Source organism: Anabrus simplex, chromosome 1, assembly GCF_040414725.1.
Source record: "Anabrus simplex isolate iqAnaSimp1 chromosome 1, ASM4041472v1, whole genome shotgun sequence".
In the NCBI taxonomy this organism is placed as follows: domain Eukaryota; kingdom Metazoa; phylum Arthropoda; class Insecta; order Orthoptera; family Tettigoniidae; genus Anabrus; species Anabrus simplex.
Window position 1 is genome coordinate 567,195,940 of NC_090265.1, and position 144,179 is coordinate 567,340,118.

The following is a 144,179-nucleotide window of genomic DNA, read 5'->3' on the forward strand; positions in this document are numbered from 1 at the left end:
GGTTGAGACGAATATTTCGTTCATGTTCCTTGATACGAGTACCAGTGGACCGGCATGTCTACCCAATGTATTCCTTGCTGCAAGTACAGGGGATTTTGTGTACCCCAGGATGTAAAAGTGGGGACATTTTGTCTTTGGTTTTACCTAGACTGTGAGCAATTTTAGTGACGTGCCAAACACAGTTTTTATATTGCGATTATGGAGGATCTTGGCAGTTTGATTTGTGGTGTTGTAAATGCAAGGCAGGTAGGCAGTTCCCTTCACTTCTTCCTTCTGTGAGCTTTGCTTTCAAGGGTAATGGTTACAGCAATGTCCAGATTCATAGAGCCCTGCATCCCAGAGAAATGACCAAGTTTAAAACACATAAAGCTAGGACTTAAGAAGAATGTAGTAAGACAAATTTCCCCAAATTGCAGTGATGCTAAGATCAAAGAGGGAATCTCGGTTAGCCCACAAATTCAAGAACTATTTAAGGATGAGACCATTAATAGGGTCATTGAAGGGAATAAGCTTGGGGAGTCTTCAAAACGGTTGTTCACAATTTCTTGGGAAATTGAAGAGTTGAAAATTACAATCTAGCTGTTAATGAACTTCTGAGAACATATCAAAAGTCAGGCTGTAATATATTGCTGAAGATCCACTTTCTGCACTCTCATCTTGACTTCTTTCCAAGCAATTGTGGTGCTTTGAGTGATAAACACAGAAAGTGTTTCTGTGAAGAGATTTCAGCTATGGAAAGAAGGTATCAGGCCAAGAGGAGCTCATCTATGCTTGGAATGTCATGAGAGATGCCCCATTAGTAGATTTTAAAAAAATCTCCAGTGAACAGTTAAAAAGGTAAGAGTCTGAAGGGAAGAGTTCCATACATACAGATATACATATCTTTGAAGGAAGAGCTCTTGTTCCTCAACCCCAATTTGGTTAGGATTGACTATTTTTGTAAAGGAAAGAGACAACTTCCAGTTTTTTGTAGACCAGTGTTTTGAGGAATCACACTCATACCTCGGGTAGGAAAAATACGTGAAAGAGTACTAGAAAAATAATGAGAAGAAAGGCAAAAGGACAATTACAATACAGGAAGAGCTATTTGGCTTTTGAAATGGAAGATCAACACTAGACCCATCTTCAGTATGAACCAGTTAAGGAAAATCATAGGGAATATGGAAGAGATATGGTGATCACAGTCATTGCTTTAAAAAAGACTTACAATAGTGTCTCCAGGGCAAAAGTATGGAAATTAATGCAACAGAAAGGATTTGGTAACCGAATGATAGAATATGTGCAAGCAATGTACAAAAATTATTGCAGCTGTGCCAGACACACGTGGGGAGAACAGAGTAATTTTAGAATGAAACTGGACTATAACAAGGAAGTGTGCTGTCACCACTGTTAACCATAATGGTTACGGATGAAATTGTGATGAGACGAAGTAAAAATATGGGGCAGCGAGCAGAAGGTAATGTTGTTTGCAGATAATATTGTAGTGTGGGGAGCAAACAGGGCACTCAACATGTGTTGAGTGGTTCACAATTATAGGTACAATGTCTCCACCTAATCAATACTATTACTATTACATTGGGTCTTGATTGGAAGGACAGATGTTTGCTTTTTAACCTGTTTAGGGCCCAAAGCACAGAAATAAACATCAGTGGAATGACAAGAGAAGCAAGAATAAGAAGAGGAGTGTGGCAAGTCTGTCCTTTATCACCTTATCTGTTTAATGTATTCATAGAATTTGCTATTAGAACAGTAAAAGAAAAAACAAAGGGATAAATTTTAATGGTAAACAAATTCATAGTATTCGGTTTGCAGATGACATTGCATTAATAGCTGATTCAGAGTATAAAATGACTAGGATGCTCGTATACTAAACAACACGTTAGAGAACTTCAGGCTAAAAATAAACACAAAGAAAAGGAAAATGTTGGTCGTTCAAAAGAAGAAGACTGAATTGAAAACAAACATTAAATTAGGCTGCGAAAAAAATAGATCAGGTTAAAGAATTTTGTTATCTGGGTAGAGTTATTGCCAATGATAATCAGTGCTGGACAGAAGTCAAAAGAAGATTTGCTATGGCAAAACAAGTGTTTCAAAACAGGAAAAATCTATTGTTAAATAAGCACATAGGAATTGAAACCAGGAAGAAATTTGTTAAAACCTTTGTTTGGAGTATGCTAACTTATGGTTGTGAGACCTGGACTTTGGGAAAACAAGCACAATCAATACTAGAAGCTGTGGAAATGTGGTTATGGAGAAGACTGACAGGGACGAGTTGGACAGAAAAAAAAGCTAATATCCAAATAGTGAATGACGTTGATGAGAAATGGACCTTAATTTATTCGATAGAGTGGAGGAAAGCTAAATTTCTGGGACATATCCTACGACATGACACCTTTCTCCAGAATGTCTTTGAAGGAAAGGTCCTAGGGAAGAAGTCAAGAGGAAGACCACGTCTCTCATACCTTAGGAACATAATCACTCAGCTGGGTTTTGCTTCCTATGTCACGATGAAAAGGACTGCTGAAGATTGTGGGATGTGGCTGCAGCGACAAGGCTTAGCCTTTAGGTAATGGATGGATGGACTGTAATCATGAACTGTAATAGTTATCAATACAGACATGAAACAAATAACTTAAGATGTGTTGAGTGAGATTATTGAAAAATTATGCTTCAGCATGGAAAAGAGTAAGACAATGGTGCTGACTAGAGGAGAAAGGGAAGGGAAAGGAATTATAAAAATTAGGGAGCACAACCTTGCAATTGGGGAGTGCTTCAAGTCCAGTACTTGGGAAGTGAACTAATGCAGGATGCAGGGGTAGACATGGCGATTGGTAAGAGGATTCAACAGGGAAATGCATATTAGAGTATGAGAAACCTGGTGTGGAGGAAGGAAGTACCAATGAAGAGTAAAGAGGTTGTGTATAAGGTGTACTGCTGCCCAGTACTGACATACTAGTATGCAGTTGAGACCTGCACACTGACAAAAGGACAAGATAAGCTTTACAACAGAATCGAGAAAATTAAACTAAGATGGTTTGGACATGTTAAGAGGATGGAAGAAGGAAGGATAATGAAGCTGACGATGGAGACCAAGACAGAAGGAAGGATGGCGAGGGAGACCCAGACTAAGGTAGTTGAAATCAATCAAGATTAGTATAACTAGAAGAAACCTGGATTGAAATACAGTTATGGAGGAAAAATGATGGAAAGGAAAGATGGAAAGGTGCCATAAACTTCCCAACCCCACAGAGCTATTTGTTTTCTTCTTTAACTCTCACTCTATACTGCCTATACTCCCCTGCTTGTCGTAAAAGGCGGCTAGAAGAGGACTTGGGGGCTTTCTTCTTAGGAGCGTGGGTATCCTAGATGAGTCTGGCATTGCTTCCACTTGTGTTAGACTTGTCACTTCCATCTTTTGTATCTGACCTCCCTTGGTAAGTCTGGCATTGCTTCCACTTGTGTTAGACTCCTCACTTCCATCTTTCCTTTACTGCAGCTTTGAAAGACATTAGCTTCTCATTTCACGAAGACCTCCTACCAGTCCAATGTATTTCTTGGTTTCAAATTTTCAATTTGATCTAGCAGCATCTTTAACACTCCTGGGCAATACTGGGACAGTGTGTTTCATGTACCTACATGCACATCTGACCTCTGCCTTATTTTGTTTTCTTCTTCATTCTTTCTTATTTCATTTGTCCATTATCTTTATCCTGTCTGACTTATATTATTTTCCTTTTCTTTTCATTTGTCTTGAAGTCATTATGATTATCCTTTTTTTTAAAAATCTTTGCCATACCTGTCTCCATCTTGTTATCATTGAAATGTCGAAGCGAGGGATGTTTTTATGGTGATACTGTTTGACCAACCCCCGATCTGGAGGACAAGAGACTCTTCTGTCAGGGTTATCATATTGTGGTCAAAATGTTCATGTTTTAGGGCACCAGAAATTTGTCCCTACTCCTCTCCTATGGGGATAGAATTTGTTGGTTGCGCAGATGAAAATATTAGTCTGCATCCTTGATTTTTCTTGTGAGTTTGTAGACAAAAATATTTATATAGGCCTGTTTTTGGTAATTTGTGCATTGAGGATATTTGTAAGTGAAATGCTTGAACTTTGGACACAGTATCTGACTAGCCAGTTCATTTGGATACCACTGCCAAACAACAGTTAGTGTTGTCAGAGGTTGAAACTTCAGCTAATAACAACAGTTCAAATTTAATTCTAATGTGAAATCCAATATGATTTAGGTTTGTCATTTGATCAAGCAAGTGGGCTGAGTGGCTCAGATGGTTGAGGCGCTGGCCTTCTGACCCCAACGTGGCAGGTTCGATCCTGGCTCAGTCCGGTGGTATTTGAAGGTGCTCAGATACGTAAGCCTTGTGTCGGTAGATTTAATGGCACATAAAAGAACTCAATGCGGCACTAAATTCCGGCACCTCGATGTCTCCGAAAAACGTAAAAGTAGTTAGTGGGACGTAAAGCCAATAATATTATTAATGATCAAGTGATGTCAGTAAAAAATAAGATTCTCATTTTAATACCGTATCTGTCAAGTTGGATGAAATGAAACTCGAAATTTCAAGGATTTTCATTTTCCTCAAAGATTGTGATGTTAATGCTCCAACTCTCCACAAAACTGAGGAATATATGTAGGCTACTTTGTTTCTGCACGGAACATCGGTGTGTGTAGAAAGAATTTTCTCACTAATGAAGAAATACTAATAATAATATTTCAGGATCTCTTTTACGTGCCAGTCAATCTACCAACATGAGGCTGACGTATTTGAGCACCTTCAAATAGCACCCGACTGAGTCGGGATCGAACCCGCCAAATTGAACTCAGAAGACCAGTGCTCTACCACCTGAGCTACTACTGAAGAACTGTTGAAAAATAAAGAGAGGAAGCATGACGAAGTGTTAAATATTTGCTAAAGGTTAAATTTTTCTGTGACTTGAACTAATAAAAATGATTTAAGTTATCATACGAAAATCTATATTATCAGAAAAATGCACATGGCCTAAAGGCGGGGCTGGCCCCTTAAACGGTGAAGCCGTCTCTTGGGCCAGAGTTGTGTGGAGAAAGGTGGTGTGATGGGAAGAATATGGTGGAAGGACGAAGTGAATAAATTGTGAGGTGGCAATGATGGGAGGAATGATAAGGGATTTGTGAGAGAGGATGCGTAGAAAATGAGTGGGGTTATACAAGAGCACCAGGGTGTAGTTGATTGGAGAGGAGTGTGGCGGCGATCTGGTTTAACGAAGTGGTGAAGAGTCTGAGAAGGGCAGCTTGCAAGAAGGAACAAATGGAGAGAGGAGGTGGGCGAGCAGAATATTGATATTGGGGAGGAGGGGCTGGCTGGGTGCGACGTCGTGTGGGTCTAGGAGATATTCAAGGAAGGGAGCGGGAGGGTTCAACTTTATGGCGATGACTGAAGATGTAGACTCCGTTGAGAAGATATAATAAATAATAATGTTATTTGTTTTACGTCACACTAATTACTTTTTAAGGTCTTCAGAGACGCCGAGGTGCCGGAATTTAGTCCCACAGGAGTTCTTTTACGTGCCAGTAAATCTACCAATACGGGGCTGTCGTATTTGAGCACCTTCAAATACCACCGGACTGAGCCAGGATCGAACCTGCCAAGTTGGGGTTAGAAGGCCAGCGCCTTAACCGTCTGAGCCACTCAGCCCGGCCCGTTGAGAAGAAGATGGCGGATGTCTGCTTCCGTAGGTAGTTGTAGCCTGACCAAGAATGTAGGCCCAGTGGGATTCTTGATTCTAAAAGCTCTGTGTGCCGGAATGCGTGCAGCGTGGAGTTCTCGTAGTATGGTTGATACAGAGATGGAGGGGTTGACACCTTGGATGATGCAGCTATATGTTTCTGGAGAAGACGGAGGTGGCGCTGGTAGTTGTGCGGCGGCGACCTGAGCTTGTGGGGTAGGTGGTGCGTCTTGGAGAGGCGGACGTTGCAGTTGACTCAGGCGGTCCGGTGACATAAGTAAAAAGGAGGACATGATCGGAAAATGATGAGCAGACGTGGTCGTGGTGAGAGAAGCGACTGGAGGTTGTGGTGCGGGTGGTGGTGATCATTGTGAGAGGAAGGAAAGGAGGCTAGATGGGGAGACCAACTGCCAATGCAGAGTCAGCCTATTTGCTCTTTGAGGTCGGCGGGAGCTATAATTAAAGATGAAGAGCCACCCAGCCGAGCAAAAATAGTAGGAGTTTAGGAGATAAGAGACGCCCAATAATAGCGATGTCGACTTGTGCGATGTGCTCCATCTATATGACAGAGCATATAGTTGGACCATCTTCAATTAGCGCTTAACGAGTCATATTTCCTTAAGGCAGGGCTATGTTTTACTACGTCGAAGTAGTCTTCGTTTTTTCTTTAAGAAATGTGGCAGCCAAAGGTAGTAGAGAAATAAATTAATGAACAAGATAGTTAGGTTATGAATATTAAGGTTAGTTCCCCCCCCCTTATGTACCGAGTTCTGGCGCTTTTAGTACGAAGGTTCGTATGTATTTGAATTTGTAACGGTAATGATCATTCCTTACTTGGCTGACTGTTTCTACAGCATGCCAATTTCAATCCTACAAAATACAAATGAGCATGAATGTGACATTGTTCAAGTCCTTAGCTTTATAGCTTAGACGGAAGCAACATTGCTCATGCGTTGCGTTCACACAATGCCACTGGCAGCAACATAAACATTTGGTATTTTCATAATTACCAAAGAACTCAACAGTTATTGTTGCGTAGTTCAATGGGTATTACAACTTCATGCGTTCGTGTATATTTTAGATTAATTTGTCTAAGGTATTATTTCCATTACTTGCTTTAGTATAATTAAGGGAGAATGTACAGTCAGCTTACAAGGGAAAGGACATTTGTAAAATTTCACTGTAGTACTTTGGCCATGCTGTGCGTTTTGCCGGAAGCTAAGACATTTGACTGTTTTACTTGCATTTAGCAATCAGCTGGCAAATTTGAAAATTTTTGAATATGGCAGACGAAAATAGTGGATTACGTATTACCCTAGAATTTGGGTATGTAATAATCTGAATAAAATTATCACATGTTCTGCACTATACTTCCATAGTAACTCAAATATGCATGTCTTGTCTGTTTTTTGAAACGCATAATGTGGAAAGCATGTTACCAAACATAACCACAAAGATGCATGCTGTTACAGCTATATTATCATTTTCATTGTCATAAACTTGCATGTTTCCAGCGGTGGAGCCGAGCTGCTTTTCAACAAAATAAAGAAACAACAAGTGACGCTGCCAGAGAAAGATAAATCATGTAAGAATGCATGTGATTCTATTTACCACTTTATTTTAGTGGTAGTTGGTGAAAAATTAAATGAAACCCTTCCTCGTAATAGTATACTTTAGAAATGAAAGTTGAGATTTAGCTCAGAAATCAAAGGTTAAATACATGATTAACATCTCAGGTAATTGTACAAAAACAATTTTCTTACTGCTGTCATTTTGTGTATTGGCTTTGGGAGAGATGCATTCATTCCTACTGGATTTTCTTCAGTGCTTTTCTACCAGTGTATTTCTCTTGCCTCTTTATTGTAACATTTTCAGTTAGGCCTACCAAATTTTCTACGAACTGTTCTGTCTGAGAATTTCTGAGACATCTTGATTGTTTGTGAGGGGATGATACAGGAAGTTTGTATTTTGAATACTTTGTGATATAAGGTAGGATAACCAAATCCAACAGTACTCTCGTGGAATTCATTGCTATTCTGCAATTCATTTTACAGCCTATCAAGGGCAAAAATTAATTAAACTCAAGAGGTTCATTTGGAGTTAGAATGAGATTTGAAGTAATGGTGTTGTCCAGGGTATACTTACAGGTGCATTTAATGACTGCTTGAATCCCACTGTCGCTAGCTCTGAAGATGGTTTTCCGTGGTTTCCCATTTTCACACCAAGCAAATGCTGGGACTTTACTTTAATAAAGGCCACGGCCGCTTCCTTCCCATTTCGAGGCCTTTCCTATCCCATAGTCACCATAAGAGCTGTCTGTGTCGGTGTGACGTAAAACAAATGATAATTAAAAAAAATGCTTTTCCGTGGTTTCTCATTTTCACACCAAGCAAATGCTGAGGCTGTACCTTAAGACCTTGGCTGCTACCTTCCCCTTCCCCCGTGGATGGGGGCCGTAGAATAAGACCCACGGTATCCCCTGCCTGTTGGAAGAGGCAACTAAAAGTTGCCCCAGGGGCTCTGAACTTTGGAACGTGGGCTAGCGACCACGGAGCCCTCAGCTGAGTCCTGGCATTGCTTCCACTTACTTGTGCCAGGCTCCTTACTTTCATCTATCCTATTCGACCTTCCTTAGTCACCTCTTGTTCTTTTCCAACCCAGACGCTATTAGGTTTGCGAGAGCTAGGGAGTCTTTCATTTTCACGCCCTTCATGGCCCTTGCCTTTCTTTGGCCGATACCTTCATTTTTCGAAGTGTCGGATCCCTTCCATCTTTTCTCTCTGATTAGTGTTATATAGAGGATGGTTGCCTAGTTGTACTTCCTCTTAAAACAGTAATCACCACCACCACCTGCTACCTTCCCATTCCTATCCCTTCCCATTCCAACCTTGCAATGCTGAAAACCTTGAAGTTAGTGCAACGTTAAACCACAAGCAAAAAAGATAAAAATTAATGACTGGTACTTGTTGCTTTCATGCCAATTTTGCATAGTAGGCCTATAATTACAGTGAGTAAGGATGTTGTCAAATGTCACAATTATTAGGCTATAGAATTGGTACATTACGGTACCATGCAAGCGTTGGTCAATTATGATTTGTATGTGTTGAATTTAGTTGGAGTAGATGTGCTATTGTTCATACCTGTAAACCACATTGCTGCTTCTATGTAACAGTGTTGGTCTCCAGATCCCAAGATAGTAGGTTCAAACCCAGCAGAGGCAGGACGGAAAAAAGTCAATTGGACACTGTATGTCGTACGATGTCAGCATGTAAAAGATCTCTGGTGACACACTTGGTGTTTATCCTACAAAATTCATAAAAAACCTGGCCATAGAAGCCCAAGAGAGATTTGGTTTACTCTGCCCTCTAGTAGGCCCAGAGTAAAATGGAACATCGAAATTGATGTGCAGAAAGCCAGATGGCGTCAAATGAAAAATGACTGCACATGGTAGCTGAGACCATGCGATTATTATTATTATTGTTATATTGCTACTTACTCCTTCCAAATTAGTGACACTAGCAGCTTGCCAGTGAGTTTAAACAACAAGAAGAGGTCATGGTTTTTTACCAAAAGTGTGTTGATGTCTTATGTCACCTTTCCTCTCAGCATGTCCTTGGGGATATGGTATGTGATCATATTGCTGTACCCAATAGATCAACTGTCACCACAATCCCACCTGTATTCCATCTGTTACTGTATAATTATAAGTTCAAAAATCCCTTTGGCTTAGGGATTTGCAATCTCATAGTGCTTCTTCCTTGTTTAAAGCATGATGTCATTGGGTATGAGAATAAACTATAAACAATTATATCCCAAATACACAATTCTTATTCTGCCAGAATCATTTCAGATTAGTGGGGTTCATTGAAGAGTTGATATTAGATAACTTCATACCAGGGTAAACTCCAACAGTCTTCATCAAAATAGACTGACTTATGAGTTTCAAGTATCCATAATTAATTTCTAAACGTATTTCCAAATTATTTGTTCCCTCTTCTCTTGATGCACCTTATAATTAAGTTACAATTACTTTATACTGTATATATTTTTTCCTCATTTGCATGAAAGTGAAATTTGGTTGTTTTCTTTCAGGGACTATACGTTCGTTATTGGTGTGGATAAAGGACAATTTACTAAAGGAGCGTCCTGAACTCTTCATCCAAGGAGATAACGTGTAAGAGATTTCATTTGTGTAGTTTATTACCAAAGCATAAGTATAGCTTCTTAAAGTTTACAACACTTTTAACTGTGAAACAGAACAGTACAGATACTGTATAACAAAAGTAAACTTGGTGTTTTATGTAGCCTACTGTACATGTTAATCTTGTGATTATGTGTCCCATGAACATAATTCTAAGTTTACTACAGAAACTAATGCTTATACTAAGTTGGACATTATTTTCCTTTTTCTCCACCTGTTATCTGATTCCCTAGGACATTAAATGTGAAATTTATATTTCTATCTGTTTTTTCATCACTTCTCTGTGAATACCCTGGGCGAGTCTACAGCGTCTTTTTCCACTGCTTCCTCGGGACACTCTGCCTCGTTTCTGGAGGATGCCCTACCTTTTTCTCCAATGCATTTCTGTTGTCCGTATGGTTAATATTACAGCCTGTATTTTTAAGCTCTACTAGGTTAGAATACACACTTATTTGGCAATTAGCAAGTAGCATCTAGCCTGCTCTGCAGTTACGTAAATTATAGGGGTCCTGATAGGCAGTAGCCCTAATATTTATGCAAATTTCAGTGTATAACTGTTTTGTGGGCTAGAAGATACTTGCTACTCTTTTAAATAAGTTTGTGTTTTAACCTATTAGTGCTTGAAAGTCCGGGCTCTAGTTATTATAAATCTTTATTTGATCTGATCAATGATGACTGAAGCCCAGAGGTACCTATGAATTGAGTGGGAGTAATCTTCATGTGTAATAATGGAAAGGAACAAACAGGTGACCGATCAAGTCACATATAACTTAGGAGCATGAAAAGGAATACATAATATGATAAAGACAGTGACAAGTAACTGTGGGAAGATGGAACAGTAGAAAGAGGAGATGAGGACAATCTCCACATCTTCATACATTGCTGTCTTCAACTACATGGGATCTCTCCCCATAACTTCCATTGATTTCTTCTCGGCCCCTGACAAGCTTGTTTCTGCTTACCAGCTTCATCAGGACTGCACACATGGATACTTTTGATGTAGGAAGTGTGGTATAATGAACAAACCCGATAGGGACATGAAATGGAAAGTGACAAAGATACAGATGATTACAGATGGTAAAAACTAAGAACGCAAGACAGACAAACATAGGAAGAAGGAATCAAACAGATGAACAGGTCAGTATAAGTAATTAGGATTGGGCAGACTGAAACAGTCAGTTGTTCCAAAACATTAGGAGCTTGAGGTGGAGTGTTTTGGAACACTGAAATTCGTGCCCAATAATCACGTTTGAAGGCTGCTTTTAGGTTAAGATTTTTTGGTCAATATGAAAAACACATAACATGGTTACAATGGCAGTACAGGTGAATCAGCCTGTATTGTGAGTAATTAGGGCCAGGATAAAACTTCACAGCATGTGAAAAAGCATATTATTTACTTCAAAATTTTATTTGAAAATGACCACCTTTTCAATACATTATATTTTTTTGTTCCACATTAAAACTTTAAATTTTTAATGATTTGATTAATGGGACATGTTTCACCCATATTTTGGGCATCATCAGCATGTTTCTTAACTCAATAAACCAAAATATCCAGGATCCTGGTTATTTTAATCTCTATAAATTTTTTAAAATTTAATGCTATATTTGGAAGTTGATTAATGTAGACATCTGGCTAGTTTTTTGATGGCTGGTGAGTTATGCAATACAATGGTAATAAGTAGCTAGCCTACACTTATTCTGTTAAAAAGTAAGCATTGGTTAAAATTAAATAACAATGTTTATAAATTGTTGAAAGACTATGGTAGGTTTAATTGCTCAGTCTCTATTGTCCACTGGTATGTTATTTCATTGTTGTTGAAAACGTACTCTTGAAGTCAGAATCTTTGTGTTCCCATTGGAATGTAGCCTGACCAGGGTGTTACACTGAATAATACTTAACGATTTTGTTAAAAACATACATTTACACTTGTAAACATTAAATAAAACTAATTGTTATTTTTATATCTTATTAAAAGACATTGACTAGTTTAATTCACGCAATCAGTAATGTTCAAAGGGTGTGTTGTTTTAAATTTGCTTTAATATGAATTCTTGAAAAGTCACTATTTTTTGTACTCCTATTTAATAATATTGTTGAATCCGGCGTCACTTTCTGAAATTGTATTGTGAGTAATTAGGGCAGGCATATTAGTGAGATATTGTCCAGTTTATTAAGTTGCTTGTGTTGCTGAAAATGTGGAGGAGCATGCCGCTTGCCATTGTAGAGGTTCAAATAAGGGACTTCTCAATTTGTTAACGATAAAGATGGAATCCTGTAGCTTCAGTTTGAAGATTGAAGTTAGATGATTGATCGTCTGTAACGAGAAAAAATGTATGTCTTAGAAGTGGAGTGTGTGTGGATTTAAGTATTAGGTAATGGGAAATCGCGTTGATTTCTTACTTACCCCCCTCGCCTCTCTTGCGGCTAGCTTACCTTGGTGACACTATCGGTTCGACTGGCTGTAGCTGTAGCTGTAGAATGTTTTCATTCATTCTGAAATACACCTGTCACAATTACACTGGCAGTAGATGTGTTTATGAATGTTACAATATTATTTTCACCAATTACAGTAAAAATATACTCGCACAATTGAAGAAACATTCGTCAGTACTCTGTTTTCATATACAGTATACAAGCAGAACACGAAAATAAAAATTAACCCTACAAGCAAAACATAAAGATAAAATTTAAACACTATATACACGCGACACAGGAGATTAAAAATAAAACTGTACAAGCAGAATATGAAAAAAATTGTGGGATGTTTAAGTTTGAAATATCTCGTTATTGTGCCGGTTGAAGATCGCTTTGTAGACAAAATAGAAGAACATAAATTGCATTTCACTCTGTCTGGTTTTATTCTAGTAAAAAGGTCCTAAACAGGACTCTGGTGAGACATCATGTAAAGTTTACCGTCTTTCGTACGGTATATATTGCTAGGCTTCAATAAAAATACTCTTACAAAACAGTTAAAAACAAAATGGAAGTTCATTTGGTGGTGCAGCGGAACTCACAGTACAAAGAGGATATGACAGAACACGCACTACTCCAGCACGTGGCAGCACACTACCGGTATTGACAGTCAGCTAATAAATTAAGAACTAGTGTTAGATTTAATGGTCCACCCAATCAATACACTTCACTTTACAAGTGAAAACTATTTAATGTAAAATTATAAACATACTCTGGAACAGGTTTCATCTCATTTGAGACTTCTTCAGCCATAACGTCTCTTAGCAGATTACAGTGCTTATTGTTGCTGTCTAATGATTTTAAAATGTCCTTCAAGAACTGTTTGAGAATACACTAAAAATATAAAATATACACATTATTTACACCAAATTGTCCATCACTTCTTGCAAAAATTAAAAAAAAAATCTTCAATGTTAAAATTTGAATGACATTTCTTGAAAGTATGACATGTCGGCCAAAACGTCTCATAACAGATTACAATGCTCATTGTTGCTGTCTAATAATTTAAAAATGGAAGAACGCATGTCCTTTATGAAATGTTTGAGAATACACTAAAGACAAAATATACACATTATTTATATAAAATTGTTCATCACTTCTTGCAAATTTTTTCTTTCTTTATCATCATCATCATCATCATCATCATCATCATCATCATCATCAGTGTCCCACTCCAGTCGCCCGGGTGTGGTTAACAAGCCGCCTCCACTCCTTTCTGTCCTTCCACTTTTCCTGCTCCATTACTTCCGCCACATACAATCCAGCTTCTCTAATGTCCTTCCAGATCTGATCCATCCACCTTCTTCTCAGTCTTCCAACTGGTCTCTTTCCCTTAACTTCTCTCCTTTCAATTCCCTTCTTGCTACCCGTTCCTTTCCCATTCTTTTTACATGTCCGAACTATCTTAGTCTGGCTTTCTGTATGTTCTGTACTAATGGTTCTATATTTAGCTCTTCTCTGATTTTAATATTTTGAATTCTATCTCTTCTTATTTTTTTTAACTGATGTTCTTAAACATTTTGTTTCTACTGCTTGGATCTTACTATCTTGTCTCTTATTAGTTACCAGCGTTTCTAGTCCTATGTTACAATTGGTATGAAATATTATTTATATAATGTTAATTTCATTCTCGTGGGTACTCATCCCATAAAAGTTCTCTGACTTGATAAAATGTTGTACCTTTACTTAGTCTGTTATTAATTTCAGGGTTGATTTCCTTACTTCCATTAATAATGTTACCCAGATATGTAAACCGTTCTACATTCTGTAACCGTTCTCCGTCTATGTTCACTTAGCTTCTCTTTTTCTCTTTCCCACAGTGCATGACTACAGTTTTCTTTTTACTAATTAGCATTCCAAACACCTTCAGATTTTCATTCCAAATGTCCAGTCTCCTTTGTACTTCCTTTTCTCCCTTTCCCCAAATCACATCATCATCTGCAAATACTAAAGCTTTCACTTCATCACTACTGATACTCTGTTTTATGCGTTTTATGATTTCATTCATCAATATAATACACAATAATGGTGACAGTGCACTTCCTTGCTTGAGACCTGTTTTCGTATAAAATGTTTCAGAGTCACTACTCCCCACTTGTACACTGCTTTTACTCTCATGGTACAATATGATTTCAGTACATTCCTTTTCAGTAGGCATTTCCATACATGTTTTCTCTTAACTGTATCATAAGTTTTTTTTTCCAGATCCAAAAATACAAAGATTTCCTTGTTCCTTTCCAGATATTTTTCTATTATCATTAACACTGTAAGTATCAAGTCTGTTGTTGATCTGTTTGGACCACGAACCTGCTACGCAGGCGTAGCAGGGGGAGAGGTGATACTCCCACGTAGCGCATCCCAGGTGGCGGATAGGGGGGTCCTAACCGGCTTGCCGGCGGACTTGATGGAAATAAAATACCTCTCGCGGGCCAAACACACAACCCCCTGTGGGTGGGGGTCGCAGGCGAAGAATACACCCACGGTATCCCCCGCCTGTCGTAGGAGGCGACTAAAAGGGGCGACCAAGGGATGATTGTCTTGCAACCATGAAACTACTTGTGATTAGTACCACCACACGGAGAACATCATGGGTCGCTGTTACTTGCGCGTAGTACCACTATATTTTGTACCAAATAGGTTTGTGATTAGTAGCAAACAGGAGCACCGTGCGGTTGGCTTTTGCAGTACTTGTGATTAGTACCATCGTATGAGCGGGACCATGGGATGATAGCTACCATGGTTCTGTCTTGGCTATGATTAGTACCCACTATATGAAGAACACCACCGGATAGGGGAAGGTCCCTGTGGTTTGTACTCTTATGTGCTGAACACCATAGGGTTGCGTTGCCTGCAAATGGCGCCGCAATGTGATAAAAACCATAGGTCTGTAGTATATGTCGAATTTCATAACCTGTGAGTAGTACCGTAATGTGTGGAATACCGCAAGTCTCTGCTACTTTTGATTAGTACCGCAGCATGACAAATACCATGGTTCTATATTCCTAGCGATAAGTACCGTTATGAGGGGCCGATAACTTGGATGTTGGACCCCCTTTAGACTGCAAGCATCATCGATTCAATGTTATGCTATAGCAGCAGTCCCTTGGTCAGTAATCATATTGTTGTACGTCAGAATCTGTGAATGTTAGGCATTGCGGGTCGCATCCACTGATTGTTTTAAACTCATCTCCATTCATTCTTCGTCCTCACGTTTTGAATTCTGCTCAGTAGAGAATTTTGGACTTTTAATTTGTAATTCGATTTCGTCTCATTTCGTACCATTAGGGGCCGATGACCTCGATGTTAGGCCCCTTTAAACAGCAAGCATCATCATCATCGATCTATTTGGTCTAAAGCCATGTTGTTCTTCCTCTAACTGTGTTTCTATTATATCCCTCAGTCTTTTGTCTATGACTTTCTCCATTATTTTTAGCCCATGTGATAATAGGGTTATACTGTACCTCTATAATTTTCACATTTCTTCCTATTTCCTCTTCTGAACAGTGGTACAATGCTTCCTTGTTGCCAATCTTCAGGTATCCTTTCATCCTTTCATGTGGTATTGAGGGCTCGGTATAGCCACTGTAGTCCACTGCTTACTGCAGCTTTAATCATATCGGCATTGAATTCTCTTTTCCACTTGCTTTATCTTTGGTCATTGCTTTCACTGCCCCTTCAAGTTTCAACCATGTTATTGGGTTCTCTTCTTTTTCTCCATCTAGTATTTCCATTTTCTTATCTCCTTCTTCCTTCGAGCAGTCATCCTCATTATAAAGTTTTTCAAAATATTTTGCCATCACCTTCTGAAGACCCCTTTCGTCATGTACTATGGATCCATCTTCTCTCTCTAATGCCTTGATTCTTGATGTATTCTTCTTGATTTTATTACTCTGTATAATAGTTTCTGATTTTCTCGACTATCTTGCTCAATTTTGTTGGTAAACTCTCCCCAGTATTTCTCCTTTTCTTCCTTGATACTCCTCTTTACTTGTAGTTTCAATCTTGTATTCCACATGTAACCTTTCTATCTTATTCTCATCCCTCTGATACGTTTTTTGCTTTTCCTTATCCATTTCTTTCTTCATCTTGTTGTTTTTTTTTTTTTTTTTTTGTCTGTCCACCAATATGTCTTCTTTCCCTTAACCTTTGCTTTTGTTTTCCCACATACCTCAATTGCTGCTTCCACAAATGTCTGAAATTGTCCCATTCTTTTTCTCCACTTCGTATTTCTGTGTTAGGCAACTTCCTTTTTATCCAATCTTGGAATGCCATTCTTTTATCCTCCTCCTCCAATTCTCAAATCCTGATCTTTGGTTTCTTCTTCAGTACAATTTTAGTGATTTTTACTTGTTTTAATTCTACAGTTAATAATCTATGATCACCTTCCATACTGTCACTGGGGATTGATTATCTTCATATTCATGACGTATCTTCTCCATTCTTGGTCTGTTATTATAAAGTCGACGAGTGTTCCATACTGTCCATCTCAACTATATCGGCTGATCTTATGGCTATTCCTCTTCATAAAACAAATGTTCTTTATTATCAAGTTATTTCTGAAACAAAAGTCCAACATTTTCTCTCATTTCTGTCGTCTTACCCATGTGGGCCCAGAACATTTCTCATATCCCATTCTATCAGTTCCCACATGAGCAGATCTCCCGTTATCATGATCCCATCTCCATCAATATGTGTTTCCAGTTCATTGAGAACTTCTTTTTCTTCCACGCTACATCCTGTCTATGGAGCATAGACTTGTACTATCTTCAGTAGTTCCTTTTTTACATGTATGTGCATTATTATAATTCTTTCATTTACATACTTCAGCTATTGGTTCAAAATTCTGATTCACTATAAATCCCACTTCATTTCTTTTCTCTTTACTGTTATCCATCCAGTACAAGGTGTACCCCTTTCTTAGTTTCTCCATTCCTTTCCCTTTCCATTTTACTTCATTTAATCCCAGGATGTCGAGTTTTCATCTCTCCATTAGGTCAGTTGATTCATTTTCCTTCCCATTCATTGTTAAAATATTTATTGTTCCAAATCGGGTGTTGTTCTCTGATCTAACACTTGTACGAACATCAACATTACCATCATACTGTGCAGCTGTAGTCAGAGATTTGTCAATTCCATTTCCATTTTTAAACTTCTGTCTGAGGCTTGTATTATAGTTGAAAGCAAGTAGAAATTTACTTATCAAGCCGAACACATCTGAGGATTTTCTTGCGGGGTTTACTCTCTTAGCCTTTGAAGATCCCTCTTCTCCACAAGGCAGTGGTGTCCTCTTCTAATTTTCTCCAAATCTCTGAGGCATCCACCATCTTCACCATTCCAAAGGTCTCCTTCTCTGCCTAAGATGCTGTTAAGGTTTTCACCCATACCCAGGGAATGGGTTCCACGTTATACCCCATGAGACTGGGTCCCTGCTTGAACTTAGCTCTCGTTCACACTGGCCTACTGATGTGGAGGATACCCACCCCCGCAACGTGGATGCACCAGACAAGAATTACTCAAGTGAAGGATGGGGAAGGGGACCCTATCTCTCTTGAGCCAGGTTGAGGTTGTGTATGATGCCACTTCAGTGTTAAAATTTGAATGACATTTCTTGAAAATATGACATGGAGTGCTAGTAGCTGGTAGCTTCAGTGTACTGACTGAGGGAGATTTGAATTCTGGCTTCGGAATAGGAAAATGGGACCAAATCCACATCAGAATATTTGAAAGCTTAAATTCATATGGAAATTCCTTTCAAAAAATAAGCTGTTTCTGGTAGAAGGAATCTAAAGCTTTTGAGATAGCCTGTCGTATGGCAAAGATCTGCACTGCTTGACCAATATTGGTAGCTTAATTCTTATGAATATTCCTTTTAAGAAGACAAGGTCTGGAAAGAACGAGATATATAAAATTAATGGTTTAAGAAATGAGTTTGTCACGAATGCGTGACATAAAAGCTTACCAGCAAAGTTGGTGAAACTCCCTATAGCTGGTTCACATCTGAGCCTCGCTCTGATTTTCTTCTCGCCGTGCTACTGTGCATGTTATAATTATGTTTCCTCTCGTCCGGCGGAACTTGGTTATTAGTATTGCTATTAGTAGGGGAAGGGGAAATAGCTCGGCCTATATGTAGAACGGGAGAGTGGGATGTTTGTTTTAGAAGAGGTAACTTCAAATTATGAATTTTTCGTGATGATAAAAGCGACGGTATTTGTTCATATAACGGATTTTTGTTCTCTTGTAAGTCATTCGAATTTTTGTTTGTGTTAATACTCTGGTCCAAACCTATATACATATTTTCGTACACACACACACAGTACTCCATAATCCAGCATGATGATACTCACACTCTGGTGGGACACTGACGACAGTTAGCACCACCGCCGTCCTAGTCCAACTAATCACTTCACACTAGGACACAACAACTTCTTTTTTTGTGGTGGCCTTGTGTTTATATCTCAGGTAATGAAGTACTGGACTCTTTGTGATGGGCTAGAGAGGGAAGGTTTTTGTTTCCCATTCCAGAAGGCCCATGGGTTAACCAGATAATAATTATAATTTCGTGTGGCTGTTTCTAGCCGAGTGCAGCCCTTGTAAGGCAGACCCTCCAATGAGGGTGGGCGGCATCTGCCATGTGTAGGTAACTGCGTGTTATTGTGGTGGAGGATAGTGTTGTGTGTGGTGTGTGAGTTGCAGGGATGTTGGGGACAGCACAAACACCCAGCCCCCGGGCCATTGGAATTAACCAATTAAGGTTAAAATCCCCGACCCGGCCGGGAATCAAACCCGGGACCCTCGGAACCGAAGGCCAGGACGCTGACCATTCAGCCAACGAGTCGGACGGTTAACCAGATGAAAGCACAGTACAAGGAGAGGTCAGCCATTTCCATGATCTCCTGGTTGGCTGGGAGGTCCCTTGTTTGATTCACTAATCCCTTCCAGGAAATACTAAAGGGGGCTATGACAGGGCTGATGGTCGTTCAACCACGTAACATTGCTCCTCTTTGAGAGCTGATCATCCCGATTGGTTATATCCTCAGCTGTTTCGCTGCAAGGCACCAATCGGTCCAGATATACCACCTTCATCTCACATCTTGTACTCCATCGTATTCGATGGATGACGTTGTTTATTCCCATCAGTACTTGATAAGGGGCTTTCCACTCTTTCCAGAGCTTGAGAGACAAACCTATCTTCCTTACAGGGTTATACAGCCACCCTAGGTCGTTCTTAAGATTTCCGGTGTCGACTGCTCGCTGGTCGTACCATGCCTCCAGTCAGTCGTTTTCTATGCTCAAACTCTTCTGGATAGCGGCGTGTATATCTTCATGTATAAGTTAAGAACTTCATTTTCCCGTATTGAACTGAGATTCACAATTAGAATTAAAGAAGGTTCAACCTATTCAATACAAAGTGTGTTGTACAAGGTGTTCACAACATGTTATTTATTATTACTAGTACCGGTTTCGACGCTTAATGGCGTCATCATCAGCTAGAAATCACAAAGTGGACAGGGTACATAACATAAAATTGTATACATGATACATGCATTGCAAAGTACAAATGATTGACTGTTTTTACTCATTATTCATCTAGCTCTTAATGTAAAAACAGTCAATCATTTGTACTTTGCAATGCATGTATCATGTATACAATTTTATGTTATGTACCGTGCCCACTTTGTGATTTCTAGCTGATGATGACGCCATTAAGCGTCGAAACTGGTACTAGTAATAATAAATAACATGTTGTGAACACCTTGTACAACACACTTTGTATTGAATAGGTTGAACCTTCTTTAATTCTAATTGTATATCTTCATGTCTCTGTGTCAGATCCAGGCTGTACCGATCGGTCGGGGCGGGATGGTTCTCAGGTTGGCCAAATGGTAAATCCGTCGGAAGGCGCAGCTCTCTTTCAGTCGGCGTCCTTGCTGATGCAGATCTCATAGCCTCATGCACTGCAGATTGGTAAGTCAGGGGGACCAGGGAAAGATGACAATCCCTGTCCCTGTGCATTCCCATCCAGGCATCATGGCTCCAGTTTCTTTCAAATTCTACAGTGATGATTTGGCGGAAACTTTGTGCTCGGCCTCCTTCCTCGAACAGAACTTGTAGTCTTCGGGACAGAGTGTCGACCTGTGGAACATGCTTTATCTCTTGGAGACCATCGTTGACTTTTCTCTGGCCGTCTTCCATCTTCTTCTGGCCATCTTCTGTCTTCTCCTGGTTGTCCTTTGCTTTCTTCTGGATTTCTTCTAGCTTCTTCTGGTTGTCCCCCCATCTCCTTTATCAACCTCTACCTGGCTTTCTTCCATCTTTTTATAGCCTTCTTCCAGTGTCTGCATCATTTTCTGGCCTCCTCCTGTCATCTTCTGGCTTCCTTTCATCATCTCGAAGAGTGCACTGAGCCTCCATTTTCATGCGGCTTCTGGTCTCAACTGGCATGCAGTAATTGCCACAAGAGAAAAATGTAAAGATTTATATGTGTGTGTACTCACTATACACTGATGTTCTAGAATGCTCCCGATGGCAGTTGAAACCTTCAATATCTGGTCCACTGATTCATGCTGATTACAATGATGTATCACGCATGGGGGTCTGTCCCGACTTTTGACACCAGTTTTCTTACTAATAAAACTGTCTGTTTTATCAGTCTAATTTATTTCAGGATGACCAAATAAATGCATGCACCCCCCCTACACCTCTATTCATTCATGAATGGTCATACTTGCTATTTGCTGTCTGTTTACAAGTCTCTATCCTCTTCACACAGCAGACAGCCCATCTTGTTGGTATTATCTCAGTTGGCTTTAATCCTTATTGGCATGCTCTCCTCACTTTCACTTTTGTTCGCAAGTCCAGTCACCCTTCACACCAACTAGCTACAGGTAGACAGATACGAACCTCCACAACACACAATGACTATTCCTTGGTTCAACTCCAGAGAAAGTTCAATAATTCACACAGTCAAGTACAGTGAACTTCTTAACACTGACAACTATACAACAAGAGCTCAACATTGCTAACCAGCAAGATAATGCTCCTCACAACAACGACCGTTAACACTGTTCCAATTACACTCATGACAGCTGCTCCCACATGCTGACTTTACGGCAGTATTTAGTCCACGGTAGTGCACGTGCGCACACATGCACCCACACAGTACTCCACTTTGTACGCGATGATACTCTGACTCCGGCAGGGCACTATTGCTGTCAAGCCCGAATTTCTCACTCCACATGGTACACGTACAGTACTCCAGTCAGTACTCCAATGCAGTACACACACAGTACTCTGTACTCAGTATTCCAACACGATGCTGGACATTCTGACATAACTCTTCCTTGTTCAGAGTCTGGTGGGACACTGGCGACAGCCAACCCTTCTTTTGCCCCAGTCCAGCTACTGAACTCCAACACTGACTGGTGGAACACCCACCACACACTTGACCCTCCAACTCTACAACCCTTCCTCGTTCACAGCAGCCTTTTATTTATGTCTCATCGAGCGATTTGGCCATGTGGTTAGGGATGCGCAGCTGGGAGCTTTCATTCGAGGGATAATGGGTTCGAACCCCACTGTTGGAAGCCCCGAAGATGGTTTTCCATGGTTTCCCATTTTCACACCAGACGTATGCTGAGGCTGTAACTTATCTAAGGCCATGGTCGCTTCCTTCCCACTTCTAGCCCTTTCCATCGTTGTCATAAGATCTTTCAGTGTCGGTGCGACATAAAGCCACTTGTAAAAAAAAAATTATGTATATCTCAATGATGGGCTACTTGAATATTCAAGGCTCGGCTAGAGATGGTATATTCCCATTTCGTGTTCCAGAAAGTGCAGGGTAAAACCAGATGAAGAGAACAAGAGAGGTGAGACTGTGGCATGTCCTCAGGCTGGCTGGGAGGTCTCCGGTCTGCCTTAGTCATTCCTTGCAGGAAATACCGAAGGGAGGTACAAGGGGGCTGCCATGTAACAGTATGTAAATGTTATGAGTGAAGAACTGGGATCATCGAGAAGGCTTTGTGCAGATGATGTTATAATGTATAGAGTAGTAAATAAGTTACAGGATTGTGAGGGACAGCTGAAAAACCTCGACAGGTTGTAAGTTTTACCAAAATAAAAAGTCCTCTCAGTTTAATTACATACTGTGTTGATGGAGTGAAAGTAACTCACAGTGATCGCTGTAGGCTGAAGTACTTAGGTGTTAATACAAGCAAATACCGTCATTGGTGTAATCACATTAACAAGGTTGTAAATTGAGGTTACAGACTTCTTGATGTAGTTATGAGGTATTCAGGGGTTATAGTAAGGGTGTAAAGGAGAGGATGTATAAGTGTCTGATAAGGCCCCAGTTAGATTATTGTTCCAGTGTATGGGATCCACACTAGGATTACTTGATATGAGAACTGGAGAAGATCCAAAGGAAAACAGCATGATTTATTCTGGGTGATTTTCAACAAGAGAGTGGTGTTATGAAAACGTTGCAAACTTTGGGCTGAGAAGACTGTTCAACCAATGAGTTTGTTTCAAACTGCCAGTGGAGAGATTGCTTGGAATAATGATTAAGTTTGAGCGGAGCTTATAAAGGTAGGAAATATATTATGAAGGCAAAGTTGGAATTCATGAGGACAAATTGGGGCAAGTATTCATTTATAGGAAGAGGAATTAGGGATTGGAATAATTTATCAAGGGAAATGTTTGATACATTTCCAAGTTTGAAATCATTTAAGAAATGATTAGATAAGCAGTTGATAGGGAATCTACCATTACTGACATCAACACTCAAGGCTTGCTCTCCTGAGAAGCTAGGAAGCAGGAACAAGCTTGTCAGGGGCTGAGAAGGGATGAATTCAGAAGAACTAGGATTGAGGAAAGGCTGCAGTGTATGCAGATGTGGAGATTGTCCTTGTCCTTTTGTGTTACCATGTTTGTCCTCGTGTCCTCTTTCTGCTGCTCCCTCTTCCTCCAATGACCTGCCATTTTGTTCGTCTTGTGATGTGTTCCTTTTCCTATCTCTCTATATAAAAATGGATTCTTTACTTATTGCTGTGCTCACACCTTTTCATACCTAAGTTTTCAGTGTATGGTTGCCTGTGAAACTGTTTTATATATGGTTTTTGATGGTAAATTGGCTGGATATAATTTTAATTGACTTTTTATTTTTTCAGATGACATACAAGTTTTGTCATTAGCCCTGTATCCTTATGTACATAGAATCTGCTAGTGAACTTTATTATTGTGATCATGTACTGTGTATTACTGTAATAACTTGGATCTTAAAATTAGATTTTATTTGGATATTATTTGAAATGTTTTTACAAAATAGTACCAGTATTATAAGTTTATCACTGTCAGAACCAGGCTTCAAACCTTGGTTTGGACATCATCATCATCATCTAAAGCAGTTTCCACCCACAGGAGTGGTCTGCTTGGAACATAAGCCTCTCGATCCCTCTGTCTCCTTCCCTTCAACTCTATTTGTAACATATTTCTTGGTATCCTTTCTTCTCCCATTCTCTTAACAAATTACAGGATTGGCTATAAAGCTGCATGTGTATTTTAAAAGCAAGCTTGATTTATGCAGTCTGGTTAACTTTGTATTCAATCCTGTGCATACAGACTTACATTAATAACAAATTCTTAATTTTTGTTTGTTTCATGATGTGTATATTTGTTTGTTTTATGATTAGTATATTTTGTTTGTTTTATGATTTGTATATTTAGACATAAGCAAAAGTCAATGAATTACTGATAAATAATTGATAGAATAACAAAATATCCCTATTATTTTCCTGTGTTAATAAGCACATCTAAAAAAACGGACTACAAATCAAAACATAATTTTATGAAAATTAAATTAATGTTTTCTCTAAATTTTACTTTGGATGGCATGCATAAATTTTAGAGGGATTTGTAGTATCTACCAATGAAATGTTGTAATGATTTGTAGCAATAAGTGTTTGTTTATGCTTAGATTGGTTCTTGGCTTAATCATTTTAGAGTTGTGGTAGGCTGAGAATGATACTGCAGTAGACTGTTTATTGATGACTTTGAGGGAATAGCACCTGCCATTCAGAGTTGATTGCATGGAATGGGAATGGTGAGGCATATGTTGGGTTCTATGTGTATAGTGAATGGTATGACTGTAAGACACTTTATTTAACATTAATGCTGGTAGATGGCATTGCTAGAAGCATAGTCGCTTTGTTCTGTGATAGAGGTAAAAAGTGCTGGCCTTTGATGCTGTGGTGACAACTAACACACACAACAGTCCGACAGAGGAGCGCGGAATAGCGCACCGGTATCGGTATGTCACAAACCATCTATCTCTTCGGAGATAGGTGGAACATACGGATAACCAGGGCGGGATATAGTACTCTTGAAGAGGCAATTGATTTTATGGCTCCTTTGCAGGTGCTAGGTGGAAATACAGAAGGTGCATAGTTAACTACTTAAACTGGTTTGATATTTTGTATACCCCCTGTGGATGGGGGATGCAAACAAAGAATACACCCACGGTATCCCCTGCCCGTCATAAGAGGCGACTAAAAGGGGCGACCAAGGGTTGATTGAATTAGAACCATGAAACTACTTGTAATTAGTACCATCACACAAGGAGCACTATGGGTCGCCTTTACTTGCGAGTAGTACCACTTCCTTAGGTACACAATAGGTTTGTGATTAGTAGCAACAGAGGGTGAATCAGTATGGGTTTTAGAGTACCCATGATTAGTACCATTGAGAGAAACACCACTGGTCTGTCTGTTGCCTGTGATTAATACCACTATATGAGCGACACCGTGGGTCTGCGTTGCCTGTGATTAGTATCACTATATGAGCGGCACCGTGGGTCTGCAGCATTGCCTGTGATTAGTACCCACTATGTGAGAAATACCACAGGATAGTATGAGTCCCTGTGATTAGTACACCTATGTGAGGAACACCATGGGTTTGTGTCATGAGTGGTGCCCTAATGTGAGACATACCATAGGTCATCGTTACTTGTGAGTAGTACCACAATGTGTGGAACACCGTAAGTCTACGTTACTTAAGATTAGTACCGCTACATGAGAAATACCATGGTTCTTACTTTCCTAGCGATAAGTACTATTATGAGGGGGCGTTGACCTGGATTTGGGACCCCTTTATACAATAAGCATCATCGATTCAGGGTTGTGCTTTGGAAGCAGTCCCTCGGTTGTTGTTTTAAGACAATTTCTGGGAAGGTGGGGCATTGCGTGTCGAATTCACTGATTGTTTTAAGTTCATAATCATTGTTAACCGTCTCGTTTTTTTTTTTTTTTTTTTTTAAATTCTAGTCTCTGGATTAATTTTTTTGAATTATTTTTACCTTTCAACTTTTAACTTTAAATTCATATTCGTCCATTCATTCTTCATCATCATGTTATGAATTCTGGTCAGAGGATGAGTTTTGTACTTTTAAATTGTCATTACATTTTGTCTCATTTTGTACCATTAGGGACCGGGCGAGTTGGCCGTGCATTTAGGAGCGTGCAGCTGTGAGCTTGCATCCAGGAGGTAGTGGGTTCGAGCCCCACTGTTGGCAGCCCTGAAGATGGTTTTCCATGGTTTCCCATTTTCACACCAGGCAAATACTGGGGCTGTTCCTTAATTAAGGTACGGCCGATTCCTTCCCACTCCTAGACCTCTCCTATCCGATCGTCGCCATAAGACCTATCTTTGTCGGTGCGATGTAAAGCAAGTTGAAAAAAAAAAGAGAAAAAAGTACCGTTAGGGGCTGATGACCTAAATGTTAGGCCTCTTTAAACAACAGGCATCATCATCATCATCATCATCTTCTTCTTCATCGATGTGTTGTATAGGACTTTTTCTTGCATGATACAATGTTCAGATTATTTGCTCATGAATCACTCTCTGTACATTTATGTGCTGTTCATCATTTAACTATACAAATTTATCCTTTTCTTGACATATGTGGTTTATTTCTGGATATAGCATGAAATTAAATCTGAACAATCACTGAAATTTAATTGAATTGCATCATTCATAACGTGCAATATCTTGTTACCAATGAACTACTTTTATGAATCTAACATTGTTTTATCCTACATTCTTATCGTTTGTCACTAATATAAACACAGTTGTTTGAAATCATAGGTGTTCATAGATGACTGAAAGACACTGTTTAGGGGCAGTCCAGCAAGTTAATTGTCTGTAGGTCATTGTTCTTTTAAGTGCCAAAATTTTGGAACAAAGCACTAGAGTTCAAGAATTTATATCTTTAGTAAGAATGGTGACAATGGTTACAATGTCTGGCCCCTTGGCTAAATAATTTGCATTGATACTCCTGGTTCAATTCCAGGTTTGTTTGGGGATTTTAACTGCTTCTGGTTCATTCCTCTGGCTCAGGGACAAGCTAGTAGAAAAATTTGTTAAGAATTACCCATTCTTTACAGGTGTGTTATAATGTTGTGTTACGTTTCATGTTTCACCAGGCTGAAAAGTCTATCACTTCTATTAAGGAGTGGGGAATAGGTTTTGGAAAAAAGAGAGAGAGTGTGTGAGACATTTTTGTCCTAGATTTTTCATCTCAAATATCCGGCAGGTAATACCCCAGAGCATCAATTATACGCTGGACAAGATGGAAAATGTAAAGGTTTAGATATAATCTGGGAGTGAGTTGCTTGGCACTGAAATATTGGTTTGTAAGGTTAATAAATGGAAGACCAGTTCATCACTGTGATAATTAATATTATTGAGCCTCCAAATTTTTTTTTACCTTGATAGTTTTAATATGTATCAGATTTTATTACTTCCCAGTTTTCTTTTATGACGCCTTTTTCATTATGTTTCAACAGACGACCGGGAATATTGGTGTTAGTGAATGATGCAGATTGGGAGCTTTTGGTGAGTGATAATGATTATCTTTGCATGCGCTATTAAACATTCAGTGATAGGTTAGGTTCCAAGTGAACTATGGTGGGACAGTGAAGAAGATTGATTTAGGAATGCCTAAAATCAGATTTAAGTCAGTTACATTGCTGAAACATAAGAACCTTCCTCCTCATTTATAACAATAATAATAGAGGAATCCATACGTGAGTTTTGAGTTAAAACCAATTGTCAAACCTGATTTGTGAAACCCTTACAGACACAGTCTTAAAAGTTTAATCTATGGGTGCGAAATCATGACCTTTTAAAATAAAAACAGGTGTCAGACAAGGTGATGGCTTATCTCCACTCCTTTTCGACTGTCTCTTGGAAAAAGTTGTGAGAATTTGGAATGACAAACTGAAGCACCATAATATATTACCACTTATGCTGGCTATAAAGAACAAAGGTGTTGCAATAAAATGCCTAGCATTTGCAGATGATTTCGTCATATTCTCTGAAAGCCTGACTAATGCAGCAATACAAGTAAGTCTTCTGGAAGAGACAGCCAACATGGCAGGCTTAAGAATTTTGGCAGAGAAAACAAAATTCATGACGAATATAAAAATTGCTCCAGAATTGCTGGGAACAGATCTTGGTTCAATCAAAAGGGTGAAGCAATTCAAATATTTGGGGAAAACAATCCAAGAAAATGGTTTGGAAATATTCTGCTATAGAGGCAAGGATACACAAAATGGAAAGAGCATATGTTATAACTGTTCTGGGGTTATCCGTGGAACGCAGAGATGTGAAAGAAGGTGTGGGCTTGAATGGGTCTATCTACAATAGCAAAGATTCTTTTAAAACTTTGAAATAAAGGTTATAACTTATTTCTTTTCAGAAAATCAAATGCTTAACAACAAAATTCTTCACTTTGTGAAAGAACACAGAATCAGGTACAATGACAGTTTTGACACCAGAATAGATCATTTACATGATCCTTGAGCTTCAAGCTCCAATTTTACAACGTCACAAATGTTGCGTTTATTTGGATAAGGAGAGAAATCTCCTAAGACACAAATAATCCAGAGCACCTTGCTCCAACCATTACAATTTAAGCCTTCCAGAGGCACCCCTCAGTATTACAGCAATCTCAGAAAAGAGCTTACATGCTCTCCAACTTCAACCAAGGAGGCTGCACTCCCAATTTCTTACAGCCTACTCAAGGCAACATTACACAAAACTTTACAACCTCTGGCCCTTCTAGGCACAACCTACAATTTACAATCTAGTTAATACGGGGGTACCTACTACCCATACTACTGGGCCTTCGTGAAAAGAACAGGTTAAACTACTGGCCCCAACTCAAAATATATGGAGGCGTACACTTGCACTCCTTGAAAACCAAGTATAAAATCCTACTTGGGCTCGCGGTCCAATGATAGAGAGACTAACCCCAAGCTATTGAGGTGACTAGAAAGAAAGGTTAATAAATGCTTTACAAGTAGAGAAACAGTTACAAAATTGTAGTCACCTCAAGATAAATTGAAGGGGAACTCGAGAGGGTAACACACTCTCTATCCCCGATTTACAGTTTAAGTTTTTATGAAATTTTTACATTAGAAAAAGAAGAAAGTTTACATTTTAGAAATCAGATAGTTACATAGTTAAAGCTTAGAACTTTCCCCTCAGGCAAATTTGCAGAGATAGTTACAGAGATAGAAAACTGGTGGCCAGTACCTGGGCTGATGTTCTGCCTGCCGAAGAATGAGGCGCTCCGCCTCCTGTCTTAACACACACACACTCAGTAATTCGATGGTCAATAAGACAAGGTAGCTTGAAAAAGCCTCAGCTTATATACCCGAGGGTATGGTTCAAGAAGGCTCTGGACTAAATCCGGATACACCCTCTCATTTTTATTGGCAGAAAATTTGTGATGGATCAAAAACCCAAGCTGGCTGGATGAAAAGGAAGTGCTGCAAACCTTGAAGTCTCAAAATAAATGAAAGTTAATTTAGTTGTGAAAACCTATAAACACAAAACTTCTTTAAATCACTAATTCTTCCACCTTGCACCAGAGTGCATGACCCCAGGTTTTGTAAGGACATCTATGGAGAAAAGTTCAAACTTCTTGCTGTACAACAAAACAAATAAATCCAGTCAGTTTAGGACACTTCAAAATAACACAATACTCTGTTATTTATGAGCGACATCTTCAGATTAATGTCCCAGCTTCATGCACTAGCTGTTTCAAGATTTGTATTGGAGATAGCGTTCGTTAAAGTGCTTCTTTTAAATGTGGGGAGTTGAGGTGTACCTCCCGGTACAATAACAAAAAAATGTTTATCTAAAAATCTTAAAATAAATCACTACAATACAGTTGTGAAACCAGAATGCTTATATGCCAGTGAATGCTTAGTACTCAATTATAAACTTGAAAGACTGGAAGTACTAGAAAGAGGGATTATAAGAAAAATATTAGGCCCTCTAAAAACTACAGAATTTTGGAAATTAAGAAGTAATAACGAAATTTAGCAGAACGTAGAAAACATATCTATAACAGTATGGAAGAGGGGACTGCTATTTTTTTATATACAGTATTTATAGAATGGATGACAGTAGACTAACTAAAATAATCTTCAATACCTTTGGAAGAAAAAGTCAACAACCACCTGGATTGAAGACATCAGAAAAGACTTGGAAAGAAACAACATCAGAGAAGGGGTATGGAAAGAGAAATTTTCAGGAAGAAAGTTTTAAATATGGAAGCATTCCAAGGGAGGGAGGCAAATGAAACCAGCACAAATTGGTCTAAAGAAAGAAAAAAGAAACATAGTGAAACGATGTAGGAATGTTGGAAGTAAAGGAACAACAACAGGAAAGGATGAAGAATTGAAACTGGAACGTAGGTCCTAATGCAAGAATAAGAAGAAGAAGAATAATGAGCAAGTTGGTGTGCTGTTAGGCGCGTGCAGCTTTGAGCTCGCACTCGAAAGATAGTGGGTTCGAACCCTGTTGTCAGCAGCCCTGTAGATGGTTGTCTGTGGTTTCCCATTTTTTTTTTTTTTGCTTGTTGTTTTACGTTGCACCGACACAGATAGGTCTTACGGCGACGATGGGACAGGAAAGGGCTAGGAGTGGGAAGGAAGCGGCCGTGGCCTTAATTAAGGTACAGCCCCAGCATTTGCCTGGTGTGAAAATGGGAAACCACGGAAAACCATTTTCAGGGCTGCCGACAGTGGGATTCGAACCTACTATGTTTCCCATTTTCACACCAGGCAAATGCTGGGGGCTGTAACTTAATGAAGGCCATGCCGTTTCCTTCCCACTCATAGCCCTTTCCTGTCCCATCGTCGCCATGAGAGCAATCTGTGTCGGTCTGACATAAAGCCAGTTGTATAAAATAAAATAATGTTATTGATTTTATGTCCCACAAACTACTTTTATGGTTTTTGGAGATGCTGAGTTGCCAGAATTTTGTCCAGCAGGAGTTCTTTTACTTGTTAGGCCTCTAGCATTTCGTACGCTGATAGCAGCGCATTCAAAAACCTGAAGTAATTTATCATGTTGGCTAGTGACAAAGCCATTGATCTGGATTGTTTAGGTCCAGTTAGTGGCAAAGCCATTGGTCTGGATTCGTTAGGTCCTATTAGTGACAAAACCATTGGACTACGATCAAGCAAACGGGGTTAGGGCCGCAAAGCAGCTCTTAGGCTTATAGCATTTAGTATGGCGATAACAGAGTATTCTTTGTTGGATTGTGGGGAAAAGCTGATGCTGACATAGCTGTCCTTACGTGCAGCTAATGACAAAGGAATTTGTTCAGGGTCGGTAGGGGTGTCGGGATTGAAAGTGCAGTGCATTTAATGTGACTTCTGCCCGCCAATGAGTGTAGATTGTTTTTTTCATTACCTCTGTTGGTTATTAATATGGCTTTGTGCGGTGGGTGTGTGATTAGTATTCGTGGTTTTGCTTGAAATTATTATGAGAAATTTACTGATTTAGTGCAATTCTATCAACAACACGACTTCCTTTCAAGTAAGAGAGTGTGTGAGAAGTTGTCGTAGGACAGGTATCCTAATTATGATAAAACCTTCAATACTCGTATTTTGAAGTTTTATGATGAGCCGAAAGTATTATGTTATTATATTTATGTTTCGTGTCCATGGACGTATAACGTGCGGACGTACGGACACACAGACTTCCAATATGGCGTCAGGGAACAGCACCATTAGATCTCTGATGTAAAACATGTATAAATTCTATGTAGATTGTTTTAGAGAGCGTTTGTTCATTTTTGTATTCTGAGAGAGACACAGATTGTTTTTCTTCATCTGACAGGATAAGTTCGTAGCGATAATAAAGTTGTTTTTTTAGAAATACGTAAAAGTGTTCTCGTGTGATATTTTTATTGCGTAAAATAGAAAATCGCATATAGAGAACGACAAATTGGCGACCGTGACAGGACTTTCGAAGTTTAATGATGAAGATTGATCAAATGACCGTCGTGATTTTACGAAAGGCGCTGATATCCCAAGGGTTGCCCACGGCTGGGAGCAAGTCGGAACTACAAGAGAGACTACGCCAGGATCTGATAGAAAATGAAGAAGACCCAGGTAGCTTCGATTTTGAAGTCGTTTCGGAGAAGGAAGCCAACGACCGGATGCTTACACAACTAACTACTTTGATCGGGACACAATCTGAAAAACTCGAAGGGAAAATCGAGACTCAGGCTCAAGAGATAAAAGGCCGAATCGATTCCTTGGTAAGAGATCTGAAAGAAGATATTACAAAAATTAATGTTAAAATCAACAACGTAGAATTAGATGTAAACAAAGTAGTAAATGAAATGCATACCTTGGAAAACAAAGTCGAAGAAAAGATTGGCGAAATCGAGCGGGAATCCAACCAGTTTAAAACCGAAGTAGGCCAGAAACTTACGAAGTTTGAATCTGAGGTTAAGAGAAAAATTTCAACCCTGGAAGAAAACATTTCCGTAGGCAATGGTCAACCTAACAGAGGTAAGGACCTTTCCCTTGGGATACCGGTCGATCCCAGGGTAATCAGAGATAGCCTACCAGAATTTCATGGGAGATTGGAAGAGTGTCCTAAAGTATTCTTAAAGACATCAGAATCTCTACTAGGTAGGACGAATATACCTACGGAGATATACTTACAGCTTGTCAGTCAACAACTAAAAGCATCAGCAGGGACTTGGTGGCAGAATCTAAAAGGGCTCAGCCTCGACTGGGAGGAATTTAAGAAGGAATTCGTCCAGAGATTTGACTCAGAGTTTGTTCAAGCGTCGGTCCAAAAGAAGTTCCTTACTGAAACACAACCCAGTGGGATGAGAGCAGGAGCTTTCATAATTCAAAAACTCCAACTGTTTAAACGAGTCCATGAAAAAGAAAATATTGACACGAGCGTTCCTTATATAATCGAGCTGCTACATGATAAGGTACGATCACTTGTTAAAGTGGCACAACCAAGAACTTTTGAAGAGCTCCGTCACATCGTAGCAAAACTGGACGAGGAAACCAGTTACCATTCCTCGAGAACGAAAATCTCAACAGCGGAGACACCCAAGAAATGTTACCGTTGCGGGCAGATCGGACATTTTAAGGGACAATGTCCGGAAAACCGTCCAAGCTGGGGGAAGGAGGGTTCCGGAATGAAGCAGCCCCAGATACATGACACCTGGCTGGAAGGTAAATATATTGGTCAAATTTGTAGTGATGAGCCTAGTTCACCCCACCCGGCTATTAATTTGACGATTGATGATAAGCCGGTAATCGCTATCCTTGACACTCAAGCTTCACATTCGTTTGTGAGCATGAATGTGGCTAAATTTTTAGAACCTATGCGTCCTGATAAGGTGGAAACAGTCAGAGGGGCAGTTCGTCACACACATTATCAGATTGATGGTTGTACTTTCCTTCGAGCCAAATGCTCCCCTGAAGTCATAGACATACCAGTAAAGGTTATCAAGGATTTGATACCTGACATAATCTTAGGACATGACTTCTTAACTAAATATGGGGTAGTGATAGATTACACAGCTAATGAAATATTCCTTGGTAATAGGAAAAGATGTAGACTGGCATGGGTTGAAAATAAAGCTCTCGAGTCACAAACAGTAGAACCCAAGGTATGGGCGGAACTGAAAACAGGACCGTTGAAGGTGGAGGAGAAGGAATATCTTGAGAAATTACTGAATAAGTTCCCGGAGGTCATCACTGAAAAAATCGGGTTTACTACAACGGTAAAACATAAAATAACATGCAAGGATAATACACCAGTCAAACAAAGGCCCTACCCACTGAACCCAGATAAGCGAAAATTTGTAATAAGGAAGGTCAAGGAAATGGAGAACCAAGGTTTAATTGAGCCTTCGGTATCAAGATGGGCTTCTCCGATAGTATTACCTATGAAAAAAAGTGGGGATTACCGACTGTGTGTAGATTTACGTCAAGTTAATAACAAGACTATATCAGATGCTTACCCCATGCCGGATCTACGCCACCTGATAAAGCAAGTTAGTGGGGCAAAAGTCTTCAGTACCCTCGATTTGAACTCTGGCTACTGGCAAGTCGAAGTCGAAGAAGAATCTCGACCGATGACTGCTTTTTCTACCCCAAGAGGACTTTATCAATTGAGAGTCATGCCATTTGGTCTTAAGAATGCTCCGGCCACCTTTATGCGTCTGATGGACGAAGTCTTATCAGGATACACAGGGGAATTCTGTCAGGTCTATTTGGATGACATCCTCGTATATAGCAAGACATTTTCGGACCATTTGGAACACCTAGCTAGAATATTAGAAAGACTGAAGATCCACGGACTTACTTGCCAAGTCAAGAAGTGTCAATTCGCATCAAACTCGGTTGAGTACTTAGGTCATGTAGTGACGGACAGGGGATTAGAGAGACAAATTGAGAAGAATAGGGCCATTCAAGAACAAGAAAGACCTCGAACGAAACGCCAAGTACGTCAATTTTTAGGCCTCTGCGGGTGGTACAGTAGTTTTGTACCGCACTTTGAGACGAAAGCTGCTCCGTTAACCGACCTCCTCAACAAGAACATACTATTTAAATGGACTCAGAGGGAAGAAACAGCCTTCCAGGAGATAAAAAGAGCTATTTGTGATGCTCCAAATCTAGCCTATCTGGATACAAACCGGGAAGTCTGCTTACAGACGGATGCGAGTGACGTCGGTCTTGGGGCTGTACTGTTTCACGAGAAAGAAGGAGGAAGCAAGGATATAATTGAGTATGCCAGTAGGAAACTTTCTGCTTCCGAAAGAAACTATTGTACAGCCGAGAAGGAAGCATTAGCAGTGGTGTGGGCTGTCGGGAAGTTTAGAGGTTACCTAGAGGGAAGGAAGTTCAGGCTATTTACGGATAACTCTTCACTTCAGTGGTTGAACCAAGTATCTGGATCGAAGTCCAAACTCATGCGATGGGCCTTGATCCTTGCCGACTTTGACTTCGAGATTTGTCACGTGCCTAGGGTGACCAATCAAGCGGCGGATAGCCTATCAAGAAATCCTGAGGACAGGCAGGTATCAGCGACGAATTTATTAGAGAGAGAGATCCCTCTGCCAACTAAGAGGCCTCAAACCGATCATGTGCTTCTTGCTATCCATCGAAGGAATAATGAGATCGATTTGGAACTAATAAGGAAATGGCAAACTGAGGACATGTCCTGTAACCGAATGAAATCCTGGATCAGCAAACGCAGCACTAATCGTCAATCTGTCCCAGTCCAGTTTAAGATGTGCTATAAGAACTTCCGACTCGAAGACGGCATACTCAAATACATTTCACATCTGCCTGGATCTTCCCCGGTCATCGTCATCCCGAAGTCGCAATCCACGAGGATTCTGAATAAATATCATGATGATCCAGAAGCAGGGCATCCTGGTCAAGAGGAAACATATTCTTCGATTCGGCGACGTTTCTTCTGGATACACATGCGTCAAGAAATTAAGAGCTACGTCCAAGCATGTGTTATCTGTGCTCGCACTAAGGCGAACAATCAGAAGGCGAGTACCAGCATGAGAGGACGACGACCCCATCAACCTTGGGAGGTACTCGCTATTGACCTTATGGGACCCTACCCTAGGACATCTCGGGGAAAAACGGGAATAGTCATGGTGACTGACCTATTCACCAGATGGGTGGAAGCATTCGCCATCCCCGAAGCTACATCGGGACGAATCATACACCTCTTAAGGACAGAAGTCTTCAGTCGTTATGGATATCCTCGGTGTATACTCACAGACAATGGTAGTCAATTCACTTCGAGACAGTGGTTGCAAACTTTGTTAGAATGGGGAATCGAACACTGGACGACACCAATCTACCACCCACAAGCGAATCCAACCGAACGGAGAAATCAGGAGCTGAAGAAGATGTTCCGAATTCACTTGGTTGACAAAGAACATACCAAGTGGGACCAACAGCTACATGAGTCCCTTTTGGCCATCAGACAGCGGATTAATCGCGTCACAGGTTTCTCGCCCGCAGAACTTTTTCTTGGACGTCCAATTAAGAGAACCGGTGACTGGGACTTCATACATAGACGAGAGGAGGAACCGGAGGGTCTTGATACATGGTATGTACATAACCAGCAGCGAATACAACAGGCACATAGCCAAGCCGAACAGCGTTCCAGGAGAGAAGCCGAGAACAACGATACACCGGAAGAAACGGAGCTCAGACCGGGAACACTAGTTCTTCGTCGAAACCATCCCCTCAGCAACAAGCCTCAAAAGTTCCACGCTGGGATGGCCCCAAAATGGCTCGGACCTTTTGAGGTGGAGAAAAAGTTGGGAAATGGTGTGTATCTTCTGAAAACTATGCCGCCGACGAAGGTGCATACGTTAGAATTAAAGGTATTGCCTCAAACCCTAACAGAAGGCGGAGGGACCGGCGAGTGGGAACTCTCTAAAGGACCCCAGAAGGACACGAACTCCAGAGAGGATCAACATGTGTCGGTACCGACCTTGGAGGATGAGAGAACTGAAGACATGGAGATCGGAATCTCTAGGTATAATTTAAGACCTAGAAACAGAAAGGTCCGGAATCAGTATTGAAGGTTTTAGGGGGGATAATTGTCGTAGGACAGGTATCCTAATTATGATAAAACCTTCAATACTCGTATTTTGAAGTTTTATGATGAGCCGAAAGTATTATGTTATTATATTTATGTTTCGTGTCCATGGACGTATAACGTGCGGACGTACGGACACACAGACTTCCAATATGGCGTCAGGGAACAGCACCATTAGATCTCTGATGTAAAACATGTATAAATTCTATGTAGATTGTTTTAGAGAGCGTTTGTTCGTTTTTGTATTCTGAGAGAGACACAGATTGTTTTTCTTCATCTGACAGGATAAGTTCGTAGCGATAATAAAGTTGTTTTTTTAGAAATACGTAAAAGTGTTCTCGTGTGATATTTTTATTGCGTAAAATAGAAAATCGCATATAGAGAACGACAAAGTGTGGTCGTGAAGTAAAATTGACTGTGATTAAGAAAAGCAGTCGAATAATTTTCAGTTGCCGTCGGAAAAACCAAAAGTGTGCCCAATGCCATTGGTATGTGAGTGCACAGAAAAAAACCTTTGCTGACTCCAAGTTATCCCTATTTGAAAATGATTCCTTTTCGATTTTATGGTGTATATTGCCTAAACCTCTGGGCCCTACTATGAAGTTGGAGTTGGGTTTTTCCCAAACAACTTTCGTTGATTGGTGTAACTTTTGTATGGAAGTTTGTGTGGTGTGGGTGGACATGAATTAGAAAAAAAAAAAGGTGGTCCTGGCATAGTGATAGAAATTGACGAATCAAGTTTGGAAAATCGAAGAACAATAAAGGAAGGCATACGGAATGACCAAACCATCATAGTCAGACTAAGCGGTTCACATAACTTGTTTTCGTAAGATATGACATTGACAGGTGTATGACATGGAATGAAACATCGATGTTTCGGTCAGCTTCCGCTTCGAAAGCTGGCATTGTGCCATGTCCTGGGGGCCATCTGGTGGCGAATGAACGTACCATTTCCACTTCTATTATAACGTCCAAATTCAAAGTGTTGTTGTTTAAGAAGCCTTTATCGTGGACTGCCGAGATTTCTTGTGAGGGCGGAGAGCACAGTTCTCTGTAAAACATTAAGAATTTCACCTTATTTTTCTTGACATGGCATAAGCCCAAAAGCCTATACAGTATCATGTCCATAAGAATTTAGTTAACAAATATGTATCAAAGGAATTGCTGTTTCGATTTATAATTTATTTTAAAATGGCCATATTTAGATTAATCATTTTCAGGTCATATTTAGTTACTTTTCAGGTCATATTTTGTCACTTTTGAGGTCATATTTGCTTGCTTATTTGGGCTATTTTTAGGTCTAAATATCCGAGCCCTAATTGTAATATTCATGGTTAAAGTGAAGTTACGTCCAAGATTTGGGTTGGTTTTGCAGGAGTTGTCTTGTGTTGTTTTCTCATGGCCTTTCTTTTTTTCATGAAACATCGTCCTAGTGTGTTTATTAGTGTACTACATGGTTCTCCAGCCAGTCTTGTATCTCACTCTACTTATTAATTGGAGAAACTGAATTTTTATTATTGTTAGACTTGTCAGTTTAGTCATACTCCCTTAAATTTCCTGGCTCTAGTTACTTAGAGCATGTATTTTGCACTATTCAGATAAACAGTTCTATATATTGTGACCGTTCGTGGGGGGTGAGTGGTTCGGAAAATGATAAATTTCTTCAGTTAGACCTCAGCTAGAATTCAACGGTTTGCATTAAAAATCCACTCAAGGGCATGGCCCTTTGACGAGTACCGGTCACATCTCATCATACATCAACTGAGAGAAAATAATTCTATGTCCTACCTAATTATATATATAGGTTCTTAAATTATCACTCAAGAAATGAAAATCATAATAAAAGTTTGGAAGGACATTCAGTTTAATTAAATAATTATGAGAGAATATAATAATAGATATCTGAATAGGCAACTTGACGGAGGAATATGATTAATTCAAATTCTATCACACTCTGTTGGTTCCATTCATTCATCTTTCAAACTTTACTCAACATTAAATTCTAATTTTTGGATAATTCGTGACAGTCTTTAAAAAATGCTTTATCATAACAAAATTATTAATCACTCAAGAAAATCTGCCAATCATCAAGTCTTTCACTTTTGTTCATTCATTTGGATCACTTTTGCCCATAGTTTGCCTTTCCTGTTTTATCTATTCTGTCATTTAAATGTCTATCTAGCTAATAGACAACTTGAATTCCCTTGGCGGTTAATTCCCTAACGTAGTATAGAATCATGTCTGCTAATTGACCAAGACACAAGTAATTCCATAGATAAATAATCATAGGGCCGTTACACTCATCAGGATGTTCAGCATCGCCACACCTGGAAATTCACAACTACTAACTACTGACATATTCAAATAGAACAATATTAGAAGATCTGCGCCGCATCAGTTTCTTCTCCATATCTGCTGAAAATAATTCTACTGCCCAAATAACTACATCAAGCAATACTTCGAGTGTTAATACACAGTAACAAGTGACATTAATTTCAAATGCTTCCTTGTCTACTGTTCGGATGTGTTAATTATCGATCCTAACTATTCGTCCGCTAATCTATTTATTTACTCTACACTGTACCACAATCTTATATTATGATGAATCCTCTGCGCTCGACATTAATTTCTTCGAAATACCTTCAAATCCCAGCATTACATTATATTGCTTGCCTATCCAACTCTTTAAAATACGCGGTGAACATTTCATTTAACATCATTATCCTAAACTCATTAACCTTCTCGAAGATTAACCACGCTACCGTGTCATGCGAATCAACAAATCTCATTCAAAATTATAACCACACCAATTATCATAACATTCGACGACTCTATTACTCGCCATACTTCATCAAAACGTGCACCACATCTGCATTATTACTCGAATATATAAGCAAAGGTATCGAAGATCCTTAACACCATGCATATGAACATCGCACAATTCACAATAAACAAGCACTTCATTAACTCATTCTACTGAGCAAATTATTTGAGAGGATCACAACATTAACAACATCACATACATACACTCATTCACAGACTTACCTGCAAACACTCGATATTACCTTACCATGATTAACTTCCACAATTCTTCAAATAGTATAAGAGCAACGGATGAAACATAATCGCGCCTATCTCTATCAAACGCTGACGATAAACCAAAATCCTATCTCGTTAACGGTCAGACCAACACTTTGCAAAATAAACTCCTGCATGTATCGGCGCCGTATAATCAATTATTACCCTCCTTTAAGCTATATAATATCTTATAATTCTACTGATTTCCTCAATTCTTCAGAATACGTCAAATCTATTTTCAATATCGACCTTCTATCTGCTTTCCTTCATACATTGTCAAGGAAAAACAAAATTCCATTTTAATTATCTCACAATAATAATTGGTTCGCATCTCATGATTCATATAAAAACTGCTATATTATGATCTCCATTTACACATGTTTCTGACATTTGAGGAACTTTGACATTACAGTCACTCCCTTCACTCACAGAGCTTCGCAAAGGAAAACATTCTACCATTTATTTATTCTTTCAAACACATACGATACGTCACTTCGCACACGCCTTCCTGATGGTTGACCTTGCATTGCTTTAAGTTATTCCATGGCCTCCGCTGTGACGTTTCCCGGACTAAATGTTATGTATGACATTTCCTCTTCACAGCTGTCGACACGAATTCTCCTTACTGGTCTCTGTTTGTGTTTCAACTATTCTTAACTCAATCCTCAATATACCACGGGGTTCTGAGCTTGATTTTCCTACTTCATTCCATAAGATTCTCTATTAATGTGCGAATTGTCTCGTTTTTTTTTTTCATTTATTTTATACGTGGTTGGACGTATAAACTGGACGTATTTTCCTAGTAAATCTGGTTGATCTTCTTAGCATAACCTTCAATGGCTCAGCAGCTGATTCACATGCCATTGAACGGTTATAATATGTCATATAAAATGGAAGAAGTGTTACAGTGTAAATTGCATTGGTATAATATCAAGGACTTCAGTATAATATAATACCCTCTAGAATATTTTATATTCATGTGTTTTAATTTTTGAAGCAATCAGTGGATCACCGGGCGAGTTGGCCGTGCGCGTAGAGGCATGCGGCTGTGAGCTTGCATCCGGGAGATAGTAGGTTTGAATCCCACTATCGGCAGCCCTGAAGATGGTTTTCCGTGGTTTCCCATTTTCACACCAGGCAAATGCCACGCCCGCTTCCTTCCAACTCCTAGGCCTTTCCTATTCCATCATCGTCATAAGACCTATCTGTGTCGGTGCGACGTAAAGCTGCTAGCAAAAAAAAGCAATCAGTGGATCAACATGTTATACAAGCAATACAGTCTGTTGCACATTAAAGTATATGTGGTATAGTATTATCAGTTCCTGTAGAATTAATAATAAATATACTTGAGTTTATTTCTTGAATCATTCAGTGGATTAACACTGTATGCAACTCATAGGCTCAATGGCTGCTTTACATAGGTATATGACATTAAAAATCCTTAAAACAATATGTGAAAGTTAGATAAATAATTCTTTGTGAAACTGCTTGTTTCAGCATTTGGTGAAATTGGGAAATAACCTTTGAGATATGAGCACATTTTTGAGTTCATACTTAGTGGAATGAGATAAACTGCTAGGAAAACTGGATTTTTTACAAAGACCTTGCTCTGCTCAGAAGTATCCAAGAATGTTCTAATAATGCTGAGAGATTTGAATTAAACATGTTCTGGTAACCTCATTTTATTATCAAATGACTCTACATGCCACTATTATGCAGAGTAGTAGTTTGTGGTGCCATTTATATGGAAGCCTGTTTTCCTTAATGACCCACATCACAAACTGCTCTGGCTTCAACTTTGCAGGAGGAATGGGTTTTCATTCCTCTTGAGTATTCAGACACCTGCTAGAAAGTCTCCCTGGCAGTGTAAGAACCACCATGAAGACACTGCTGGGAAATTTCAAAAGAATAATTTGATTTCATTTTCCAAATACTTCTAATCAGTCAGTGTACTGTATACACAAGTACTGTATGTGGTGTCTTCCCCATTAATCCTAGAATTTTAACTTCGGAACTTGATGCACAGTCATTTGTGGTGAATAATACTTGATACAGCATAAGTTGATAGATCATGGAGATTCTGGAAGGCTGAGATTTTGTGTATCACCAGAACACACACATTCTACATAGTAACAGAGAATTGAAACTGAAAATAATTTTCATAGCATGTTACGTTGTGTCGTCGTTTGTTCATTCAACTCTAAAGAATGGGCTATGTAAAAAGTCTCCTACTGTAGTTGCCCAGCTGCATAGCATAGTTGAATATGCACTGGTCCTCTATGCTCAAGAATGTATCTTAGAACACCAGTAAATTCAAATGATATTTAGCAATGTTTAAATGCCCGAGATCTATGTAAATATATTTATTAGCATGTAGTAACTCTTGATGGGCAAAATTCCAGCAGACTGGCATCTGTTAAAAGTAGTGGCTATTAAAATGGAGTAAAAAGGACATTATTATTATTATTATTATTATTATTATGATTATGATTATTATTATTATTATTATTATTATTATTATTATTATTATTATTATTATTATTATTATTATTATTATTATTATTATTATTACATATTTATTGAGAAACTCAATGACTTTCCAGACATTCTGGATTGTCACAAGGATAAAGATTAACTACATCAAAAAAATAACATAATTAAATTTGAATAATTAATAACAAGAACAGAGCATACAATCTTTAGCATTAAACATTTGGAAATACGGAAAAAATTAAAGAACAATACATTGGTTATCAGGATATTAAAGGGAACTACTGTGAATACAGATGTGATATTATTATTATTATTATTATTATTATTATTATTATTATTATTATTATTATTATTATTATTATTATTATTATTCAGAAATTGAAAGGATCAGTGTAGAACATCCAGAATTCTTGGATGCAGAAGAAAGTTAGAACCTCTAAAGTAGTTACAGGTAGATAATCTAGTTTATAATATGGAGGTTCCTGAGCCAGTTACTCAAATTGGGAATGGTATAAAAACATGAATAATTTATAATGCAGTTAAATTAACCAGTACTGGGCGAGTTGGCCATGCGGTTTTGGTCGCGCAGCTGTGAGCTTGCATCCAGGAGATAGTGAGTTCGAACCCCACTGTCGGCAGCCGTAAGGATGGTTTTCCGTGGTTTCACATTTTCACACCAGGCAAATACTGGGGCTGTACCTTAAGGCCACGGCCGTTTCCTTCTCATCCCTAGGCCTTTCCTATCCCATTGTCGCCATAAGACCTGTCTGTGTCGGTGCGACGTAAAGCGTAAATAATAAACATCTAAGTCTTGCTGCCTTGCCACTTTCACAACACTTCTCTCATCTTTCCAATCCAACCTCCTGGTCAGCTCGTGTTCTTACAGCATTAGGTTTTCGAGGCCTAGGAAGTGTTACTTTCCCGTCTTCCGTAGTCCTTCCCTTTTAAAAAAAATACAATTTACTTTACGTTACACCAACACAGAATGGGCTTATGGCGACGATGGGACAGAAAAAGGACTAGGAGCGGGAAGGAAGTGGCCATGGCCTTAATTAAGCTAACAGCCCTGGCATTTGCCTGGTATGAACATGGGAAACCACGGTAAATCATCTTAAGGGCTGCCGACAGTGCGGTTCGAACTCGCTATCTTCTAAATGCAAGCTCACATCTGCGCGCCCCTAACCACGCGCCACATGTTCTGTCTCTTACTTTCGCTGATACCCTCATTCTCCAAGGTGTCAGGACTCTTCTTCTTTCTCTGGCGATTAGTATTTAGAGGGACCAACGATTCCCAGTGACTTATAAGTTCAGTTTGCAGTGTTCCGAAGATAAGTTTCTTCAGTAACTTTAACAGTAAGAATATTTTTCGATCGTCACCTCCCCATATTTATATGTGGTCGACATACTGCAGAATCCCGGCTCAGTCTGAGTCCTGACCGGAAAGGCTGCTCGCCTTTTCTACTGCCTCAGGTTGTTTGCATTAAAAATCCTACTCGAAGAATTGTATGCGGAAGTAAGTTAGATAGAACCTCAGAAGTAGTTCGGTACTCGAGAGAGCGATTCGATTATATGACGTCCAGCCGCTTGGATCATGCACCAGCGCACCTCTTAGTCATTAGAAGTGAATGTATCAGTCCCTCAAAAGAAAGAGCGCATGGTATTGTATCTCTTTGCGGGTACACTTTTCTCAGAAATAGTTGGACCTATAGATGTCTCACTCATTGGCTGAATGGTCAGCGTTGAGGCCTTCGGTTCAGAGGGTCCCGGGCTCGATTCCTGGCTGGGTCGGAGATTTTAATCGCTTCTGATTAATTCTTCTGACACGGGGACTTGGTGTTTGTGTTTGTCCAACAGTTTCATCCTCATATAACGCACTACATTACCATCTACCACAGAAACTCACAATAGTGATTACATCCCTCCATGTAGGGTTGGCGCCAGGAAGGGCATCCGGCCGTAAAACAGGGCCAAATCCACATGTGCGACACAGTTCCCACCCCTGACCCTACAGTTGTGAGAGAGGCAGTAGAAAAAGAAGAAGTTGGACCTATATATTGCGCCGTTCCCGCATCCAGGCATGGACACAAGAGATCCTGACTAGCTCTAAATTCAATTGGTCCGATGACTAAGTTTTATGGGTGTGAGTTCCGTAATAGAAAAACGTCCAGGTCGGTTAATGGTAGATTCTAACTAACGTTGAAAGACGTCTCTTACGCGTAACTAGTTAGATACCATACTCTTACTAGCTCTTAGAGAAGTTGTCGTCAACTGAAACTACTATAGTCTTACAACTAATACTTACTCTAGGAACACATAGAAAGAATGTTGAGGTTTCACTATCCCATATTTATTCAAATATTAAATCAGACATTTAATAAAAATTATCTCAAATTTTACCTATGAATACTTCTTGAAGTGAGTGACTCATTGTCATTCCTACAGTCTATATCCGTCATCAACATTTCAGAAAAAAATACGTCTTCCGAATTCATCATAAATAAATGCCTCCTCGGATTACATTATTTCACTTCATAAGTCCATTGATCTCTCAAAATCATATAATATTAGAATAAATATTATGTAACATTTGAAAACTATTGAGAAACATGTGTTTTCATCCGTATGCAACTCACTTACGAAGTTGGGCGATAACGAATTAAATTAATGCGAATGAAATTAATTATATTTACATGAGCCGTACTGGCAAGAAAATAAACATTAAAATCAAGAATACTAAGAGTATAGGATGCATCCGTTAAGAAGAAAAATACCGGGCGAGTTGGCCGTGCGCGTAGAGGCGCGCGGCTGTGAGCTTGTATCCGGGAGATAGTAGGTTCGAATCCCACTATCGGCAGCCCTGAAGATGGTTTTCCGTGGTTTCCCATTTTCACACCAGGCAAATGCTGGGGCTGTACCTTAATTAAGGCCACGGCCGCTTCCTTCCAACTCCTAGGCCTTTCCTATCCCATCGTCGCCATAAGACCTAACTGTGTCGGTGCGACGTAAAGCCCCTAGCAAAAGAAAAAAGAAGAAAAAATGTATCAATTACTATTTACAATATCTCTGTCTATACTCTATTAAGAAATAAAGAACGCTTGTGGAATCGTCGAGTTAATGTTCAGTTAAGAATTGGAGTTCAAGTTGTCTGAATATCAGTTATTCTTGGAATAAATATGAAATTCTGTTCGTTACCACCTATTCCTTACTCTTTAAACTGACACGTTATTTAATTTTCACTAACTGTGTCTCGATGCAGGTTTAAAATTCTCAATAAAAATTATCACAAAATTTTCTTGACTTTGAATTGACAAGTACTCTCTTGTATGTTTAACAGTTTAAATATTCACTTTCACATGCTTAATCGCTTCTTAGTTACTCATATTTCCCTGTGTCACACCATAAGCTAAGCTACGTCCATTGTAAGTCGTAATCACCCTTCAAGTATCGTTATCGTAAGATTTAACTTATGAACTTAAGGTAATGTGACCTTAATTTTAGTGATAAGTATTAGTCTACGTGTGTATTTGGTTGCAAGAAACGTCACCACACATATCCTATGTAGTTATCATCACACATACTACTAACGAAAAATCTACTTGGTCAGAAGACACTACCTCCGACTAAAAATAATTCTCTGTTGAATATCTATGTCACCAGTGATTAGTCTAGTAGGTTGAATTTTGTCCAGAATAATGTTATACACAGTGAGAGTTTTCAAGATCATCCTAAATAAATCAGTGAAGGCTTAAATCTTATCATGACTACATATATGACTCTCTAGGCAATCCTAACATGGATAAAAACATCGCTCTGCCAGTCTCGAGATCATATCCTAAGCTATGTAAAAATGCACAGGATCAAGAATTATCACATGGAATTGGCGAGAATTCACTGACACTCTCAGAAACATCATTTGAAATCACGAGATCTCACTTCGCACAACTATGACTATCTCTCTCGAAGAAACTAATAAATATGACCATCATAAATCACTATCATCCTTATACCATGTCTATAACGCGTTAATTATTACACACATTTCACGTATAACAAATCTCTCACTTCATCATGTTCAAATCACTTCCTTAAACCGCACATCAACGTGCCGTGACATTTATAAAATGCATACTTTACTTCCTAGTGTCATAGTGCCAAATTTAACATCATAACTCTGAGTAGTCTACTGCCTTATTCCTTCATAAAACACTTCCTATATACGATCTCGCACCGAGTGACTTTGATTAAAATCGGGCACACTGTCTTAATGCCAATTTCACTCTTTACTCTTCACTGATAATAATAATAATAACTCTGATTATCTATCCTCATATATCACTGGAAACATTACGATCGGAATATCACTTGGTGACCACGCCTACTAATGGAATTGACATTTCATATAGATGAATACCTACTTCCAATCATCTCAGCTAGACGTTTATCTACGCACTGTCTTCGCACAAAACACACATATCAACATACAATAATAAAAGATAATATTCTCTTACTTACGAAAACGACTTCGATAATGGACTTAGCTTTGCTCAAGGTGGTCTCGATGTCTTCTCATCTCCGGTCATCTGAGATTAGGATCTCGTCATCTGGTTCCTCCACAAGTGATCGGGTACATCGTAGCTCCTCAACACTGATTACTGGTCATCCGGGATAGCCAACATCGTATCGCCTCATCAGGATCCAAATAGCGTTGCCTTGCTTGTTTACAGGCTCATAGTGGAATCTCGTACGTATGTAACAGAATAATAACAAAATATGTGATTCATTGCTGTCATTCTTCAACTAATATACCTATCTCTTGTGAAGCTCAGATTGTATGGATTTCGTTATGGTACAGTTAATCCAATAAACTAGCTCCAAATCGACTAATATAGATGTTAAATATTTATTCCAGTTTGAAAATGAATTTCTTTCCTCTATATTTTTGTTGGTGTGAATGCACTCAACAGCTGATCAGTAAGTTTCCTTCCCTATTAAGCGGTATCGGGCAAATTTATTGAAGCTCTGCGCCACTTCGTGACGTAGTTCTATTATAATCTGTTTATTTCCTTTTTAACGTAGGCTATTTAATCTTCCGCGCAGCGATTAAATCTTGATAACAGCTGTTTGGCGTGTAGTCGCGAATTATATTTCGTTTCCAAATTACAATATTTAGTTCAGCTGGATAATCCTTTTCAATCTAGTCTTGCGTCTTCTTACTGCTTCGAGGTCAGATTATATAGTAGGTGATGAGCAAATTTTTCTCTTGAATAATAGGTTTAAATAATGTCCATTTGTCATTCTTTTCCTGCGCCTTCTATACATGGTTATTTCCGTAACCGACTGATGAAAATACTTACATTTCGGCCCGTACTGACGTTAAATGCATTTTATTTAACATTTTGATCGCAGAGACTCCATTTTTGTTCCTACAGCTCTTATAAAGAACTGTGAAACGGCACAATATATATGTTTATTGTGGGCATCCACAAGTTTTGTATCTACATTAAATTTTTTTTTTTTTGCTAGCGGCTTTACGTCGCACCGACACAGATAGGTCTTATGGCGACGATGGGATAGGAAAGGCCTAGGAGTTGGAAGGAAGCGGCCGTGGCCTTAATTAAGGTACAGCCCCAGCATTTGCCTGGTGTGAAAATGGGAAACCACGGAAAACCATCTTCAGGGCTGCCGATAGTGGGATTCGAACCTACTACATTAAATTAAGCCTGATAAAATACGAAATGCGAGGAACATACAATACCATGTCTTTATTCCTCTTTTTGAGCAACTTTACATAGTAAATGATGTACCTAATATCATTTTATGAAATTAAATGTCAAATTATGTGAAACATGGTAACCTATGTTTCTATAGTGTTTGTGTACTATTGTATGTATTTTTAATTAATTGACATTAAAATTGGGAAATGCAGCCGTGTCCTATGTTTCTGTTACCATCCTGACATTTGGCTGGAGCAGAACTAGAAATAAGGATAAACGTCTTGTTATTTTGACCGGGCGTGTTATTTTGATTTTAAACCTCTTTTATACTCAATTATGCTACCTGAAACTCAATTCATGCCGCTCCATATCCTTTAACCAGTGTTATATTCATGGCGAGAATCTCGCGTATTCATCAATGAAGTGATTAGTTCTTGAGAGAACGTTATTTCACATAGAAACAGTTTAAGTTTGTTCAGTCCTTGGAAATATAAGATTTACTCTGATGTTAGGCACTCGTTTCATAAAACTGAAGAATGCTACTCTCCGAGTTGGTCGGGCGGGTAGGGTCGTGTATCTGTAGTTTGTATTCGGGAGCTAGTGGGTTTGAATCCCACCATCGGCAGCCCTGAAGATCGTTTTCCGTGGTTTCCCATTTTCATACCAGGTAAATGCTGGGGTTGTACCAATCCTAGCCCTTTCCTCCTTGTGTCGTCACAACCCTTCGATGTGTTACTGAGACGTGAAACAAGTAAAAAAAAAATTACCCTCGTGGAGCTCTGAGCTTGCATTCCGGAGATGATGGAGTCCTATTCAACCGTTGGCTGCCTTTAAGGTGGCTCTCCGTGGTTTCGCATTTTTACACTAAAATTGCAGCGCTGTACCTTAATTAAAGTCACGGCCGCGACCTTCCCAATCCTGCCCCTTTCCCAACCCAGCGCCATCGAAGAAAATGGGTTAGGTTGTGTCGGGACACGTAAAATTATTAACAAATAGATCGCATGTGGAAAATATGCCGGTGGCAATGATCATTAGTGAGATAATGAAGTTAAAACATAATTACCCAACAGCAACAATAGTACAACAAGCAATCCCGCGGAAAGAAACTATTACAGGAAATACTACTAGTTTAACATTCTAAATCCAGCATCATCGTATACAAATTCACACACAACTTAAGTATTTCCAATGCTTAACACTATGGCTTACAATACTATAGGTTGAGCTACTAGTAGCTGAAGATGAGTACAGCTTAAGCAAGCGACGAGTGCAGACGTGCTGGTTAGTGTGTACCGGTAGTGCGAGAGGAGAGTGTTGGGGGGGGGGGGAGGGGGTGCAAGAGCGAAGCAAAGAGTGTTGAGGAAGATGATCGGTGTGGATCAATATAGGGCAGTTGTAGGAAGATGGCAGGGTAGAAAGAAGAAGCGAAAAATGAAGGAAGCAAGATGGATCTGGGCATGAAGGGGGAGATGATGCTGGTGGCAGTGGTGATTATGGTAATGTTAATTATCATTGGAGTGGAGGCCGATCTCTAGGGAAGCATGAGCTGGAAAGATGTGGAAGTAATTAGGAATGTGGTTAAAGAGGTGGTAGAAGAAGTTTGCTCTTTTGAGCAAATTAAAAATATGATACAGGAGGAAACGAAAGAGTTTGATATTGTGAAGAAATGGTTCAAGAAAAAACAGACGATAATACCAAAGTGGGAAACAACAGTAAAGAAATTGCTTCACTAAGAGAGAAAATAAGAGAATTAGAAGAGGAAGTGTCGAAGTTGTAATCAGAAGTAGAGGCCAGTAGTCAAGATCGAAGAAAGAAATGCTTATTTATATGTGGTGTTCTGGAGGATAAGAGAGAGGTCAAAGTGATCACAATTTATAAAGTGGTGGAGCTAACCCAGGGAAAATGAAAATTAATTTTAGTTAAGTTGATATAGACGATGCGGACAGAAAAGTTGAAGTGCAGGGTAGCAGGCCTATGAAAGTGACACTTGTTATCTACCTTGATGGCCGAAATAGTGATCAGAAATGCGGGTAACATACAGAGTGAAAACATTTGGATTAAGAGAGACGGGGGAAGTAAAGGGATTAAGAATTTAAAAGTTCTTAAAAAAGCATATGGTGGGGGCCAGACACCAAGGGTTGAAAGCTTACATTAGGGGACAGCAATTAGTAGTGACTAATGGCAGGTGGATAAGATTTTGGCCTGTGCCAAACTTAATAGAACCAGAAGAAAAGATGAAACAGGATGAAAATACGGGGACGAGAGTGGCAGAAAGGCTGGTAGCGGGAATCCTCCTCGGCGAAGATGGACATGAGGAAAGGGGAAGAATAGGGTCCAATGAGGTCATAGGAACTGCTTCGGAGGTGGCAAGTTCAGCGGAAAGAAAGAGAGATTATCACAGTGTTGGAATGCTCATACATAGTGATAAAGAGAGGTCAGTGGTTAATAGAGAAAGAATGGTATCGCCTAGGATAGCAGCCGAGAGCTGTTTACGTGAAATGGAGAAGTACCACGAAGGTCTGAAAGAGATGGAGATGCTTAGTAAAACGGAGATTTTGAGGAAAGGGAGAAGCATGAGTCTAAAAGATCTGTGGGGAAAGAAAGATAAAAAGGAGGAGGGTGTAGTTACGAGAAGTAGAAAGTTAAGTAAACAGAGTCAGTAGATGATAGAGTATGTAAATTATGAGTTGGTGGCATGAGAATATTTATTGAAATGTTGAGTGATTTGAGTGTAACTAGGAAATTCGGAATTGAGTGTAATTAATGTAAGTTAGAATTGATTTAGTGGGTAGTGATTAAGTGTCAGATACTTAATTGTGAGTAATTTGAATTGAGGAGTGATTGGTTGATGAGATGTTTACGGATTTGAAAAGTGGAGTTTGTTTGTTTATAATTTTAAGAGGTTGAGTGACGTGAAAGGGAATTGTGAGATTTTGATTATATTTATTGTAATGTTTAATGATTGAGCGTAGTTAAGGTAATTTGGAAGTGATTTGGAGAGTAAATTTATTTATTTAATCTGATCTAGGACACCCTAGATTTGCCATAAGACACAGAATAATACACAATAACAATTTTGAGAGAAAAATGATAGGTTACAATTAACCATATTAAATGGCATGAACTCCATATAAATGGTGTCAAAGAATCGAAACGGAGTATTTGATGAGTGAGACGACTATCTCTTCTTGTAGACTTCTCGCTAGTTTATATTTTTGTCGCCATGTGACGAAAGATTTGGTAATTGTTCCCCTCGCACCAAAGAAAAGTCCAGTCACAGTAATTTTTTAGGGTTATATGACTCAAGAAAGAAAGGGATGGTTAGATTATAGATACCCTTTTTCTCATTGTCTACATCAGTCGGCTGAGAGGCTGAAGATTCAAAGCGTACCTTAGGATCAATAATTTCTGCTTCATTCCTCCGTCTGTCAATCGCTATAATATCATTCCTGCGAGTGCTGCCTCTCTCGGCGATGCAGCGGACTTCTTCGTACACTTCTAGATTTTCGAGACGAAGAGCTTTAGCAGTCAGGTTTCTGATGATGTTATGGCGTTTGAGCCTAAGCAGTTCTCCTAGAGGGCAACTCCCCAGCACATGTGGTAAGGTTTCATACTCACTGCAGTGTCTGCAGTGGCCTGTGCTGGTAGAATGTCCTGGCAGAGCACGTACTGGTGTAACCATCGTGGTCATCTTCAACATCTCCCCCCATTCCGAACAAGTTAAACCATCCCTTCTGGTAACCCAAGAATTGGTAGCAGGAACTTGAGCAATAACTCAACACCTCTTCCTTTCTGTGGATATGCACACCAAGCTTCAAATTCACATGTTCTAAGTATATCGCGCAGTTGGGTTTAACAGATTTCGTTGATGTATCTTCATTGAGTTGAAGTTCAGTTAGGCAGCGAGTTTTTATTGCTGTGAAATTTCGAACAGCGTTTACGTGCAAATCATTCACAGCTTCTAGCTTAAGATTGATGGCAAACTGTTTAAGGTACGCTTCCCAAGTAGCGCGCATTAATGCTAACCCTTTATATTTGTGGCTCGAATAGATCATACTTGTCGTTGTGTCACTCGGAAGTTGTAGAATTTCTTTAAGTGCGCTTCTGATCATGTCGGCTTTTAACAGACTTGATTTGGGAATTTTCTCAACCGAAACAGTCTGGTGTGGTGGTAGGTAGTTGTGTGGCGGTGAAGCTCCCTCAAACTGTGTAATTTCAGTGTGTTATACCTTGTGTATGCAGCTAGAAAGGTATGTACGATTAACAATTAGCATTTTACTATCAGACTGATAAATACGTGTGCATCGAAATTCTGAAAGAACAGTAAAATTCCAAATAAAGTGAGTACGGATTGTGTAGGTTAGATGTAAACAAAGAGTAGTGAATGCACTGTTACCAACAGACAATATCAAACTAAGGGAGTACTATCGCCGTTGAACTATCGATTCACCGTTTCGCAAGTTCTCCGCTATGAATTCATGTGTAAAATGTGGTAAAACTATTGGCAAACGGAATAGTTCACAGAAAATTAAGTGCAGAGCATGTCAGGGTTGGTACCACAGCAAATGTGTTGATTTAACAGAACAGGATGTGGACATTATAGAATCGGAGGGACGGTTATGGAAGTGTAAGACATGTCAGGTTGTAGCCAGTGGTGATAAAGCCCAGGCGCCATCTGTTAGTGATATCTACCAACTACTAGCTGAGTTGAAGAATGAAGTAGCAAAAGTAAAAACAGAGATGAAAAGTGTGAAGACGGAACTAGAGAACGTGAAAATAAAGAACATGGAAACAGAACGGGAACTGGGCAAGAGTTTAGAATTAACTCATGAGAAACTTGACACCGCCGCGGAGCTAATTAAGCAACAATCAAAAGAAATAGCGCTGTGCTTAGAGAACATTGACAAACTGAAAGAGGAGAACCTTCAACTTAAAACGCAGCTTAATAACGTAACATTGCAGCTTGACGATTTAGACCAGTATGGTAGGAGGAATTCCATCGAAATTCATGGAATTCCTGAAACGAAAACAGAAGACACGCTGGAATTAGTGAAGGTGTTAGGTCGAGCATTGGACATTGAAGTGAATAACGAAATGATCGACACCTGCCACAGATTAAAGAAACAACCCCATCAGTCTTCAGCGGGAATCATTGTGAAGTTTGTGCGGAGAACAGATAAAGAAAACTTTATTCGGAGACGTAAAGTGAAGAGGAATCTGAACGCATCCCAGCTTGGCTTTCCAAGTAATGGAATAATCTACATAAACCAGAACTTAACTCCTTATCGTAAGAAGATTCTTGGACATGCGCGCAGATTGAAGAATGAGAAGAACTACGCGTATTTGTGGGTTGATCCTTCAGGCAACATAAAGCTTCGCAAGCGGGAAGAGGACCAGTACGTGTATAATCTGAAAACACTTGAAGACGTCAGCAGGTTAAACTAAAATGACTTATCTCTCAAACTCATAATGAACTCTAATATAATTTCTATTTATTATCAGAATGTGAGAGGACTCAACACCAAACTAAATGAATTTTGCGTAAATAGTACCGATTCAGAACATGATATATTGTTAATTTCCGAGACATGGTTGAGTAGTGACGTCAGCAATAGTGAACTCTTGGATAATAGGTATAATGTTTATCGTAGAGATAGAATGGGTACCAAGAGGGGAGGAGGGGTACTTATTGCTGTCAATCAGGAGATCATGTCACAGCAACTAGATGTAAAATTTAAGGATATTGAGGCAGTATGTGTTAAAATAGTGTTGCACCATCATACATACTACATTGTATCTGTATACTTTCCACCTGCCAGTGATCTAGAAACATACTTAACATTTTATAATTTATTTGAATCTAATGAAAAACTTCAAAGGCAGGATATCATACTTGTAGGCGATTTCAACCTTCCATTAATAGTTAGTTCAGATTATAATATGTTAAATGGTGGAATCGCATACAAGTCCCTAGCTAATTTTATGTCTCTGTATCAATTGAAATCTCTCAATAATGTTTTGAATGTTAATGATAGAACTCTTGATCTCGTTTTAACTAATGTAAGTGGTGTTACTGTGAGTAGAGAGCAATATCCGTTAGTCCCAGAAGATCCACACCACCCTGCACTAACAATTCTTCTAGAACCAAGAGGTGAACGTGATCGAATAAAGCAAACTCGTACTATAGCGTATGATTTTCAGAAAGCAAATTTTCTTGGTATATATAACATGTTTCGAGAAACGGACTGGTCTGAGTTGGAAAAAATCGAAGATGTAGATGAAGCAGTAGAACATTTTTACGTGAAAGTAAATTCTGTATTTGAAGCCACGGTCCCCAAAAGAGCATTTTTTGTAGAACTAAATACCCGGTTTGGTTTACTTTGGAAATAATCCGTAATATTAAGTTGAAAGAATTGCATAGAAGACGACAAAAAAATTCTGATCATAGTAAACAAATATATAAACAACTCAGGAAATATGTTAAAACCTTAATCAACAAAGCGTACAATCGTTATATCTCTGAAATTCAAAACAACATCACGAAAGATACTAAATCATTCTGGAATTTTATTAAAAATAAGCGAACTCAAAAAGATCCACCCTTACAGAGTATGAAACTTAATAATATAACGCTAGATAATAGTCAATGTATCTCCAATGGTTTTGCAACGTTCTTTAAATCTGTTTACTCTTCTTCTCCACCTTCTTACGCTATTCCTGATACACCGCGATTACTGGTAAACGATTCCCTAGGAGTAGAATTTATAACCACAAGTGAATATAAAGCAGCTATTATGAAATTAAAGTCCAAAAAATCATGTGGCCCTGATGGGATACCTCCCTACATCCTAAAAGCATGTTCTGAAGTGTTACTCATTCCTCTTCTGAGACTGTATAATTTGATACTTAAGAAGCAGACATTTCCCAAAGCCTGGAAAATATCGAGAGTTTGTCCAATCTTTAAATCTGGGGACAATAAGATGATTGAGAATTATCGACCTGTCTGTATTTTATGCGCTCCGTGCAAAATCCTAGAACAAATTTTATATTGTCGTATTTTCGCTCATGTAAAGAGGGCTATAAGTGAATATCAGCATGGCTTTATGCCTGGTAGATCAACAATAAGCAATCTTGTTAATTTTGCGCAGTATTCTTTTAATGTTCTACGTAGGCAGGGAAATGTTGATGTAATTTACTTGGATTTTTCGAAAGCCTTTGACAAAATTGATCACGATATTTTATTGAAAAAGCTCTCTGAATTTGGAATGACTTCGCCAATGCTATCACTGATTTCATCTTACCTTAGAGACAGGCAACAGTATGTAGCATATCGCAATTGTAATTCAGACATTTTTTCTGTCTATTCTGGTGTTCCACAGGGTTCAAACCTGGGTCCGTTGCTGTTTAACGTTTATGTCAACGATCTCCCATCTAAGGTTAAGTTTTCAAACTGCCTTTTATATGCGGATGATGTAAAACTTTACAAAGAAATAAAATGTGATGGAGACATCGACAAACTTCAAAGCGATTTAAATCAATTATACGAATGGAGTATAGAAAATAATTTACATTTCAATATAAAGAAATGTTGCTTCATGAAAATTACACACGGAAAATTCCCTAAAGAACACGTGTACTCTATCAGCAACGAATTACTGACGCAGGTTAATTCAATTAATGATCTAGGAGTACGCATCACAAACAATTTGTCGTTTAACTCACACATTTATGACACAATTAATGATGCCTACAAAAAACTGGGCTTCTTAATCCGACACACCAGAGAGCTGAATAATATCCAAGCCCTCACACTTTTGTTCAACACACTTGTGAGGTCCAAACTTGAGTACGCGTCGGTAATTTGGTCTCCCATTTACAAATCTTATCAAAACCATGTGGAGAAAGTTCAAAAACGTTTCTTACGTTATCTTTACTTTAAAAAATATAACAGGTTTGTTCCTAGCGGCATAATTCACTATAAAGATCTCCTGAAAGAATTTAACATCACTTCGTTATTAAACAGACGTATAATAAATGATCAAAAATACCTCCATAGAGTTATCAATAATGTGGTAGATAACAGTTACTTTCTACAACAATTCTCGTTCAATACCCGGAAAGGAAGTTTAAGACACAGACATCTCTTGTTTCTTCCGATTTCTAAAACAGTATTTTATAGAAGCTCACCACTGTTCAGAATGTGCACTACTTATAACGTCACAGTTCAAAAATTTCCTGATCTTGATCTAGACTTTGCTGTTAGATACAATTACTATGTAAAATTATTGAAGAAGGCACACAGTTGAAGTAATGGTCACACTATGCTGGGCACTTTGAGTTCAGTTCACTATTTCTGAAGGTTTACCCTATAGGTGTATATATGTACTATATTTATACTTATTTCTTGGTTAATTTGTGTTTCATTTTTGTGTTTTATTTTATTTAAATTCATATAATTTTATATAGATGAAGAAAATGTAAGGAAAACTGCAAACAAATTATCATTACTAATGTCTATTTGCACTTAAGATTTAATGTGCTGTTCATACCTATTGCTACAACTCATCTCTCACCAAACACATATATTTCATGCGTTACTTTCTATGATTTTCTTTTTGTATGTCAGTTTCTTTAACTGGCGTCAGTCTAAGATTGGAGTTATTTCTTTTGTAGATCCTAATTCCTAATTTATTTTATGTTTCTGTTTTTCTAATTTTTAATTCATTTTTAGATATTAAGTATTTTAGGTCATAAGTCCACTTCGAACCTGAAAAAGTCTACTTTTTAAATTAATTTTTAGATATTACAGTAAGTATATTTAAACTTGAAAAAGTATTAATGTGCTGTAAATTCTGTTTGCTACTCTACTTGTTAATAATGTTGTATATTTTTATTTTTAGATATTAAGTTCTTTCTAACAATTGTTATTTTTAATAATTAATGCATAATGACTAAGCCACCTGTAATTGGAGAAACATCTCTGTTGGTGGTATGAAATAAATAAATAAATAAATTATTGTAGGGCCAATGAACTGATTTATTACAGTCAGTTTTTGATGCATTTGGAGTGAGTCAGTCGTGGTAATCTAAGTTAGCTTTCAATTTTTCAAGTACCTGATTTTCATTGAAAACTAAAGTCTGTCTGAAAGTTGCCCCTAAATATTTTATTTCTTCACTATCATTTATACTTGTAATGTTTCCAGAGACCGCCACAATATCATCAGAATGAAGTTTGCCATTTTTTATAATAATGGCATTTGATTTGTCTGCATTTATATGCAAACCTATTTCTTGAAGCAGATTTATGACAGAAGTGACTAGGATTGAAGCTGCTGCTTGGTCTTTAGCTATGATCACCAGATCGTTGGCAAAGCATAGGGATGTTAAATGTACAGTGTTAGGACTCAATTGAAAACCATACATTTCTGATACTTTAATGTCTGTGAGTTCATCAAGGATGTGGTTTATACCCCAGTCATTAGGTATAGTCGGTAGATGATAGAACAAAGCCATGTAGATGTAGCAAGTGAGCTAGGAAATAATTAGTTTGATAAATAGAATGTGATTATTGTGTATTGTGATAACTAGTTTGGTATATATAGTATGATAAATGATGGAAAGAAAGATGTGGAATAAGAGGTGGAATTGGTGGTATACAGTAAGTGATCAGAGGGGTTGAAAACAATATGAGATTATGGTTGATATATGTTTGAATGGCAAGATATTTTGATGTTTTAATGTATCTAATGGTGGCTGTAAGATGAATGGAGTTTAATGCGAAATATAAGGGGAAGAAAGACCGTTTTGAAGAGGCTGAGTTGATGGGGTGTAAAGATTGCTGGATTGAAAGAGGGAGGAAAAGTGAGGTAGTGAAGGATAGTGGAATTTTTGGCTTGATGGCATAGTTTTAATTTAATGTGGAGTTGGGCTGGCAAGGTAAATGAGAGTACATATGAAACTAAGATATGATTATGGTTGGTATATGTATGTATGGTAAGATGATTATTGCTGCATTATTATATGTAGAGAACGTGATGGTTATAAAGATCTGGAATAAAAGGTTGATTTGTTGGTATATAGTAAGTGAATTGAAGGGTCGAAGTCAATGTGAGATTATGATTGGTATATGTATGAAAGAGTAAGTAAGTTATTGGTGGATTCGTAGTGTTGTCTGTGATTATTGCGGTTGAGATAAGAGCGATTAAGTTATAGATATGGTACGGTAATTAGCAAAAGAATAAGTGGTATTATTTAATGTGGAGGATGATTGTGATTCGGTGATGCGGTGGTAGGTATGGAGAGTCTGTAAATATGTTCTTAATATGTTTAGTAGTTAGGTATCGTGATTATGTATGGTTGGAAAGTTAATATATTTGGAGTTGTAATCAGGTTAGGGAGCTCAGTAAATAGGAAGTACCGGGCGAGTTGGCCGTGTGCGTAGACGCGCGCGGCTGTGAGCTTGCATCCGGGAGATAGTAGGTTCGAATCCCACTATCGGCAGCCCTGAAAATGGTTTTCCGTGGTTTCCCATTTTCACACCAGGCAAATGCTGGAGCTGTACCTTAATTAAGGCCACGGCCGCTTCCTTCCAACTCCTAGGCCTTTCCTATCCCATCGTCGCCATAAGACCTATCTGTGTCGGTGCGACGTAAAGCCCCTAGCAAAAAAAAAAAAAAAAAAAAAAAAAATAGGAAGTAGTGCATATCTAGTGAAACGTGAGGAGAATGTGGCACACCAGCTCGGCAGATGATGTAACGCTAGCAGAGAGGTCAGCGTATGGCCTGGATTGTGCTAGGTTGCGAGCTCAGCAGGAAGTCCCCCTGTGGGTGGGGGCGGTAGAATAACACCCACGGTATCCCCTGCCTGTCGTAAGAGGCGACTAAAAGGGGCCCCAGGGGCTCTGAACTTTGGAGCGTGGGTTGGCGACCACGGGGCCCTCAGCTGAGTCCTGGCATTGCTTCCACTTACTTGTGCCAGGCTCCTCACTTCCATCTATCCTATCTGACCTCTCTTGGTCAACTCTTGTTCTTTTCCGACCCCGACGCTATTAGGTTTGCGAGGGCTAGGGAGTCTTTCATTTTCACGTCCTTCGTGGCCCTTGTCTTCCTTTGGCCGATATCTTCATCTTTCGAAGTGTCGGATCTCTTCCATTTTTCCTCTCTGATTAGTGTTATATAGAGGATGGTTGCCCAGTTGTACTTCCTCTTAAAACATTAATCACCACCACCACCACCCCAGTGGCTCTGAACTTTGGAGCGTGGGTTGGCGACCACGGGGCCCTCAGCTGAGTCCTGGCATTGCTTCCACTTACTTGTGCCAGGCTCCTCACTTTCATCTATCCTAACTGACCTACCTTGGTCAACTCTTGTTCTTTTCCGACCCCGACGCTATTAGGCTTGCGAGGGCTAGGGAGTCTTTCATTTTCACGCCCTTCGTGGCCCTTGTCTTCCTTTGGCCGATAACTTCATTTTTCGAAGGGTCGGTCCCTTCCATATTTTCTCTCTGATTAGTGTTATATAGAGGATGGTTGCCTAGTTGTACTTCCTCTTAAAACAATAATCACCACCACCAATCACCACTCAGCAGGAAGAGAAACGAAGGTTCTTCATACCACCTGTGCCGGCTGCCGATGGTCTTTTATTTTATCTCTATTATTATTTTATTATTATTTTACTGACTTATTTATTATCCTGATGCCGTTTACCATGGTTATTGGCTCACTGATAAGGAGTTGATCATGGGCTATATGACAGTGATTGTTGTGCCAGGTGGCCGCTAATGATGTGTACTTTATTTTATGTATGTTGTTATTTGTTCATTCCACTATTGCCTAGGCTATTTAGGATTTGAACTATGTATTGGGCGAAAGTCTGCGGGGTTCAATAAATCCTAAACCCTAGGAGCTTAACATTATAACACCGTCATATACAAATTCGAAATTCTACACTGTGACTTACAACAACAACAACAACAACAACAACAACAACAACAACAACAACAACAACAACAACAACAACAACAACAACAACAACAACAACAACAACAACAACAACAACAACAACAACAACAACAACAACAACAACAACAACAACAACAACAACAAGAAGAAGAAGAAGCAATTCCATGGAAAGAAAGTATTACAAGACACGGTTGAATTAAAAATAAACGAATGTGAATACGTCATACATACAAACAATTACATTAGTTTCATTCAACTGCGTGTAACTTAATTTCTTGCTCCCCACAACTTCCTCAATGGTCGGTGACGACGGCGGGGGCGACAAGTAACTCGATCAGAGGTGTCGATGTCCATGGACTCATCACTGGAACTTACATTAATGTCCGTATCCACTGGCGAATCACTATGGGCAATGTTTGCAGTGGTACGAGATCGGGAGGCATCTTCGCGCTTACGTTTCTTCCTCTCCCTGTAGAGTCTGTTCGTTCGACGCTGATAAGTGGCTCCTTTTTTGGAATGGCCACAAGCTGTTCTTCCTTTCTTCTGATTCTCGTTTCCTGAAATTCCGCTCGTATAAATGCACCTTGTGCCTTGACATTTACAAATATTTGCACTAATTTTTGCAATTTCTTCCCACAGGTGTTATAGTGTAATTTATGTAATTCACTATATTCTCCACAAAATTACTTATTTCACTTAAATCGGTTAACGCACGTGTTGACCACGCACTCTCAAAGTAGACTGGCCGACTGAAAGCGAACTCTCCAGAAATTTCTCGATAGGTCGTCGCGTCGTGATGTATAAGACGCATTCAGTCCAAAATTGTTAGCACCAGTGGCGGCTGGTGGTATCTGAAGTTGGGTGTTACATCATTTTCAATGTCGTATTTTTATATGAGACGCTTACAGAAATTGCAAGAAACTCTATTATCGTTAAGTAATGAACTGTATTCGTATTAAAACTGAAATATATCCAGCGCACCTAACTTGAATTGAAAATTTGCCCTCCTGTTTTTCCTTCCTGCAAACACATCAGTCGCCGGTTGATTGAAGTCTGCGATCACCATTACCAGACCTCTTTCAATAAAAAGTATCACCAAGGCCGACAGTCTTTCCTGGGTCATTCATCTCCTTAATAATGCTTTTATTCTTTTCAAAGTATGATTGTGATTGCCGATGAAATACCAATGTAGGTAATATTGTGGGTGGTGCGGTGCGGTACGGTATACCCCAGTGGCGTGGAAAAAGGGAGGACAGAAAGCAGGATTGAAGTAATTTCCGCAGAGTGATGCAATCTAATGGGACTAACGTAGATGATGTTTCGAAGATAATGATGTAAATAATGCCCCAAGTGTTGAAGGGAATTGATTCAGTTTGCGTCGATAATGCGATAGGCACAAACCAACGAAACATTGCAGAACGAACATCAAATTTAATTTGGGAACTAAGGGTGAATTTCCACCTGAATACTGTTTTAAATGATCTCTAACTAGATTCAGAAGGGACGTAATCTTTCCAAAAACAAAATTTCCTTAAACTCTCCGTACATCTGTCCTTTCATGCACTATAAGCACCAATGTATTCCCATCGTTTTCTTCGTCGAGATCGTCAATGTAATCTAAGTAATCTATGGTTACGTTAAAACCCATTTTACTCTCGTATACGAAACTGTATTCAATTCAGTCAACAGGTCTACTCCTGGTTTACTCCATACACGACATGAGAATAAATTCTAACCTTTATTCTTAGGTAATATTCGTATATGCTCTCCAACATTTTACTTTTGTAGTAATTTACACCATGAGTATCACAAAGGACTAAAATACTTCAGAAGTACTCTACTCTTGTACGGAATAGTACTCTTGTACTTTAATAGTACAAGACTGCGGAAGTAGAGCTTACTCTTCGTTGGTACATGCCAGTTGGAGTGTCGAATCCTGCTACGGCTACTGGGTTTGAACCCGCGATCTTGGGATCCGGGGGCCGACACTACCAATGATCCACAGAGGGTCATTATTATTAATTATATCGTAGATCTGGTTTTGACTCCTGCACTGAATCATTCTCTCTAAATACATCGTTGTCCAAAGTGTAGTTTTCTATGATTTATGTAGGTTTTAATGATGCTGGTCGCTTCCATTGAGCGAAGTACGGTACTTAGGTGATAGATAGTGCCGCAGGTTCTGTATGTGACAGTCTAATGGAGTGGAAGCTTGCTCACAGCAACATTGGGATTGTCTTGCGCGACCACAGATATACAACTTAGTAATTGAAATTGATGCCCTCATTATTATTGCTTTATGCGTGTGTTCCATGCGAATAATGCTGAAATCATGACGAACATCTCTTCACTCCGATACCCACACAATGAGCCCATTCAACGATGGTATACTGTTGTGCAGAAGCCACAGTGGATGTGTCCTATCTTGACAACCAGGGATCGTTATGAAAAATAACTTCGAACGACTCGCCCAGGATTTGGGTTTTAGGAGGGTATATTTATTTATTGTGGAATAAATTATTAATGTTACACGTACAAGATATTTTATAAAGCCGAACTGAGTGGCTGAGACGGAAAAGTACTGGTTTTCTAAGCCTAAGTTGGTGGGTTCGATTCCGGCTCAGTCCGTTGGGTGCGTCCGGGAGATAGTGGGTTCGAACCCCACTGTCCGTAGCCCTGAAGATGGTTTTCCGTGGTTTCCCATTATCACACCAGGTAAATGCTGGGGCTGTACCTTAATTAAGGTCACGGCCGCTTCCTTCCCACTCCCAGTACTTTCCTATCCCATCGTTGCCATAAGAACCTATCTGTGTCTGTGCGACGCGACGAAAAAAATTGTAATAAATAAATAAATAAATAAATAAATAAATAAATAAATAAATAAATAAATAAATAAATAAATAATTATGTTCATACACAAATAAATAAATGTGTTTAGGAGCCATTCTCATTGTTTCCACTTAGAGAATTCTTCTTCTTCTTCTTCTTCTTCTTCTTCTTCTTCTTCAAAGTTGTTGTCCATTATGCAGTGATGGCAGTTTATGAAATTAAACTGACTTCCACTATTTATTTGAACAGTAAATGGATTATCTCGTTGGAGCGGTTGCGGAGAATGGTCGTGCTGAGAGCTGTCGAAAGTGCTACAACGAGTTAGTTAATTTATTGTTAAAAAGCAACAAAAATTGGTGCAATTCAGTAGAAATTGTCTGAATGATGTTCTTTGCTCTGTCACTTGTAGAGTAATGAATCACGAATACAGAAAATATAAATATGAATGTTCCTAGGTGCTGACTTTTATAACTAGCTGTACCATTCAAAGACTTTAATATTACTTATCTAGACTCACAGAGCGCGCTGATGCTAAGCCGAATATTGAACACATTCGCGCATCGCCATGTTGCGGGCGCTTCAGTTTCGAATGCATGGCTAGCACGTGGTAATGTTTACAGACCCTTGCATGTTTTCGATTTGAATCATGCCTGTTAGTGGATCTGGTTTGGTATTATATGTGACGGAGTGATAATATATTGTCAAATATTTTCAAGGAATGTGGGAGCTGATACATTACGTTACTTAAATTGATCGGTAATATTAGGACTAAAGTTAGGCATTGTCAGTGGAATGGAAAGATATTCACGAGGGTGAATTTCTGTGCAGCCTTCATTTGTACAGACTGCTATCAGAAGGGATCTGGTATTTCTTCAAATCAAAATCTCTTTATTTGCAAATGAGGTGTTTACCTCGGTGGCAAATGGTACACTAAAATACATTATTGTAAAGCACTAAATATTAAATTAACAAGAGAATAAAATTTTCCTATAATACAATATTATATAATTTACGCTAACAATTTTTTCTATTAAACACACAGCTCATCCTTAATAAATTTACATTGTTTACAAAATTCTACTTATAATATATCCTGTACTACTTACAAATATAGTCATCTGATATACAGTATGTGGAATTACTTCAAATGATAATGTACAACTGGTATAAGATTAAAATTTACATTGCATTTATTTACTTTTTATTTACTTTTTCACATGTGAGTAGAAATTTGATATACCTGGGCCTAGAATCCGTAAGATATGATTGATTCAACTTGATAAAACCTTCTAATATTAGGGTAAGGTATCGCTTCAAATTATCAATTATTTAAGAAATGATTTATTAGTATCGTTGTGTTAATTTATCGTAGTTTTCCCACTTGCTTTATAATAAAAGAATACAATTGTTAATACGCTATTCCAGAAAAATCTGACAATATAAAGTCTAAAGAAAGCTCATTACAATCTTGTCAATCCTAGTCTGCATTAGAAAACGCTAATCAAATTAACTTTTCACTATGATATTAATCTTTTTGTTTGCAAGTGCTTTACTTTCAATTTCATTTTCTTTTCTTTCTGGTGTAAATCATGGTGCTCATGTTAGAGAAAAATTAGAACGCACTTTCAATTTTTATGTGCTCAGATAATGTTAATTCAGAATGAGTTTGTAAAAGCAGTAGGGCCTAATATTTAAGAAGATAATATTATGAGGAAAGTTTTACATCTTAAATGATAAACATTCTTACTTAAGCCTAACCAGGCGAGTTGGCCGTGCGGTTAGGACCGCACAGCTGTGAGCTTGCATCCGGGAAATAATGGGTTCGAACCCCACTGTGGGCAGCCCTGAAGATGGTTTTCCGTGGTTTCCGATTTTCACACCAGGCAAATGCTGGGGCTGTACTTGTAATTAAAGCCACGGGCTCTTCCTTCCCATTCCTAGGCCTTTCCTATCCCATCGTCGCCATAAGACCTATCTGTGCCGGTGCGACGTAAAGCAAATTGTAAAAAATAAAACTGAAGCCTAAACCACGCAGAGAAACCCAAACTAACCCTAGACATTAATTTCATTTTAAGAAATACACAATAGAAGACTAGCACCAGTGTAACGAATGTCAGGCAGCATTTACCTAAATTCAAATCACACAAACATGATCTACTCATCCAATTACGTTATTTCATATCCAAACCAAACCAAACCCCATGGCACAACAGGCCCGGAAGGTCATGGCCTACCAAGCGACCGCTGCTCAGTTTGAAGGCCTGCAGATTACGAGGTGTCATGTGGTCAGCACGGCGAATCCTCTCGGGCGTTATATCACCGTCAGATAGCTCCGCAATTGTAATCACTTATGCTGAATGAACCTCGAACCAGCACTCAGATCCAGGTACAAATCTCTGACCTGGCCAGGGATTGAACCCGGAGCCTCCGGGTAAGAAGTAGACACGCTACTCCTACACCGCAGAGACGGCATTTCATATTCAGAAAATAATAAAGCATGTATCTGATTGTTTTAGAAAGATTTCTGCAGTCATGTACTTTTTAAACAATCTATTCAGTTAATTGAGTAAAACTTGCTGTAACGACTTATCTGAGAGGAATCATAAGCTGTGTACCTTTCATAGAAATATTTTATTTCACAGGTTTCCTTTTTTGTTGATATTGAAGATTATTGTTATCGGTACAGGAGTTTGTAAATATTTAATTTATGTGGTCTCCAGTCTGCTGAGAGACAGGTAATTTTTATCTCACGATATGTAATCATACTTAAGTTGTAGACCGCTTTTTGAACATGTCTTCATATTTTCAATAAAGCCAAATAATTGTTGATCCTAGGTTTCCCAAGAGGTAGATTGCCACGTGATTCTCGTCCTTTGAGTCTGGCCTTTTTGCCATACGTACAATGTTCAAACACGTCAGTTACAAACATGACCCTTATATTAAAGTGAGCGACATGATAATTTTCGAGGCACCGCTAGTGTATTTTTGTAGTAGTGTATATTTCAGTCTTCTTATTCAGTCTGCTAAATGTTTCTTTTTTAGGTGCGCCACCTATAGGCTATGCAAAGGATTTGTGTAGATTGTTCAGTTTTTATACAGAAGTATATTTTAATATTACCAGTCTTGATATTATGTATATTGCGTGTGTACACGGTAGTCGGTGTAGGCTGTCATTAATTTTATAAGGCGAATGTTTTCATGTGTGCGAAATAAGTTAAAGCATGAATAAATCCATACGATCTCCGCGTCAAGCTGAGGAGGGCCCGCAACATGGCGGTACGCGCATGGACATGTCTTCCCCAGTCACACGCTTCTGTGCAGCCAGCGGTGTGGGGCCTTGGTACCATTCGTCACTGGCGGGTTATTATTATTATTATTATTATTATTATTATTATTATTATTATTATTATTATTATTATTATTATTCCGAATTTGGCCGCCTATGGACCGCATTGAACTTAAGGCTTTCTCTTCTTATTCTTCTCCTCCCAGAACCTCTTCATCCTATTATTATTATTATTATTATTATTATTATTATTATTATTATTATTATTATTAATATGTTTTTTTGCTAGTGGCTTTACGTCGCCCCGACACAGGTAGGTCTTATGGCGACGATGGGAGAGGAAAGGCCTAGAAGTTGGAAGCGGCCGTGGCCTTAATTAAGGTACAGCCCCAGCATTTGCCTGGTGTGAAAATGGGAAACCACGGAAAACCACCTTCAGGGCTGCCGACAGTGGGATTCGAACCCACTATCTCCCGGATGCAGGCTCACAGCCGTGCGCCTCTAACCGCACGATCAAACTCGCCCGTTGGCGGGTTATTGAACAGTCGGCAACTATATCACCAGTGGACTCATTACCACGACGGGTGAGAAATGTTTCCATTTCGGTGATGTCCACTTTTAATGGACTTAGCATAAGAAACAAAATTCATGAAGATTTACATTGTTTTAGCCTGTACCATAAACAGATACGATTTAAATATTGGAAATTGGAATTACACTAACGTTGTTATGTACAGTTTTTTGATAGTCTACAGCTAATATTAACAAACATTTTGACATTTCCTGTTTTGGCTTCTTAATTAAGCTACTCCATTGCATAATACTAAAATAATACCGTATATCTCGTAGTGTACAACTCAGCTAGTCCTGAACTTTTGAGAAATTTTGTTGAGTCATTTTTGCGTGATTTGGCAAAAACAAACAAAACTTGAATTGAACCTACTTTCAAATTTTATGTTCCTTCTGCGAGATTAAAACGAAGTATGGGACAGAAATTTGAACTGGCCGGAAAACATCATTTTTATGTAGATAATTATTTCTGAGTGATTTCACATACATTCCGAAATACGTTCAAACGATTTAAAACTGGACACCAACAATTCTTTCTTCATTTTTTTTATCATTGGAAACATTCATAACCAGGATTAGGATTTTTAGGAAAAACGGAACGGAAAAGGTGCTAAAATGGCAGAAATGGTGGGACAAAAAGATGCTGTTTGTCCTATTTTATGTAATTAAATCAACTCACTCGAAACTGTACATCTCGTAGTCAGTAGGTTACATAAATCATTGATCAGAGGAAGGAAAAGAAATGAAGCTGTTGTACCTCAAAACATTAAATATCTCGTAAGTTTTTAACAGTTTGTTTCTGTTTGGAGATAAGACGTCTCGTAGATGCTTAAATTTCTTTCTACATTCTACAGAAACCCGAGCAAACTTCGTATTCACTCGGAACGACAACGCCGTAGACTTGGGCAAATTTCATAACATCCGATTCTGAAGATTAGCCTCATCAAGCTTTTCTTTGGTAAAACCATCGTAACTGTTCCCTCACGGCAGTGAAGATACTCCGTTGCTTTTCCTTTTCGAGGCTTTGTTGCTCCAAGCTTTTAATGGCTGCCGTCAGGTACTTGCAGCCATAGACACGAAATAGTTCTGCCTGCAAATCATGTATCTTCTCTGGTGACAGTTGTTGTTGTTTTTGCGTCTTGGAAATTACATCTGCGTTGGTTGGATCGAGAAAAAGCACTAATTCGTTAATTTTATCAAAATTCACTCACGAGAAAGCAGCACACTGAATCCACGTTCCCCAGAGAGTAATGACCGGGAATTTTGGAAGGCAAGCCTGGGCTTCTCTGCAGTGAACAGTACGCCTTGGGGCTTTCAGCAAAACTTTCTTCAGGCCAAAGATGAACTGATTTGAAATGTCGTATTCATTCCTAATGGATTCACAAATCCTGTGAAGGGCTTGGGCCGAACAGGTTACATGATATAACTTGGGGAAAAAAGGCTTCAACTGGTTAACTACGGAAAACATGTACAGAACTTGGTCTGTAACCATCTGAGTGCCACCGGGCCACATGTTTTGACATAAGTTTATGCATTGCTGTACTGGCATGGGTTTTCTCCTACTCATTTGTATCTTCAGTAACGTATGCTTAACCTCCCAGGGGAAAAGTCGAAACGCTCAAGATATATCGATCCATTGAGTCTGTGGCTTCATCCAATATGATTCCCACATTATAATCTGATACTTCGTCCTTGATTCTTTGTTGCCTGTGTTAAAGCTGCACACAAATCAGCGTTGAAGACTTTAAAATTATGGATCTTCGTAGAACACAGCTCGTCGGGCTGAGTTGCTTAGACGGTAGTCAGTTCGTCTTCTGAGCCCAGCTTGGCAGGTTCGATCCTGGCTCAGTCCGGTGGAATTTTAAAGTGCTCAAAAACGTCAGCCTCGTATTGGTAGATTTACTGGTACGTGAAAGAACTCATGCGGACCAGTATTCCGGCACCTCGGCGTATTGGAAAACTATAAAAAATATAGTTAGTGGGACTACTACTAATCTATCTATATAAATAAAGTTGTAGGGACCGAGCTCGATAGCTGCAGTCGCTTAAGTGCGGCCAGTATTCAGTTTTCGGGAGATAGTAGGTTCGAACCCGACTGTCGGCAGCCCTGAAAATGGTTTTCCGTGGTTTCCCATTTTCACACCAGGCAAATGCTGGGGCTGTACCTTAATTAAGGCCACGGCCACTTCCTTCCCACTCCTAGCCCTTTCCTGTCCCATCGTCGCCGTAAGATCTATCGGAGTCGGTGCGACGTAAAACAACTAGCATTATTATTATTATTATTATTATTATTATTATTAAAGTTGTAGGGGGTCCGCTGTCTGTAATTTATTTTGTTCTGCCAATTTTTCACATATTTATCCGTTTTAGGTCAGCTCAAGTCCGAATCGATGGTTTTTATTTTTCGTGTATGTTTGTTTGTTTTACCATCACGGCGAAACGGCTGTTTAGATATCGACCAGACTTCATATTTAGAGTATACTCATCCCGAGGATGGTTTCGATATGCATATCATTTTAAAATCTTTGAATAGACAGGGGATTTATGGGAAAACCAGAATGGTTTTCCTCCATTTCCTCTTATACTTTTCTTATACTTTTCTATAAAATTCGTGGACCGTATGTGAAACGCCTCTTCATTACAAACAACTTTCGTTATGTTCATAATGTACCTTACTCTTCAAATGACGGAGAAAATTACTATTTTTGAGGGTATCATGCTCTGCATTGAGTGACCGACAGACCGACAGCGATCCCCCTGTGGGTGGGGGGTAGAATAACACCCACGGTATCCCCTGCCTGTCGTAAGAGGCGACTAAAAGGGGCCCCAAGGGCTCTGAACTTTGGAGCGTGGGTTGGCGACCACGGGGCCCTCAGGTGAGTCCTGGCATTGCTTCCACTTACTTGTGCCAGGCTCCTCACTTTCATTTATCCTATCCGATCTCACTTGGTCAACTCTTGTTCTTGTCTGACCCCGACGCTATTAGGTTTGCGAGGGCTAGAGGGTCTTTCATTTTCATGCCCGTCGTGGCCCTTGTCTTTCTTTGGCCGATACCTTCATTCTTCGAAGTGTCGGACCCCTTCCATTTTTTCTCTCTGATTAGTGTTATATAGAGGATGGTTGCCTAGTTGTACTTCCTCTTAAAACAATAATCACCAACCAGACCGACAGCGAACCTACAGGTTACCATGGCAACGTCTCTGACTGCTTGCCAGCAGGGAAGTAACGTATTGCCGTTTTCCTCATCATTCCTATAAATTCGTGGTTATTCCTTGGGTATAAAACAAGAGAGGCATCAATCGGCCATTCTGCGGGATATTGGCGGAATATCGTTTGAGGTTATAATCGTCCTCGGAATAGCTTAAATAATAACACCATTTAGTCACCTTCTTATCTGTTTACCTAAGAATTTCTGCAGTTACAGTAATTTCTCCTCTGTTACCGCTTTCTTATATCCATAACTCACACCAGCATAATTTATTGAGGGGCATTTCATTTTCTAATACATTCACTTGGTATTTACATATTTGTCGTCATCCGGCTGTCCTCAGTTATAATCCATTTTCTATTAATTTCAACTTTCCTAACTGTATAATTTTCGGTAAAAGTTCAGCATTACTCACGCAAGTTTATAACGTAGTAATCATGGCTGACGGTGGGCGAATGGACACTGCCGTTGGTTGAAGGCTAGCCAATGAAATGTCGTTCTCATAATTCAATACTTACGCGATGAAAAGGCCTAAGAGTTAGGCAGTGTAAAAGAATAACCATATGAAACAAATAAGAGTAACAATATCTGGCTATCTTGAAGTATGGTAGTGACATTTCATAAGGCAAATCTTCAGGCGATGGCAGAGTCCATTCGTGCCACCGCCAGCCACGATTATATAAGAACATGTTGAAATAGTTCAGACGTTTCGATGCAGTAATTACGATTCTAAACACTACAAACCCTACAAAGATAGTATTTTTTCTAGCACTGGCATACCAACCACATTCCCGACCCCCTTGTACTCGGCGACGACATGAAAAAACAACACGATTGAACTTCTCATTCACTAATAATTTAACGTCACGGCCACACCTTTCACATTGAAATCATATTGTGACATACATAGGCCTACAATTGAACTAAATCATTAAAGTTGTTCTTGTAATTAGATGAAAAACTTGTAATATTAATAACGCATCCATCGCACGATGCCATGTCAATAGAATTAGATATATTTTCTGTATCAACAGTGGACAGATGCACTGCTGCCTAGATGTGGAGGCGCTATGTACGAAGAAAGACGTAGTAGGCTTTGCTGCTATCAGTCGTATCATTTCCTGACCAGTAACCAACATAGAATGCCGTGGTGTAGTAATGTGAAAAGAAAGGTTATTGTGGTCCAGGGCTAAGTACCGTAACATGTGAAAAGAAACGTAATTGTTGTACAGGGCTAAGTATCCTAACATGTGAAAAGAAAGGTAATTATGGTCCAGAGCTAAGTACCGTAACATGTGAAAAGAAAGGTAATTGTGGTCCAGGGCTAAGTACCCTAACATGTGAAAAGAAAGGTAATTGTGGTCCAGGGCTCAGTACCATGACCAATCCAGACCAATGGTCTTATCCATGCCCTAACCGAACTAGTACAGACCAGGGAGATTTGCTTGCCGTTCGCGACTTCAGATGGACTAGTTCCTAAATACAGTGGTTGGCAGCTTTGTACTTCGTCAATCAATCAATCAATCAATCAATCAATCAATCAATCAATCAATCAATCAATCAATCAATCAATCACTGCTGATCTGCATTTAGGGCAGTCGCCCAGGTGGCAGATTCCCTATCTGTTGTTTTCCTAGCCTTTTCTTAAATGATCGCAAAGAAATTGGAAAGTTGTTGGACATTTTTCTTATAAGTTATTCCAATCCCTAACTCACCTTCCTATAAACGAATATTTGCCCCAATTTGTCCGCTTGAATTCCAACTTTATCTTCATATTGTGATCTTTCCTACTTTTAAATGAACCACTCAAATTTATTCGTCTACTGATGTCCTCCCACGCCATCTCTACAATGACAGCTCGGAACATACCACTTAATTGAGCAGCTCGTCTCCTTTCTCCCAAGTCATCCCAGCCCAAACTTTGCAACATTTTTGTAACGCTACACTTTTGTCGGAAATCACCCAGAACAAATCGAGCTGCTTTTCTTTGGATTTTTTCCAGTTCTTGAATCAAGTAATCCTGGTGAGGGTCCCATACACTGGAACCATACTCCAGTTGGGGTCTTACCAGAGACATATGTCCTCTCCTTTACATCCTTACTACAACCCCTAAATACCCTCATAACCATGTGCAGAGATTTGTACCCTTTATTGACAATCATATTTATGTAATTACCCCAATGAAGGTCTTTTCTTATATTAACACCTAGGTACTTACAATGATAACCTCCGAAAGGAACTTTCACCCCATCAACACAGTAATTAAAACTGAAAGGACTTTTCCTGTTTGTGAAACTCACAACCTGACCTTTAACCCCGTTTATCATCATACCATTGCCCACCGTCCATCTCACAACACTATCGAGGTCACCCTCCAGCTGCTCACATTTGTAACTTATTTATTACTCTGAACAAAATAACATCATCTGCAAACAGCCTTATCTCTGATTCCACTTCTTTACACATATCATTGATATATATATATATATATATGAAAACATGAAGGTCCAATAATACTGCCTTGAGGAATTCCCCTCTTAATTATTACAGGGTCAGATAAAGCTAGAGTTAGCTATCCTACGATATGAAAACGCTTGATACGGCATATTTGGTGCAACCTCTTGGGAGATTGCTTTTGACTGCGTCCATTTTGAAAGTTAGGTTGCTATCTGTAGGTGTGTTGTCTAATTGAATTTTGAATATGGAGGGGAAGAAATGCTGTTCAGATGTCCAGAAATATTTGGGAGGTATGAAAATAGTGCCGCTGGTGAATCAGACTGATAGTTGATGAAATTCACTTGTCTTTAGATACCCCGGAAATCTACATGATATCAGCTGAGTTGTCTTCATTATACCAGTCTTTTTGACCGGACATTACTCTCTTTTGGCCTGTAGCATTATTTGAAGATTCAACATCAGAACCACTTGGATGACTTGTCTGTCAGCCAGCCTATTTCTTAGGGGATGGAACTTTGAAAACGCCTGGAAGGAGGACGAACGTCTGGAAATAAATGCAGAAATCTTCGAAAAATGCAAGTCTTTCTTGTAAATGCGGAAGAACTGTTATATTTGCTCCTGAAACGCCCTAACGAAAACCCTATAAATTTGACGTGATTACATTGTTAAGAAATGTTTTAGGTACGTTACTGTACGCCATTTTTTTCTTTGTTAAAGGGAAAATAATATCTGTTTTACTTTTTAAAACACTAGTTTTATTAGTCCTATTTCAATCGGAAAAGTAGGCGTATCACACGCACACACACACACACACACACACACACACACACACACACACACACACACACACACACACACACACACACACACACACACACACACACACACACACACACACACACACACACACACACACACACACACACACACACACACACACACACACACACACACACACACACACACACACACACACACACACACACACACACACACACACACACACACACACACACACACACACACACACACACACACACACACACACACACACACACACACACACACACACACACACACACACACACACACACACACACACACACACACAATATACGAGTTTTGTCTGTACATTGCTCAGAATTAAAAAGGGATGGTATATCTATATCGACCGTGTCCATGGTAACAAGGAAATGCATATTTTAATTTTTCGGAATTTCTGTCTGTCTGGATGTACACGCATCACGAGAAAATGGCTGAAGAGAATTTAATAAAAATCGGTGCGTAAAGTCCGATAATAAGTCGCTACAATCTGGGCCATAAATAATCTTATTGACGCTGAGAGAAACGGTTATTTAGGGGAAGGCCTAAAATGTAATACTCAAATATTTGTTATTAGTGGTCCTATCTTAATGAAAATCGGTATGCGAAGTCGGGGAATAAGTCGCCACAATCTAGGCCATAAATAATTTTATTCACAATGAGTAAAATGGTAGTTTAGGGGAAGGCCTAAAATTTAATTCTCAAATATTTGTTATTAGTGGTCCTATCGACAAATACTACTTAACTAAAGTAATATAGTATTAAATTTCCGATCATTTATGTCTTATACATTTTTACCGTACGGCTATAAGAGAGATATTCATAAATTTGAATTTTTGTTGCTAATCCATATTAGCGCAGAGTCACGAGAAAATGGGTAACATAATTTAATGAAAATCGGTATGTAAAGTCGAGGAATAAGGAACTACAGTCTATAAATAATTTTGTAGGACGTCCTACTATCACAGAGTCAAAAGAAAACTAAATTTGAAGGCCTACAATATAGCAAGCTCATAACATTGATCAACAATAACATTACACTGACTATTTGTTGTGATGTGCTTTGTGTCTCTGTTACCACTCATCTCCGATAGATGGGATTACTGCTGTATACCGAGTATATATTTTTTGATTTTGCTTTACGTCGCACTGACACAGATAGGTCTTACGGCGACGATGGGATAGGAAAGGGCTAGGAGTGGGAAGGAAACGGCCCTGGCCTTAATTACGGTACATCCCCAGCATTTGACTGGTGTGAAAATGTGAGACCACGGAAAACCATCTTCAGGGCTGTCGACAGTGGGGTTCGAACCCACTACCTCCCAGATGCAAGCTCACAGCTGCGTGCCCCTAACAGCACGGCCAACTCGCTTGGTTGTACCGAGTATAACAGCCTGCGTGGATATTGGCGGGAAGTAGCAGGGGAGTTAGATAACTTTCTTCTTTAGCATGCCATTCCTCTGGTTCATAAATTTTCTATACTACTGGTACGTAACAAACTGGTTCATCATAGCATTCGAGCTATTCAATTCCTACTCTGAGGCACTGATTGGAATGAGCAGTGTGTATATTTAACGGAATAATGACAGAGAAATATTCATGGCTGTCTGCGACCTGGTCATTACAGCACTGGAACTTTGGACTGTTAGATCGGCACCGTAGTACTGTTCGTTAAAAGTGAGAACATGTGCGGCTTTTCATTTGATCGAGTATTTTATATGATTGCTTTTAATAGCTATATTCCTGCTGACGTTTTTGTAATGGCCTAAGTTGACTTTAGCTAGGTAAACCACAAAGACAGTCTTTCTGAGAATCCCGTAGCGAAGCACGGCTACATCAACTAGTTGTCAATAGTTTCGATCACCATTGAAGTATCTTGAGGAATGTCGAGTTTTAATAACTTATTAGGCTATAGTTTATGAATCTCATGTTCACAATGGTCCGTACTGACGACGTGTAATATACAAAATTCCCTTGTAAACTTTTCCGGCCATTGTTCCGTGTTGACTTCGAAAACGATACTCGGTTTGCACAAAACTATTCTTCCAGCAAGTGTTTTTTTTAACTTATTAATCTTCAGTGGTTGTCCTCAGTTTTTAACATTTTTAGATTTCCGTAACAAGAATATTGTCTCCAACATTCAAGATTGATTCATGAAGAACGCAGACATATGTTTTTTAGAAAAACGGATATCCATTTTCATCAAGATGAACATTTTCATATGGTACTTTTTTGTTTAAATTAATAAACTTCTTTTATTTGTCCGTATTGAACCAAGATTACAACTTTTATTATAATTTGAGTCCACCTTATTCAATACTTAAAAATTGTTGTTTAGATGTAAATTACAACATATATTTCAATCAGAACTAGTTTCGACGCCCCTCTGCGTCATCATCAGCTGATATTAACAACGTGAAACTGTGTTAAAATTATACTATATTTTCTGCAAGTCAAGACTTATATCAGCTGATGATGACGCAGAGGGGCATCGAAACTAGTTCTGATTGAAATATATGTTGTAATTTACATCTTAAGCAACAATTTTTATGTATTGAATAAGGTGGACTCAGATTGTAATAAAAGTTGATACTTTTTGGTCAGTTTCAATTTTTACATCATACGTTTTTCTACTCATTGTTTTATATGTGGCTGAAGGAGGTCTAAATATTTGGCCGAAACATTACCAAAGTTTTTTAATCATGACCTTTAAGTGTGTTTTAATGTAGGCTGTATTGAACTGTGTTGACAGGTGGATTTTTCATTTTTTTTCCTTTTTCAAAGGAATTTTGTATATTATTAAGCTATCTCAACGAAAATAATTTCCCTTCAGCTTTTCTCCCGTTTCCAGGTCGAGATGGCCGTAATGTTTCAATATCTACAAATTGCCGATGCTTCAGGCCTACACACACACACACTTTTTAAAGTAGTAAAATTCGAGCATTAAATTGTTTTCCGAATGTTGAATCAAGAGAGGTTGGCCAACAGAATACTTCTTTTGCAAGAAAAATAAAAGAAACAAAAACAAACAAATGCAGGTGCCCAAGGAAGTAGGTGTCAAGGAGGAAGAGATACAGGAAATAATACTATTTAGGAAAAAGTTTACATGAGTGAGGGATTTACCCGAAAAGCAACTGACCAGACCACGGAACATCTCGACGGAAGAGCGAGAAAGAAGTCAAAGACTTGAGAACATTGGCGAGTGCGCAAAGAGAAGGGCAATAGCCTGTGGCAGAAGGGCAGGCAGGTTGAGTAAACGTGACCCACAGATGGCCGTATCGTTGAATGGAATTGATCGTATCTAAAGTAATGGTGAATGCGTTTAAATACCGCGACTCCGTGACGTTGCTGTCACGTTAAAGGACTCCGGATGGATAACAATTCAACGCCCCGACGAGTCTTAAAATATTCTTGTCCGTTGGAAAAATGTGTACTAACCATGTAAGATGGAAGAATATTTACGCGAATTCCTGGTCAAGATAAAGAAAGCGTGTTTTGTTCTTGGACCAAACTTTCACGATGTTACGTTGTGCTCACTACTGTCAAGTCTAGATTTGTTAGATCCAATATTAATGCGGTTGCTTGTTGTTTGTTTGGCTCGCTCTAATACGCCCATTACAGACGTCTAGCTCCTCTATTGTTCCCGATGATAGCCAACACAAAAGGCGATTGCTGCTGTCCTGAAACAACAACCCGGTTCCTTCCGTCTTTATCTCCTTCCATTGTGCGAGTCGGAGGCTGGCGGTTTGCTCTGCTTGCTCCTTGGTAAAGTTAGTCCATGGGATTTGTGTATCTCTTTCTCCCAATATTGGAAAACACACATGTTTGCACGACTTCTGTTACTTAAAACTTTTATCAGTAATAACGCATTTTTATTCTGTATTTTACGAATCACTAATGTATGAAAAAATGTTTCATTCATTATAGAGGTGCCATTTCGCAAGTCACAGCAGTTTTATATGCTCTGTGTAACTAAATATGAAATGCAACTGATTTCTCAGGGTCCGTCCACCTGACTGAATGATTACTATACTGGCTTTTGATTCAGAGGACCCTGGGTTCGATTCCCAGCCAAGCTGAGGAGTTTGACTGCATATGGATAATTCCCCTGGTCGGAGATTGGGTGCTTGTGCTCGTCTTAATACTCTTCTCTTCATCTACATACAGCATACCACACTACCAACCACCACCGAAACACATAGGGTTGGCGTCTGAAAGGGCATCTGGTCGTAAAACTTTACCAATTTCATATTAAGTGCAACTGCAATAATTTTTGAAACGCTCAGAAAGCAGAACTAATTTGGACGGTCCAGCCTTTGCAGATGACGTCATTCTGATAACAGACAACCCTCACACAACCAAGAAGCAAGTGGAAGAACTACAAAATGTTGCAGTCAAAACAGGATGAAGAATTTTCTTCGAAAAAACAGCATTCATGGACTCAAAGCAGATAACACGGACATAATTGTAACGCAATTTGGGGACATCCATCTCTTTCATAAATTCAAGTACCCGGGGGAAATTCTCACTCCCATTCGAAGTGAAAAGGAAGGGTGTCCGGAAAAGTGCGAACACGGAAATTTGCGCACACATCATTAAAGTGGAAATTTGCGCACACTAGGGATTATTACTACGTGACCAGGATTTTCCAAGTCTTGGTACATATTTCGTTGTCGGAAATTTGCGAACACTATCTTCAAAGAAGGAAACAAGACATGTAATGTAAGCGATCCCTGTAAAATAAAATATTTACCGGGCGAGTTGGCCATGTGGTTAGGGGCGCGCAGCTGTGAGCTCGCATCCGGGAGATAGTGGGTTCGAATCCCACTGTCGGCAGCCCTGAAGATGGTATTCTATGGTTACACCAGGAAAATGCTGGGATTGTACCTTAGTTAAGGCCACGGCCGCTTCCTTCCCATTCCCAGGCCGTTCCTGTCCCATCGTCGCCATAAGACCTATCTGTGTTGGTGCGACGTAAAGCAAATTGCAAAAAAATAAAAAAATAAAATAAATCTTTAATCCATGCAACTTATTTAAACTGATTTCCATCACACTTTACACAGGCTTTGGACTGTCAAAATGATAATTATCATCTTACCATTTTGGTGTGTTTAAAATCAGCCTTCATGGGCTTCGTCATTTTTTCATACATTCGTCGTTTAAAATCAGCTTTTATAGGCTTCGACATTTTTACGCACGTATGTATTTACATGTGGGTTACCGTAATTTATTCCAATTTCTGAATATGAGAAATGGCTTTTAAGTAGGACCTAATGTCTTTTGTCTCTTTATATACTTTTATGGTTTTCTCAATCCTGTCGTCCAGTTTCAAGTATTTTCTCATTCTCTTCTTCCCTTCAAGATATATTTCTAACCTCATATGCATGCAATTTGTGTGTTCCGCTTCCTTCTTCAAACATTCCACCAGCATGTTGACTCTGGGATGGGGGCTTCCAACGATAGTATTTAATTTGTTGTGCCATCCTTCTACAGCATTCGTGGTTCTATGTCTCTTACCGTAGCAACTCCACATTTCGATGGGGAATTCTTCATTTTGTAGCCATGTATCCACAAAGTTGTCGAAAAACTCGAAGAGTTTCTGGTTGTCGGGAGCTTCCGCACGAATCTGGAGCCATCCGTCCTCCGGTTTCAAAAATGCCAGTGCCGCACACATGGTGACGTGAAGCCTTAATTCTTCATTCTGACGGTAGGCTATTCCTCTTGTAGACCAAGACTTTGATTTTTCTCCATAAGCATTTCTTCATGCCGGGCTGAGTGGCTCAGACGTTTAAGGCACTGGCCTTCTGACCCCAACTTGGCAGGTTCGATCTTGGCTCAGTCCGGTAGTATTTGAAGGTGCTCAAATACGTCAGCCTCGTGTCGGTAGATTTTCTGGCACGTAAAAGAACTCCTGCGGGACTAAATTCCGGCACCTCGGCGTCTCCGAAACCGTAAAAGAGTAGTAAGTGGGACGTAAACAAATAACATTATTATTATTATTATTATTATTATTATTATTATTATTATTATTATTATTATTATTATTATTATTATTATTATTATTATTATTATTATTATTACATTTCTTCATATGCAAGTGGCACCCACTCACTTGGGTTGAGGGAAAACCTTGATGTAGAGCCGACATTGATTGCAATGGGACACTTCTCTGGAACCACTACTTTAATAGGAAGGAACAGGCGAATGTAGGTTTCTTACTTCTTAATAGGGAGCAGGGCAAATACCACAGGGAACACATTTGTTTCGTCCGGCCGGCCTCCTAGGTCTGCGTGAACAGTGTAGACTTGTGCAAACTGTTTGCTGCAGCACCTAAATGTACCATCCATAAAAAAATGTGTAGATGTTTTCAAACTTTCCTTTCCTTTGTCTCCACTGAAAACTAGGATTCTTTCTTCTAGTCCGTCATCTACAAGAAGAAAAATGCTACCATCGGTCATTTTTAAGATTTCTTCGTTGAGAATGTCACCACGTTCTTTTGGCTCTTGTTGATTTCCACGCTCGTTACTTCGCTGATTTCGCAAGGTCCTCTTCAATGATTCAGCGTGGGGCATTTTTGTCGCAAAGTCATAACCCGAAACGACCATATTGATTAATTATAAAATCTTAATTATATTATTAGAGTATATATTAAAACATCTAAATATATTGTCTCATTCTTTTATTTCTTATTTCTAACCTTACAATGCATTTTTCAAAAAATCATAACAAATTTTGTAGAAATTATTACGCTCGATAATTTTCGTTCGATCAAAATTTGGTTTTAAGTACCATCTAAAGCTAAAAATCACAACACAAAAACAATTTATGTCAAGAGAATAGAAGAGCTCCAACAATTTATTGTTTCCGGATGTACAGGCTATGCCAAATAATAGTACACTATATTAGTAGTAAATATATGAATTTTCGTAAATATACATTACACATTGTTGTTTATTGACCTATAATATGATTTGTAATACAAAAGTCATTCTTGCTTTATTTTATAATATGGCACGTGTACTTTATATTAATATAACACGAAAGTTATTATAATACAAATAAGGACGTTTCTTTACTAACCTACTGTATATTATGTAGGTTTCCTGTTTCATCGGTGTATATCTCACATAACTGTGTAGTTTCTTCTCGAGCCCTCTTCTTGGCGTTACACACATGCTTCTTCACTTCTTGAGCGACGTCATCAGGTGGTCCACACAAATGTTCGTATACAAAAAGTACTTGTTCATTCTTCGACCGCACAAATCCCTTACAGTGACATGACTTTTGGCGTAAACATAGCCACCTAACAACACCTGCTTTTGTTTCTCTACGCTTACGGTACGCGTAACCATTATAATGAGCGGAGGGCCTACCCCTGATCGTGGTAACTATTTCTATACTCAATATTGTTAACGCTATGGAGGTTAAAAGTAAAATGAACAAAAGTATGGGTATGCGCCCCGAACCGGCGGTGGAATCAGCCGCAGCGGAAATCCCCACTATTGTTCGCATTAGTTACAAAACTACCTTGTAGATGTTTGTGACATGGTGTGGGAGGTTGCAAACACAATGTTAAAATCGGAAAGCTGATCCAGATGGGATTCTCAGGATAGTGTTCGCAGATTTCCGGCAACGAAATATTTACCAAGACCTGGGAAACCCTAGTCAGGTAGTAATAATTCTTAGTGTGCGCAAATTTCCGCTTTAATGATGTGTTCGCAAATTTCCGTATTCGCACTTTTCCGGCATCCAAAGGAAGCATGAAATGAGAGGGTGAGAAGGACGGAACTGGCTTTCAGACTAGGCCATGATCTCTACTAGTCCATCTCCATTCAAGTCATATTAAAACATTACTGCGCAGTGGTCAGAACGGAGTGCCTTTATGGAGCGGAAACATTGTCAAGGGTAGCAGACTCAGTCCTTGGAAAAAGAGAAAGAAGATTTCTCCAAAAATCTTGGGTCCAAAAAAAGTCTCAGTAGGACCAACATACATTGCGGTTGAGAATGAACCAGGTTCTCTATAAAACCATCGAAAAAAATTACGACGACGAGGAAAAGGAAGCTAACATTTTATGTACAGCCGGGCTGATTGGCTCAGACGGTTGAGGCGCTGGCCTTCTGACCCCAACTTGGCAGGTTCGATCCTGGCTCAGTGCGGTAGTATTTGAAGGTGCTCAGATACGCCAGCCTCTTGTCGGTAGATGTACTGGCACGTAAAAGAACTCCTGCGGGAATAATTTCCGGCACCTCGGCGTCTCCGAAACCGTGGAAGTAATTCTTCTTTTTCTACCACTTTTCCCACATCTGTGGGTCGCGGATGCGAACTGTGTAGCACACTTGGAAGTGGCTGCGTTTAACGGCCGGATGCCCTTTCTGTCGCCAACCCTATATGGAGGGATGTAATCACTATTGCGTGTTTCTGTGGTGGTTGGTAGTGTAGTGTGTTGTCTGAATAGGAAGAGGAAAGTGTTGGGACAAACAAAAACACCCAGTCCCCGGACCAGAAGAATTAATCAAAGGCGATAAAAATCCCCGACCCAGCCGGGATTCGAACCCGAGACCCTCTGAACCATTCAGCCATTGAGTCTGACTGTGAAACTAATTAGTGGGACGTAATTTAATTTTATGGACACATTAAACGATCGAATCAAGATAGGTTGGTCAACAGAATACTCCTGCAAGAAATATATATATATATATAACCTGCCAAGGAGCTTGCACAGGTGCACAAGGATCTAGCAGAAGTAGACGTCAGTATAAACAGAAGGGCATTAGTCGGGGTGACAGAAGGACAGGTAGATGGTGTGAAATCCGGGAGATAGTAGATTCGAATCCCACTATCGGCAGCCCTGAAGATGGTTTTCCGTGGTTTCCCATTTTCACACCAGGCAAATGCTGGGGCTGTACCTTAATTAAGGCCATGGCCGCTTCCTTCCAACTCCTAGGCCTTTCCTATCCCATCGTCGTCATAAGACCTATCTGTGTCGGTGCGACGTAAAGCCCCTAGCAAAAAAAAAAAACAAAAAACAAATTGTGTGAACGTGGTACATGGATGGCTGTATCAGTGAATGAATGAATGAATGAATGAATGAATGAATGAATGAATGAATAAATAATAATAAGTCAGTTGTATTTGGACATAATTTTTAAACAGTTGAAAAAATGGACTGACATCATGTTGGTAAATTGAGGATTTTGTAGTGGATTTTTAATTTATAAATCAGTATATGTCATTTATATTTTATATGAATATCGTATAATAAGTTTAGTATCTGAGGTCACTAGGAGAATTTTGCTATGTAATTGGGAGAATGTGGACAAACGTAGATACTATGACGGAAAGAGAAATGAGGGACGAGTAAAGCACAGAGACAAAATGGAGGTGAACATAAAGTGTTTACTATGTTCTAAAGAAATGGGTTGGGCACAACTTTTAAAACGAGGGAAATACGAGACAATTTTATAGATGAGGAGGATATGAGAAAAAATTGATAACGAAATCCAGCTGTGTGCGATTGTAAAGTTATTGAACAGATAGTGGATGCACCCGTGGAGAATTGCAAAATTATTAATTATTATCAAGGGAATGTGGGGAAATAAGTTGATTGATGGAACGAAGGAAGGAAGGAAGGAAGGAAGGAAGGAAGGAAGGAAGGAAGGAAGCAAGGAAGGAAAGAAGGAAGGAAGAGAATTGATACACGCTAGTTAGTCACAGAATTGTGCCTGAGGCAACCTAAACAATGCAACTTTAAGTTCAGAGCAATTAAGTACGTACTTATAACATATAATTTACCGCCGTAGTCTAATCAGTCTGCATGTATTTTGACAGTCAGTACTAATATTCATTTCAGGTGTCAGACATGGTATGGAGGGGCTGAGGACGACTACTGTGGTGTCTTCTTTGCGGAGTCGTGTTTCCGGGGTATCTATTGGACCTCTATAGCATGTCCGAGAAGTTTAATTTCTTACAGTCATGTTTCTAACACTCCTTTCAGACCATTCTCTCTCTGTTCAATTTCTAAATCACTTACAAGTGTTAAATTTTGGTTATTTATGTTTTCCGTACACCTTATTCTTTATTTGTGCTGTTACTGCATGTTTTTCAATTATGTTATTATAGGACATCAACTTTGTAAACTTCGTGTATCAAAACATAAGATTAGAATAAATAGTACCCTCTCCGGATCGGCAGTTTCGGAGATTGTGGGGAACGGGTAGTATCTAAAGTAAAAAAAAAAAAAAAAAAAAGTTCGCTATGTAGATTAATTGGAAAAGTGCAGTGCTTGGAGTGGGGTAGAGTAAGGTGAGATGGATTGGAGAACTACATTAGACCAGTCCAGGGACCGATGAAAACAGCAACAATTAAAAAGCCCAACAAAAACCACGTGACTTAGTTCAGATTATGTCTTTTGTAAGAACATGGTTTATAACTCATTTTCGTTAAGGTGTTCAGAATCCTCGTTCGATTTACTTAAAGCGAGGGCTGGGATAGTGTGACTTAGCGTAATAATTACTCGTGTTTCACTTGAAAACAGTCCTTAAGATGAAGTGTTCGAAACATGTGCTTGAGTTGACAGCACTCGACCTCAGGTATTTTTGAGATTTTCGCTAGCTGAGTATGTTGTTTCCATGTATCCTCCCCCCCCACACACTTTCTGTCCCTTCAGAAGGTTTGCTATTTGAATATTTGAAGCTCTGTGAATCCTTTCTTGGTAGTACCACCAATTACGCAGATTTCTCAATACTGACATCGCAATGAACACAAACTATCGGAAAGGAGTTGGTTGTTTGGCCTTATTGATTTGGAATTGTGATGAAGGATAGATTCTTAATTGTCTCCACTCCACGTTTGTGTGACGTCAACAGAGCAGCCAGGTCCGGTTTGTCCAGGGTTGAAAGCCAGTGCTCTTCCTGCCGTCACGCGCTGGTCCTATCGAAAATCCCACTGTTGTGCACCTAATAATAATAATAATAATAATAATAATAATAATAATAATAATAATAATAATAATGTAGAATTCATATTCTCTGTTCGAGTCCCGGCCAGTGCATGTGGGATTTCTGAAATAAAAAGGTCATGTTCGGATTCCACGTAAAATTGGAGATCCCGTGGCCATAAGAACGATCTTAACAGCCGCATAAAACTATGAACGTAGCCTATATTATTTTCTTACCCCAGACAGAACAGTAAGTAGCTTCCTTGTACGGGATCCAACCAACCTTCTATACAAGACATATTAATGAATCATTGTGCAGATATGCGGATCAGATTCACCTGTTGGTGATCCAGTAATAGTTATGATGATCATGCCAAGGTTTGGTTTATGAGTTGACGCTGCATTATCATGGTGGAATTGCCAGTTAAATTAGTGTTGTGTTTACTGCTTGAATATCAGTCCCTCCAACTGCGCTTGGGATCAGCGTGTGATTAATACTGATCATGTTTATAACGATTTGTGATCAGCAGGGCAGATCAACAGGCTTTGGGGCCCTGATCCCAGCCACATTACAGTAAAGGAAAGCCAAATTACGACATCATAATTCAAGGGAGAATGGGGCGACCGGTGGCTAATAAATTGGTGGCGGCAGGATAGCCACGGTAGTTAATAATGACGGCCATTCCTCAAGCGCGCTCGCCACTTTGGCACACCTCATACATGGTGAAGAAACGAGGTTACTTCATCCTCGCAGCTAGGACGAGGGAGGTTCCGAAAGTAGATGTTTCATTGCTGTTTTGGGAGCCGAACCATAACTGGAAAAAAGAGTTTTCTCGGGAGGAAGAAGAATTTGATACATCGTTGAACCGATCTGAAATAATAAAAATTCCACGTGTGTTCAACTTCTCGTTCTTTTACGATTATATGAGGATTATTTAGAGTAGTTTTCTGGCAACATTTAAATTACTGTGCTACATGTTCATCCCAGTTGTAAACTTCCCAGCTAATAGATGAGGAAGTTTTGAAATGAAAAGTCACGTCCCTGTAGTTCGTCTTCGACGTAATTCCGTGATTACGGTCACGATATTAGCAATCTCGTAAGTCTACGAGTTTTTTCTCAGTTAAGCTTTCCTTTTGTTGGTGGAAATGCTGGTGAAAAATATATTCTGGCTGCAATCGGTTGCTACAAGGAAATGCTTAGTTTTCCTTTGCCTATTCTCGCTTTATCTTATCCGGGCCTGTACACCCGAATTTTATAATGGTCCTGTCGCCTACGGATAATTAACAGTTACTTGTGTAGTAGTGGACGACCAAGTTAGTTTTAGTGTAGTGTATTGGCATCAACCTTACTTCGCTAGGAATTTTTCGTTTTCTTTTCTGTATTATTTCTCCAGTTTTTCTTTAATTGATGAAATGAATCGTGTTCGAACATTTTTGCTCTCCATATCCACAATTCATGTGCCGTTTGCTTGTCTAAATTGACTTGCTGTGGAGTAAAGAGATGCTGCTTTCCTGAGCCCACTCTGTGTCTCCATTAATTGCTTTCCCCTGAGATTTACAGCATCCTGTAGAGTTCATATCTTAAGCTTGTAAGAAAACGACTTAAATGCTATGAAGATAACAGCAACATCAACAACAACAACAACCACCACCATAATTGATTAAACTTCCCCATGAACCAAACTGAACTTTTGCTTATGTTGGAAATTATGTGCTTATTTTAAGGTGACCAAAATGCATAGTTATTACCTCTTACTTGAACGAAACGACCGGCCCTGCGGTCGAAGAGCAGTGAGCCTGCCTCTTACCGAGAGGCACCGGGTTCGATTCCGGCCAGGTTTGTGATTTTATATACCTACGTCTGAGGTCTGGTTTGAGGCCCATTCTGCCTACGTGAGAACATTGAGGAGGCATCTGATGGTTATATAGCGGCCCCGGTCTAGAAAGCCAGTAACAACGACGGAGAGGATTCGGCGCGCTGACCACTCCTCAGCTCGTAATCTGCAGGCCTTCGGGCTGAGCAGCTGTCGCTTGGTAGGCCAAACCCCTTCAGGGTTGTAGCGTCACAGGGTTTGTTTTTGTTTTAAGTAGTTGGAATACAGCTCTGCTCCTTGACTGAATGATTCAGATGGTTCTGGGTTTGGTTTCAGGCCGGATCGCGGATTTTAACAGCGTCTGGTTAATTCCTCTGATCCAGGGACCGGATGTTTGAGTTTGTCCCAACACACTCCCTTTCCATAGACTGTAGGGTTGGCGTCAGGAAAAAACACGCGGCTTAAAATAGGACCAAGTAGCAGTTAGTATAAATTTATATACATTTTGATAGTGCCTATCTTAAACGCCCGTTTTAACTATTTAGATGCCTAGTTTGGTTGCCTAAAACAAGGTTAATATCTCAATGTCGTCAGCTTAGTCATTACCTTTCTCACTCTCATTCAATGAAGGATCGTACATTTTCTTTCCCAGAAATGTTACATTGATTTGCCCCTAAAAATTATCACCATCATTATACGGATAATGTTCAGGTTCTCGTGACCTACCTGTCCTGTGAGACGTTCTAGTTGGTTGGTCACCAGGCCGTTGGAGTTGGCGTATTACCTGTCCTACCGAGCAGTTATGTAGGGAGGTAAATGTTTGTGCGAACTCTGTCCCGCATCTCCCGAAATAAAAGATGAATTAGCTTCACTGTCCTCTATTACCCAGGACGATATGTACACTACGAATTCATTTACAGGTTCTGAATAAGTCGGTCTGACGAGAGCTTGCTTCACGAGCCTAACCTACGGCTACACGCTAAGTCCGAGTTCAGCCCTGCGGCATGTAAGTACAACTTCACTGTCACCACTAACTGCTCCGAAGAGCCTGGTCCTAAGAGTACGAATTACTGGTCGAGAGAGAGCCCCGCGCCATCTTGGCTTAGAGTTATATCTGCTCTCCTAGAAGCAAAGGTCGGTCCCTTCCCGCTACCGTAGGGGTTGGGCCCATGGTCGTTACCTGGCTGCTTGCCTTGTAGGTGGCGCCCTCAATTACTATTCTGAACTAATCGTCTCAGTAAGTGCTGCTCCCTGGGCACTTTCTCCTTGCACTTTTGTTTCCTTGTCACTAGTAGAGTACAACTGTACTGGCTTTGTGCTCTTTGTCGGCGAGCCGCCGGCTCCTATACCGACTTTTAGACTCTTGCTTGTCAATACACAAACGAGCAAACATCCTCTGTTGTAAACATATTTTCGTAGGCGCGTTCCGCAAGCCCTCTGCCTGACTAATGCTCTCCACTACTTGTAACTTCACTGAAAAGCTTCTTCCTTCTAATTATACAATCTTAATATAATTACCATACAATTGTTCTGACACTACAAGGTGTCCCGTATTACTGGTTATTACTCTGACACTGATTTATTTCCCGTGATATTCTAAGATCGAATCTCGGCTGCGAATCCCGGCTGCTATTCATTTGACAGTCCGCTGGTTCGAGTCCTTGGGAGGTCGGTACACGACAAGGTAGAGGTGGTGACTACTATTGACGAAGTCCTGATAGGCGTATTTGTCAATGATAATAAAGACATTTACAAAACGATTCAAAAGTTGAAAGCTAGAAAAGCAACTGGGATTGAGAAGATTTAGTATATCCTCAGAAAGGTTGTGATAGAGTAATGAATCGGAAATACTTATTTGATTACTGTTTGCGTGCATGTGCTTTACGAAATGAATGGAGAGTTGGTATAGTAGCCCCAGTGTACAAAGGAAAGGGTGATAAACAACACAGATAATTACAGGCCAGTCAGCTTGACAAGTGTTGCTTGTGAACTCTGCGAAAGCATTCTTTGTAATTATATTAGACACGTTTGCGGAATTATTAACTGGTTTGAAAGAAGAAAGTTTGGGTTTAGGGTAAGTTATTCCAGTAAGGCTCAACTTGCAAGATTCCAACAAGATGGAGCAGACATTTCAGATTTAGGAGGTCAAATGGACTGTGTTGTTATTGACCTATCCAAGGATTTCAAGCAACAGAAACAAAAACACACTCGCAAAATTTTTTAGTGGACAGCATACAATGATATGATGCTAAACGGGATGAAAAGGCATGTTTCACCAAGAGGAAAAATCCCATTAATTTTAATTTGTTGACGGGGAGAATGTATCTTGTGGGGACTGCTGTAAGTACTTAGACGTTAACATAAGGAAAGATCTTCATTGGGGTAATCACATTGACGAGTTGAAAAGTTACAGATCTCTCCATATGGTTATAGAGGCATTTAGGGGTTATAGTATAGATTGAAGGGATAGGGCGTGTATGTCACTGGTAAGACCCCAATTATGACATGATTCCAGGAATATTTGATACGAGAACTGGAAAAGATCCAAAGGAAAGCAGCCCGATTCGTTCTGGATGATTTCGGACAAAAGAGTAGTGTTACGAAAATGTTGCTGCAAACTTTGGATTGGGAAGACTTGGGAGTAAGGAGACGAGCTGCTCGACTAAGCGGCATGTTCCGAGCTGTCGGTGGAGAAATGGTGAGGAGTGATGCCAGTGGAGGAATAAGTTTGAGTTGAGCTGTTAAATGAAGAAAATACAATATGAAGATAAAATTGGAATTTAAGAGTAGTAATTGAGACAAATATTAATTTATAGGAAGATGAATTAGGGATTGGAATAATTTATCAAGATAAATTTTCTTTGAAATCATTTAAAAAAAGACTAGGTAAACAATTGATAGGGAATCTGCCACTTACACGACAGCCCTAAATGCAGGGCAGTGACGACTGATTGATCTGACTTTTCAGTGGGTCGTTTTCCTAGAAGATATTGATGTATTTTGTGAAAATAAAGTATGTTTTATACTCTAACTTAAAAGATAATATGAAAGTTGTTTATTTTTCGTAATTTCGTTTTCATTTCTATTCTGCTAAATTTTATTTCAATTCACATTGCCAGTATGTTCATAATCTCTCCGCCTTAGGTTCCTTGTGATACACGAAGAGTTCAATTGACGTACTTCAAAACGCTGCCCGCTCTCCTTTTGTTCTATTTCTAAATATCTTTTTACGCGAACAAGTGTTTCGCTACAATACAATGTAATGTTTTTAGTTCATTTGTGGAATCCTCCGTGAATTTCTTTTTAAACCTTAAGTTATTCCTTTTGTTGTACGAAGTGACTGCTATTTATACGATTGATTGGTTTGAAATAGTTTTGATATCCAGTCTGTTCGTGTTTACATACTTAGAATGTACCTAGGTACTAACTTTAGACTTTCGTTGCACGATACACTACCTTTCTTTCTTAAGTATTTGGAAATTAAACCAGCGGAATGGCACATTGTATTACTCTCTTGCCGATTGTACCTAAGACTGTGGAGTCGAATCCTTGAATGCCCGATTGCCTTCTCATATGGTTTTGTTCTATTTCTTACCGTGTAAGTTTTCTAGTGGAAGGGGGGGGGGACTTTCCTGCTTTTCATGCTCATGAACTTCCGGAGGTTCAGTTTTGGAAACTCATCGTGTAGGACTATTAGGGGAAAATGTTCCTCTTCTCGGCGATTTTTAACAGATCATTACCCTCTCAGTCGCTGTTGGCGTTTCTGTATAATTAACTTTCGATTAGATTGGCGTATATCCTCCACTAATTATGTGAATATGTAAAGAGTAATCCAATTATCACATCAGACCTCTTAGTGGGATGAACGAAGAGAGAGAGCTGCCTGTTAATCGCGACATTATTACTGAAGTGATCCGGTAGAAAGGCGGGAGTTCTAGTTCTGTGGACTGAGAAGGGAGATAAAGCATTTATTTCAGGGGCGTTTTCTTAGCAACGGCTGATGGCATTAATGCTAATAATAATAGTAATAGTAATAATAATACAATTGATTCAGAGTAGGTATAAGTAGTAGGCCTAAATGTCTGACCAGGAAATTTTTTTTGTTCATAGCTTAAATGTTTCGTTCCAGAACGACAAACGTTGCATGGTTCAATATGCGCGGAAATCCTGGTAGACCTTTGCTGAAGACATGGATATAATGGTAGAAATGTTTATATTATTTATTGATTTATTTGTGAATAATCCCACGTAGAACTACGCAGAGTTCGTTTGCCTTCCTTTGTGCTCATGTTTATTTCTTTCATTTACTGTGGCTACGTTTTTCTCTCTTTAATCCAAGTTGCTCCGGTCGTTTTCTTCGGCTTACCCTCTTACGTCAGTTTTGAATGTCTTCGATTCTTGCCAGTTTAAGGTCTTTTTTCTATTTCGCGGATCCATTGCACAGTGTCTGTTTTTGCTTTATTCCTGTTTTCATACAATTTGACTATTTGTTTTGTGAGTCTGTCAAAGTTGATTCTTTTGATGTGTCCGTAAAATGTTAATATGCATTTCCTAATGTCACTATGAATGTGAATTGTTGCTGAGTCCTGTATTGTTCGCCTGTGAGTTTTGAGTCTGAAATTTCCGTTATTATATTGCGTTCTTATATATGGGTACCGTGTTCTTTCAGTGATTATTATTTTTATACTTAGTACATTACTAGTTCATCCTGACGATGCGAATCATAGTCACAAGTGAAACAATATATTACAACCACTGTCCTTGATAAACTAAAATATGAATGTAATAGCGTGGCACGAATATGGTATAGGGGAGAGAACTAAACCTAGCTGGAAATAATTTCCTTTGAAATAATGGTAATCCTAAAAACCTCTTTTGGATGTAGACATTAGGGGAAATAAACTATATGAGTCGGAGAAGTCTTGCCCGGAAATCATTAACGCTCGAAGTTGCTGTAAGTTTTAATAATGCTCAACACCTTAGAGACATTATTTCAGAACGCTAGGAACACAAAGGAGAAGTGCTAGTAAGAAATGAACGAAACATGTGTAGGCCTATTAATGCTGTCAGACAGCACTCCTGGCCACATCATGAGATGAAGGGTGACAACTCTGAGAAAACAAGTCGAAGGATCAGTAAAATCACCAAGAAGAGCGCCCACGAGATGGATTGACCAAAGAAAGTAACTCCTTCAGTTACCCTTTAGAAAGACCTTAGAAGTGCGAATAGTAATCAGCGGATCCTCACCACCAGAAGCAGCGTCTGCGGAATCACGATGTTATGACCTACACTGTAGGAAAGACATATAGAACGTAGTTATATTTTGTCTGTTTTGTTTATACCGTTTCAGTGACTTTTGTTGAGGGTTTGGATCCTTAAATTCTAATTCTCCTCAATACACAGGATTAAACATATTTTTGTTTTATTTTGTGATGTTTCCTGAACATCTTCGTCAACTTTGTTATAAGAACAATTTAATTAGTACGTGCATGATAGCTGTGTGACATAGCCACAAGCCGCGTTCCGGCCAATTCATGTGGGGATTTTTGAAATTAAAAAAATATATATATAACTCGTGCCTGTGGTTCGGATTCCACGTAGAGCTTGAGGTTGCGTGGATGTCATGTAAACCTACAAGCTTGCTTGCTTGCTTGCTTGCTTTTTTGATTGAATCAGTTTGATTAAAAGTATCCTTAATTTTTATTTAAAACTTCAGTTTTGTAAATGGCTTTACATTTTTTATCGCACTTGCCCAATATGCATAATAGTAAAATCAGCTATATACTGTATAATGCTATTTCAGAATGGGATTTTAATGAACCAACCTCGATATATATAGAGCAGTAGCAACTATCTATTTAGTCTGTAAAAAAATTAAAATGCAGAGATAAGAATGGGTCCTTTGAAGGTAACATTTATGAAATCCACTATTCCGTTCTACGCGCTGTGTAACACATGGACTATTCACATCGGTCGCTGCTGTTGGTACAAATGTCGGCGTGCGTGGTTTTACGACGTGGATTTGTATTTGCTTGGCGGATCAGTTGTGATACTCTGTGCTCGAATGATTAGCATAGCGGATTGTGTTGTTTATTTCTGTTTAAATGGATCATTTGTATGTGTGACGCTAAGGCATATGGAGAGGATATACTTGCAGTGTAGTCCTCCCCTTTTCAGGTGTGCGGTTAAATACCATCCATATAATAACTGCTGCACTGGTCGTCATTGCGGTGAGACGTCACGCCGTCTATTTGTGTAATTACAGCCAATTTATACAATAATTCCGTTTCTTTTCCCGTTGTTTTAACTCTGACGGTAAGGGCAGCAGAATCGGGAGCTACACCGTCCGCAGAACCGCATACGTTTGTCGGTGGCCTTCCTGAGAGGGTTTGTCATGTGCATAAGCTGTGATGGCAGGCATTTGTATTCCGGTGCCTGCTTATTCTATCACAGGCCTAAATGAATTTTACAAATTGGATAACACAAGAACACAGCCTCAAATATTCATTCTAGATAAGTTTACGATGCTGATCGCAGTGTTTGCAAACAGCCCTTTCAGGGGCTGACAACTTATATCAATTACTAATACGGAACTCCAGCTGTCTGACATTGCTTCCACTGACTCCTGCCTGGCTGCCGTGTCTGAACTGATCGCCCTCCCTTCATAATTTACAAATTTGAAGTTATTTATATTCAAGGACGTTTTTTTATATCCCTTCCTTATATTCGCATCATACTATAATTCTTCGAGGATCAGAATTATTCCTTAATTCGGTTAACACCATCTGCTATCATAAACACCATTTCTATCTCCGTAATGCAAGTGGACTGACATCAGAAGCTCTCAGAAGAGAGGTGGCGCATAAAACCAAGGAGTAGATTCCATCTGCAATAGTATAACTTGCAAGGCGAGTCTTTCCTTTGTGCCAAAATACAGGGAGGTGACTGGGGTGATAAGGAGCGTAGTGAACGGTCAGTGTACTGGCCTTCGGTTCAGAGGGTCCCGGGTTCGATTCCCGGCCGGGTCGGGGATTTTAACCTTAATTGGTTAATTCCAATGGCACGGGGGCTGGGTGTATGTGTTGTCTTCATCATCATTTCATCCTCATCACGACGCGCAGGTCGCCTACGGGAGTCAAGTAGAAAAGACCTGCACCTGGCGAGCCGAACCCGTCCTGGGATATCCCGGCACTAAAAGCCATACGACATTTCATTTCATTTCAGGAGCGTAGTAAGCCAAACAGTGTGGTCCAGAACACTACTACTGTTTGTTAATTACCGTTTGTCAAAGGTGTGGAAACATGGACTCTCAAGAACATATTAGTGAAACGCTTGGAAGCCTTTGAAATGTGGATCCACCGTAGGATGCTCAGGATTTCGTGGGTTGCACGACTAACGAACCAAGAAGTACTCAGAAGGGCAAGAGCAAGTCGGGAACTCGTTCAAACAATAAAATTCCGGAAGATCTCTTACCTTGGCCACATCCTTAGAAATGAATATCACCGTATTCCAAGTTTGTGAATTGTACAAGGCAAAATACAGGGTCGAAGAGGTGTCGGGAGGAGGCGAACATCATGGCTTGGAAACATCAAAGAATGGACTGGAATTCACAGTGTTGAAAGACTTTTCCACCTAGCAAGAGATCGTTCTGCATTCGCCACAGTGATCGCCAACGTCAGGGGGACCTGATACGGTACTATGAAGAAGAAGAAGAAAGGTGGAGAAGAACATGTATGGTGTTGCGTTGCCTCTAGCAAGCGAAACAAATCTACTCAATGTTGACTACCGCGGAAGCTCACGCCTTTGCTCATCTAGAGCTCATATACCGCCAGGCGGCGCGGCGCGCTCTTTGAAAATGTTAAATAATTATGACAACTTCGCCTTGCTGTGCTGCACGCCAGCGCGGTTCACACACGGCACGGGACGCAGACAATGCTTGCGAGGTTCACAAACTTGGAATACGGTGATATTCATTGCGTATACGGCTTTTATGATAAAAATGCCCCAGCAGATGTAAGGGAATATCGGCGTCGATTTCCGAGTAGACGGCAACCATATAAACATGTGTTTGAGACCGTGAAAGCGGTACAGTATGGGAGAGATCAGTAGCTGGGCGCGAAGGGTGGGACGTTGAAACAGAAGACGAGTTCTTGACTTACTGCATGGCAATTCTTCTATCAGGACTCGCCAAACCAGTGTATCACAAAATATGGCGTGAGAATTGGCTGTACCTATTTAACGTACAACCTTTGCATGCACTCCAACGTGGGAATGGAGAAGAACGGCCCCGTTTCTCTCAGTGGCTGCTGCTTGTACTTCATGATGAGCCCTCCTTTCGTACTGCGGTCTGATGAGTGCAGTTCACGAAGGATGGCGTAACAAACGTCCATAATTCACCATATGGGCTCTGGAGAACCCCATTCTGTGCTATATATTCATCTAGTGGCCTGCAGCCCCTCCCCCCAACCCCCCTCAGCCCACGCCCTACCCAAACCCTATTTCTTTCTGTGGGTCTCTATGAAGTAAACGATCCGCGCCACAGATGTTCGTTTCCGTGAAGAAGACTTCAAACGCGTGAAGTATGCTGCAGGTAATATCACACATTCCAGCAAAATCAAAACAATTGTACAAAAATATAAATTAAGCTAGCAAGTAAAAACCAATGTACTAATGCAAAATCTCAATAAAGCACTACATAGCCAAGAGGTCGAGACCCCCCAAAATCTCCATCACTGAATCAAACCTCCATCCCCCTCTCCCAATTCCATCAAATCACCAAACCCCGCCGCATCTCCTGACCAGAGAGAAGGCGTCACCTTCTAGTTGGCTCGCCCCTCCCCTTCGGGGAGGGGAATGAAAACCCTTCCTAGGTCCTAGGTAATATCAGACGGCGCTTAAAGCTTGCATGCGTGCCGGCGGAAGTCACATGGAGCAATTGCTGTGACGTTTCTCGCCCGGCCTAACGTAGAGTAGACCCTGTTACACAAGGTGCACTACATAAAACAGTATGCCGGCAGGTAGCAGTACGGAAAGGTCTCGTAAACACCCACTTTCCACATGTACGCTTAAATTACGTGTGCTACGAGTGTTACAAAAGGACCGACAGTTGCGGTAGCCTCATCAGATGCAGGCGTGGATGCGTAATTGCTGTTGGACTAGACATCTTGGCTCTGTTACCTTTCTTAAATATCCCATCACGAATTACCTCCTTCTGAAACCATTTCGTCTAAGAGGTCTGCAATCATGGTACTCTTCGTCTAGTGCTGCTGAGGAATTCAAGTTTTATCTGCTCATTCTTTGCCTGCCAGCAACTGGGGGCCATTTCTATGTTAATTGGTGCTATAATGATTTTAATGGAAAGGTAAAAGCGGTACTTTCCCTTGCTTTCGGCCAGTAAAACCAGTCAGCCCTAATGTAGGGAGCAGACAATATCCGTAAGTCGCTCACCTTTGACCAGATATATAGAGATTCTAATATTTCCTTTATTCAGGTTCTCTCATGCTTAATAACTCTGACACTTGCGCCATCAGCAGTTAATCTTTCCAGTACCTTGTCAGCAGGTTATTTTCCACCACTCTAACACCGCTGGTTGTACGGTCTGTTGTTGTTGTTTTTAAGAAGGAAGCTATACTTTCCAGTGTCGACTCAGTTAAATGTAACTTAAAAGTTTTTCTGCCTGTCGAACACACAGGTTAAATGTAAATATTACACTATAACATACACGTAAAGAAACACATTATTAAACAAGGAATAAAAATACACACTGTTAAACAAAGAATGACATGTTTCGTTCTTAAAAGAACATCATCAGATTCTACCAGGTCGCTTTCAATATTTGGAAATATTTATGTTTATTTCTCTCCAAAATCCTATGAGTTTGAAATTTGGAACTTATATTAACGAAGTCCTGCCTTGTTTCGACTTCAGCATGCACTGCGCTGGGGGACTTAATTCTTGATCAGACGCCTTTGTGTTATTCGACAAGAGTAGCCTATGTGCAGACACCCGGTTTCGCCCTCTTCCTACCTCATCATCATCATCATCATCATCATCATCATCATCATCATCATCATCATCATCATCATCATCCCACATCCAGGCGCAGTCATCACTTGGTAGACCATGAGGGTTTTGAATACTAATAATAATAATAATAATAATAATTTGAAGTGACGACTGCGAGATATCTTTGTATTACTCCAGCAAGGTAAAATATGTGTGAAATGTCTGGCTCCATGGCTAAATGGTTAGCATGCTGACCTTTGGTCACAGGGGTCGGGAATTTTAACCATAATTAGTTAATTTCGCTGGCACAGGGGCTGGGTGTATGTGTCGTCTTCATCATCGTTCATCCTCATCACGACACGCAGGTCGCCTACGGGAGTCAAAACCGAAAGACCGGCATCTGGCGAGCCGAACTTGCCCTCGGACACTCCCGGCACTAAAAGCCATACGCCATTTCATCTGTGAAATATTGGTTAAAATTGATTTGGATATTTTCTCAAGAGATCTGACCTGATAAACCATTGTTCACTGTTTCGTATCTAGTTGCTCACATGAGAAATGTAACTGGCTGAGTCTCTGTTTTTTAGTCTCCGAGGAAATTTGTTTCACTTATACTAATGGTGGTAAAAGTGGAGGATTGAGGCGGGTTGAGAATTTTGCGTTATAACTCCTGGACTTTTTACGTAGTAAAAAAAAAATCCTTTGGTTTACTGTCCTTCTTGAGACCAGAGAACATCGTTAGTAACACTCCTACATTTTACTGACCCTGGTGTCGGCAGTAACTTTAATAGTGACCAGTCCCTCTCTGCTGGAGTCTCCGGAGATGGCGGACGGCTGCTAGTTTTATTTCCTACCCCCAACTCTCTGTATGTGTCTGCTCGATAAAAGCCTGGATGGGGGTTGGTTATTATTTGATCCTAGAGGCTATTTGCTATAGATTTTATGAGCGTAGATGTAGGCAAGCAGGAAGGAGGAAGTTGTAGTGGTAAGGTTAATAAGCTCTTTCAAGAGGTGTTGTTCCATTTTTAGATTAAATAGTTAGTGTAAGCCCAGCTATTAAAAGCCGTTTCTGTAGTCTGTCGTAATGCGTTATCTGTCGTTTGCTTTGTTGGCCTTTAGGGGGTAATTGCTTGTTCGGACATTAACTGCTGACCAACACTGGGATAGTGAAGGAAAGCGGAGACAGACTTCATTTACTGTACCGTATTTCAGGCTTATATTTATATTGACCTGTTTCTCTTTTAGATTAAAAAATAAAATAAAAACAACCAGGAACTGAACTAGTTGTAAGACTGATTTATGCGTGTTAAGGTAATCAAAATAGACATGCTTGTGTGTGTACAAAAAAATCGATTAATATACACCCACCTAATTCGTCTCGTCGGCGTGTCGTGAAATGTTCTATTATCGGTGTTTCTGTTCAATGAAGCATGTACGCTAAAGGCGTAGTCAATCAATCGACTGCAGATCTTCGAAATGTGGATGTATCGCAGAATGTTAAAGGCTCCATCGGTCGACCACGCAACCAGCGAGAGGATACTCCGTCGAGCCGGGGTATCGCGATAAGTCTTAACTCCCGCAAAACGCAGAAGAGCATCGTATTTCGATTACGTTTTCCGAAATGATAAATTACAGTCTGATTCAATTGACGATAGAAAGGCTGATCGTCGGTTCGAGCCCCACTGTCGGCATCCCTGAAGATGGTTTTTCCGTGGTTTCCCATTTTCACACCAGGCAAATGCCGGGGCTGTACCTTAATTAAGGCCACGCCCGCTTCCTTCCAGTTCCTAGGCCTTTCCTATCCCATCGTCGCCGTAAGACATATCTGTGTCAGTGCGACGTAAAGCAAATATAGCAAGTAGCAGAAAGGTTGAGAGGAGGATGTGGACGATGCCGGAGATTATCCTGGGGGTGGAATCACCAGAAGTGGTTCGACATCTACAGTACGGCAAGTCTGGTACGGAAAACAAAATAGAAAAAAACATCCATGGTGGTCGTCAGCCTTCTGTGGGGAGACGGCACCAGATTTTTTCGATTTGTTTTACGTTGCACCGACACATATAGGTATTATGGCGATGATGGGAGAGTGAAGGGCTAGGTAGGAGTTGGAAGGACGCGACCGTGGCCTTGATTAAAGTAAAGCCCCAGCATCTGTCTGGTGTGAAAATGGGAAACCACGGAAAGCTATCTTCAGGGCTGCCTAGGGGTTCGAACTAGTGCTTGGGCAACGCTCTCGCTCGATACTCTCGAAGCTGACGTCACGGATCTCGAGACTCTCGCGAGAACCTCGAGACCGATTCTCCTGTGTTGCAATCTGTGTAACTTCCCAGAACTACGAGTGTATGAACTTTATAGTATACCATCAGCAGTTTTCATATGGAAATGTGTGAGCCGATAAATTTTGTCGAAAGCCTGGCAAAGTACTACATGTTCAGGAATGGCCCTCTTAATACCATTAACGAAAGTGAAAACAGAATGTCAGTATATTAAACGGTTCAAGAGTTATATCAGGTGGATATCTTAGCTGAATAACCCTTATGGTATAATTTGTTAATAACTGTAGATAGGACGTACACCTGCCTGGATAACTCGCAGTTGTTGTTGGCAGGGTAGCTTCTTGTGGTGCAGACCAAGATGGAGGTGATCTGTGACAATTGGTGGTGGTGGTGATTATTTTTAAAGAGGAAGTACAACTAGGCAACCATCCTCTATACAACACTAATCAGAGAGAAAAAAATGGAAGGCATCCGACATTTCGAAAGGTGTCGGCCAAAGGAAGACAGTAGTATAATAGGACAGTTCGGCGGCCACCACCACCACAGGCTCCCAGAGGCCTCGTCCACCACCACCACAGCCAGAGGCCTCCACCACCCGCGGGAAATTTGAATTGGTAAACAAAGCCACGTGCTTTTTGACAGCTGTCATCGACAACACCGCATCGCTAACCTCACTGCTGCCATCTTGATGGGCCGAAACCTCAGTGGTACCAACTTAACCTAACTAGCGCGAGATTTGAATAGGTAAACAAATCCACGTGTTTTTTGACAGCCACGTGCTTTTTGATAGACTACAACGCATCGCTAACCTCACTGCTGCCATCTTGACGGGCCTAAACCTCAGTAGTACCAACTTAACCTAACTAGCGCGAGATTTGAATAGGTAAACAAATCCACGTGCTTTTTGACAGCTGTCATCCGCCATCTTTAAACTACAGAGCACCGTGCTGCCCTCTTTATCGCAGTAGCTGCAAATTCGTCACCTGTCATCGGTAGTGCTGCCATCTTGGCGGGCGTAAACCTTAGTGCTACCAACTTAACCTCACTAGCGCGAGATTTGAATCAGTAAACAAATCCACGTGCTTTTCTAACGGCTGTCATCCGCCATCTTCAATCTATAGAGCACAGTGCTGCCCTATTTAGCTACTTACCTTTCAAATGTGGTGGCGGATAATTTGAAAAATGCTTTTTGACAGCAGCCATCTTTTAGCACCGTTCTGCCCTCTTTAGCTAGATACCTTTGAAATGTGGTGGCAGACAATTCCACGTGACAGCAGCCATCTTTGAGCACAGTGCTGCTCTCTTTGTGGTGGCGGGAAATTCCACGTGCTCTTGTTTGGAAACAAACTCACGTGCTTTTTTCTGACAGCTGTCATCCGCCATCTTGCATCACAAACCTCAGTGCTGCATTCTTTAGCTAGATACCTTTGAAATGTGGTGGCGGCAATTTGAAAAATTCTATGAGCTCTTGTTTGGAAACAAAGCTACGTGCTTTTTTGACAGCTGTCATCCGCCATCTTTAATCTACAGAGCACCGTGCTGCCCTCTTTATGGCTACTACTTTAAGCACGTAGTAGAGGGCAATTTGTAAAGTTCTGTTAGCTATCATTCGCCATCTTTAATCTAGAGAGCACCGTACTGCCATCTTTAGCTAGATACCTTTGAAATGTGGTGGCGGCAAATTGAAAAATTCCACGTGCTCTTATTTAGTAAACAAACTCACGTGCTTTTTTCTGACAGCTGTCATCCGCCATCTTGCATCACAAATCTCAGTGCTGCACTCTTTAGCTAGATACCTTTGAAATGTGGTGGCGGCAATTTGAAAAATTCTATATGCTCTTGTTTGGAAACAAAGCCACGTGCTTTTTGACAGCTGTCATCCGCCATCTTTAATCAATAGAACACTGTGCTGCTATCATGCGGGCAATTTCGTAAGCTGTCATCCGCCATCTTTAATCCACAGAGCAACGTGCTGCCCTCTTTATGGCTACTACCTTAAGCACGTAGTAGCGGGCAATTTGAAAAGTTCTGTTAGCTGTCATCCGCCATCTTTAATCAAGAGAGCACCGTGCTGCCATCTTTAGCTAGATACCGTTGAAATGTGGTGGCGGCAAATTGAAAAATTCCACGTTCTCTTGTTTGGAAACAAACTCACGTGCTTTTTCACAGCTGTCACCCGCCATCTTACATCACAAACCTCAGTGCTGCGCTCTTTAGGTACATACCTTTGAAATATGGTGGCGGATAATTATAAAAGAAAAATTCTACAGCAGCCATCTCTCGACGCTAATTGCACAAGATGGTGGCTATACATGACTCCTTAAGGGTGCTTACGCAAGATGCCTGCTATATATAGGTCCTTATGAGACTCCCTTGGGATGCTTGCGCAAGATGGCAGGTATACATGGTTCCTTATGAGATGCCCTAGGGAAGCTTGCTCAAGATAGCGGCTGCTCTTATAGAACGGCTTAAGGATCCTTGCATAAGATGGGTTGAGACGACCTAAGGATGCTTGCGCAAGATGGCGGGCACAAGATGGCGGCTATACACAACTCCTTATGAGACGCTTTAAGGGTGCTTGCGCAAGATGGCTGCCGCTCTTATGAAGGAAGCTAGCTTAGAGGCTAACGTGTCGTGCTAGTTCGATTCATTAAATTTAGGACTTAAATGCAAAATGTTAAATATATCGAAAACGTTGCACCGTAGAGCAAAATGGACAAAATTTTTCTGCCCAGAACCCAGGTTCGCAGTATGAGGAACATGATAGCATTAGAAAAACATAGTCTAATGATGGGATCAACGGATCGGTTCCTACTTAGACCCTTTGGTATTTACTCTGTTTTAGCTTGTATTGAAGCGAGTCTTCGTAACATGATCAGGTCTAGCTATGGCAGAGAGTATAACGTACCGTGCTGGTTCGATTAATTAAATTTGGGGCTTAAATGCAAAATGTTAAATATCTCGAAAATGGTGCATCGTAGAGCAAAACGGACAAAAATTTTCCGCCTAATACGTAGGTTCGCAGTATCAGGAACAAGAAAAACATAGTCTAATGATGAGATCAACGGTTCGATTCCTACTTAAGCCCTTTGGCATTGGCAGCTATCTAATTCTACAAGATGGTGGCTGTTCTTATGAGACACAAGATGGCTTGAGACGTCCTAGGGATGCTTACGCAAGATGGCGGACACAAAATGGTGACTATACATAGCTCATTATGAGACAGCCTAGGGGTGCTCGCACAAGATGGCGGCTACTCTTATGAAGAAAGCTAGCTTAGAGGCTACTGAGCAAGATAACGGCTGCTGTTATGCATACGGTGGAGGGCAATTTGAAATTCTATGTGCTTAATCAACAGAGCACCTTGCTGCCCTCTTTAGCTGAAATGTGGTGGCGAATAATTTGAAAAGTTCTTTTGACAGCTGTCATCTTTAAACAATGGCGACTGTACATAGGCTGTTAAGGCCTTATCATTCTCCTCCTCCTCCTCCTCCTCCTCCGCCTCTTATGTCAAGGCATAGCTTTATATCGAACAAGTTTAAACCTGCATCGCGAAGGCAAGCGTGTGCAGCGATAACATTATTGTGCATGTTTAGACTTGCAAAACATTAGAAGAGTAGAATCAAACGCTGTACTCGATACAACATGTGATCAGAATATTCACTGATGTGTTCAGAACACAAAATAAGTGATCAAGACTAGAATCGAACACCGTACTCAATACATCATGTGTTTAGAACATGTCAGGGGATACCCTTGTTCTAAGAAGATCAGATTGAAACATAACAAGACTAGAATCGAACACTGTAATCGATGTTGTTAACTTCAACATATGATCAGAACATTGTTTGATGTGTTCAGAGCAAAAGTACAATTTTAATGATTTGCTTAGTGTAAAATCAAAAACTATGGAAACACACTGTGCACATATCGCGTAGCTAACTCGCTCAGTAAACGATATTGCAAAACTACAACTTCAAATGATTTACCTTTCATCATTCGTCTTGTGTGAAAATCAGCCGAACAAATTATCGCATAAACATGTAACATGAAATATCAGTCAATCTGTTGGCATGGGTTTCAAGCATGTAGCTTATGCGGGAAGTAAAATTAAACAGAACGCTAGTGCTATAAGAAATACTCTGCTTACATTTAAGTCCCTTATCTGTCGAACAAGTTATTACATAAATATGTAACATGAAATATCGGTTCGGAAACATATTGTTTCAATCTGTTGACGTGGGTTATAAGCATGTAGCTTGTGCAGGCGAGGGCTACTATGCAAAATGCTGAGCCGAAAAAAATATAATCGTGATAGGGTATGGAACTCAGGGGTTACGTCTTATCAGAAGGGCAAAAAAGGATGAAAGGACTCTTCCGCCTCCTTACTGCACATTCCTTGGCTAAAGGGCTAATGGGCAAAAGGGCTAATGGGCTAAAGGGCTAATAGGCAAAAGGGCTAAAGGTCTAAAGGAGCAACAACCTCATCGTTCGCTATCAGCAAGAACGCTTGTACTTTGTGAAGTGTAGAAAATTAATCTTTATTTGTAAATGGTTTCATGTTCAGAACAAGGAATGGAACCTAGGGGTTACGTCTTACCTAATAAAATCCCCGAGATGCGATGAGTTACGTTTTTTCGAACTAGTGTTTGGAACACTGAACTTTTCAAGATGATAGCAGAGAGTTTAGCAATGTTCTGTTGTTGGATTATAAATTCCGCGCTACAACATGCATGAGGTGGCAGCCTTGAGGTTTACCGCCGTAAAGGTGACAAGAGTGAGATTAGCAATGTTCCCTTGTTGGATTTTAAATTCCGCGCTATAACATTCATAAGGTGGCAGCCTTGAGGTTTACCGCCGTAAAGATGGCAGCAGTGAGGTTAGCGACGCTCTATTGTCCTTCAAAGTGAGGTTAGGGTTCGTCAAGAAGACAGCTGTCAAAAAAGCACGTGGCTATGTTTACCAAACAAGAGCACGTGGTCGTGACGTCACTTTCACGTAGTATGCTGCTTCAGCATGCAATGTTCAATGTCTACACCTACGTAGTAAACGCTCTCCTATGTTCACAAAATTTTTACACATAACTATTTTTTATGCTTTAAGTTCGTGAACATAGGTTATGTTAAGATAGCAGCATACGTACAAGCGATGGTCGCACGCTCGCGTAGAAGTTGTTTAGTTTGATAGTTGATGTATGCATTATCAAAAGGTGATATGTACACGCTTTTAAACTTTGCTATTCTTACTGTTACTATGTTCGCAAGATGTTCAAACATCGCTATTCTTTGTGCTTTAAGTTCGTTCGCATAGGTCATGCTAAAGTAGCAGCATAAACACATGTGAACGTTGTACATTCTCGCGGGATGTGTTTAGTACGATAGCTGATGGAAGCAAAATCGATAGGTGATGTGTACACGCTTTGAAGCACGGCTATTCTTTGTACATTAAGTTCATGCTAAAGTATAAGTTATGCTAAGATACAGCACAATCTAGCGGAAGAAGTTTAGTAAGAGATTCGATGCATGCAAAATCAATAAGTAATATGCACACGCTTTGAAACATGGCTATTCTTTGTACTTAAAGGTCATGCGTATAGGTTATGCTAAGATAGCAGCACAATCTAGAGGAAGAAGTTTAGTACGAGAGTCGATGCTTGCAAAATCGATAGGTAATGTGTACACGCTTTGAAACATGGCTATTCTTTCTACTGTAAGTTCATACGTATAGCTTATGCTAAGATAGCAGCACGATCTAGCGGAAGAAATTTAGTACGAGGGTCGATGCATGTAAAATCGATAGGTGATGTGTACACGCTTTGAAACATGGTTATTCATACTGCTGCTCTGTTCCCAAAATTTTTAAACATAGATAATCCTAATGCTGCTCTTAACGACGTAGAGCTAAGGATTGATTACGTGACCGTGACGTCACGACCACGTGCTCTTGTTTGGTAAACATAGCCACGTGCTTTTTTGACAGCTGTCTTCTTGACGAACCCTATCCCCACTATGAAGGACAATAGAGCGTCGCTAACCTCACTGCTGCCATCTTTACGGCGGTAAACCTCAAGGCTGCCACCTTATGAATGTTATAGCGCGGAATTTAAAATCCAACAACGGAACATTGCTAACCTCACTCTTGTCATCTTTACGGCAGTAAACCTCAAGGCTGCCACCTTATGCATGTTGTAGCGCGGAATTTATAATCCAACAACAGAACATTGCTAAACTCTCTGCTATCATCGTGAAAAGTTCAGTGTTCCAAACACTAGTTCGAAAAAACGTAACTCATCGCACCTCGCGGATTTTATTAGGTAAGACGTAACTCCTAGGTTCCATTCCTTGTTCTGAACATGAAACCATTTACAAATAAAGATTAATTTTCTACACTTAACAAAGTACAAGCGTTCTTGCTGATAGCGAACGATGAGGTTGTTGCTCCTTTAGCCCTTTAGCCCTTTTGCCTATTAGCCCTTTTGCCCATTAGCCCTTTAGCCAAGGAATGTGCAGTAAGGATGCGGAAGAGTCCTTTCATCCTTTTTTGCCCTTCTGATAAGACGTAACCCCTGGGTTCCATACCCTATCACGATTATATTTTTTTCGGCTCAGCATTTTGCATAGTAGCCTACGCCTGCACAAGCTACATGCTTATAACCCACGTCAACAGATTGAAACAATATGTTTCCGAACCGATATTTCATGTTACATATTTATGTAATAACTTGTTCAGCAGCTAAGGGACTTAAATGTAAGCAGAGTATTACTTATAGCACTAGCGTTCTGTTTAATTTTACTTCCCGCATAAGCTACATGCTTGAAACCCATGCCAACAGATTGACTGATATTTCATGTTACATGTTTATGCGATAATTTGTTCGGCTGATTTTCACACAAGACGAATGATGAAAGGTAAATCATTTGAAGTTGTAGTTTTGCAATATCGTTTACTGAGCGAGTTAGCTACGCGATATGTGCACAGTGTGTTTCCATAGTTTTTGATTTTACACTAAGCAAATCATTAAAATTGTACTTTTGCGCTGAACACATCAAACAATGTTCTGATCATATGTTGAAGTTAACAACATCGATTACAGTGTTCGATTCTAGTCTTGTTATGTTTCAATCTGATCTTCTTAGAACAAGGGTATCCCCTGACATGTTCTAAACACATGATGTATTGAGTACGGTGTTCGATTCTAGTCTTGATCACTTATTTTGTGTTCTGAACACATCAGTGAATATTCTGATCACATGTTGTATCGAGTACAGCGTTTGATTCTACTCTTCTAATGTTTTGCAAGTCTAAACATGCACAATAATGTTATCGCTGCACACGCTTGCCTTCGCGATGCAGGTTTAAACTTGTTCGATATAAAGCTATGCCTTGACATAAGAGGCGGAGGAGGAGGAGGAGGAGGAGGAGGAGGAGGAGGAGAATGATAAGGCCTTAACAGCCTATGTATAGTCGCCATTGTTTAAAGATGACAGCTGTCAAAAGAACTTTTCAAATTATTCGCCACCACATTTCAGCTAAAGAGGGCAGCAAGGTGCTCTGTTGATTAAGCACATAGAATTTCAAATTGCCCTCCACCGTATGCATAACAGCAGCCGTTATCTTGCTCAGTAGCCTCTAAGCTAGCTTTCTTCATAAGAGTAGCCGCCATCTTGTGCGAGCACCCCTAGGCTGTCTCATAATGAGCTATGTATAGTCACCATTTTGTGTCCGCCATCTTGCGTAAGCATCCCTAGGACGTCTCAAGCCATCTTGTGTCTCATAAGAACAGCCACCATCTTGTAAAATTAGATAGCTGCCAATGCCAAAGGGCTTAAATAGGAATCGAACCGTTGATCTCATCATTAGACTATGTTTTTCTTGTTCCTGATACTGCGAACCTACGTATTAGTTGGAAAATGTTTGTCCGTTTTGCTCTACGATGCACCATTTTCGAGATATTTAACATTTTGCATTTAAGCCCCAAATTTAATTAATCGAACCAGCACGGTACGTTATACTCTCTACCATAGCTAGACCTGATCATGTTACGAAGACTCGCTTCAATACAAGCTAAAACAGAGTAAATGCCAAAGGGTCTAAGTAGGAACCGATCCGTTGATCCCATCATTAGACTATGTTTTTCTAATGCTATCATGTTCCTCATACTGCGAACCTGGGTTCTAGGCAGAAAACGTTTGTCCATTTTGCTCTACGGTGCACCGTTTTCGAGATATTTAACATTTTGCATTTAAGCCCTAAATTTAATGAATCGAACTAGCACGACACGTTAGCCTCTAAGCTAGCTTTCTTCATAAGAGCGGCAGCCATCTTGCGGAAGCACCCTTAAAGCGTCTCATAAGGAGTTGTGTATAGCCGCCATCTTGTGTCCGCCATCTTGCGCAAGCATCCTTAGGTCGTCTCAACCCATCTTATGCAAGGATCCTTAAGCCGTCCTATAAGAGCAGCCGCTATCTTGAGCAAGCATCCCTAGGACATGTCATAAGGAACCATGTATAACTGCCATCTTGCGCAAGCATCCCAAGGGAGTCTCATAAAAACCTATATATAGCATGCATCTTGCGTAAGCACCCTTAAGGAGTCATGTATAGCCATCATCTTGTGCAATTAGCGTCGAGAGATGGCTGCTGTAGAATTTTTCTTTTATAATTATCCGCCACCATATTTCAAAGGTATGTACCTAAAGAGCGCAGCACTGAGGTTTGTGATGTAAGATGGCGGGTGACAGCTGTGAAAAAGCACGTGAGTTTGTTTCCAAACAAGAACACGTGGAATTTTTCAATTTGCCGCCACCACATTTCAAAGGTATCTAGCTAAAGGTGGCAGCACGGTGCTCTCTTGATTAAAGATGGCGGATGACAGCTAACAGAACTTTTCAAATTGCCCGCTACTACGTGCTTAAGGTAGTAGCCATAAAGAGGGCAGCACGGTGCTGACGAAATTGCCCGCATGATAGCAGCACAGTGCTCTATTGATTAAAGATGGCGGATGACAGCTGTCAAAAAGCACGTGGCTTTGTTTCCATACAAGAGCATATGGAATTTTTCAAATTGCCGCCACCACATTTCAAAGGTATCTAGCTAAAGAGTGCAGCACTGAGGTTTGTGATGCAAGACGGCGGATGACAGCTGTCAGAAAAAAGCACGTGAGTTTGTTTCCAAACAAGAGCACGTGGAATTTCCCGCCACCACAAAGAGGACATCACTGTGCTCAAAGATGGCTGCTGTCACGTGGACTTGTCTGCCTCCACATTTCAAAGGTATCTAGCTAAAGAAGGCAGCACGGTGCTCAAAGATGGCTGCTGTCAAAAAGCATTTTTCAAATTATCCGCCACCACATTTGAAAGGTAAATAGCTAAATAGGGCAGCACTGTGCCCTGTAGATTGAAGATGGCGGATGACAGCTGTCAGAAAAGCACGTGGATTTGTTTACCGATTCAAATCGCGCGCTTGTGAGGTTAAGTTGTTAGCACTAAGGTTTAGGCCCGCCAAGATGGCAGCACTACCGATGACAGGTGACGAATTTGCAGCTACTGCGATAAAGGGGGCAGCACGGTGCTCTGTAGTTTAAAGATGGCGGATGACAGCTGTCAAAAAGCATGTGGATTTGTTTACCTATTCAAATCTCGCGCTAGTTAGGTTAAGTTGGTACTACTGAGGTTTAGGCCCGTCAAGATGGCAGCAGTGAGGTTAGCAATGCGTTGTTATCTGTCACAAAGCACGTGGCTGTCAAAAAACACGTGGGTTTGTTTACCTATTCAAATCTCGCGCTAGTTAGGTTAAGTTGGTACCACTGAAGTTTAGGCCCGTGAAGGTGGCTGCAGTGAGGTTAGCGATGCGTTGTTGTCGATGACATCTGTCAAAAAGCGCGTCTTTGTTTACCAATTCAAATTTCCCGCGGGTGGTGGAGGAGACCTCTGGGAGGCCTCTGGCTGTGGTGGTGGTGGTGGTGGTGGTGGAGGAGGCCTCTGGGAGCCTGTGGTGGTGGTGGCCGCCGAACTGTCCTATTATACTACTGAAGACAAGGGCCACGAAGGGCGTGAAAATGAGTAACGTCCTAGGCCTCGAGTACTGTAATACCGTCGGGGTCGGAAAAGAACAAGAGTTGACCGAGGGAGCTCTGATAGGACAGATGAAAGTGAGGAGCCTGGCACGAGTAAGTGGAAGCAATATCATGACTCAGCTGAGGGCCCCGTGGTCGCCAACCCACGCTGCCAAGTAAAGAGCCACTTTTAGTCGCCTCTTGCGGACGTGAGCAACGTTCATCCCCCTGCCCATCACTAGTTCGAACCCATTGTCTTCCGAATGCAAGCTGACAGTTACGTGACCCAGTCAGCACAGCCATCGCAGAAGCGATATAGTCATCTGGTTTTACGTGGATAGAACCACAGGAACGTGACTTTTAATTTCAAACGTTCCCATGTGGTATGACGAGGACTCAAACTGCGGTGGCCGTTGTGAAGAGCCAGCGACGTTGCCATTCGGCTGTCACGTTCCACTAACCCACTAAATTTAATAATGCTACTTGCTTAACGTCCACTAACTACTTTTACGGTTTTCAGAGACGCCGAGGTTCCGGAAGTTTGTCCCGCAGGAGTTCTTTTACGTGCCAGTAAATCTACCGACACGAGGCTGACATATTTGAGCACCTTCAAATATCACCGGACTGAGCCAGGATCGAACCTGCCAAGTTGGGGTCAGAAGGCCAGCGCCTCAACCGTCTGAGCCACTCAGCCCGGCCTACTAAATTTAATACATAGAATGAATATATTACTATACGCAAATACCACACTTTTAGTGTATCTTCTTTGTCTCACAGAAAGCTGGTGAACATCATGGAGCAATGTTTCGTATTTTGCGTTTCCCATATTAGGCTTCCGTATCGTGGATGTTGTATCACTGACAAGAGATTCCGGGGCAACGTTTTTCCCTTACATCTCATCTACTCCGATCAATTGCATCAGCCTGTATTTCTCATTTCGGAAGATGTGACGATACTATAAATTGCGGTGCGGTTGGAGTTGTTTTGGATAACACTTTTAGCCCATCGAAACGAGATTATTCTATTTCAGTGACCGCGAAGTGATGTTAATGTTATTCGGATGTAAACCCTGGATAATCGAGGGTTGTGGATGATCTCGCTCACTTTAAGAAGTAAGTATTAATAACCACCTAATCGATACTTTATTAATACTTACTTCTTGATTAAACATCGATACGGTCTTGAAATGGACAACTTGTAATACGAATGCTAACCAAGCAGGAAACATTACGAACATCTATCTTAATCTGAAGATGTTTTTCTTTTCAGTTTTTTATTTATACAGCTGAAGAGGACCACTAAGTGGTCGAAATATGTCCTGTAAGTTTTAATTTTATTCACTTTTGCCTGAGGCATTAATAAAGTATCGATTAGGTGGTTATTAATACTTACTTCTTGATTAAACATAGATACGGTCATGAAATGGACAACTTGTAATACTCGCTCACTTTCTCAAAGTGCCTTACTATGGTTTTCTAGTTATGTGAAGGTTTACCGCGGGTCCCTTGCGATTTACCGTGTTGTTTCGTACATTGTCATCAGTTTTATGAGGGGTAGTGGTCTGTGTCATCGTTTCTAACTGTTAATATTTGTTATTCGATTTTTCTTTTGACACACACGTACGTTTTTCCAGTATTTTTGAGGTCCGCGCAACTCTTAAATAACGTATGAAGATTTTGATGTAGTTTAATTGTATTTTAAAAATTCCAGACTTCAGATTAGTGTACCGATCGAGTTGGCCGTGCGGTTAAAGGCGGGCAGCTGTGAGTTTGCATTTGGGAGATAGTGGGTTCGAACCCCACTGTTGGTAGCCCTGAAGGTGGTTTCAGTGGTTTATCATTTTCACACTAGGCATGTGCTGGGGCTGTACCTAAATTAAGGCTTCCTTCCTACTCCTAGTCCTTTCCTATCCTATCGTCGCCATAAAACCTACCTGTCTCGGTGCAACGTAAAGCAAATTGAAAAAACAACCACTTTGTGTAGGTTCGAACCCCACTATCGGCAGCCCTGAAAATGGTTTTCCGTGGTTTCCCATTTTCACACCAGACAAATGCTGGGGCTGTACCTTAATTAAGGCCACAGCCGCTTCCTTCCCACTCCTAGCTATTCCCTGTCCCATCGTCGCCATAAGACCTATCTGTGTGGGTGCGACGTAAAGCAACTAGCAACTTAGTGTACAGAAAGCTACATTAATATATCTGTTTTTTTCTTTCACAGGGTCGGCTGGATTACGAGTTGCAAGAAGGGGATACCATACTCTTCATTTCAACGTTACACGGCGGCTAGCCGTCTGTGATGACAAAAAGAGAAAACGAAAGACTAAAAATCAACACAAGGAGTAATGTGGCGCAAAGCAGTGAAGACGTAGGTAACTTCAAAAGTATTTCATGTTTTACAAGGGTGAATAAAATTCCACAGATATGTGTTTAAAACGGATTTATTCTACGAAAGATTCAGTGTGTGCATCAACAGTTGTTTCTGTCTCAACACGGTGTTTTATATACCTCTGTAGATCCTTGTCCTCGTGTGTCAAACGGATTATGAGGAGTCGTGACACACTTTTGGTGAATACAAGACCATGTAGTCTTGGGTGGATAGGGACATCGTTGGTCATCAGTCGTGTGAGTGTGCGCCCCCGTGATCTCTGTTTGTAAATGTACACCGTGCTGCGGATTTTCTATCGCCGTAAGTGACACCTTTAATTGGTGTTCAGTTTTAATTTTTATGTATTTTCTCCCTCAATATTAAATGCCTTGGACTGTTATATAATTCTACACTGTTTTTCTCAAATATTAATACAGTATATTAACCGAATTGAGCCAATGAAAGTAGACATCTGCAGCTAGTCAGTGATCTTCAAACCTTCAAACTGCTTATATAATATCACGGTTGCTATATTAGCAGCTCTCAGTAGGTAGAAATTTGCATAACATGTTCCATTTGCAATCACCACTATCCTGCGGGTTATTCTATATTTTCTATTCAATTTTCGCAATGTACAGGTCAGTTAAAACAGATGCTTGAGTACTGTGTTTACAATCATAATTATTTGGATTGAAGAGTAGGGGAGATGCTCTGAGATTTTTACTATTCCAGCATTTTATGTAGAAAAAATATGATCCTTGTTAATAAATAACGGCGTGTGTCCTCCGGAGAGGCCTGGTGCAGGTCTTTCCTGGGCGTCTGTGAGGACGGGGCTCTGCCTAGGATGGTTTCTAATATTGAAAACAGCAAACAGCCAAAGAACCAATGAAGGTTAAAATCCCAAACCCGGCCAAAAATCGAACCCAGGACAGCTTGGACCAAAGGACAGCATGGTAACCAATTAACCCTAGAGCCGGACATTCTTGATAATAAGAGAATATGACAAACCTGGGTATAAGCAGAGAATTACCGTCCTCACATGCCGCAAAATGGAATTCTCAGATATTACAAGAAAGGTTGGATTTTAAAATAATAGCGACTTGATAGAGAGTGATCAAAATTCGTAGAGAAATTATGAAATGAATGAACTCATCTCAGGAAGTCCTCAGCGCAGTTAAAATCCGAACATATCTACCAATACTACTGGACATCATCTCAATCCCACCACTGCCTCTCACCTACCTTTCTGCCAACCTCTGATATAGATAGGGTGAATCGTGAATGAATCTCGACTTCTACGGAAGAAGAGGTGGGAAGTAGTATTAATGGGTGATCTTACTCTTAAAATAATGGGGTATTGGATTAGAAACGAGAAGGATCCATGGTAGGCGATGACTAACTAGTTCTCACAAATGAAGAATGTCCATCGTTGCCGTACTTCAGACGTAGTGAGTGGAATAATGCGTCATTGGTAATCCATCCAGAACGAGCTGTTTCCCTTTTCCTTCCCCGAAATGCTGGGGCGGGTACTTCAAGTCTTAAGGTGCAAGTTTGGCTTCTAATCTCAAATAATGATTACACACCTGACGACAGCAGCCAGTGACGCCCACAATGGTCTAAACGAGCAACAAGCTGGTCAAAATTTAAAAGTTATTATTTTGTATTTAGTACTATATAATCTTTTAGGAAGGGTATTACTGCGTGCTGCAGTGAAAGGGAACAAGCTTGCCTTCTATACCTGCTGAGGTATAGTGCGTCCGCTTGGACGAACAACATGCAAGATACATGGCACTCTTTAATTTCGATGTGATTTCAAGTGCGTATAATTTATTTGTGAGCTTTATTTTAATTCAGTTTCCTTATGGGTTGTCCTGGAGGTTAGTAGATTATAGGCACACGTTGTATTGTCATTTATTTATGTTCAGTACGTATAAAAATACGCTCAACACTTCGACAAAAGTAGTTTATTTACATCTAGATTTTTCATTAATGACAGGAACATTTATGAGCTAGTAACATCCTGTAGTTTTGAAAAATGGAATAAGTACTACACTGCCGGAAAAAAAAAATCAGTACACCCTCTTAGAGTTTTCCAATTCACTCAACATTTATTGTTGAAACAGTGCATATGGAGTACATAAAATGATTATGTTTACAGATCAATAGCTCAAGCGGTACCGTGAGCCCAGCTTAGCACACGAGGGCGAAACGCAGGCAACCAACCAAGAATGAGTTAGCTGGAAAATTTATAATGTACAATAACGGACCATTATATTGGTATTATAAAACAGTTACTTATAAAATTAATGGTAATTGTATATCTACCCCTTTTTTGTTTAAAAAATGCTATTTGTTCGGGGCGTCGACCTATAGAGATCTTTTGTTCCTACTTGCACCATGTGATATGAACCTGCGTGTAATTGGAATTGCGGAAGTGTAGAGTGTTGAACGTTAAGGACGACACAAACTTCCAGTCCCCAGGCGGAGATATTAATAATTTACAATTAAAAACCCCTCACTCGGCCGGGAATCGAACCCGGGGCCGCCTGGTGACAGGCGGACGCGTTGCCCCCTACACCGCGGGGCCGGACATATCTACCCCTTAGTCCCGTTTCTTGATACGGTTCGGGGATGAAATGAGAATAATGGCATGTTTTTACGGCCGGATGCCACTCCTGGCGCCAACCTGAGTTGAGGAGCTAATTTAGACGAATGATACTGAATTAAATTGGATAAGGAGGTGGAAGGAATCGGCTGTGGCCTATGAATAGGAACTGTCTCGGCATTTGTCTGGAAGTGAAAATGCGAAACGACAGAAAACATTCTCAGGAGAGCCGACGGTGGGGTTCGAATTCACGCTTTCCCGAATATAGAACTTGGCTCCATAGCCATACCGCGTTAACTGTTGCGTCCACTCCGCTTGGTAATGAAATATTAATTTTAATTACTATACGTTGTATATTCGTACATGAATAACTTCGTAGCTCTAAATACTTTTTATAATATTCTTTAGTCAGCTTTCATTTAGGGTAAGTAAGACCTGCCTATCTCGCCCATGTTAAATCTTCAAACTTTTGGTACACTTTACTCAAAATCTGTTTGGGTTAGCCACTTGAAATTTTCAAGGATTACAAGTTAGAACATTAACTACAATAATAAGAAGGATTATTGGCAGAAACCAAATACTTTCATCAGTATGAATTTTTTCATAAGGTACGATTTTTAAAACTAAAATAATGTCGAAAAATATTTATATTTCATTTTGTATTTTATTTAAAGGCATATCCCTTCTTATTACTGTTAATAAGGATGATGTTGATGCACCAACAAAATTTAATGGACGTATCTTTATTAGTTTTCTTATAAATGGTACCAAAGTAGTGAAAAATATTAAACCGATAAAAGTGAGGTTGAAGTTTCTAATTATGATTTGTTAGCTCTGACAAGTTTTAGAACATTCCTGCCCCATAACTTGCATCATTTGTGTCCTCCTTAGTCCTCTTAAGGTTTCTCTTCAGTCTTCTGGCCCTTTTACTCATTTCTTCCACCATGAGGTCTGCTTTCTTTATTCGGATGTCATCCAACTCCATTAGGATGTTCAGTGTATTGTACCCTCGGAGGATGTTCAACATCCTCAGCACCTTAGCCCTACCAATATTCCCATCGTTAAAGGATATAACAGCATCACATAGTCCAAACTCTAGTGTAGTATTATCAACAAACACTGTTTTCGGAACTCTGGACCACAGAACATGATTGAATGCTTCATTAACGTTCTGTGGTTTTCCATGCAGGCACATTTTTGAAGATCTGGGTGTGCTAAATCCCAGTATACTGGCTTTATAGCTTCAGCTACAACATGAGGTAACCCGTGGTGCTTATTATTTTGGTCTTTTCTGTTATATTTGCACCATGACTCATCTCCCTTAGGGAAACAGTTTTCCTTTTGATGAACCTGAGGGAGATTCAATGACTATTTCAGATTCAGAAACACTACATGGCGAGCATATGGCGATGTCATTTTTAACCTCCACTACATTGGAACTAGGCCTATCTGTACTTTCACATGAACTAACGGTATTTACACCGGGAAGTTTACGTATGTGTCGATTTCCCGTATTCTTCCTCTTTCCAAAAGATTTCAAACGAACCATTCTTCAATACGTCTATGCAAAATCACAAGGATTATAATACTACAACGATGTTTAGTAACCACTCGTAACATAAACTAGCAATACCGGAAGTTGTCATGGTTACCAACACAAAGTCTATGCTCAACAGAGCAGACCCGAAGTTAGTTTAGAAATCTATGTATAACAGTTCAGAAGTTATACGCAAAAACATAAATCTCTGTAAAAGTGGGCGTTGTCTTTCATGGTGCAGCATAGTAATTTATATGTTCTAAAATGGTCTATTTTCATAATTTTTTGACTTTTTTAACAAATTCTTGTTCTCTATATTGTAAACAAATAAAAACGCCCAAAAAGAAATTTTCTGTTTTTTTCGCCCCAAGAAGGGTCTTTCTTACCTTAATATGGGAAATTTAATCATGTTGCAGGATTCTAAACCAGTGAATTGGTTTCTACATACGGAGGTCGAGTCATAAGCCATGGAAACTTTTTTCCCCCTCGCGAACAGGAGACAACACGGAACATTTAAGATACTGTATGCATTTGGAAACGTACGGTATGTACTTGCGTATGTTGCCACTAGATGGTGTATGTAAACAGCAGTGTGGGTCTAAGCATGCCCCCAAGTTCAGTGCGTGAGTGAGAGCGTCACAAAATGGAAGTCAACAAGCAGGAGCAACGATCGTATGTTAAAATAGCAGTTCTCCGCGGCAGAAATGCACGCCAATGCCACGCAGAGCTGCGGAAAGCATTAGCTGTGCGACTATGATCTAATCCCCAAAGTCAAGAAGCCATTAGGTGGACAACGGTTTGCTAACAAAGAGGACATCGTAACAGCATTTCGGAGAGAGGTGTCACACGTTAGCGATACACATGCAGCGAATGGTATTTAGCGCCTGCCCCACCGCTGGCAACCTTGGGTGATTATTTCGACGGTCTGTAACCAGTAGAGATCTGTCCTTTTTATGTAGTCTTGCGTATTTGCTGTCATAATAAAACAATGTTTTACCAATCGCCTGTGTTCTGTCACTTTCCTACGAGAATCTCCTGAAGTCAGAATTTGTCTTCAGGCACTATGCATAAGTACATGCCCTATATTTCCAAATGCATATCTTAGATTTTCCGTGTTTCCTGTTCGCGAGGGGAAAAAAAGTTGCCATGACTTATGACTCGACCCTCGTAGAAAGAAGTATTTATTATACTTAAAAATAATTCGGAGTTGGACACACAGCTATTAATTTTACAGTAGAAGAAAATTTAGTTGCAAGCAGAAACATTGTTTTGAAAATACATACAGATATTAGACTGATTCAAAAAATGTTTCTGCGTAATTTAAATTCGAAATGGAAACAACCTCATCAAGGAATATCATAGATTTGTTATCATACACATACACTGAATTCCTGCTAAATTACATAGTGAGTAAAGTTGTCCGCCATATTGTTTTTTCAAAATTTGACATCGATGTTTTAATCAGAGAACTCTTTGTACAATATTTCGTAAAGTGAAACACACTTTCATGTTTAGGCCAGCTTTTTGGCATTTGGGTCCAATGTGCGCCGATTATGATTTAGATGACATGCCTGACAGCTGTACAGATCTGATAGTAGAGATGTCCCTAGCTCCTCAATAAAGCAGCAACAAAAAGTAATGGAAATGGAGGAGAAAAAGTATTGACCGAGGATGGAAGCACTGCCAAGGAATTTCATGACAGGAATTGTGGTAACGATTGTTTGATTATTTTCTGTTGATGTATATAGTGATTATTTCGTATCATACTATTCGTTTAGATAACAGTTGGAACATTTTTCACTCTTGTACAAAGTGTAAATCCTTCTGTGGTTATGTGGTAACTTGATGCTTCGTTTACTCTCTTATCTTTGTCAGGATGATAACCGCAAGTCATGTTTTGTATTTTTTACAAGCTATGTATCGACAGAGACTTGACCAATTGCTTAGTGGGTTGATATACCGCTTTCTCCTTCAGATTTATTTTTGAAGATTGAACTGATTTATTGGAAAAATATGGCAAATGAGAAAATATGAGAGGTGTTTGTTGCAGTTGTAAAGTGTTGTATACCCATTTCAAAGTATGATTACATTAAGAGGGAATCTGTATCAGATGGAATTGAATGAAAATGTTGCAATGTATAACACAATGAATAACAATCAATTTATCATTTTAATTCAGTGAGTAAATAATATACTTCTATATGCTCTTGACAGAAACTTCTTCCACTGTCGGAAATGATTCATTCATATTTTGTTAATTGAGATCTTTTTAAAGTTTCTGTGATTACCCAGAAATGTTGAATATTAAGTATCCAGCAAGGTTTTGAATGATCTGACTAGGGAACTGCTTGGGTCGGACCAAACTCATAGCAATGAAATTTGGTTAGATGATCAATCAAGACTTCATAAACTTAATCGTAATAGTCATTCTCCGTAAAATAATATTTACGTACGTAAAAAATAGTAATTTCTTATGAAGTTTTAAATGAAACTTGGCTGCATATTGAGGCATCGATTGCAATGGAACGTGGTAGGATTCTCCATTTAAGACATCAGAACATCACTGTATGCTTACAGTAAGCTGTCCAAAGCATGATAGTAAGGGATTTTTTACAGGAATTCTTCAGTTTCCTCGCTTGTGCTAATCAAATATTATATTTTAATAGCATGTTCGATTATAAACAGACGACCAAGATATCATACTACTTAGTATTTTAGCTTCCATTTTAAACAATATAGAAATATTCCCTAATATTTTGAGCTATTCATATACCATACATGTTAGTAAAGTAGTTTTGTAAAACAAGAAATTCTGTTCTGTTGTCAAAATCTCCTTTTCGGCTTAAAGTGTTTTTATATAACTTTGAAGGATGACTATTGCTGTATGTCTGCAGTGTGTATGCAAGGTCATTCTGCATCATCATTAGATATCTGCTCCGAGCCGCCCAGCCATTTTTGGCAATTAATTATAATACTAATGTTTATTTTATGGCAAAATGATCGTTACTATTAAATTTAGAATACGTTAATTGATCATCCACCGAGATATCGTTCAAATATGTTTGGTCCAAATCAAACAGTTCTGTTGTAAGACCCAAGTTTGTTGTATGAATGTGACTTGCCTTTAGGGCATAATGTAATACCTTTAGCAGAATAAATACTTCGTAATAAATTATTTTGGAAGTGTTCTTTTTCCTCACAATGAAGGTAGGTGTATGTGAGCACAACACTCATCCTTCCCCCTTGTATGGTACACCAATATGTTTAAGACTCAGTAGTGCCTATCGATGCATATAGTTTATTAATGAACAATTTTTAGTCTTACGTACGGTGTACGTTTATTGTGCTATCTTGAGGACTTGGAAGTCAAAAAGTTGGTTGGTTTGAATCTTTGTTGAAATTCTTTCTCTTAACCATCCATAAATTATTTTTAAATGTAATTGCCTCAAAGCTCAAATTATGCTCATTTAAGTTTATATTTAGGTTTGTAATTGAATTCAATATAATATGTTCTTGTATTAAGGTAGTGTACGGATATTTAAGATTTTAGTTTTAAGATAGTTTTCTTTCATTGGTGTGTGTGGCAATTATTGGACCCAAATTCGAGTCTGGAATGACAACTTCTTGTATTGTGGCTCGCACTTTATTATTATCTAACAATCTGAAAATTCGAAACAATATTCATCAGAAACTGTGCGGGACTACTTGAGGATCTACTGCAAGCACTATGACATTCTGCCCCTGGTCTGGTTTATTCCAGTGCAGAGTATTGTTCACCTGTATAGCGTAATAGACCGTATACCCTGATATGTTGATACACATAGCTGAACAGCAGTATGTGCCGTATTTCAGGCACAGTGAGATCCACGCCAACCGTGGAGCCAACTCGCTCAGTTTCTTCATAGATCACAATAACGCGAGTTAATTGACAATTTTTTCCTTACCAGTATAGTACACAGGATTTCATGTACGATAAACGAGCAGGAAGTGTGCTTCGAAGCAGACAGCGTCAGCATTTCAACCTCTAGAACTTTTTTTTGCTAGGGGCTATACATCGCACCAACACAGATAGGTCTTATGACGACGATGGGATAGGATAGGCCTAGGAGTTGGAAGGAAGCGGCCGTGGCCTTAATTAAGGTACAGCCCCAGCATTTGCCTGGTGTGAAAATGGGAAACCACGGAAAACCATTTTCAGGGCTGCCGACAGTGGGATTCGAACCTACTATCTCCCGGATGCAAGCTTACAGCCGCGCGCCTCTACGAGCACGGCCAACTCGCCCGGTCCTCTAGAACTAACTACCACTCCACTACCTCTAGATGTCTGCATGGGTGGCCATATCGGTGCCTGGAAGAATACTGCCCTCTGGTTTACAATGAAGTAATGATGCACATTTTTCTACCTTTTCGGCGTATTTTCTGTACTAAATTATTAATAGGAACTTGAATATCAATTTTATAAGGTCTCTGTGCAATAATCGTGGTGTAGATCAGTTGAAGAATGTTATTTATAGTTGTTTGTTCAATTCTGTTTTGTGCAGGTCATTTTACTTATGACAGGGATGGACTAAAGAGCAAACCGCCGGTTAAAACCACTTGCAGCAAGACGGCATGTTTAAAAGCAGTTTGAATAATTTACGGTGTTCAGTGTGCATCTTATTCATCTAATGGGCACTTTAAAAATACATCTGGTCAATAATGTAGTCATTAGCTTTTCTGTAATATCCTGTCATTTGGGGTTATGGAAAAGAAACATCACTCCAACTGGTTAATAAGGAACGTTGTGAGTTTGGTTTGCCAAAAATTGCGCATTATCGAGGATACAGTAAATTGGGCAGTGTTCCCTATCTTTGGGCCCAGTTTCACGGTCGGATGCCTAGCCTTGATACCAACCTAATGTGGAGGGATATGTTCACTACTGTGTGTTTCTGTGGCGGTTGGTAGTAAGAGGAAAGTGTTTTGTAGGCCTATGTAGATGGAGAGAAGTGGTTTAAGACGAACACAAGCACCCAATCTCCGAACCATAGGAATTAACCATACGCAATTAAAATCTTCGACTCAGCCTAGAATCGAACTCGGCGCCCTCTGAACCGACTGTGATGTCTTCCACAATGATATGTACGAGTAGCTTTCCTTCGAGATGGTCCAAGTAAATTTAGTCATATTCGTATGCGTCGGCTACTGAACAGCTGCGCCTTAACAGACCATTTGTCTGTCTATAGTACTGGCTGACATAGATGCGTGGTTCGTAAATGTTTCTTATCTCGGTGGCAGATTCTGCGGCGTGACCTGTACCCTTTTCAAAGCGTATCATAGAGTCTGTCACCATAGCTGTGCGTGTGCGGGGGTTGATGGCAACGATGTCAGCTCTCCCTAGAGCTTTGGTGGAAGATAATGGAGTGTTTTTTCTTCGTAAACTTGCGACTGCAGTTAGCGCAAGAGCGCTGTCTACAGATGATCTGACTCTGTAGTGTTTGTTATTTCTTTACAGCGCTCCCTTTGGTCAGATAACCAAGCACGTATACAAGAGTGTCGGTCTTGCCACGGTCTAGATGGCGGCAGCGGCTTGTACATGAGCATCTGCCAGAGACTGCACGAAACTCTTGAGGTGCTGGCAGACATTTTAAATGCATTTGTTCACTCCTACGAGAACAAGACCTTTGCTATTACTCGCCCACTGGTTAGTTTTGGGGTAATCAGCATACACACAAACTTTTTTTGCTCTCTGCAAATCTGAGCACGGTGTGGTAAAGGCCCTTTCCCTAAGAACCTTTCTTATTTTTCTCCCCGTTCAATATTTAGGTTGCTAAGTTCCGAGTACTTCTCGTCTTCTAGGTCTTGGACGGGATAGAGGTGAACATCGTTAGCATTCCGTAGACAACTACAGGTATTGGAGTGCTGGGAGGAAGCTTCCCATTTAGCCTTCACGAGACCCAGACCACGGAGATTTTTTGGAGAATAGATCATCCCATCTCGACAATCAAGAGTAAGCTTAATGATTTCTGTAACTGCTCGTCTTAGGAGCTTATGTACTTTGTCTAGGAAGCAGTTCCTTCTCTATATTAATGGTGAAAGGAAATACAAAAGTAGGCCTTTAAATATAATTTTCTTCCTCAAAAGCATGGAGGATAAATGCAAAAGTTCATACAATATGGATTAATACCGTAAATATTCAGTTATACCTTTTATGCTCCAGAAACGTTTCATATATGCACGAAACATGCCAAAATCATTAAACATGCTCCAGTACCGTAAATATGCACTACTATGTACCATAAAACTTAACATACCAAAAGAGGTGTACTTAAAATATACTCCGAAATTTGTTTCCATTAATACCATATGTAAATACAAGTAGAACATTAATTTTCATAGAAATAATAATATTGGAATTACCTCCCACTAACTACTTTTACGGTTTTCGGAGACGCCGAGGTGCCGGAATAGTCTCCCGCAGGAGTGTTTTTACGGGCCAGTACATCTACCGGCACGAGGCTGACGTATCTGAGCACTTCAAATACCACCGGACAGAGCCAGGATTGAACCTACCAAGTTGGGCTCAGAAGGCCAGCGTCTCAACCGACTCACCCACTCAGCCTGGCACTAATGATAAACCGAACATGTAAACCTTCCTAAATTTTAGCTTTCTAAGTATTTACTTGGGTCCTGCATTCGTAACTGAACCTTAGGATGAATACTGTGGTGAACAAATGTTATTTTAGAGGCAAATTCTTCAATTTCTACAAGGTACTACGTTTGCCAGTCATCGCAAGTGTACATTCCAGGGATGCAGTGGTGCTGGAACGCACCGGAACGGAGTCTTAAGCCTATCTTGAAACGCGGAACGCAGTCTGAAACATATTTCCCTTTAAATTGACTGAAGTTTCTTTGTTTTGTAATATTTTAATGTTTTAAATCTCCCACAGTATTTCTTCGAGGCCTTAGTGAAGAAATTCGGTATCAAATCGCTTTTGCCAACTGTATTTCTACTTACACTGCTTCATGAGATTTCTGGAATGTGTGATATTGAATATTACCTACTTCAAATTTCTAAACGTTCCAGAACTTTTAATTTTTAAATTAACAGAAAAAGATACTTGCCGTTTACAGTAGTATCGTTTCTTTCTTTTTCTTTCTTTTCTTTCTTTTCTTTCTTTTTGTTTTATTCCTTGATGCCGCTTGTGTCGGTTTTTTCTTCTGGAAGTATTCAGTCTTGACCAAGTTTATAAAGTATATAAAAAGTTAACTTCGTCTATTTCACGAATAGAAGACCTTGTTCAGTTATTTTAATAAACGGACGGACTGTAAGAAATCTGGAGGATCTACTCGTAAAAAATGGAGATGATGGCCACGTGGTCATTGTATGTGATTTAAGTTCAGATGCTAACAGTAGTTCCACCTGTGCAGCATCTGTAAGCGAAAGTTTGCCTTCATGTCCAAAATACTGCACTGCTCGACAATCAGAAAACTTCTTGAATACGTACCCTTCGCTAGTTATTGCTGCTGCTGCTGCTGCTGCTGCTGCTGCTGCTGCTGCTGCTGCTGCTGATGATGATGATGCTTGTTGTTTAAAGGGACCCAGCATCTAGTCCATCGGCCCTGGCTAATTATTGAAGATCAGAAAATTTGTTGTATGGTTGTCCAAAGGGAATGGAACTTGGTTTGGGTGTTGAAAGAGAATCAGAGCTCTATATTTCAAAAGAATGGGGAAACACTCAGGTTACGTATTATGGAAGCAAGAAAGGCGAAGGAAATATTTTAATCATACAAATCCAAGGCAAACAGGACGATCTCAGATAACGTTAACCTTGCAGAGAAGCAGCAATTACAACATCTTATTGGTCAACAACCCAGTACATAGCATGCAGATACCAATAAGGTTTTTCGTAAAGTTGCATTTCATATGATATAACAAATGCCCTGATTTAATAGATCTACAGTTAGCCATTCAACTGGAAAAGGCTATAGGCCTCCAGAGTCCTTCATCAGCCTCCAGTAATTGTATTTTAATATTACGCGAGGAAATTGTTGCAGCTGATTCTAAATTGTCGATTATTGTAGATGAATCGACAGCAATATCATCAAAATTACTTTTAATGGTATATATCCGTGCATAATTCACCGGTGGCGAAACAATAATATTCTTCTTTAAATTGCTATACAGAAATTGGTGGCTGCTTCTTCTGAGAATATAGTGAATACCCTTTTAAGATGATTATATTCTAGTGGCCTCTCACTTGAATTTTTAGCAAAAAAATTGATTAAAGATGGTGTGAGTTATATGATAGCTGAAAATCTGGTGCGCTAAAATGACTGAAGTATCGTACTATTACCAAAGTGATATAGTCCGTGTCATAGAATAGAACCGAGTGTGGATAAAACCGTAAACTCCGTGTCTGGAGTAAATTATAGATATGCTTGGATAAAATCTGTTCATTGTACCATAGATACCAAAAAATCAATATCATCTGCAGGCAAACGACTTAGGACTGCAAGTAACAAAAGTAGGGAGAATTTTGTTTGTGCACTGGATAGTTTATCTCAGAGCTCTGTATGAACATCTCCTAATGGCATCAGACGATCAGAATCACAGTTTTAAAGGACGTTCAATGTATAAAGGTCGCTGCCGTTTTATTTGTTCACACGAGTTTGTTTTTAATGTAGTTCTGCTGTAATTCCCGAAGTGATGCTGCTGCTGCCAATACATCAGAGTTCAAAGCACTGATTGAACAGATAAAGTAATGGAGCCTTCTACTTGGCCAGTAGATGTAGATATTCCATGGCTTGAAGGAGAGAACAAATTTGCACAACTATGCCATTCGACATGGTTTGTGAAGACTTCAAATATTTCATAAACAGTAATTGTAAATGTGTGAAAGATAATTTGAATAAAGTGAGACTGGCTAAATCAACATGCCAATAATTAGTGCTGACTGTGAAAGGAAATTTACCACTTTGAATGTCATCATGACACCATCCTAGAACCGTCTTGTAATTGAAAATATGCCTAGTTTGATGTTCATCAACTTATTCGAGCCAAGAATTCTGTGGGATCCAACACCTTATGTAGAAGAATAAAACATAGGGCGGCTGATGAAACAAGAATGAGACAGCATCAACTTCAAGACAATGAAAGATACAAGACTCTCTGTAAGCTCTTGACTGTGAGTGCCTGCATTTTATTGCTTTTTATAAGTAATTTTTCATATAAAGTATTATCATAACAAATACTGTGTAGTTCTATGTTATTTTTCGTTATGTAAAACTGTACTGTAGTTCGGTTAAGTTGGTATTGAACTTTTATTTGAATTTCAAAATATCTTCATTAATGTTTTGCTATTATTATTATTATTATTATTATTATTATTATTATTATTATTATTAATATTATTATTCTAGTGCAGTCACTAGGGCCTCGGGTAGTTTCTCTTTGTCAGTTGGTATTTGAAGGTAATGAGGAGACCGTCAATTGTCGATCTCGATGTTGCAACTACGGTAATGAGCCTTAGAGGTTGCCTCAAGATGGTTTCTGGCTGTTCTACGGCTTCTGCTTGATAGTCGACAGCGCAGTAGGTTCGTGGTTTATTATTATTATTTACCAGATAATTCAGAAAATTAGTAAGATGTATAATAACTAATAATTGATAGTGCTAGTGGCAAATATGCCTAACTAGCAAATGCACATGTGCTTCCCTACGGTATTCTACATTGTGTACGTATTTCTACGTAAATTGGTGTGCACGCAGAGAGTAAGACTTTATTAAACTGTATATATCTTAGCGTTATCCGAGAAACACCGTGGGGAGGTCTCCATACCCTCTTTGCGATGTGAGGTGCGCGTTGGTGAGTTTTGATCATCAGGCTCCTTTTTTAGTGGTCTACATGGTTGGTCCTATGATATTTTCTCGTATCTTCTTTATGTATACGTTTGATTGAGTTAGAAATTATGAATATTTGGGTACAGTTATCACACATTGCTTTATTTACCGCATACTTATGTGGCAGCTAGAATGGTAAACTTTGGTTCGCATATGGCCACTGTTTGTGCCAATGGGCTGCACTCTGCGGGACTGTCGAAATATTGACAGCTACCCTTAGTGCTATTTGAAGACGATTGCAACCTCCAATGGCATTCCGGAAATATCCTGCAAAATGGCAGCTTGATGTCTCACTCGCTTGGTACCCAACGAACAACCACGAGTTTACAGGATGATTAGGAAAAGGGCATTGCATTACTTCCCTGCTGGCAAGTAGCCAGAGACATCGCCATGGTAACCGACAAGTCCGTTGGCAGTCTGCGACAGAACACGAAACCCACAGAAAACAGTCATTTTCTCCTTTATTTGAAGAGTAAGCGAAATTATGAACATAACAAAAAACGTTTAAAATGAAAGGGTCGTTTCACATGTAGTCTACAAATTTTACAGAAAATCAATAGGGAATGAACAAATATAAAAAACTCATTCTTCCTATAAACCCACAATTTGCTCTGTGAATTTTAAATATATGCATATTAAACCAGCCCCTGGGTGAGTATACTCTACACTGACTGAGCAAATGTCATGGGATATTGGAGCACTGATGCGCAGGTGTGTTGTCTACGCACCACACGCTCCCTGTGCCCGCGGCAGTTGTATAGAAGACCTTGTGAGCACTGGCTGTGCATGTGGCAGGTGTAACATGGAACGTCGTCGTGAGCTGACACCGTTCGAACGGGGTATGGTGGTCGGTGCCCGACGGATGGGAAGTGCGATTTCGGAAGTGGTGCGAGAATTCGGCTTCACACGATCAACCGTATCCAGGGTGTATCGTGAATGGTTGAATGCGGGTGTCACTGTCCACAACAGACGAACGACCTGCCGTTCAGCCACCCTCGATGACCGTGACCGGCGACATCGGAGACGGATTGTCAATAGTGACAGACGGGCAACCATGCAACAAATCACGGCTCAATTCAACACAGGCCGTGCTAGACACGTCTCGCAGTGGAAAATTCGTAGGAACATGGGTACTATGGGGTATGGGAGCCGGCGCCGCACACGGGTGCCACTGTTAACCCAATGTTATCGGGCACAACGACGCGCATTTGTCGGCAGTCACCAGGGATGGACACTGGAACAATGGCGTAACGTGATATGGTCGGACGAATCACGATTTCAACTGCACCATGTCGATGGGAGGCACCGTGTATAGCGCAGACCACATGAAGAGATGGATCCCGCCTGCTTCGAAGGTGTGGTCCAGGGCGCTGGTGTGTCTGTTATGGTCTGGGGTGCAATTTCCTGGTATGGAATGGGCCCCCTAGTTGTTCTGGAAGAGACTTTGACTGGTACGCGGTATGCTGAGCTGCTCGGAGACCATCTCCATCCATTTTTGGCCTTCCAGCGCCCAGACGGTTCTGCGATGTTTCAAGATGATAAAGCGCCGCCACATCGCTCCCACGTCGCCCGGGAATGGTTCCAGTAACATGCAGCGGAGGTCCAACGACTGCCATGGCCACCCTATCGAGCATATCTGGGATATCCTGGAACACAGGCTCCGTGCCATAGATTCCTGCACACACGAACAGACCAGCATTGGTGGTTGCTCTGCAAACGATTTGGTGTCAGCTGCGTCCAGAGGACTACCAGGGACTTGTCGACTCACTTCCACGGCGTCTCACTGCAGTGCGCAGGGCCAGAGGAGGCCCTACACGCTTTTAGGTGACTATCCCATGACATTTGCTAAGTCAGTGTAAGTATGAAATTTGGTTGAGATATATACAGTCGTTTTGCCGTGATGGTGGAACAGATAGACAAGACAGAAAGACAGACACACGAATTCTAAAACCCAGTGATATGGTCTTGAGTTGACCTAAAACGGATAAATAAATGTGAAAAATTGCCAAGATAAACGAAATTACAGACATCGGACTCCCTGGAGCTTTATTTATATAGTTAAATAATACTTTTCAATCGAAAGGCTTCGAGTCAGGGGTTTCCCCTAGTCATGAGAATCAGGATATGCCAGTTCTCATTTTTGCGGATGACATCCTTCTGCTCACGTTGAGTTCCCCTAGCATGTAGGGAAGTATAAATTAAGTGGTAAATTACTGTAAAGTGTGGTATTAAAATTAATGTACAGAAAATCAAAAGAAGGATCTAAATTGTCAAACGATGAAAGATCGTGGATGCGAGGAACGGGACTAGAAGTTGTCAAGGAAGTGGAGTATTTGGGTATGATATTAAGTGGAAATGTAATATGGTGAGAATAAATAAACAATGAGCTAAACTAAAGGGCATGAGTTTACTGGCAGGTATTAACATTTCGGATACAAACATGCAACACTGATTACAGAGTGTACAAAAACGTTTTTAATGCATTGGTTAAATCTAGGATGTTGTGCGGATCAGAGATATGGTGAGTTAAAGGGAAAGTTTATACACTTTATTCTGTTACGAGTAGATTTGCTACAATAATTATGGGACTACCCAGTTGTACAGCTGACTTCGGAGTGAGAATGATGTGCAGTGATGTAAGTCTGCAGGCATATATTGTTAAAAAGATAATTGGCTGAAGCTGAAGTTGTGATCAGGTGGCGAAGTGTTGCAGATAGCCTACCAACACCAAATGAAATATCAGAACCAAGGATACTGGGTGGATGGGGTACGAAACATTTTGGATATGATAGGAATGGGATATTACTAGTGGGAAAGGGATTGCGTAGGGCTGCTAAGAATATGTAAAAAAAATGGTTCTAAGTGTTAATGATATTGAAAAGCAACAAATTGTTTCACAGTGTAAATATAAGAGGTCACTGGAGGAATTTTATAATGTAATTTGGAGAATGAGGATAAATAAATAAATAAATAAATAAATAAATAAATAAATAAATATATATATATAACAAACTAGCAAGATACCCGTGCTTCGCTACGGTATTATACTGAAATTTATAATTGAATGCTTATTGTCTTAGATATATAATCCGCCGGAATTCGCGATCTGACTCTTTTTCTGCGAGAATCCATCAAAATTCCCGATCTGACTCGTTTTCTATTAGATTACGGCAGGTTTCCTCCCATTTTTCAATCTTCCTTTCCAGCAATCGATTTTGTACTTCCCGGGCTAGGCTCAGGAATTCCTCCCGGTCAGTTGGGTCCGTAAATCTTTGCCATCTTTTCCTATAACTTTTTTAATATGGATAAAATCCTTCAGGAGATCTGGCGTGGTGTCATATTGGGTGCCTTGGCGGCACTGAACACGCGGCCGGACTGCATTCTTAGTCATTACCCGTCCAGGAGCCGTTTCCAGCGCGGTCCGCACATTTGACGACGGTCCGGAATATTCTTCTTCTTCTTCTTATTATTATTATTATGTGTTGCTGAAATGGCTGAGGACAGGGAAAACCGGAGTATCCGGAGGAAAACCTGTCCCGCCTCCGTTTTGTCCAGCACGAATGCCACATGGAGTGACCGGGATTTGAACCACGGAATCCAGCTGTGAGAGGCCGGCGCGCTGCCGCCTGAGCAACGGAGGAAGCTTATAAGTACATTAATAACAGTAAAATCAATAGGTCTCACCTCCTTCTACACCCCACCGCCGTTAAGTTTATTTACCGCCACCCGCCCCCACCAAAAAAATTAAAAGAATGCTTGTTTCTTTATGTTTAAGGGAGATTCCAAACACCAATGTTCACGTCTATTACCTTCAGTTTTGAGATATAAGTATCCCCATAAAAATAATTCACTTTTTTCACTTCATTTCACAATAATTCCTCCCCCCCTCCTTAAGTGAATTTTCCCGCAAATAATACTTGTTTCTTTAATAGTAAAGGATCTTCTAAATACCAATTATCACGACTCTAACTTCTTCAGTTTTCGATTTATGTGTCCTCATGAAAGGAATTCAACTCCTTTACACTCCCGCCCTCCAAGATGGTTTCCCCGCCAAAACGCGTTCTTCTTTGTTTTTAAAGGAGGTCCAAATAAGAATTTTCACGTCTGTAACAAATTTAGTTTTTATTAGATGAATGTATTCTCAAACAATTCAGTCAATTAATTTTTCAATTCTTTCAACACTCCCCCCCCCCCCTTCATTGGATTTTCCGAGAATACGTGTTTCTTTACTTTTAAAGCAGATTGCAAATATTAAATTTCACGTCTGTAACATATCCATTTTTGAGATATCAGTAGCCTAATTAAAAGAATTCAACACCATTTTCAGTCACTTTTACCCCTCCCCTCCACCCAAGTGGTATTTCCGAAAACTAAAAGTACACGTTTCTTTATGTTTAATAGAGATAAAGAATACCATTTTTCACTTCTGTAACATATTAAGTTTGTTTTAGATATACTGTAAACATTCTCATTTTAAAATTTCACCCCTTTTGCGTTCCCCTTAAGTGGAGTTTCCAAAAACAAATCACCTTCTTTACATTTACAGGAGATTTACACCCACTCTTTACGTCTGTAACATTTTACGTTTCCAAGATATTCTGTAGATGTAATCTTTCAAAAAATTCAACCCAATTTGTCACTCCTGTTTAACCGCCATTAATTGGCTTTTCCAAAAACTAAAAAATACGTGTTTCTTTTTTTAAAGGAGATCCCATATGCAAATTATCAGTTCTGTATTATGTTTCGTTCCTGAGATATGTGTATACTCAATTAAGGCATTCAACCCATTTTTCACCCTTTTTACACCTCTCCTATTAGGATTTACAGAAAACCAAAAAATACGTGTTCCTTTATTTTTAGTTGATATTCTAACTACCAATTTTTACATCTGTAAATTTTAAAGTTTTAATATGTAGACACACTCATTTTAAAAAATTCACCCCCCCTTTTCACCCCCCAATATTTGGATTTTCCAAAAACGAAAAAATACGTGTTTCTTTACATTTAAAGTAGATCCAAAATACCAATTTTCAGGTCTGTAATATCTTCAGGTTCTGAAATATAAGTAGCCTCATGAAAGGCATTCAACCCATTATTCACCCTTTTACACCCTTCCTATTGGGATTTTCCGAAAACAAAAGAATACGTGTTTCTTTATTTTTAAAAGAGATTCTAAATACCAATTTTTACATCTATAAACTTTAAAAGTTTTGAGATATAGATACACTCATTTTAAAAAATCACCCCCTTTTCACCCCCCCATTAATTGGATTTTCCACAAAAAGAAAAATAAGTGTTTCTTTATTTTTAAAGGAGATCCCAAACACCAATTTTCAGGTCTGTAATATCTTCAGGTTCTGAAATATAAGTAGACTCATGAAATGCATTCGACCCCTTTTTCAACCTTTACCACCCTTCCTATTATGATTTTCCGATTCAAAATATACGTGTTTCTTTATTTTTAATGGAGATTCTAAATACCAATTTTTACATCTATAACCTTTAAAAGTTTTGAGATATAGATACAATCATTTTAAAATATTACCCCCTTTTCACCCCCCTTAATTGGGTTTTCCAAAAAAACAAAAAATACATGTTTCTTTATTTTTAAAAGAGATCCCAAACACCAATTTTCAGGTCTATAATATCTTCAGTTTCTGAGATATAAGTAGCCTCATTAAAGGCATTCAACCCATTTTTAACCCCTTTTCACTCCTATTGCGAGTTTCCGAAAACAAAGAAATACATTTTTCTTTATTTTTAATGAAGATTCTAAATACCAATTTTTACATCTGCAAACTTAAAAATTTTGGTGATATAGATTCACTCATTTTTAAAATTCACCCCCTTTTCACCCTCGTATTAATTGGATTTTCCCAAAAAAAAAAAATACGTGTTTCTTTATTTTTAAAAGAGACCAAAGCACCAATTTTCAGGTCTGTAATATCTTCAGTTTCTGAGATATAAGTACTGGTGTCCTGATTAAAGGCATTCAACCCATTTCCCCCCATTTTTCACCCTTCTTCACCCCTCCTATTGGTATTTTCTGAAAACAAAAAAAATACGCGTTTCCTTATTTTTAAAGAAGATTCTAAATACCAATTTTTACATCTGTAACCTTTTAAAGTTTTGAGATATAGATACACTCATTTTAAAATTTCACCCCCCTTTTCACCCCCTTAGCGAAGGAATATCCAAAAATCCTCTCTTAGCGAACACCTACATCATAATATGAATATATCCCCAAAATTTCATTTCTTTATGTCAAGTAGTTTTGGCTCGGCGATGATGAATCAGTCAGTCAGTCAGTCAGGACAAGTTACTTTATATATATATATAGATAAGGAAATAACGGGCATCATATGGTGGTTAATTGGGGTACGTAAAAAAGCATAAAGACAAAATAGAGATGAAAATTAAGGTTTGCTGTGTTCGGGAGGAATGGGTTGAGCACACCTTATAAAACATTGTTTAGAGATAAGGGAAATAAAGAAATTTATAGTTGAGGAGGATATGAGAAAAACCGGTAACGAAATCAGCTGTGTACGATTGTAAAGTTATTGAACAGAGTGTGGATGCATCCGGGAAGAATTGCGGAATTATTCATCATTATTAGGGAAATGTGGAGTACTAAATTGGTGGAAGGAAAAGAAGTGATGCATGTTTGTTAGTAACTGAATTTGCCTAAGGCAACCTAATGTAACTCCGTTGACGTCTGGAACAATTAGATGCGTAGTTATAGTTACAGCATTTAATTAATTTATCGTTCTAGTTCTATTAGTCTGCTTGTGTTTTGTTTTCTTTCGATAGTCAATATTAATATTCATTTCAGGAGTCGGACATGATATGGAGGGACTGAGGATGACTGCTGTGGTGACCTCTTTGGGGGAGTCATGTTTCCGGGATATCTGATGAACCTCGATAATATGTCCGAGAAGTTTCATTTCTTACTAAAATGTTTCCAACACACTTTTCAGGCCATTCTCTGTTCAATTTCTAAATCACTTACAAATGTCAAATTTTGATTCATTATATTTTTCGGACACCTTATGCTTTATTTGTGTTTTTACTGCATATTTTTCAGTTATGCTATGTTCAGTTTTGTAAACTGCATGTATCGAAAATTAAGATTAAAATAATCAATAGCCTCTCCGGGATCTATGGTTTCTGAGATTATGGGAGATGTGTATTATCTTAAATCTCCTGCCAATCCTATGGTTGTGAGTTTTTCTATAACTCATCAGCTACGGGTGGTACAGATTTTGTAAATGTATTTAGCCTTCTATATTTGATTGATTATGTTTTTTATTATTTATTCTGACACCAATACACGTTTGCCAAAGGACGCAGAACAGCTCACAAGATCTTTGAAAAAATAATTCGTACAAGAAATATCAATGTACTCAAGAATATGAACTTTTTTATGCTGCCGGGAGGAAATTAAATACTATGTTTTCCATACAAATGGTTCCGCATTATTGCCACTGATACTTTTATAATCGTGGTAACAGTTTTGTCTTGAATATTTCTGTCCATTCTGTAAGATTGCCGCTATTCGACAAAATTTCTGGGGATGGTCCCTCTAGCACTCGTATGTTCCTGACGCTGTAGGCTCTCTGGAAGTAGGGTATTGTTTGTCCATATACATTCTGTTTTACTTTATCTACGTCGCAGTTAAGGGCAGTGTTGTTGAATGGTTTAGCGAGTATCATAGGGATATACAAAATTATCCATACATCGATTTTATTGATACCAACATTTACAATTGAAGCTCTTCACAGCAACTCAACATGCGTCATTTTGTCGATTCACTGCAGATAGTGGGTAGAACTTCTCCAGGTCCCTATGTCGTATCTGTAATATGTGATAAATCCACGAAGAGCAGCAGCAGAAACAACTAGAGCAGAGAAAAGCGTTGAAGAAACATTTTACTCAACACCTTTCAGCAGATCTATCTGGAAGCTATCAAAGAAAGGCACTCTGATATCTGTCTTGCTTGTGAAGGTGGTCCACGCCCTTACCCGTGGACATTATATAGAGATTCAGAGCTGCTTTTTACAGAATGTTTTGGAACGCCAATTTGGAAGTTACGAGGAAGCGGGAAGACATCAGCGGTCTCGCAGCCAAAGGAAGTTGGTTATGAGGACATACACGACTAACCAAGGAGAATTCGTTCAGTCTTGACCTAACTGACAATGCAGCAAGTTGCAATGGTGGCTACCATTCATAAAGTGGGGTTGAGGGGTGGGGTTGTACTTTGTCTCCTTTCGGACGCGCACCGTACCCAACACTTATTTGCTGATGTCTCCGAGTCTTCAGTTGTCCCCGCGACTCGGTCGCAGACTGATCCTCAAAACAGATCAACAGTCCTTGACCTCATCTGGAGGACACCACCAAATACGATGAGGGTGTCTTACTTCCTTGACCTAACGCAGGTAGCTTTCGTAGAGGTGATGGCCCCTCCCCGCCATCACCCGTGGCGACCATCCAGTAAGTCGATGCGCTTTCTCGCCCCCGGAATCCTTTCGGACACGCACCTCATCCCTCGTATTTGCTAAGATCCTCGAAGTTTCAGTCGTTCCCGATACTCGGAACTGAATCCCCAAACAGAGAAAATCCCCGTTCTGAGCAGTGACCTCGTGTCGAGTTCGGCTGTCACCCCGACGATATTAACAAGTACAGTGGGGGAGTACCAGCTGCGATCGCCCCCGGAATCCTTACGGACGCGTGCTGGGTGAACGGGGAATATGGAAAACCTTTCTTACCCTTCTTATATTAACTGAAAGCGGACTGCACAGTAAGCGACCTGTTCAAAAATAGTATGTTTCTGTCGTGTCTTGGTGTTTACTGTGCACCGAATGTGTAGTGACTATAGAGCAGAATAAAGAATTCTTCCAATCCCATTATTTCCTACCAGATCTTAAAATTATGTTACACTAAGGAATAAGGTCGTACGAAAAACGAACTGAGTTTCTCTCGTATATTATATTGTTTCCTACCGGAGGATTGTTGAATTGGCGTGTGAAACTCCTGCTCTCGCATTCTATTCTGGACACATATTCCTTTAAGGACACTGCAGTAGTGTTACTACCTCAATTCTGTAGATGGTGCATCACGCTCAATGAACAGTGATTACTATGTATTGCATGTATTACAAGTTGCCATTTCCTCATACATTAATACGTTTGTGTGGCCATAATAAATGTGTATGTACGTTTCCTTAGAAACAAGTCCGACATATCAAGCTTCCAAACACCGAACCGTTATATATTATTTCCAGTTATTCAGAGCACTTCCTTCATGATATACAGGCCGTATCGAGGCTTTCATCGACCCGGGAGTCCACATGCATGTCCCATAAAATCTAAAATACTTAAGCTACATACTGTAAAATCTTCCCCTTTCACTTTATATCAGAAGCAATCATAACATGTCCAGTTTAACCTAATTTTAGATGTACAGACTCGAATTCTCGCTTATTACGTTTAATTTCAATAATCATTCAGTAGCCGTAAATTAATTCAGTTCCTTTCGGTAAGCCTGTAAATCTTATACAAAAACATGAAAACCCCAGAGGGTCTTAACTTGGGAGCGTGGCTTGGTGACTACGGGGCCCTTTTGTGTCCTGGCATTGTTTCCTCTTACTAGTGCTAGGCTCCTCACTTTCATCTATCCTATCCGACCTCCATTGGTCAACTCTTGGTCTGCATCCGGGAGATAGTGGGTGGGGCTGTACCTTAATTAAGGCCACGGCCGCTTACTTCCCATTCCCAAGCCTTTCCTATCCCATCGTCGCTATAAGACCTATCTCTGTCGGTGCGACGTAAAGCAAATAGTAACTCTTGGTCACTTCCTACCCCGACGGTATTAGGTTCCCAAGGCCTATGGAGTTTTTCATTTTCACACCTTTCGTAGTTCTTGTCTTTCTTTGGCCAATGCCTTCATTTTTCGACGTGTCGGATCCCTTCCGTTTTTTCCTCTCTGATTAGTTTTATATAGAGGATGATTGCCTAGTTGTACTTCCTTGTGAAACAGTAATCGCCACCAGAATAACATGAAAGAAATTAACATCGTCACTACTTTGTTCCATTCTTTTGCTGTTAGAACTGCAATTATTCAAGATCTGCATGAAATATTTTATGTAGGGTTGGTAATATTTTAGCGTTTTGAAGTCTTATGATTATGGTTACAGATACTAAAGAAACGGCCCTCAGTCCGGGGCACCCCTTAAGTGGGAAGAGGTTGCTAAGAATCCCCCCGAGGTCAAGTATTGATAAGTTTCAAATTTATAACAAAAGAATAAGAATCGCCACATGGACTGTGCGAAGTCTGTATATGGCTGGGAAACTTGCAAACGTTGAATCAGAAATGCAACGCTTGGAAATCAAGATTTTGGGCCTTAGTGAAGTTCGATGGCCTGGGTCAGGAACACAAAAATCTAATCATGGAGTTCTGTATTACTCTGGTGGTAACGATCCTCAACATCAATATGGAGTGGCTGTGCTCCTCTCGTCTGATCTGGTGAAGTCTGTCATCGATTTCATTCCCTTTGGAGAGCGTGTCATGTTTCTTAAACTACAAACTTCCCATCGTCCCATGAATATTATCCAACCCTATGCTCCAACCGGCGATAAAGGTGACGAATTAGTTGAAGAATTCTATTCCATTCTAGAGGAGGCAATGTCCCTTACAAAGAAAGGGGATGTAACTCTTGTCCTTGGTGATTTCAATGCTAAGATAGGTCTTGGTGCAGAGGATGAAATTGTTGGACAATATGGCCTTGGTGAGAGAAATGCCAGAGGTGATCGTCTAGTTCAGTTTTGTTCAGAACAACAGCTCTCTGTTATTAATACCTTTTTCAAGCTACATCCCCGGCGCTTGTATACATGGACGTCTACTGCAGATTGTGAAGGTCATATTGTAAGGAATCAGATAGACTTCATTCTCATCAAAGGTCATCTGAAAAGATACGTGAAAGCTGTCAAAACCTACCCTGGGGCGGATGTTAACAGCGACCATAATCCCGTCGTCATGGACTTAACACTTCATCGTTTTGTCAAGAACATACGCTCTGAGAGACCTAAGCGCATCGATACAAAGAGCCTTGACAACCCCGTATTTCGAGCTCAAACAACCTTGAATATCGAAGAACGTATGAATACAATAAACAACTTGGAAACAGAGGATATTGAATCACAATGGACTGCACTAAAGAACATACTCACTGATACTCAAGAGAATGATATAGGACATTCGAACAGTTAAAAAAAACAGCCATGGATGACAGAAGATATTCTAAAGCTTATGGACCAAGGACGGAAAGTGAAACATGTAAATAAAGTCCAATACCAAGAACTAAACAGGACAGTGAGGAGGAAGTGTAGGGAAGCAAAAGAACTATGGCTCGTGGAGAGATGCAGAGAAATAGAACTTCTCCAAGAGAAACATGACTTGTTTAATCTCCACAAGAAGATCAAGGAACTTGTAAGGAAATATCACAGGCCAAGTAAAGCTATACTGAGGGATGCCAATGACACCATTTTGGTAGGAGTCGAAGACAAGTTGAAGTGTTGGAAAGAGTATGTTGAAAAACTATTTAGCGATGTAAGGCCAGACAAACCACCTTTTATTGGCGAAGGCAGCAAAACAAGTACAAATATAACCCAAGAGGAAGTACTGTATGCAATCAAACTCCAGAAGAATGGAAAGGCTGTAGGTCCGGACAAGATTCATGCAGAAACTCTCAAACTCATTGCTGAAGGCCATGGCAGAGGACCAGAGCTGCTAACTACATTATTCAACGCAATATATAAATCTGGTAGAATTCCATCTGACTGGCTAAGATCTACTTTTGTCACCATACCTAAAAAGGCTAGTGCATCACATTGTGATGATTATCGTATGATCAGCTTAATGTTCCATGTGCTAAAGTTATTTCTGCGTATCATCCACACTCGAATCTACCTCAAATGCGAACACCAAGTTGGACATACTCAGTTTGGCTTTAGGAATGGAGTGGGTACTTGTGAGGCTCTTTTCTCCTTGAATGTTTTGACCCAGAGATGCCTAGATATGAATGTAGATGTGCATGCTTGTTCCATCGACTACCGAAAAGCATTTGATTGCGTATCTCATGCAAAACTTGTTGAGATTTTAAAATCTACTGGCGTAGATGTTGGCGATTTTCGTATCATTTCCCATCTGTACTGGAATTAAACGGCAGAGGTCAAAATAGAAGGAACTACTATTGAGGACATAGCTATACGATGAGGTGTCCGCCAGGGATGTGTCCTGTCCCCACTCCTTTTCAACATCTACTCTGAAGCTGTGTTCAGAGAGGCTATGGAAGATGTTAATCTAGGTATCAAGATCAATGGCTTTGTCATTAATAACATCCGATTTGCTGATGACACTATTGTGTTAGCCAGCAACCCTAGTGATCTTCAAATCATTATAAACAACATCGTGAGGACCAGTGAAACCTACGGTTTATCCTTGAATATTAACAAGACCAAGCTGATTGTATTCTCAAAAACACCAAAACAGGCCTCCCTTTACATCAACAACAACACCGTCCAACAAGTATCTTCTATCAAATACCTTGGAACTCTAGTTAACCAGCATTGTGATTCAAAATGCGAAATTGGACAAGCAAAAAAATATGTTCAATACCATGAGGACCTTATTCACCAGCCGAGAACTCAACTTCCAGCTTAGAGTTCGAATGCTACGTTGTTATGTCTTTCCTGTCCTTCTGTATGGTTTCGAAGGATGGACGCTTAGCCCTTTATTGGAGACGCGTATTGAATCTTTTGAAATGTACTTATATAGAAGAATACTCCGAATATCTTGGGTAGAAAAGAAGACAATTGAAGAAGTCCTTAACATCTTGAACAAGAAGAAAGAGCTTCTCATAACCATCAAGGAGCGTAAGCTCAGCTACCTCGGGCACATCATGAGAGGTGAACGATACGAACTTCTCCGACTGATCATTCAAGGGAAGATTGATGGGAAAAGATCTGTGGGAAGACGGAGAAATTCCTGGCTGAAAGACTTGCGGCGGTGGTATGGTCATACGTCGATAGAAATCTTTCGTGCTGCCGTTTCGCGTGTAATCATAATCAATTGGATCGCCAACCTTCGGAGGGAGACGGCGTCATAAGAAGAAGAGTGTTTATAGATTTTTGAATGAGCTTTTTATAGTGTTCTGAAGAAGGAGAGAAAATATGAGTTCATTCATCATAAGGTATAATATTAACGTGAAACTAAAAATCGCATTTGCATACAGCTGTTGCGTGGAGATTGTAGTTTATGACGATGTACAACTGTTTATTATATATATTAAAGAATAAGAAGCAGCACGAAGGCGATGGAATAGTTGCAAATATAAAGAAATATACGTGGTGTTATCCACAAATAATTCAGTTACGAAAACATCGCATCGACCGTAATCAATGTGTCACTGTCAGAACAGGATGGTACCAAAAGACTGGTGGAAATATGCGAGACCACAGAAAGACATATATCGAACATAGAGTTTCGCAATCTGGTTACTGATTCCCAAAATATATAATATTGGCAAGCAGAGTCAGTGAAGTGTTGCCAAACAAAACCAGAGGGTTATCTGCGTTAGGTACAGTATATAATGAAACCAAAAAGGATGAGAGAAGGGAAAACACAAGGCGAATTTTTCCAAAGGGAAAATCAATTTTAACAACATTATATTTTATCAACTTTTCAAGAACAATAACGCGCTAAGTTACAAAATAGGATTATAAAATACCCACAGTTTTGAAATTGGCAAAAACTAGACAGAATCAAATGTGATAAAAAGGGCTGACTAGATTAATAAGGGTGACCGTAAAGAGCCTCACAAAATTAATGATACACACACCACGACAATCTTTGGCAAGTTAATTACGAAGGTTGAGAAGTACAGAGTGATAATACAACCGAATAAAGGCCGCACATAAAATCATTATCAAAACCCACCAGGGACAAAGAGAGAGCAATTTAAGTAACCTAGAAATAATTGAAAAGGTACTCGAAGAGTAAGAAAAAGAAATACACAAGGTTAGAGACAGACAGACAGGGAAGGAGGGGAAGGAGTGGTCTTTCAGGCTGCTTTAATCGTGATAAAGTCAATAGTGGACGCATACATTACGCCACCAAAAGAAATTAGTTTTTAATGTGTAATCACTTCTGAGGTTTGTCCATAATAAAGTTTCATCACCAGAATTTTGAACACAACTTGAAAAAAAAAAAGAGTCTGCAAGTTTCCAGCTCACAATCATAGCCTGAAGGGCATACACTCGTAAGCAATCAAGACTTTAAATTTTGAAAGGAAACATAAGTATAATATGATTTTTGCTCACCCAGCAGTTCGTAGAGTTTTCAAAGTAGCATCGTAAAATAAATTTTTAAAACAACGCAATGGACCAGCTGCTTGCGTAGTGTAGCTCTCTCTCTCTCATCTCTAAAATATTCACATGAATATCTGACCGACGATCAGACGTAGGACATAGGAAAGGGTTTAATTCCTCTCCCCGAAGGGGAGGGGAGGGCCAACTAGAAGCTGACGCCTTCTCTCTGGCCAGGACGATTAGATTTTCCCCTATGTTTTCATTTTCCGCCTGAAGAGCGGGTAGGGCCCCCTAGATCGTTACGCGATCTCTCGGGCCAAGAGAGGTGAGAAGAACTGACAGATGTGGTAAATGAAGAAGAGGGGAAAACGATTCGATAAATTGAATGAGTGGTACGGGCTGAGTTATCAAGATGTGCGGGAGGAGTGAAATGTATAGAGTAGGGTATTAGACAGTAAATGGAAGGTGAGGAGGTGCAGGGTCGCAGTGATGTTACAGAAGGAAGAAGTTAGGAATCGCAAGATGTCGAGTGTTGGAGCTGATGGGGGGGGGGGGGAAGAAACTGTTTGGAGGCAGGGGAGGGTAAACGGCTGGAGGGGGTCGATAAGGAGGGGATGGCCGGGTGCGACGACGGACATTGTTGGAGGGATGCAGAACAGGTTGGGGTGGGGAAAAGATGGCTCGACGTTGTAACGATGGCCAAATATGTAGACTCCATTGGCGATGAGATGGCGAACATCGGCGGCAGTAGGGAGGTGGGTACGGACCATGTACGTCGGACTGGAGGTGTTCTTGATCCTGAAGACTCGACGGACGGGTACACCTTCTGCTCGAAGTTGTTGGAGGATGGCTTGTTCTGAGTGAGCAGGATCCACTCCACGGATCACACAGCTATACATGGTGTGGCGGGATGGTGATGACTGCGATGAGGATGGTGCTTCTTCGATGGCGTTGGAAGGCGATGGTGTCGAAGACGGTGCTGCAGATGTGGCGGGAGGCATGTACGGGGGTTGACGTTCTTCAGGCGTTGGGGGATGAGGGAGAGAAGAAATCATTATGGACGCATGATGACTGGTTGTAACCGTAGTGATGGGAATAGGGGAGGGCGTGAAGGTTAAAGTTGTAGAGGAGAAGGTGGTGGTACAAGTAGTTATGGGAGATGTAGAAACGGGGGCTGATGTCTGCTGGTATGATGGCGTAGACTCCACTTGGTGCGAAGGAGGCTGGTAGGAAGTCCCCAGTAGTGGCGCGACGGTTGCAGGCGGGGTAAAATCAGGTGGGTATGAGCTGGTCCATGAGGTACGCAGGAGTAACTTCCACACTATGGAAGATGTGATGGATATAGACGCCGTTTTTCAGGAGGTGGAAGACGTCGTCCTCTGTGTGGAGGACTTGTATATCTGGTAACAATCCGGAGCTGGTTAGTAGTATGGTGGCGCAATGAACGGGAACGCCTGCCTTGCGGATTTGGTGGACGATGTCGTCATCTGAGAGAGCGAGGTTGACGTTACGGAGGAGGCAGGTAAGCATGTCGGGGAGGCCGACTACCGACTAGGTGTCAGCCGATGTGCTTTTTTGAGTCGGCGAGGCTGCTGAGGTAGAGATGGTGAGCCACCCGGCCGAGAAAAAATTGAGAAGAAAGGAGAAGGATTCGGTGTTCCACTTGATGTCGCTCCGTGCGAGACGTGTTGTCCTGTCGGGCGACGATCAGAGACAGAAGCAGGCTTATGTACCCGTGGCGAGGTAAGTCCAGAAGTTACGAGAACAGAGCGTACGTCATAGTGAAGTAGCGGCGGGCTGAAGGGCGTGGAGGAAAGCAGCACAGTTCGTGGTGAGCCGAGCGAGCATGACGACCACATAGGAGTTGCACCAGTAGAGCGGCGATGTAGGCAGACGGTAAGAATATATGGAAAGCATTTGAAGTTGTAGAGTGTGCGTAACAGAGCTAACAGTAAAGTAAGAATGAATTAAGTGTAGTAGAATTATACATTCAGTTTATATTGTTATAGATTAAAGGACATCACGGAAAAGTAACAAATTTATAATTGACTGGCAAATGTACCCGTACTTCGCTGCGGTATTCTATGTTGTGCACGGATTTCTACATACATTACTGTAAACGCAGTGAGAAATATTAGAAATGTTATATTAAATTGCATGTCTCTTAGCGTTATCCGAGAAAAAACACTGGGTCGACCGCATACGTTGCTTCCGATGTACTGGTGCACGTTCGGAAGTTTTCATGATAATGCCAGGGCACGTTTCCTCTGCCCCTATTTCCCGGTCCAGCTCAGCCAGTACACGAGAGATCCCGAGGTTGATCGTTCGTTAACGGGCTGTCCTTCTTTCAGAGGTATTTAAATGTATATGAGTAGTATAATACAGGGATTCGGCGGTCACCACCTCCTCCGGGCTCCCAGGGCTCCCTCCACCACCCGCGGGAAATTTGAATTTTGGCGGGAAATTTGAATTTTGGCGCGAGATTTGAATTTGTAAACAAAGCCACGTGATTTTTGACAGCTGTCATCGACAACAACGCATCGCTAACCTCACTGCTGCCATCTTGACGGGCCTAAACCTCAGTGTTGCCAACTTAACCTAACTAGCTCGAGGTAAACAAAGCCACGTGTTTTTTGACAGCCACGTGCTTTTTGACAGCTATCATCGACAACAACGCATCGCTAACCTCAGTACTGCCATCTTGACGGGCCTAAACCTCAGTAGTGCCAACTTAACCTCACAACCGCGAGATTTGAATTTGTAAACAAATCCACGTGTTTTTTGACAGCCACGTGCTTTTTGACAGACAACAACGCATCGCCAACATCAGTACTGCCATCTTGACGGGCCTAAACCTCAGTAGTACCAACATAACCTCACTAGCGCGTGGTAAACAAATCCACGTGCTTTTTTTGACAGCTGTCATCCGCCATCTTTAAACCACAGAGCACTGTGCTGCCCTCTTTATCGAAGTAGCTGTAAATTCGTCACCTGTTATCCGCAGTGCTGCCATCTTGAAGGGTCTAAACCTTAGTGCTACCAACTTAACCTAACCAGCGCGAAGTAAACAAAGCCACGTGTTTTTTGACAGCTGTCATCCGCCATCTTTAATCTATAGAGTACAGTGCTGCCCTCTTTAGCTACTTACCTTCGAAATGTGGTGGCGGATAATTTGAAAAATGCTTTTTGACAGCAGCCATCTTTAATCTAGAGAGCACCGTGCTACCCTCTTTAGCTAGATACCTTTGAAATGTGGTGGCAAGCAATTCCACATGACAGCAGCCATCTTTAATCAAGAGAGCACCGTGCTGCCCTCTATGTGGTGGCGGCAAATTCTACATGCTCTTGTTTGGAAACAAACTCACGCGCTTTTTTGACAGCCGTCATCCGCCATCTTTAATCAACAGAGCACAGTGCTGCCATCTTTAGCTAGATTCCTTTGAAATGTGGTGGCGGCTGTTACCGTGTTTTAGCGGTAGTTATGCGTAAAAGAAGGTGCGGGCGTGAATGGGTTTCAAACTACGGAATCAAGGTTAATGTAAAAGTAATTTAAAATTTAACTAGGTTATATTTTCTTTTCAAAAACAAAGCAATAACAGACATGGCAGGTACAATGTAGCAAAACAAGGGGAGTTACAATATTTACAGGTTTTGGGCTTCACGCCCTGACTTCTGCGATCAGCTCAGTTTTACCACAAACACAAGTTTTAACAGAGGGGCAGAAAACCCCATTCATCTCTAGGAGCCCCTGGCTCCGAATTACACAGAAAAGCCTCCACGAGGCATATGACACTCCATTTCAAAAGAGCGATCCGCTCTTAAAATTTAAGCCTCTCAAAGGCCACACCAAACTCTACCTTCAAGCTGTCCTCTAAGGACGTATTCACAGGGGTAAAATACCCAACCTACTGAGGTCTATTACATGAAAAGGAGGTTGATTACATGACCTCTAAAATAACAATTTGAGAGGAGGCTAACCGCACTCCTGATACACATTGATTTTTTAAAACCTACTTTGGCACTAGGCCGTTATTACAAGGGCTAATCCCATACTACAGAGGTGACTTAGAGAAGAACACTTTACATTACATAAACGAAGAATAGTTTGAGAAAATAAGTTCACCTCAAAACAAATGTGAGTGGGAGCTCGAGAGGGTTAGCACTCTCTATCCCAATATGTAGCTTTACAAGAAAAAGATGAAAAGAGTAATTACATTTTAGGAAAAGGTTACATGATGGAAATGCTTCGAACCCGCCGCGAGTGTTAAACTGCCGACCTAGCAAAAAAAGAAGTTATTAATAGGCCATTACCTGGTGTTGAACGGCTGAAGAAGAAAGAGGCGCTTCCCGCCTCCTGCTATGTACTTAATACACTGAAAGATGGAACAGAAGTGGCCCGGAGACCCCAAAATCAGCAGTTTATATACTCTCGCGGAAGTTTCTAGGCGTTAGGGGAAAGAAAACACCCTCCCACAAAATCTTTATTGGTTCGGGAAAAGAAACCCCTACATAGAGGAAAAAGAAACACATTATTGGTGGAAAATTAATTAAAGAAATTCGGGATTGGCTAGATCCAAACTAAGGGGAAAAAGAGGGGTATACAGCCAACTTAAACAATGACAGAAGGAAATTTAACAAAGAACAAACTCTTGAAATAAAAATTTCTCCAACAAAATAGTTCTTTGACTCCGCACTAGGTCGCACTATTGTTGATCTTCAGTAGTGTCCTCTAGAAGAGAAAGTTCACACTTCTTACTTCAAGCGAAACAAAAACACATCAAAAGGGACACAGTTCAAAAACTCAAAATTTTCCACGTGGTGACATCTTCTGAGAAAGTAGAGAATTAATAGAATAGATAAAGTTCAACCTTCCTCCAGAAGAGGAGTTTCAACTGGCGCAACTTTTAAATAAACGGTGTAGAGGTGTACCGCCCGGTACAGACCTCCCCCCCCCAAAAGTTCCTCCAGGGGTGACACATGAAATCAGTTTGAAACAAAGTCCAAGTAATGATGTTGATACGAAGATAGATAGCAGAAGCATTTACAAGATTTCTTAATTCAGTTTCAAAATGTTGTTGTTGCAGGAGAATGAAAGTCTTTATGTTTGTAAAATTTGAATTTCTGAAGATAAACTTTTAATACTTAAAGGTGAAGAAAAATTTTGCAATGTCCACCAAATATTGTAGTTGAATTCCCAAGTGTAGTTATTGCTTATGGTGACTGTCCATGTAGTTGATGTAGATTGAGTCGAATGGCCGGACCGGCCGTTGCAGCTTGCGTCCAACGGAGGCCGCTCGGACCCCTCAAGTACCCTGAGATACCGCTCGCCCGCACTATGAGGGGAGCAGAGGTGATGAAGTACGCCGCGCCCGCGGTGAACAGATACAGGCAGCGGGCATGTAGCAGGTCGTGCGCCGCACATCAGCCTTGGCCGGGAGGTGAGCTCCGGCTCGCCGTGCACATGTCGTCCTCGCTGGAGAGGAGGGGGCCCATCCCCCTCCCCAGTCGCTGCACGGCGCTGCGCGGCTGCGGGGCCGCTGAAACATTAAAGCTAGGCGGCAGAATTGT

The 144,179-nt window shown here is 40.0% G+C and overlaps 1 protein-coding gene across 2 annotated transcripts; it reads left to right on the forward strand.

Moving 5' to 3' along the window:
* The first annotated feature begins 6,935 nt into the window (after positions 1–6,935).
* Positions 6,936–113,249, forward strand: Urm1 (Ubiquitin-related modifier 1). 2 transcript variants are annotated; one of them, XM_067135571.2, is made up of 5 exons: positions 6,936–7,048; positions 7,237–7,307; positions 9,815–9,896; positions 27,237–27,285; positions 110,082–113,249. In XM_067135571.2, the coding sequence occupies exons 1-5, from the start codon at positions 7,005–7,007 to the stop codon at positions 110,148–110,150; spliced, it is 315 nt and encodes a 104-aa protein (XP_066991672.2). In that variant the 5' UTR covers positions 6,936–7,004; the 3' UTR covers positions 110,151–113,249. The 2 variants fall into 2 exon arrangements, with proteins under 2 accessions (XP_066991672.2, XP_066991673.2); XM_067135572.2 differs by lacking the exon at positions 27,237–27,285.
* Positions 113,250–144,179: the final 30,930 nt, after the last annotated feature.

Excerpts from the sequence above, each read along its gene's own strand:
- Urm1 (XM_067135571.2), top strand. The coding sequence starts at position 7,005 with ATGGCAGACGAAAATAGTGGATTACGTATTACCCTAGAATTTGG. Across the intron at positions 7,308-9,814 it reads GCCAGAGAAAGATAAATCAT|GGACTATACGTTCGTTATTG; the intron begins GTAAGAATGCAT and ends GTTTTCTTTCAG. Across the intron at positions 27,286-110,081 it reads ATGCAGATTGGGAGCTTTTG|GGTCGGCTGGATTACGAGTT; the intron begins GTGAGTGATAAT and ends TTTCTTTCACAG.